The following is a 119,734-nucleotide window of genomic DNA, read 5'->3' on the forward strand; positions in this document are numbered from 1 at the left end:
GATGCAGGAAGAAGAAGCCTAGCCTATAAAGTAGGAGTGACAATGTGGGGCGAACTCACTAATCTAGCCCGCTGACCCGCTTTGGCCTGCTTCGCATAACTCGCGGCTCGCGCGGACCAACAGCAGGGCGGGTGGGTTGACCCGCTGACCCACGTAAATAAAAATAATAATTATATTTATTTATAAAAAAAAATCATACCTCATTCACTCATTATTGCGGTGTGACCTTTATTTTATTTTATTTAAAAAAAATTGAATTTAATGTACTAAAAAAATGAATGTTTTATTTTAATCATTTAAAAGATATAGTATAAGAGTGATAGTGGATTTAGTTTTAAGTAAAATCTTATATTTAAAGTTTGTTAATAGAAAAATAATATAAAGAAGAGATTTCAGTATGATAGTTAAAAAATTAGTTATCTTCATTAAAATATTTTGTAGCAAAATTTTGATAAAATATTCTTATATATTTACATACATATATAGAAAAAAAAATAGATGCAAAACAAAACTTTAATTATAAAGACATCATTTGAAAAGAATAACAAAAATAACCATTATTTTGCAAGTGTTGAAAATGATATTTTTATCTATACCCTAAATGCTTTGTAAAAATACTATCTATGTTCATCACAACAAACTGGTAGAGAGAGCATAAATCATTGCATACATCAAAAGACACTACCATATCTAGTAAATAAAAAATGTGATCTTTTGATCATAAAGACATTGTTTGTCTCTCAAGCCAAGAGTGACTTTTTTGTTTAAAGTGTAGGGACAACGGACTCTAGAAGGTATTGAATGAAGTTTGAACTCAATTAACGAGTCTAATAACAAAATAAAAATAGCATTTAACAGGCAAAAGAAGTATAACACATATTTATGCTGGTTCACCCTATCCCTTAGGTTACGTCCAATCCCTTTAAGCAAAGTACTTAAGAACTTTTCACTAAACGAATTTCAAACCTCTTCAGGACAAATATTATACATCTCTGTAGGTAAAAATATTATTCAATTTTCAGGTACACCGAGTTTCAACACCTCTCCAGTAACACATAAACCTCTCCAGGTAAACTAGTCATAAGCTCTCCCTAAGATTAAGACATCTCAAAGTATGAAAAAACACTCTCAAAATAGAAAATAATGTAAGTTCATAGGGTGAAGGATTTACCAGATTTAGTTCATAACCCAACTCACTAAACACTTTTATGTAGCAAACACAATCTATACAAGGCACAACTTTCTTTTTTCACAGACAAACTTTTATTTCACTTGATATTATTCTTGTATATCACTTTTGTGTTCTTCATCTTTGTCTTCAAGATCTTTATATAGCTTGCAATATGCACTTTACCATATATTTGTTAGACGCTCCATTTGGAAACTTTTACACTGAATCATTTCTTGTGTGTCTTAAACGTGTGTAGTAATTTGAAATATTTCTATCTGTGTACAAATACGAACATTGATGCTTTTAATCCTCTTAACTCGTATATTCGAATTTGCATTGTTGTATTTTCTTCGTGTTATTATATGCTTTATAAGACAACTTCACATTTGATGAAATCTTTGCGTCTTCGACTAATTATCTCATATTTGAACTTTGAAATATTTCTTTATCTATAGATAATTGAATGTTGAAGTTTTACACATTTCCATAATCTTTTCTCCTTTTCATATTAGATGTTTTAAAAGGAATCTTGTGATCTAAAGATCGCAATGTGTCTTGAGCATTTGTTCTATTTTTGAAATCTTTCTATATCTATAAAGCTTCAATCATTAAGGCTTGACAATTTTTCTCACCAACTAAGCAAATCACATACTATAACTCCTTCATTTTTCAATTAAATGCTCTAAAAGAAAACTTTGACTTTAAATTCTTTTACATGTCTAAGTGTTATAAGCATTATTTCATCAAATTAACCTTCTATTCTAGAGTTTTCACTGTTAATATATTTTTCAAAAACTTTCTAAGTCTATATTAAGTTTTAAATGTTAAATACAATCAGACTTTACTCACGATTTATTTCATCAAAACATAATTTCCTAAAACATTTTAAGAATGATTTGAATATAAAACGTTATCTAAAATTTCGGGAATCGGTTTTCTGAAATTTTTGAATTTTGGTTTTCAAAATTTGTTTTCAGATTGTATTTTTTTATTCCAAAATTAATTTTACGGAATAAAATTTTATTTTTTTCAATTGTATGGAATTTCATTTTTGGAACACAAAAATCTATTTCAATTATTTTTCTCTAAAATGTATTTTCTAATTATGAATTTTAAATTATATTAAAATTTCAAAAATTAACGTGATGTAGGTGAAAAATCATCATGTGCAGAAAGCACGGGCCCAGAAATATCTACCAAAACAGTGATGTGATCCATCAAAGTACAGATTTTCAGCAGAGACCAACGTCCTAAAATGGGGTGGTGGATTTAGTAGAATGTAGATAGAAATTGTTTTTTATTTTCACTAACCGTTAATTTATTTTCTCAAACTGGGGCTTTCCTTGCAGTGCATGTCCCTTCGCATTCCATTTCTCGCCATGGATTCGCCTCTTCCCGTTCATGTTGCCGATGCCGACAACGAGGTAAATTGCGATGCTGAATTTGGAACTTCTTCACTACCAGTAAGATTACTTCCAATGCAATGCTCTTTCATCTGTAGTTGGCTTGCTCAGAGTGTGCTTGTAAAGTTGCATTCAACGTTCGTGTGGTTTTGTATTAATAATTTGCTTTTCAGAGTGATTTACTCAGCGAGGATTGGAAGCAGAAATTAAGCATGCTTTTGAATGATCAGAGTAAGCAAGAGTTGATCTCAAGGGAGAAAAAGGATCGCCGTGATTTTCAGCGAATAGAGGCTTTGGCCAGCAACATGGGGTTGTATAGGTATTTTTCCTATTCCTATTCTCATGGTAACGAGCTTTTGTTTAATTGAAATTATTAGCCTATTCAGAAGTTAGAATTTTAAGTCATCGTCATTTTTTTCTTGTTATTTTTCTCTCTTAGAAGTCTTACCCTGAATTCTCAGAGTTATAATTCTTAACTGCATTTATATATGGCAGCCATATGTATGCGAAGGTTGTTGTTGTCAGCAAAGTCCCTCTTCCAAATTACAGATATGATTTGGACGATAAACGTCCCCTTAGGGAGGTATGTTGACTTGTTACGTCATGTGCTGTTGACTTTTCTGAATCATTTTGTGGATGATAAGCATTGATTGGTTTAGATAAAGTTTCGTACTGCTAATTTTATTTCACTGGAAAACTTACGAGCTCTGTCTTTGAGACACTTTAGTAAAGCTTCATGAATTGGCAGGTGAACCTACCTACTACTGTGTTAAGGCAAGTTGATGGATATCTTCAAGAATACCTAACCCAAAAGTCAAGAAGGAAGGAAAGCTTTTCAGATTTGTGGTGTGCTAGACCACGCGACAGCGGTAGTATTGGTACAGATGAAGGGTTTTTTGAGCCACCTCAGTCACTATCATCCAGTAGGGCTGTAGTGGAGAGAATTCTCTGTCAGAGAAGTTCAGAAATGCGTGATCAGCAAAGAGTTTGGCAGGTCATCTTCACTGAATACAAAATTGTGGCCTTATTCTCCTTTCCAGATAGACTTTATATTCATATTTTATTTTATTTCTTTATGTTTTCTTCATAATTCAGATTTTAAGCATTTTTTTGGCAGCTTCTAAGTCTGTTTGTGTACGATGGTTATACAAACCTTGTCCCTAATCTTCTGCATTCCTTGTAAGATGTTTAAAAGTGTCTTTCTGGGTTGTAAGTGGATAAAATAAATAGAGCTCTTCCCATGATAGTTTTAAGATTTCTATGTGCATTTGCTCCATGTTGTGGGGTTGGTATTATTGCCATTTGTTGTAGTGCTAGGATATATGATAAAAGAAGGTCCATGGAGAGGTATGATGTCGTTTTTTGAAGATGGGATAAAATGTCTTAGGAGATGATCAAAATTTTTATGTGGTGTTGAAACAAGGTTATTAAAATTTTTAGGCCTAATTGCATTTTAGTCCCTTAGATATCGTATCATAATTGTACAATTTTGGTCTCCTAGGTTCTACTTGAACAAATTAGGCCCTCCAATTATCACAATTGTGCAATTTTGGTCTCTCCATCAGTTTTTCGTTAAGTATTTTACAGAATTTTCTGAAGTAGCACTAGATGATGACATGGCAGTTGACATGTTGGCTAACATATATGCTGACAGCTGAATTACACTTTTGGTCCCTCCAGTATCATAACTGTTTAGGAACCAAGATTGAAATTAAGGCATGACAACATTGTGTTAGGAAACATGCCAACATCCTTATCACATCATCAAAATCAGTTAATACTTAATAGAATGACAAAGGAAAGACTGAAATCGCACTATTACAGAACAATGCTTGAAAGAGCCAATTTGCATAATTTGAATATGCAGGACCAAAATCATGTAATTGTGATACTTAAAGAGACTAAAAGTGCAGTTAAGTCAAATTTTTAATTTATCAAAACCTGGTTAGAAAGTCAAAATATAATATTCTTAGTAGTTGACAAGAACAATAGGATGGAATGGAGATCCAACATAACAAATTAATTTTATTTTTCAACAGAAGTCTTAATCATAACTATGTAATGGTAGCTATGAATTTTTTTTTATCAAATCGGTTGTGGAGTAGCATATTTGAAGTCTGGTTGCTAGTTTTCATTGAGGTTGAGTCTAAGCTTTTGGGCAATTCTATTTCTTTATTAGAATTTATAAAATTTGTGCTTATCCGATTCTAGTTTACTTTCTCTTTGAGGCAACCTGTAATTGCTAGGAATCTTGCGCCCAAGGTTGAGCTTAATTTTGGTTGTAATGAGTTAAAAAAAATGCCTTGGTGGCGGTCATTAATTTCTGTATTTTATCCAGGAAACAAAAGTACTGTTTGTGTATGCTTCAGTTAACTGTCCTTTACCATTATCTGTACAAGTTGTACAAGAGAAAAAGTTTTAATTTTAATGTCTTATCTTTCCATTTCAGGAATCTCCAGATGGAAGAAAAATTCTGGAATTTCGTAGCAGTCTACCTGCTTATAAAGAGAAGGAAGCCATATTATCAGCCATATCAAGGAATCAGGTTTGTTGAAATAATATATTTTGTTAATGCTTAGTGACTAACTACACCTTATAGATATTGGAAGCCCCTCTTACTTTCATCATGCTAATTTGTTTGTATTTGATTTTTAAATCTGTTTTTGTGTGTACAGATTTTTTTTACCTTATTTTCTTTTATTATGAGTGTTATAAGGTCCAACAAATGCCAAACCTGAAGGTCAAAATGGATGCACAATCACATTTAGTTTTTATTATTTTATGTTTATTATTGCTTGTGGACCTTTTGTGGGATTTTACTGCAATCCTGCCTTATACACTACCTTCACCAGAAAACAGGGCAATGAGAAATGAAGTTTTCTATTCTTTTATTGTCTTCTGTTATTTTAGAGTAGTGGTAGCTTTAACCTAACACATTGGTGCTTTCATCAATTGTACACATGCCTCCACAAAACCCTTCCATAGACACCAATAACTCTCTCAAAGCCATCCATGAGTTGCTTTACGCTATGCAAGCTCACATGGAGACTCAAGATACTCGTCATCAATCATTAATAACAATCAATGGATGCACCACATGACAATATCTGTGGTAGCATGAATGCTGTCATAGATTAGGTCTCTTCTATATCCCTAATATTTCCACTATTAGCACAAATCCCATCTCCTCTTCAAGCCTGACACCTTTCAAATTTGGGTTATCTCAGTCTCTTGTTGAGCCACACCACCCAACCCCTTACTATTGTTAACCCCTCTTATGGTATGCCTTATTCCTTTGGTTTTGGCCAAACCATGACTTCCAGTGTCTTCTCCTAACCCTCTTTGTCTCCTATCCCTAATCCTACCCTGTCATATAACCCAACCCTCCCAGAATTCCCTAATACCCTTTACCAACCAACTTTCCCATCCCAACCTTGCATCACTATGAGCCCCTAAACTGCAACTGGCCACCTTTGATAATACTAAACCCTTAGACTAGTTATTTCTAGTAGATTAGTTCTTTTCCCTCTACTAAGTTTCCCTTGACCAATGTATCCACATGGCTTCCTTTTACATGTGAGTGTTGTGTCAATTTAGTCAATGTAATTCCTTCACTAGGGTAATATAAATTCATATTTGGTTTGTCTTACAAAAACCACCTAGCATCACTCTTCAAACTTCACTAGTACGACTCAATGGCTGATTTCTAGGCATCGTTTGAAATTTTTGCAAAAGAGTCTTGGGTATACCCACGATGCCATCCTAAATTGTTTCCTTCTAGGCTCATTTTGGATATCATATGTGAACTCGTCATACAATGCCCAATCTCCATTTCTCATGCCATTGGCCTAGCCAAGCTTATCGAAGCCAAATTAAAAGATGCCAAACCATGCAATGTTCACCTCTCACCTCTCATTACCACCACCACCACCACCACTCAATTACTTGCACCCCCTCCCTTCTAATTTGCAACCTCCATTTCCGTACACCACCCTCTTCCACCCCTACCTAATAGATGTCTCATTGTTACTCAATTTTAAGAGTGTCATTGTAATTTATTTTAATAAATAAATAAAATATAATAATGTAATAAATTATTAATAATTATTTTTAAGAATATTTTATTCAATTATCATATTTTATTAGTAGTTGTTAACCATGTAACTAATTTCCTTTACAATTTACTATGCTTATTTTTTATAGTAAGAAATTACAATTTAAAAATATATTTAATTATATTTTAATCTATTAAAATTTATAGAACTATGATAAATTAGTAATAATTTAATATTTGTGATTGTTTAATATTAGTAATTGTTATAATAGGTATTAAATATAGGTAGAAAGTAGTTCTATTGGAAAGATGCTATATGTTTTACCTATGAGTTGTTCACTTATTAGCATTAAGTACCTAGATATAGCCTTTTTCTTGTACCTTTTGGTGTTCTTGATGTAATTTTCCTCTATGAATAACAAAGAATAGTTGAGAGATAATCAATCACCTAAGCTCTTTTTATCATATTTTCAGTCTTAAGTTGGTATCAATGCGGGTCGATCCCAATCTGCTAGTTTTGTGGTTGTTCGCCGTTGTCTCTCCCTAGTCTTTGTTTTTGTACAACGAACACTTAATTTGGTTAATCTCATTGAGATACAATGAATACATTGCATTTTGTTGTCGATTGCTGCTGTCGGCTACTTTTTTCTCCAACGACCATCAAATGCGTCTTGCCATGCAACGTCCAACCCATTTGGTCACGTCCCCTAATTCTCCGCCATCCGTAGCGTGTCAGCTCCATCGCTGCAGCTCGGCGCGTGAAGGTCACGTGCCACCTTCCTGTCAACAAAACAACTAAGCGTCTACAAGGTTCGCTGTTTGTCCTTTTTTTGACCCTTGTTTCTTCGATTTGAAGTTCGCTAGCCAAGCACAACCTTTCACTAGTTTGTCAAAAGGTTGCATCTCTCGAATGTCCATGGATAATTGACTTAGGTGCTTTCAATCACATTTTTGTTAATGCTTCCTTATTTTCTTCCATTTCTCGTCCTAAAATTTCTCATGTTATTATTGAGAATATTAAGCCTAACTCAACCTCACAAAACCAACTTCTAAGGTGAGGTTTGCACCCACTTATAGACTATAGTTTGACTATATCTCTAGTCGATGTGAGATCTCCAACACACCCATTCACATCAAGGACTAGAGATCTTGAGTATGGGACTTGATATTTGTGAGTGATTTGATAGTGGGTGGTACCATAGACCCAACAAACTTCAATAGGGTAAACTCTAATGCCATCTTAGAAACTAGATTTTATGCCTAACTTAACCTCACAAAACCAACTTGTAAGGTGAGGTTTACACCCATTTATATATTATAATTTAGTTATATCACTAGTCATATATGGAATCTCTAAGAAAATGTTAGTGGGGATAACATGGTAAAGGAATTGATGATTTTGAAGAAAAGGAAGATGGTTACAAGATTGATGGAAAAAGGAAAGTAAAAGGGATAGAGGGTCTTTTAATTTTTAAATATTACAATTGCGGTTAAAAACTGTCACTATGTTAATTATGCATGCCAAAGTAGTCTACAAAACAACAGTTTTTAACCTCTATTATGTTAAAATTATTAACAACACTCGTACTAATGAAAGTATCATTATGCTAGCGGTAAACGGAGATAGCGAAAAAGGAGGAGAATAGGAGGCAATGCAAAATGTGATGATGGTGTGTGCGGCGACGTGGCAGAAATCCTAAGCTCCATGTTTGATTAGCTATGTGACGACTCCATGACTTAGAGTGTGGCGGCCTTATGACTTAAAGTGGTGTGTGTGAAACCCTAATAATTTAAAAAAGATGCAATAAAACCCTGAAATGAATTGGGCAATGCCGTACCCAGTGCAATTGAAATGTTATAATATCCTATACACAGCAGCCAGTACCCATGGCTTAGAGTGGTGTGTGTGGAACCCCGATAATTTGAAAAAAGATGGAACAAAACCCTAAAATGAATTGGGCCATACCATACCCGTGCAATTGAAATATTATAATATCCTATACACAGCAGCCAATACCCATGACTTAGAGTGGTGTGTGTGGAACCCTAATAATTTAAAAAGCTGCAGCAAAACCCTCAAATAAATTGTATTACAGTTATATTTTTGTATTTTTTAAAATTATCTATATGTATATATTAAATTTCTTTTGATCGCAATGCATCCATTATAACATGTTATGGTTTCCGTTATAACTTTATAAAGGATTTGCGGGATCCCTGATATTTTCCGTTTTCCAATATTGATAATACTGCTTTAACATTGTCAAAGACTAATTGAACTTTTTAAAAGATAAGGACCAAACTAAATCTAATTGAAATGATAAAAGACTAAAAGTTAGATAGTCTTACGAATTTTAATTGTAGTATAATATATATACTAAACAAATATTTATTTATCGTCTTATTCATTTATATGTAAGTAAACATTTATCCTTTGCAAATGTCTGTGTTATTTCTAATGTTTACATTACTTCTAACGTTTTTCTTTGTTGAAATCTGTTTTCTTATGGTCAGTGTGTTAAACAATCTTTATAAAGTTGTTGAGTGAATGTTAGATGTATACCTCAAGATGCTTCAACGAGTCACATATTCCATCTAACTTGATAATTATATCATTGAAAAGTAGAACGTGCTTTGTAGTATTAATTTGAATCTTTTTAATACTTGGCTTCTCAAATACAATTTTAATTATTATTTACATACTTTTCAGGTACTTATCATTTCGGGTGAAACAGGTTGTGGAAAGACAACACAAGTTCCACAGTTTATCCTAGAATCTGAGATAGAATTACTTCGTGGAGCTGTGTGTAATATTATTTGCACACAACCAAGACGCATTGCAGCAATTTCTGTTTCTGAAAGAGTTGCCTCTGAAAGAGGAGAGAAATTGGGTGAAACCGTGAGTTTTACAAAGACAATTACTTTTAATAACTGTTTCAATGTAATCATTTTCTTTATTTAGTATGTTGGAATTTAGAGTTTCCATCTATCCTTTCTTTGACTTCTTTTGTGAAAGGTTGGATATAAAGTTAGACTTGAAGGCATGCGAGGGAGAGATACCCATGTTCTCTTTTGCACCACAGGCATCTTATTAAGAAGATTACTAGATGATAAAAACTTAAAAGGCATAACTCATATTATTGTTGACGAAATTCATGAGCGTGGGATTAATGAAGGTATATTTCTGAACTTGATTGTATATTTTTGGGTTTTTGGAAGATTTTTTATGATAAATGCTATTGCAATTTATTTTTTTCTTTGTGACAGATTTTCTGCTTGTTGTCCTTAAAGATCTTCTAGCTTGCAAACCAGAACTGAAACTGATTTTAATGAGTGCTACCCTTGATGCCGAGCTCTTCTCTTCATATTTTAATAGTGCTTCAACTATGAAGATTCCGGTATGTTAAATAAAATGAATGACAGCTTGTTTATGTTGTCAAACTTGACCCACTAATCCCTAACCCTATAAAGGGCAAATCAAATCTATCCCTGAAAAACTCAGGACAAATGAAGGCTGATACTAGAAAATTGTCCCAAGTATAACATGAGATCTAGTGTCCAACTCAAGAAGTTTTTCAACATAATGATTACTCTCTTTAAAAATATGTGAAAAATGAATACACAGTATTACTATTTACAAAACAATTCAACCATCTACTACGAAGATCCCAAAGAATAATAGAAGTATTAGTCCAAGCTTGAATAACAAGTTGAGAATCACACTCAATTCAAAGATTAGTCCAACCTTTGGAGATAGCAACTTCCATAGCTAGAATCACACCTAGCACTTCAGCATATAAACATTATGAACACCAATATTTGAAGAGAAACAACCCAAAATGGAAGCATGATTACCTCTAAAAGCACCCGTACAACCAGAAACACAAGAGAACCTTTAGTCGTCTCATTATTGCATTTAAGCTAATGACAAAGAAGAGGTAGCCAAAAAATATTAATAGAGGACACAAGCTTCTATTTGTCCTGTTCCTTCCTTTTCTACCACTCCTACTATATAAATAAGGATGACGAAGAGCCTGTTGAAGAGAGAGGAGAGGAGCTTAATGCTATGTTTGTTTAGGGTGATTTGTGGGCTGAGAAACACACTGTATTGTAGCAGTTTGTTTAGGGTGATTAGAACTGATTTGTGAGGAAAGAAAGTGAGGGTTGAGAAGATTTGCGTGGAAAAATAGTGTATGGGAGTGAGATGACCATTTTGTCCCTTCATGAATATGTGAATTTATGTGCATGTTGTGTCTTTTGTCTTATTCATCACAAATGAAAAATTGCACCAGGGTTGCACGGTGCACTTTTTAATCAAATTTGGCATTACAATATTTGGTTCACAAAAAGACAAAGAGTAGTGCCCAAGTAAGAACTTATGCATTATTTTATGTTAGCACAGTCATAAGAAAATTAAAAAACATTTTAAATAAAATTTAAAGTGATGATACATCAAATCTCTACCTCTTGTCCATCCAGTCTTACACCATAGCCTCTTTTCAATGATTTTGTACGTCCCGTGACTTCACTCTTGGCTGCATGCATCAAACATCCTTACACAATAAACTCCACACCATAACTCACATAAACACAGAAATTGCCACGACCACTAGAGGTTTGGAATCCGCAAGCGTTGGGGTCACTCTTAAACTGAACCAAACTGAGAATTTTCACTTTCCAGCTAGCATTTGGAGGCACATTTTAAACCAAGTAAGAAGTCTACTGTTGTGTTGCATGGATTTATGAATTTTTGTTTTTGTTTTATTTTTTTTATTTGATGGGGGACATTGAAGTTGTATGACGGTCATACTATGACCTCCTTTGATGTTGGTTAATATAATTGTATGGTACGTTGAAACTAATAAAAACAAAATAGGTTTCTGCATGGTTGCATGCTTCCACCATTAATTCTTCAAAAACCATGGAGTTTCTCTCCTCCAACACCTCTTGAGTTGATCTAGATCCTTTCAACTTGCGAAGGTTATCAATCACCACTACAAAAATCAATCAGAAGAATTACTGAACTAGTTGTCTTTGTATGCTTCCGTTGCGTTATGACTCTTTGGTTAAGGATACCATGATCATTTGTAGAAGTAAGCCAATGCTATCCCCACTAAAAATAAATCTTAACGGAAAAAACTTGACTTCCAGTAATGTGTTTTTTTATGGCAATTAGTTGAACAAGATGTCTTGGAGATATTCAGATCCTTTAAGACAGATTGTCCTTTATGAAAGGCCCAAAATATTTTTACTGATGACATTCAACATCCTTTTTTATTGCAACTAAAAGTGTAGCCTAACTCTGGTCTTGTAAACAAACAAAATCTTTGGTAAAAATAACACAATCAAGCGAACGAGTTAGACTACTAATGGATAATAAGTTGAAGGGAGACCCAAGAACATAAAAATCATTATCAATAGACAAGGAAGGAAGGAGATGAATAGTACCAACACCCTGGGATGAGACCTTAGAGCCATTGGTCATGGTAACAAATGGTAAATAACCAAAGGTAGGCAAAAAGAGAAAATATTTATTACTAGTAATTTGATTTGTGGCAGCTAGAGAACCCAATGACCAATAGAATTAGAGTGAGTGAGGCCAACAAAAGTTATGAAAATCCTCATACCATTTAAGAAATTCATTAAAAGTAGTATGCTAGCTTGGGGTATCAAATGAAGTAGAGTCCACAGTAGAAGGTTGCACAAGAGCAATTTAGGCAACTACAACAGATCTAGGAGGACGACCATGTAAGGCATAACACTTGTCACTTTTGTGGCTAATTTTGACACAATGATCACACTTATGACGCCCTTTGCATAGATGAACATTGACATAATTAGTATAAATAGATGGATCAAGCATAGTGGGAGTGGAAGAAGCCATATATGACAAGACTAGATCTAGTCGTTGGCCAATTGGCGACAACATCGACGAAGGCGGCGACAATGATGGCGACTCCAACTTCGACTGCGAGGAGGCGGTGGGGCGGCGACTGGAAAACTCCGGTGAAAAATGGTTTCACTAGAAAAAAAATTGTGCCCTAACCCTATGCTCTAGATATCATTATAAGATGACAATAATATCTAAAAATATCTAACAATGCACTTTGGTGTTGGGACACGATCTCCTTCTCCACGCTCTTATATTGGGATGGGAAATTTAAGAGGGTAATTAATTTTTTAGAGTATTTCAAATGCTTTGTGACAATATTTTGTTTGGATTAGGAATTTTAAAAGAAATTGAAATTCTAGAATTTCATTAGAGTAATTGGATTTCTTAAAATTAGATAATTTTAAATTCTACCTAAAAGTATGAATTTGAAAATCTTCAAATTCATGTTTTTCCCATACGGTGCTATTAGCTTGACTAAGACTGAGGCACTACTGGGATTACTACTTTTCGGTTGATTTAAGTTGTTAGATTTTTTTTTGTAGACTACTATTATTTATTATGCGATATTAGTTGACTTTTATCGACCAATGTTAGGGAGACTATTGTTGTTGTCGTGATTATTTTTTTGTCGATGTTTGCAGTGATTTTTTTTATCATCAAAGATGTTTTTTTGTCAATAATTTACCATGATTTCTTTTCTAATGTTAATTTGAAAACTTTCAGTCAACATTAATTAGGATTATTTTTTACCGATGTCAATTGGGAAAATTTTCAACTGATATTGATAAAAAAGTCGGTAAAAAAACTCCAACCGTCAACATTCTAAAATAATCTTGATCAATGTCATCCTATATAATTGTAGTCGAACTTAAAAGAATTTTGGTTAACATCAATTGGATTATTTGACCGAAAAGTAACATCATTCAAGATCGACAACAAAAGATTATCAATATTGATATTAAGAAGTGGACTTTAAACTTAACTCAAAATGTCATTGTCTCTAGTCGATGTGGGATCTCCAACACCTTTCCCTCATGCCGAGACCCTCAAATTCGTGCGTGGAACTATATATTCATGGGTGGTCCGATAGTGACCAATAGCGGGTGACATGATAAGTCCAACAAACTCTCGTTATGATAAATTCTAAATAACTCTGATATCATATTAAGAAGTGGACTTTAAGGTGAGGTTTTCACTCATTTATATACTATGAAGGGTCTTCATCTCTAGTTGATGTGAGATCTCCAACACAGTCTCTTCTTACGTAACTTTTTTTTTTATCAGCAAATAATGAAATTAAATTAAGAGGGATACAAAAGGGGTATCCCAACTCTTCTTATGTAACTACAAGTATCTTTTGCAAAGCCTCTCCTGCTTTGTGACAACTTAGCATTGTTTCCCTGTCTGACAATCCCATTCTTCATTTAAAAAGTAGACATGATCAACATTTCCTTTTTCAGAGATAAATTTTTGAACACAAGTCTATTGGTTCAACACATTCCAACTCTTGATCAGAATGCAAGTATTTTCATCTAATCCCTCTCTTATAATTCTGGCACCATGTGACAAAGTCAGTGTTTGATAAGTTTCCATTATTAGAGACAGTGCATTTACACTAAATTGTAATTTCACTTCCATCTAATCTGTAACATAGTTCAGAGAGAATTTTGAGAGAAAATTTACATGCTTTGATGAATAAATCAGTTGGTTGCATAGATCAGTTACATTAAAGTATTTATGCAGGGAAACTAGTAACGAGCTCTATCTAACTAGTGAGAGCTGTCAAAGACAGCTTACACATTGCAGTAGAGTATAACATACTGTTACAAGTTAGTTTGTTTTGGCAGTTAGATGGTGACTCAGCATTGAGTCACTCAGTGTACACTGTACACCTATATAAAGCTTATTGCTCTGTACTCTATTTTGTGAAATCATTTACAGATTTAGCCTAGTCTTATTTCTCTATTTTCTCTGAATTCTATTAAACTGAGCAATATTATTTGATGTGACCGGAGGTACTACTTTATTTTTATTTGATGCAACCGACATTACTATTTTGGACTAAAAACTAAAAGTTTCCCATTCTTATTGGTCGGGGATGGTTTAGGGTTTTACATATCCTGTCAGAACTCATTTTTTGGAGGATATTCTGGAAATGTCGGGCTACAGATTGACTCCTGAAAATCAATTTGATGACTATGGTCAAGAAAGGATTTGGAAAATGGACAAACAGGTGCCAAGAAAGAGGAAAAGCCAATTATCTTCTTCTGTGGAGGTACTTAAAAATTCTAAAGATACAGTTCTCAAACCTTGCCATGTATTTATTAAGTTCTTTCTGAAAAATATGATCAGGATGTATTAAGAGCTGCTGATTTCAATTATTACAGTCTGCAAACAAGGGAGTCTTTATCTTGTTGGAATCCTGACTGTATCGGTTTTAACCACATAGAGTATATTCTGTGCAATATATGTGAGGATGAAAGACCAGGTTCCATTTTGGTTTTCATGATTGGATGGGATGATATAAATGCTCTGAAGGAGAAGCTCCTAACACATCCTGTCTTGAGTGATCCAAACCGAGTTTTGTTGCTGATGTGCCATGGCTCAATGGACAGTTTGGAGCAGGTAATGGCTTGTCTTTGTACACTGCTAGTGTTTACTCACTAATTGTACTTATTTTCTGCATTATTATTTATTTGGCACTTTTTTAATCAAAGGAAAAGAATGCTGTAGCATCAGCATACAAGATTTATTAGGCATTCTGCTGCCGTAATACATATAATTTTGTCATTGAAGAAAATAAGCGTAATGATTTTGTCCCCAAGCATCATATTTATTTAATAACAGAAATTATTGTGTGCATAGTGCTGATAATAAAGGAAAAAACTTGTACTTATGTAGTTTACCCTCATGCTTACAAGTAATTTCTTGATAAACTATAACTTGAACAATGAGAGAGAGAAAAGAAATATTCTATTAATCACAATCATGATGATTAGATTCTCAACTCCTCTATTTGTAATAATCACACTCTTAAAAAACGAAATAAAAATCTGTTGAAATGATTGTGTAGATTTTAGGGATATTTTTCCTTATTACTATGGAGATATTAGGATATTTCTATCCCATAATCCTTATTTACAACATTATATATATTGAATACCCAGAGGTTAATGTTTGAAGAACCTAAAGATGGAGTACGGAAAATAGTGCTAGCAACAAATATTGCTGAAACGAGTATCACAATCAATGATATTGTTTTTGTCATCGACTGTGGGAAGGCAAAAGAATCTTCATATGATGCACTGAATAACACACGTTGTTTGCTTCCCACTTGGATCTCTAAGGTTTCAGTTCAACAAGTAAGCTTATATTATAATTTTATGTCATTGTTAGTAATCATTATATTTAACATGTTCTATATTACTTGAAACTTGAAAGCATTTTTTATTCCTGATGTCTGATATATAATACTGGGTTCATTTATTTCAATTAACTTTTAATAGAAACTTTTGGAAACTTTTTCTTATAAGTTTAGTTGTCTGAGTTTTATATTTGTAGGAATTGTTGCATTAGCTTAGTCATAAAGCTATATGGGCTGGTCGAAGTTCTTTTTTTGGAATGGGGGAGGAACCAGAAAACATGACATTTGTGTTACATGATTATATGGTTAATGTTTGACTACCTGTACATCAGGTTTTTCTATTACAATTTTGGTTTTGAATAACTTTTGTTTACAGGATTGCGGGTATAATATTTAGTTAGAGACTTGTATGGAAAGATTTGTTAGTGATCTCATATCAACTAAAGATATAACTAAACTAAAGTTTTTTGAGGTGAAGTTAGACAAAAAATCCACTTTAGAATAAGATTCAAATACAGAGAAAGGCTAACGACATAACTAATAATGACCTAGAATTCACTTAAAAACTTTGGCTAAAATATCCCTTTAGTCCTTAAAATATGGGTAAAATTTTATTTTAGTTTCCCGAAGATGAAAGTGATTTTCAGTCTTTCAAATTTAAAATAATTTTAGTCCCTCAAATTTGAAAGTCATTTTCTAGTCCTCCAAATTAAATGATTCTTGGAGTCCCTAAAATTCAAATTGTTTTTTTAAGTCTTCTAACTTTTTGGTTTTCAAAATTGACGTTATTGTTGGAGTAACTAGAACAATTTGAGAAATATGATTCGAAATGGTTTTTGAAATATCTCTCACTTTAATTCTCCCCTTCTATTTCTCGTTCTTCCCCTCTCCTAATTATTGTTGCTTGGATGTTTGGTATTACTATTACAATGTAGTTTTTCTTTTATCTTCTTTCTTTATTACTCTGTCACATTGTCATTTATGAAGTTTTCACTAAAGTTTTATTTTGAGATTAAAGTAAGGTTACCTGTGACTAGAATTGTGTATACAGTTGTTTCATTTTGCTTTACTAGATGTTGGGGGGGTTTTAAATTATACGCAAACTTATCTTAAAACATGATCTGATAATTTAGATATTGGAGGTTTAAAATTGTGACCAATTGTTTCTCTAAAATTGTTAGCCACGCATGTAGACTTTTTAATGACAACTTTGTGAGTTATTTTTAAATTAGACAACTAAAAAATCATGTTTAAACTTAGCAGAACTAAAATATCACTTTTAAATTTGAGGGACATAAAAACCACTTCTAAAATGATAGATGACTCAAATTTTAGGGATTAAATTTAGCCAAAATTTAATAAAGTGAATTTTAACATTATTATTTTTGTTATGTGTCATTCTTGACGTGCATGTTAATAGCCACGCCAGTAACGAGTATTACGTTGTTACTTCCAAAGGACAAAAAACACATTCTGAAATTTAGGGACATAAAAAACGAATTTTCAATTCTAAAAAATAATGACCCAAATTTGAGTGATTAAAAACATTTAAGCCTTGATTTTTGTTCTTTTGGAACCAATAATCTGAATGATAATTTTTAGGCTGAGCTATATTTTTTCTCCGACAATTATGTGATATTTAGCTTATGCTTTGGGATTGAATAATTTGCTAGTGCTATCTCGATATGATCTATAACTGTTAAGTCTTACAGATTAGGTGGAAATTGTCATCATCATATTTGGTTTGCAATGTGCCGGTTTTTATGTTTTAATGAGAAAACTGCAATCAAACAAATGGTCATGGTTCAAAACTGCAATTACCTACTAATTAACCATTTGACCTTTCAAAGATTTTATTCTGTCCTACCACCACTTAACGTTTTGTTTTTCTAGAGAAAAGGAAGAGCTGGTCGTGTTCAACCTGGAGAATGTTATCATCTCTATCCTAGATGTGTATATGATTCTTTCAAAGAGCATCAGTTACCTGAAATTTTGAGGATGCCCTTGCAATCTCTCTGTCTGCAAATCAAAAGTTTGAAACTAGGAAGTATATCTGAGTTCTTGTCTAGGGCTTTACAGGCTCCCGAGATACTTGCGGTAATGATATACTCAATGCTCTAATTTTGTGTTATAATTTTATCTCTAATTCTTGCACAGTATTTTTGTTATATTTGAAATATATTCACTTATTTATTTGTTTTTAGCACAGTATTTTTGTTATATTTGAAATATATTCACTTATTTATTTGTTTTTTATTACTGGTATTTAATTTGTGTCTCACTGTAGTTTCCCCTTCTTTTTCATAGGTACAAAATGCAATTCAATATTTAAAAACAATTGGAGCTCTGGATAAGAATGAGAATCTGACTATTCTAGGTTGGTTGGCCATTATCAGGCATGAAAAATCTGCTAACTAATTATTTTCCTTTAAATTATAGTTTCAGTTGGTTTATCAATTGTCAGGGCGCCAGTTGACAGTGCTTCCAATGGAACCCAAACTTGGCAAGATGTTGATATTTGGTGTTATCTTCAATTGCCTGGATCCTATATTAACTATTGTTGCTGGCCTTAGTGTTAGAGATCCTTTTCTAACACCTTTGGATAAAAAAGATGTAAGTTTTTTTCTATTTTAATGACCTAGAATTTTTAGATTTGGGTGTTGAAATGATGTAAGTTGTCTGGTGATATTTACTGTCAGATAAAAAAGACAAGGTCTTGCAAATGTTGTTTTTTTTATGTATTTTGGATGAGAATTACACTAATTAGATGTGAAGAATGTCTTTCTTCATGGAGCTTTAGAAGAAGTGTGAATGACATGACATGATTATGGCAATGATGAAATGGAGAAATTGGCTTTAAAGGAAAAAGTGGTGGCCAACTTTAAAATGAAAGACCTGGTAAAACTTAAGTATTTCTTAAAAATAGATGTTGCTTATATTCCAAAAGGGGGGATTTTCTTATCCCAAAGAAAATGTGTACTTGATCTTCTGAAAAACAGGTAAGCTGGGTTGTAGAACCTCAAGTTCCTATTGAGTAGAATCATAGAATTCGAAGTGAAGAGAGATCTCCTGTAGAAAAAAATCCAATATCAAAGATTGATAAGAGAACTTATTTAAATATCACACACCAGACCAAACATTGCTCATGCAAATAGTGTGGTAAGTTAGTTTATGCATGATCCAAGAGAAAGACACATGCAAGTAATTGACAAAAATCTCCAATACTTGAATTGAATTCAAGCCTAGGAAAGGGGGATATTCTTCAGGAAAAAGATATTTTGACCCTGAAGATATATAGTGATGCAAACTATGCAGGTCTTGTTACTGACAGTAAATAAAAATCTGGGTACTATATGTTTCTAGGAGAAAGTCTAGTGACTTGGAGAAGCAAAAAACAGGATAGAATATCCCGCATTAGTGCAAAGGCTGAATTTTGAGCCCTTGCTCAAATGTGTATGAAGGACTCTGGATGAAGATCATACTTGATGACCCTTTGTTATTTGATTTATCAGACTTGATGAAGATCATACTTGATAAACATACTCTGAATTTTGAGCCCTTGTTATTTGATTTATCAAATTTATTTCTTGCAGCTTGCACAGGCAGCAAAGTCTCAGTTTTCCCATGATTACAGTGATCATCTTGCCATTGTGAGGGCCTATGATAGCTGGAAGGATGCCGAGATAGACAATGCTGAGCATGATTACTGCTGGAAAAATTTTCTTTCTCCACAATCCATGAAAGTTATTGATGCCCTTCGTGTGGAATTCTTATCCCTGCTCAAAGATATTGGATTAGTTGATAGAAACATGACCAGTTGCAATGCATGGAGCTATGATATGTATCTCATTCGAGCAGCTATTTGCTATGGCCTATATCCTGGAATCTGCTCGGTTGTGGTATGTTCTTCAACACTTCATAAATGTTATATGTTTATTGTAGATTTTCTGGTGTCTATACTGTATTTAGTCCATACTTTTGTCATGCGTATGGTGCAATTTCATTTGCAGCATAAGGATAATTCATTTTCTCTGAAAACAATGGAGGATGGCAAAGTGCTCCTACATTCGGTTAGTCCATTCAAATCATTATAATTTACTTCTGGCATTAAAACTGAATAAATACTTAAGTTTTATGTGCTATCTTTTGAGTTTTGTTTGTTGTTTTGATCCTGATTCAATGTTTGTTTTATTTTACTAGAATTCAGTGAATGCCCGGGAAACTATAATTCCATATCCATGGCTAGTTTTTAATGAGAAGATAAAAGTGAACTCTGTATTTCTCCGTGACTCAACAGCTGTGCCTGATTCTGTGGTACTTCTTTTTGGTGGGAGCATCTCAAAAGGTGATACTGTAAGTTCCTTCTGATTCTTTTAATGGTTCTCATGTTTAGTCTAATCGTCTATAAAATGTTAAGATTTCAAATTATCCTCTAGTTTTTAAACCTATGCTGATTTACGGAAATTCCTTTCTTTCTTGCAGGATGGTCACTTGAAAATGTCGGGAGGATATTTGGAGTTTTTTGTGAAACCTGCTGTTGCTGACATGTACCAGAGTATAAGGAAAGATCTTGACAAACTCATTCATAGTAAAGTAGGTGCAAATTGGTTTCATTCCTCTGCCAACTTTACCTTAATATTCGAGTCATGCAACTGTAAGAGGAAAAAGAAAACATTGAAGGTAGAAGAGAAAGTCATTTTTAAAATAATACCGTAATACCGAACCCTATAACAAGCAGGAACCTGTCCTGCTTCAGTAAAGTCTAAAAAATTGATTTTTCTTCACATCCACAAACCATTAGTACTACCGCCAACACCACCATAGCGGTCATGAAAAACAAAAACGTTAAATCTACATGTTATAATAAAATTGTGATCAAGTTCTATACCATGTGAAACTAGAAGAGAAGGGAAAAACTTCTGGCATTGCAAGTGTGACTTCTCTGTCACTGTTCTCTCATTTTATCGAGAGCTTCACTACAAAGTTCTTGACTAGCTAGCTGCACTGATGTATTCCCCCGGTCTTGAATGTAAAAAAGAAAAACCCAAGATAAATCTTAGAGGGAGAGTAATTCGACACTTGAATGCTTTGAATAGGAAGTCTCAAACCCTATCGGAGGTAACCTATATTGCAATAGTATCATTAATTATACTGATTTTATTTTAGAAATAGACATTTTACCTAAGCTACATTTTCTTGAAATTTGATATAAAAAATGAAAGAGGTATTAAAAATAAAACCCTAATTAAATATCTACTTCTTCAAAAGGCAGCCGCTGTGGCAACATCTTCTTTTGGTGGTTTTTGTTGGACCAACCTGCAATGATTGTAATTTCTATTTAAAATTATTTTTTGCAGTTACAATTCCCGCAGATGAGCATACACTCATTCCATGAGCTCTTATTTGCTATACGGTTGCTGATTTGCACTGACAAATGTGAAGGAAGATTTGTATTTAGTTGCCAGCTCCTTAAACCATCAATGATGGCAGTGCAACAAGCATTGGTTTCAAGAACAGACAGTGGACCCGGGGGTGATAATACTAAAGGTCAGCTTCAAACATTGCTGACACGAGCTGGATATGGTGCACCCTTCTACACCACTAAGCAATTGAAGAATAATGAGTTTCGGGCTACAGTTGAGTTTAATGGAGTGCAGATAATGGGCCAACCATATAGCAACAAGAAGAATGCAGAAAAAGATGCTGCGGCTGAGGCACTGCAGTGGCTTATGGGTAGAATACAAACAGGGAATGAGGATACCAATCACATGACAATGTTGCTGAAGAAAAGTAAGAAAGATCATAATTGAGCAATGAAACATGAAGATGAGCTTTATAGAATGAAAATATGGATCAAACACAAATCTTGTTAACAAACAAACACCACCGCATCTTCAGCGAGCACCATTCTCGGGTCCTCGTGGTCAGCTTTGTTCTCAACTGCTTATCCCCATAGTTCCTTCCTCAACCCACCAATTGTCTTGAATAGACAATTGCAATTTTGTTATGCCACTCAGCAACATGGGCCTAATGCACCTTTATGTATGCACTTGTTAGGACCCTTTACCTACATCACCGAGAAAATTTAGAGGTGTATAATAATATAATATGTTAAATTTGTGAGAATTTATCTGCACAAAAATTATCAAGTATCATATTTTACCAATAAGTTGTCTTTTGTTTTGTTGTTTAGAAAATCTGTAATTTCCTTTATATATTTAATGCACACTGTCTATATAGAAAGCATTACATTCTCCCATAAACGTTTCTTGTTTTATTAGAATCTCTTCTAATTGGCTTAATTTTACTTTGAGAAATGATAGTTTGACAACTATGAGAGTTGTGAGATGTGATTGATTTAGATATAAATATATATAATAAAGAATAAATTTGTAATTAAATGATATAAAAAAATTAAAATAATAATATTGAGAGTTGTAATGTGGTTGTATAAAAAAGTATGATTGTCAATATATTACTCTTTTACTTTTGGCAATTCAAGGTTAAAATTGCACAAGTTCAGTATTCAAAGTATCAAATTTGTATGATTTTAGTCCTTTCATCAATCTTCCATTTAACACATTTTGTTGATGTCACTTTGAATGATAATGTGGTAGCTGATGTGTTGCCTAACAAATATGCTGATATGACTTAATTGAACTTTTGGTCCCTTATTATTGATGGTTGAGAGGCCTAAAAGTGTAATTTGTAATGGCCCAAAACTTCTTAAAAGTCGGATAACAAATATATATATATATATATATATATATATATATACACACAAAAATACTAGGACGAATAATAAGATTCTCTTAATCTTGTTTCTTCTCCCGCAAAGTCACGTGTTGTACAAATTACAATCACACCATTACACAATACATTAGGATGTGTTAATGTAATGAACAACAATTCTCTTATACTATAAAACTAATTCAACTTCAGAAAAATAGCTTAGTAAAATAAGGTTTGAATCCAATTATATCATAATTTGAATATCTCTTTAGTCAAGGTAAGAGATCTCCAATACATTTCCTTACATGAACATCATGAATGGAATAGAGCGAGGTCCGATAATTGGTGGCATGATATGTCTAATTAATGTCATTATGATAGACATTGATAAGCTTTGATATCATCGCTCAAAGTGACCTTTAAACATAATTCAATATTATAAAATTGATTTATTGATGAAGTTTACATCCATTTATATATATGATATCTCGAACAAATCTCAAATAACTATTTTCATATACACATATTATTAATACAATATTATCATTCCATTTCATAACGTCATATACATTTTCATGGCCGAGGATTTAGATGACAAATCACTATTGAATCACTTTCAACCAATATGAAGAACTCAAACTACATATCAAGTTTATTATAGTTTAGCAAAAGAATAAAACAACACAAAATATTCTGGAAACTAAAAGCTCCCCTAAGCTTGCGAACTCTGATCTTCTTGCTCTACTCCCCCTTAGCTTGATATTCCTCCTTTTGGGAGATCTTCAACACTTCTTCAAACACTCCCCTCTAACTAGGTCTCTCCTCCTTGAAATCTCTTTCTTACTAATTCTCTCCTTCCTTTTTTAAGTAGCATCAATAAGGGGTAGACACTACTAGCACCATTGAACCTGTAGAGGTTAATGGTAGCAGCGACTTAGGTCTGAGGCCTGGTAGAAATGTGATAGCTATTCACTTGGTGATTTCCCGAAAGGCTTGATCACAAGCTTCTAGTGTTGGTTGAAGCATTACACTAGTTTTCTCTAAGATGGCCTTCAGAAGTAAGCTTCTAGTGTTGGTTGAAGCATTACACTCGTTTTCTCTAAGATGGCCTTCAGAAGTAAGTTCTCACTAAGGAGAATAGACATTTGCCTTGTTATTACAGGAAAGAAAATGAATGAACATGAGGGAAGGACCACGGTGAAAGTGTGTAGAGTCTGAATAGCATAAAATTACAAGTTCTTCATTATGCATAATTGAGCTTGTGATGGAGGAAACAACAGATTCACAAAGGGGATGCTTGCCAACATGTGGCTATGAGCAAAAGACTTCTCTTTAGGAGACATTTTGAAGGTATGAGCAGACGATGCATAGAAGCATTAAATCTGCCAGAGATCACTAATTGACCAATGTTTGGCTTTGTATCAAATAGATTGAGCATTTCCAAGCATGTTGAGTTGATAGGGAAGTTTTGTGCAAGACAGGGAGGGATTTCTTCATTTTCATAACCTCTTGCCTTCTCCTTCCCTTTATACATCGAGAAAGGCATGCAGGTGTGTTGGCAATCAAACTTGTGAAAGAACTTCGTCTTCTTAGTAATGCTTGGATGCATAGATCCATATGCAAACACTCTGCCTGAGGAACAATGTTGATAAAGCTTGATGTTATTATAGCTTCTGTGGCATTCTTGCATTTACACCCTAAGCATCATTTGAAGGTCGAATAAATCAACATGATCCTTCCATTCTTCATATTCACCACTTTGTTCTAGATGGCAAGATCAAACTCACAAAGGATTTGCATGGAGGTTGGTCTAGATTGACGAATTCAAGGGAGGAATAAGTCAACAATCACACCAAAAGCAACACAAGAGTATTTCTACACCACAACACAACCTTTTACCATATTGAAATCACTACTTTAACATAGCTTAAAAAGATCTCAAATGAACGTTCTAAAATTGATTTATGAAAGTATATTAGATGTGTGAAAGAGTGAATCAGAGGTTTTATTTATAGAGTTCAAAAAAACACTATATTTGGATGGATGAAGGGAGGGGCGAACAAGCAAGAAGAAGTAGATTGAAACTTGAATGCAATCATTATAAGGAAATCATTAAATAGAAATTAATTTTAGAAATAAAAAATAATTAGTTACTATAATGACTAAATTAGAGACTAAAAAAATTTATTAGTTTCTAATATTGATAAATAAATAGTTTCTAAATTGGTATCTAATTAGTTACAAAGGTTTTAACTACCAATTATTTAGTTTCTAATATTGATTATTTTTTGTATCTAAAATTGATTTTTATTTAATGATTTTCTAGTAATGTTTCATAGTATATAAGTGGTGCAAAACTCACCTAATAAGTTAGTTTCATAAGATCATATCAAGTTTTAAAAAGTCCACTTCTTAATAAATAAATATTATATATGTTGATTTTTTTAGGCCTAGCAGGAGTCACTAAGATGTGATGTTTAAGTTGACCACGAGAATGGAATGTATGCCTAAGCCCATAGATGACCCATTATACACAGTTACATAGGGATTTATTCGTATGTAATTCTACACATTGTTACATACAGATTTATCCGTATGTAAGTTTGTCCACTATTACATACGGATTTATCCGTATGTAAGTCTGCCCACTATTACATACGAATTTATCTGTATGTAATTTGCCCACTATTACGTACGAATTTATTCGTATGTAAGTCTACACACAATTACATACGGATAAATTCGTAAGTAATTTATTTTATATCTTTTCTGTTTTTAGTTATTATTATTTTTGTTTTTGTTTTTATAAATTGTTGTTATATTTATTTATTTTTACATTTTTTTTCTTCTCATTTTCAAGCATTAAGTGTAGTATTTACATTAGTTTTTTTTAGGATTTTGTATTTAGGACAAACACTTCAATATTATTTGTGTGTCTATTACTAATTAATATTGACTTTGATTTTTTTATAATTATGTCCTGTATTTTTTACTTGAAATTAACATGATTACATCATCAATAATAATAAAAATAAATATTAATTTTATGTTTATAGATTAAACTTTAATGTTGTTCTAGGGTTTATTTTTTTATTTTCTTCATTCTTATAAAAAAAATTAAACTAAACATTTTTAATTTATTAATTTTTATTTTTGTTTGTAAAAACTCATTTCTTTCTTCAATAATTATATTTCTAACTATTTTAAATATTAAAAATATTTTTTCACAACCAATACATTTGTTTTTTTTAGTGCATCTAAAATTAAAATTATCAATTCTTTTTAATTTATTCATTTTTTTTTACTTTTGAAACGGTGTTAGATAGAAAAATAAAAATAAAAGGGTGCTAGATAGGAAAATAAAAATAAAAAGGTACTAGATAGGAAATAAAAATAAAAGTGTATTAGTTGAGAAAATAAAAGTGAAAGTAATGTTATTTGAGAAAATTTTATCGAACATTTCATTTGTTATTTACTTTTGTGTTAATTTCTCTAGGAAAATGATAATTTAATAATTATTGAAGTTGTATATAATTTTTTGATGTGATAGGTTTAAAAATAAATATATTATATAAAAAATAAAATTTGTAATTAAATGATGTAAAAAAATATTAAAATAATAATATTAAGAGTTATAAAGTTGTATAAAAATTTAGATTCTCAATACATCATTATCCATTTCTCTATTTACTTTTGTACTCATGATCGGAGAATGACATATGATACTTTAACATCTATCATGCTACCATCTTATAATCATTTTTATTAATATTTTATTCAATAATTTAATTTAATATTTTATTAATATATGGAGGTATTAAATAAAAACAACAGAAAATGTGAGTTGTTAAAATACAGTTTTACTAGATCAATATATACCTTCATTTCTCATATAACCAAACTACAATTACACTTTTATACAACCAAATTACAATTATTTTGTTTATTTTATTCTCAAATACTTTAATTTGTATTTGAATTAAATATTTTATTATTACAAGGTGATTGTAAAATAATAAAGGTAGTAGTTGTTGAAGTAATATTTTGTTTAGTTTCCATCTCTGCTCACAATAATACTAAACCAACCAACCACAGCGCTTTCATCACTGCCTGCACCAAACGGCAATGGCTTCACCATTCCTCTTCCTTCTATTGCTTCACCTCTCTCTCCTCTCTCTCCTCTCTCACTCCACCAACCCTGACTTCCACCCTCTAATGTCCTTCAAAGCCTCTTCCGACCCTTCCGACACACTCTCCCAGTGGAACTCCACAACCTCAAACCCCTGCACCTGGTACGGTGTCTCTTGTCTTCGCAACCGTGTCTCTCGCCTTGTCCTCGAAGACCTTAACCTCACCGGCTCCATCCACCCCTTAACCTCCCTCACCCAACTTCGCATCCTCAGCCTAAAACGCAACCGTTTCAACGGCCCCGTCACCTCTCTCGCCAACCTCACCACCCTCCGCCTTCTCTTTCTCTCCCACAACAACTTCTCCGGCCACTTCCCCGCCGCCCTCACCTCCCTCTACCGCCTCGATCTCTCTCACAACAGCCTCTCCGGCGAAATTCCCGCCACGCTCAGCCGCTGGACCCACCTCCTCACCCTCCAGCTCGACTCCAACCGCCTCCAGGGCCGCATTCCCAGCAACATCAACCTCTCTCACCTCCATGACTTTAACGTCTCAAACAACCTCCTATCGGGTCAAATACCCGAATCGCTCTCGGCTTTCCCTGGATCCGCGTTCTCTAACAACCCCTCCCTCTGCGGAGCTCCCTTGCGAGAATGCAAAGCCAAAAGCAAAAACAAAAGCAAAAGCAAAGGAGAAGCAGTGATCCCGGCCCTGGCTTCCCCGTTGAAGCCAAGAAGCGACAGTGATTCCGGCAGGCCCCGGCGGCGGGAGAGGATAATGGGGGTGTTGGTCTTGATCGGTATTGTGGTGGGGGACGTGGTGGTCCTGGGTCTGGTGTCGCTGCTTCTGTACTGCTATTTCTGGAGGAACTACTCAGCTGCTGCAGAGTTGAGGAAGGAGGGAAAAGAGAGGAGGAGGAGTTGGAAGATGGTGGATGATGGAATGGTGTTTTTGGAAGGGGTGAGGAGGTTTGAGTTGGAGGAGCTGCTGCGTGCGTCGGCGGAGATGTTGGGGAAGGGTGCGTTTGGGAGTGCCTACAAAGCGGTGCTTGATGACGGAACCGTGGTGGCGGTGAAGAGGCTGAAGGAGGTTAGCGTCGGAGGGAAGAGAGAGTTCCAGCAACGAATGGAAGTGCTCGGAAGGTTGAGACACTGTAACGTCGTTAGTTTGAGAGCTTACTGTTTCACCAAAGATGACAAGTTTCTCGTCTCTGATTACATGTGCAACGCTAGCTTCTCTTTCCTTCTCCACGGTAACTAATGTCTTTTCTTTTTCACTCTTACTATTATTATTATTAAACGTTCATTCATTCCAATTCTTAAATCTACTTCAAATCTAGGGTTTTTTATCATGGGTTATTTTTTTTTTCTTTTTACCTAAATAGAATCTGTTTAAAAAATATATATAAATTTAAGCGAGTCTTTTCTATTCCACCATTTCATAATGCACAAATCGTTCTAATTTAACACAACTTTATCATATCTTACTAAAGTCGTACCAACTTAGCGTGACACGACTTCTATCAACTGCTAACCCTTTTCTCTACTATCTTATTTTTTTACTCTTTAACCTAATTTCCAGTGTTTAATCCAAAGAAAGACTACACGTGAAGAAATAGTATAAGAGTAAAATGTGACCACCAAAGTGCAAATTATTCATCCATGATGGTGTAATGAGTAAGACAGCATGCATGTAGGGTACCCTAATCAAACTAGTTATATTTTTTGTTTTTAGGGTAGGGTCCCACATTGATCATGTTGGACCATGTTGGTCATGCATCTTTGTTTGCATCAAAAGATCACCATGTCCTTCTTTCTTCCTTCCATTCCATCCACAGTTCTGTGTTAGATTCTTTTCTTATAAAAGTAGGAAAAAGAACAGAGAATAGTTCATCTATTTTCTTCTTTGCTTTTTGTTCTTTTCCAAAACAACCTTTTGCTTTCATCTTTGCCCACTCAACGCAGAGAATGACACTGAAAAAAGCAAAGGAGGCCAATTATAACCATTTGAACCCTTTTACAAAAGTGACATAACCTTGCTTTATAGCATCTTAATATTAAATGGGAAAAGTCACATATAATATAAAATTAAGATACTTAATGGCATTTTCTTCTATTACATTTAGATTATGTATAATATTTTTATTGTTTAAATTTTTAAGTTTTAACTTTTAATTCATCTTCTTTCATCTAAAACTTATAAATACCTATTCATTTGAGAAAATAAAATTACAGTTAAAATTTCATAAAATTTGAAGACTGGACAGTAGATAATATGATAGATAGCCAAGACAATGGTCAGATTTAAATAAATATACTGTTAAAAATAACCCCTCCCAAACTTCTTATTCTATTTTATTAATTGAAATGTACTAAATCTATTAATTTTTTTTACTAAATATTAAAATACTACAGACACACAAATAACTAAATAAAAAGAAAAATTCAAGTAAAAATTTATTTATTTTTCAAGAATTAAACTAATGTTTGAAAATATGATTCCATACTCTTTTTTAAGCAAATTACATTACTATTTTGTTTTACATTTTCTCGATTTTTTTCTGATGTTTTATTCTTCTAACTTGACACTAATCCTCGTTAAAATTTGAGAGACTACACTCTCATTTTTCACCTTTATACTATTTTTTATTTGTTTAAATATACTTGTCTATTTATCTGTTTAAAATAAATTGCTGTGAATTTTAAAAAAAAATATATATAAAACTTTAAGAAAAGACAGGAAGAATTAGTGTAAGTTTGTATTTTTTAGTGATGTACAAGAGTGAATTTTGATTTTAATTTCTATAAGAAAATATTTAATTTTGTTCTTTATTATAATGATTATTTTTATTATTAATATTATATAACACTAATTAATTCGTTATACACTAACTAAATAAAATATTAAATCAGAACTCAAATGAATACAGGTGAACTTAAACAATCTTGAAGCTTGTAATGCTTGTGAAATAGGAGTTAGGTAGGGAGAATTTTATTACTTGTATAAAATTTAGTATACTCCTAAAGTATCCTTTTCAATTTATTTATTTTTTTGTTAAAAGAAAAATTATGAAGTTGAAATGTAATGTTAATAATGCATTGTTCCAGAAAAAAAATCAGAAAATAAGATTTTACAGATTTAAATAAAAATTGGCATCGTTTATAATAATTAAAAAAATTATGAAATTATTTAGTTTTTTAATGAGAGAAAAAGTTATAGAAGGAAAATCATAAATATTACGTGGGGGTGGTAATAAGGAAATGAGTGTGGTACGACAGGTAATCGAGGCCCAGGAAGGACCCCACTGGAGTGGACAATGAGGTTGAAGATTGCAGCTGGAGCGGCACGTGGCGTGGCATTCATTCACAAACATAAACTCACCCACGGTAACATCAAAGCCACCAATGTTCTTATTGACGTGGCGGGCAATCCGCGAGTCGCGGATTTCGGTCTCTCCATCTTCGCCACCGCCTCCACTTTCAGATCCAACGGCTACCTCGCGCCAGAGGTATCGGACGGTCGCAAGCAGACCCAGATGTCTGACGTGTACTCCTTTGGCGTGCTATTGATAGAGATGCTGACGGGGAAGTGCCCTTCCGCCGTGGGCGGCGGACACGAGGCGGCGGTGGACCTTCCCAGGTGGGTCCGGTCGGTGGTGAGGGAGGAGTGGACGGCGGAGGTGTTCGATCTAGAATTGATGAGCTATAAGGACAATGAGGAGGAGATGGTGGCGCTGCTGCAGATAGCTATAGCGTGCACTGCGACCGAACCTCATCAACGGCCCACGATGAGCCACGTGGTGAAGATGATCGAGGAGTTGCGTGGGGTCCAGATGTCGCCGTGTGATGAAGGGTTGGACTCGCTCTCTGAGTCACTCTCCGTGCCTGAAGCAAGGGCTACTCAATGAGCTATGGTGTCTGTAAATTAAAACATCATTGATTATTTTTATGAATTTTTTCTAAAACTATTATTATTATTATTATTATTATTATATTTGGGTATTATTTTGTTTTTAAAAATGTCTGAAACTTTTATTTTTATTCCGTCTGATTCAATGTAAGCTAAGTTTTATGTCAGGGAATCAATACTAAATTAATGATGTGGATGCTATGAATAGTTTTAAATAATTTCTCAAAAGTTCTCTTTATTAATTTTATTATTTTTCAGAGTTAATATTATGGTTTAAATTAAATTTTTCTCTTATACTCTTTATATATGTGAAATTTAAATTCTTATAAAAAAAATTATTAAATAAAAACTAATTTTAGATATTAAAATAATTAATTAATATTTAACTATATAAATTAAAATAAATTATTAAATCTAAAGTAGGTTCTTGAAATCGATTGTTGATCCAATTTTTTTATAACTTTTTTTTTTCTTTCTTAAAAAGTGATGGTTCATATGTAGCTAGTCTTGTTAAACCCTCCACTATGTGAAAACCAGTCCTCAGGATTCCATTTCTGGATCAATGGAACTTAAACAATTTCTTTATAACTTCTTTTCATATATATTTGATAGTAAAGTCTTTATATTTAAGACTTTATATTTAAGAGAATAGTCACAAAGTTTAAAATACAAAAAAATTGATAGGAAAAACTTTAGATATTCATAATTTTGATTGAAATTCAAATCTAAGACATAATAAAGATAAAATTTAACAAGGAGTAAAATCTATTGTCAATACTGGGAGATTACTATCTCCAAAACTCCTCCATTTATCATAAATTGTTTATTTTTACTATTTTTGCAGTATTTTTCTAGATTTTTAGACATTTACTTTACATATTTACACTTCTCAAGAAATTCATAAATTGTTTGTGGTGTTTTCTTATATCAAATAGATATTTATCAAGCATTTACATCTTAGATATTTTATACTTTATTATTAAAAAAAATATCATATTTTGTGATTCTATCATTTTGCATATGATTGTCATTTGTTTGATGTATGCAAAAGAAGGTAATCGTAATTGGTATTTTTGTTGTATTTTAGATTTTGTTTTAAGCCAAAATGAATTAAATTTTAAAAAATGATACCTAGTTATAACTTATATTTTTATTCCTTCAACTCGTTTATTTTTTAAACGACACATCTCAATTTAAAAGAAACACAAGCAATAACAAAAATGTAAATAACAAAAAAAAAACGTTTTATATATTATACACTTAATGTTAAACAAAAACATTGAATATACCCACAGTAAAATTCAATCATGCATTACATCAAAGACATAAAATTTATTTAAGTCTTAAAAAATATATCAATGGTAAAAAATGGTTAAAAGTTGAAAAATAAAAGTACCTTAATTTCTGTTTGGTTCCGGAAATTATGGCGACCAACGTTGTTGTCCTCGAGAATGAGTCTGTAAGACAAAAACACTTGCAAGATAAGATAAAAGAAACGTATTTGCATATTATTTTTGAAGTAAATTTGCTTTTGCACCTTTTTGCATATTATTTTTGAAGTAAATTTGCTTTTGCACCTTTTTTTTTTTTAGGTGTCTCAATATTAAATACTAAAATAAACATCATAAAGGAATTCATCCTAACAACACCCCAACAAAAAATACATATTTTGTTAAAGTGTCTATTATACATATCACATAGTGTCTTTCTATTACATTTAGCCAGACTCAGAGTTTATTAAACCAGTTTACTCTCCTTTTAGGTTAATCATTGATACAAAATACAAATATATATTTGAGTCAATATTATCTATACTTTCCTTCCATATATGTGTCTCATGTTTTCCTCCCTGCAAACCATATATTTAATTGGTTCCTTCACTGTATATCACTCCTGCTCCAGTTAAACGAATAACCATTATACATAAACATTACTTAAAAAAATTGCAGCCTACCTGAAATAATATCTCATAACCTCACAGAGTCCTTTTGTGATCTATTTCACATTCCCTTTCTCCTCTATTTATTGAGTAATCTCAAGTATTCCTTAGGGTCCATACATCATTTAGAGTAGAGTATGTAATAGCAATTGAGTATAAACGTAACGTGTAACATGTTTAAGGTTTAGGTTCTAAAGAACTTAAATTAAAGAACTTAAAAAAACTTCTTAATTTGAATAGAGTTGATTTATATATACATGACCCGTGTGGCAAACCTCATGAGCCTGGTCAAGGAAGAGGGCAAGAATTTCCTTGCAAAGAGAAAACAAGCATTTGTGTGGTTTCCAAACTTTCCATAATACTCACATTTCTGGTTCCTCAAATTCTCCAAGAACTCCACAGTAATCTCTGGTCTCACGTATTCCGTCGGGTGGCGACCACCCTTTGACCAATCAACCCAAGTCAAACTCCTGTTCGAGTTCTTCTCCCAGAATCTGATGCTAACAAACGTTGGCAAGTAATGTTCATCAGCATAGCATGATCCTTTGCACAGCACCTGAAAAACTGGGAAGTAGGTTCTGTCTGAGACCACTTCCACTGCAAGCTCTCTGTCCATTTCAAACCACTGAGAGCCTTTTCTCCATTGTTGGAGGGTGATGACAGGGGACATGTGGATGCTGTAACGTCCACGCCCAGCTGCACTGTCTGCATCGTAAGCCATCACGTGGCTCTGGGTGGAGTTCATCAGGTATGAGTAGATTGTTGAGAAGTTGAAGAGAGGAATGCATGACTCTGACATCAGAACAAAGCGTTCGTTTGAGAAATCCAGAAGCGCATTCGCCAGAAGCCTACGCTCTGCTTCGATCATGCTGAACTTCCCCCATTCCACTTCCTGCATTGGATGATATGTTAGATCAAGCTGCTAACACTTTTCATCCTTCATTTCAAATCACTTTCTTTTTCAAAAGGGTAATGTGTGATTTTAATCTTTCAAATTTCATACTTTTTCACCATGATCAAAAAGTATGATTCTAGTTTATGTAGGTGGAACTCTGATTTTACTAATGTATTCATTTATTTTCTTAAATAATATCAATGTAAGGTTTCATTCTCATATGTATGTAATAAAGTTATGGTATTCGAATAAGTGAAAACCTAATCTTACTAGTAATTTATTAAACTTCTACTAATTAGTTTAGCATTTAGTTTTATCAAACACTACACTAGTATATGTACAATGCCTACAAGAAATACTTATCTTATATCTCTAAAATTTATAAGAAACAAATACTATTGAATACATAAATTATATTATAATTTTAAATTTAATAAATAAAGATAAAAAATATTTCTTAAATTTATGATTAGCAATTTATATTGTGATATCCATAATTTTAAGTTTTCTTTTTCTTTTACAATCCTTCTCTATCAAAGAGTCAACATTCCTCATTTTTTTTTCTCTTAGTTTATCTCCAACTCATTCTCATCTTATACATAATGGTGACAAATAGATCACTTTGGTCCGTTTTACCTCGACTCACTACTGACCTCGACAAATAGAATATTTGCACCATCATAGAATGGATTGACACGTTGATGGGTTGACATGTCATTTTTCAATTTTTTTTCTTAAAAAAAATCTCTTTCTTTTTTGTATTTTCCTTTTATTTTAAACCTATTTATTTGGTTAACGTTATAGTAATTGATATTAATTTTTAAAAAATAAAAAAGTAAAAAATAACAATAAAATTGAACCAAACTTTAATATTTTTATCATGTTCAATGACTAATAAAAAAAATAAAAAAAAAACTCCAATAAATCAAATAATATATATAAAAAAAATTAATATAAATAAAATTTATAAAATATTGACCACCATCCATTTTAATTCTAAAAACATCACCAATAAATCAATAAAGAAGGGTATACTACCAAGGTGACCACCTCTTATCTAACATGTTAGTGGGTTAGACGAACTTGACGAGTGTGTATATAATAGTTTCAAACGATTAATCCATTATTTAACCTAAATGAAGATGGACCGGAAGCTAACCGATCCATTCTGTTACTCCTGTTTATACATATAATACATATTTTTAAGTGTTGTGTTTGGTTGAAAAAGAAAAACAAATGGTTGTACACTCAAACATCCTTAATTCTAATGAATGGTCCCTTACTAGAGTTGCGCACACACGATGATGGATCCTCTACACCGTTATTACAGTGCAGGATTAAGAAGTAGCAGTGTGCAAAATCAGAAATAGGGTGATACAGGATTTATGAGCGTTTTCACTGGAAATGTAACGGTTATCTACTATCACTTAAATGCTCTATGCTGATGGAAATGGTGGCCTAGAGCTATTTAAATGCTCTACATGTGGTGATACCAAATGACAGTTCAATTATTTTATTTTTATTTCTGTTTTTAGCAACTCTCTCCTTTATTTCTTCATTTATCTTTCTGGAATCTTTTTTTATTGTCATAAAATACATACTCAAATGGTTCATTTTACAACTTTTATTCTCTCATGTTTGTTATATATTATTTCCCCGATTGCAAGCCAAAATTACAGGAACATTCGAGCAACTATAATCATGCTTCAGATGTTGTGGCAGTGGCATTACTGTTAAAGCTTGAGGTGGCCTCAGAATATTATCAAGCATTAGGGTTGTTAAATTTGATGTGTACATCAATTGTAGGGAGTATTATGAATGTTTGAAATTTTAGGAAAACTTTTCTTTCACACTCCAAACAGAAAACTACTTGACAGCTTCTTTTAATAATATAATAATATTTTAAATTAAAAATAAAATAAAAATAACAAAACTAATTATTGGATATCCTACCTACTAGAGATTAGAGTTTTCATAGTATATAAGTGGGTGCAAATCTCACCTCTAATTTTATGAGGTTGAGTTAAACTTAAAACTCATTTCTTAATAATATATTTCATTCAAAGGAAGGTACTTGTAAATGTAAATTAATAATTGAATAAAGAAAAACTAACCTCGCTGGGAATTCTCCTTCCATGAAACACTGAACTCTCTGGATCTGAATCATTGTAAAGAGGACTAGAATGCACATAAATAGAATAGTACCCTTCATGCCCTACGAAGAACTTTTCCCAAAAAAGAGATAAAGGCACAAAACCCCTTACCAAAAACATGAAGGCCACCTTAGGAACTCGATCAAAGGGGTATTCATGAATCTTAGGGGTCATTGAAGCTCTCCAAAATAGTTCTTCATCACTCATATCATGCACAACATTAGAAGGAAAAATAAACTCCTTCATACCATATTGCACAAAGTTAGAAGGTTGAATGAACTCTTCCATATCATGCTCCTCAACATTGGAAAGTTGATTAAACATTTCCACATCATGCTTAATATTGGAAGAGTGGATAAACACTTTTAACCCTTCTTTATCAAGGCTAGAATTACACACTTCTTGTTTTTCAATTGGAAATGGCATTGGTGATGATTCATTTTTGGTTGAAGAGTGTGAGAATTGAGTGGCCTGTAAACTATTACAACTTCTAAGAAAGAAACTAATGATGATTCCAATGGTCACACCGATAGCAAAAAGGAGGAGATTGGGAGGGAAACGAACAAGTTGCAAACGAAAATTCTTTGAAATAGAATTTAATGAGTTTTGGTTATTTGAGTTCTTCATTTTTTAAAACTTCCCTAGAGATTGAAGGTTGTTTTTGTGAAGAAAGGCTAAAAGGTAGAAAATGGCTATTCAAATTACCCTATAAAAATGATTATAGAAAAGACGTTTGGTATACATTGGTGTAAGACAAAGGTCGAATACTTCAAAGTCATGTTGTGAGAATAAAAATATTATAATCGTACTTTACTTTTAATCAAAATATGTAAATAGTCATAAACCAATAGAAACTCTTAAAGACATAAAAGATCACCAAAGGTAAAATTGGTCTAAAATATGAGATGGATAGTTGGAAATGTGAGTTGAAGAAAGAGACAGAAAGTTATGTAACATAATAGTTACTGATATAGAGAGATTAAGGTACTTTATCTACACCTTGTTTGGTTCCAATTTATGCAAGGGGAAACTAGGAGCTATCACATGGAGTGGTGACTTTGGAGACTATATATAAATCATAAGAACCCTCTCTCTCTCTCTCTCTCTTTTTCTTTTCTTTTCTTAACTTGTGCAGATAAAATCCCTTATTTGCTTGTGTCTTGGAGACCTGCAGAAGGGGATAAATTTTTTACTAAAATCAAATAGATAAATACCAACACACTTGTAATTGGAACATAGAAACAATGAAATGCATATTTTACCATCATTATCTTTTGTACCTTAATTTAATTATTATAGCCCTTATTATAAGGAACATGCTACATAATTGACAGGACTTCATTTTTCTTAATCATGACTTTGATTAGTTAGTTCATAGTATATTTTTTGAGAACCCAACACATTGCAGACTTTTCGACGATGTTAACATTGTTATTTCCAAAGCTAAAGAATTGAAAATGATGCTGATGTTCAGTTTTCAAGCTTTCCTCCTCCTATGTAAAGAATATGACCAAATGTGTAATACCATTTGTCTCACTTATTTAAGTGTAAAAGGTTCATAACAGGGCTCTGTGTGAGAACTTCACTATTGAAAATACAACAAACAAAGAGAGATGAAAGAAAAAAAATCACTGTGAGCATAGTTGCAAATATTTGTATTTCGCTTTCTTTGATCCTCATTCCTGCTATTTTACAATTGCATAAGCTTACTCAACATCCCGACACTAATTCAAAGCATCTCAATATTTACAATCAATAATCAAACATTTTGCATTGAGGACTCTCCAAAGAATAGTTATCATCTGCAAACTAAAGTAGAGCAATATCCATAAGTTTGTTTCGATAGACCTTCTACTATGCCGTTTCTTTCTTAACCTCCAAAGATTCTTTTGTCACCCTCATACATAACGTGAAAATACTTTTTTATCCTTCTTGTGTCATCCCCATAGAATGACTTTCAGATTATGTAATTAGGACACGAATTTGAAAAAAGACTTCCGGATTACATAATCCGAAAATTAATCATGCATCTGAAAAAAAGCTTACGGATTACATAATCCGAAAGTTAATCATGCATCTGAAAAAAAGCTTCCGGATTATGTAATCCGAAAGCTAATTACAAATTTAAAAAAAGACTTTTAGATTACATAATCTAAAATATTATAGAGGAGTATTTTTGGAAATACAAAAATTTATGAAGAAACGGTCCTTCTACTACCATCAAGAATAAGCATGGGGATATGGATCCCTACCTCACTCATTTGCCTATGATAATCTCTCTTATTGGGTTTAGGAGTCTCAATATGTTTTTTTCCTCAATATAGCTCTAAATCCGAGTTATATTTCACTACAAGAAAATCATTACATAGTAACTAAGTTTAGAGATAAAAAATAATTAGTTACTATATTAACTAAATTAGATACTATTTTAGAGATTAAATTTTTTTGATATATTAAGTAGTTCTATTATTAATAAAAATTTCTATAATGGTTTTTAAATTATCTAAATTGGTTTTTAAATTAGCTACCAAGGTTTTAACTACTAATATTTTAGATTACAAATTAGTCTCTAAAAATATAGACTAATTTAGAATATAAAATAGTAAGTAGCTAATGGTTAGATACCAATTTAGAAAAAAAAATTATAATTTTTTATTAATAACAAAAATTATTTTAGATACTAATTATTTTTTTAGTTTATAAAATAATCTCTAATTTAATTAAATAATAACTAATTATTTTGATTTCTAAAATTAGTTTCTATTTAATCATTTTCTTATAAAAATCAACTTATAAAACATATTGTAGTAAGTATTTCTCTAACTTTTGCATTTATGCTTCGAAATGGTATTCATGTAAATATGGTCTAAATCCTTGTGCTTCACACTATATTCTTCTTGCAACTTTAGAGTAACTAACTCATAATTCTAAAAAACAATTCAATTCTTTGTGCAGTCTCTTTCCCATTTTCATCCTTTAAGATTGTTCATTATTTATTTATTTTCACTATCTTCTAGGTTCCTAAACTTTTCTTTGTTTCATTTTTTAGAGATTGTTCTCCCTTTGTTGAATTTTTTGAATTTGTCCACTCTTTTGTTGTGTCTATTTGTTATAAGTAATAACTTTTGCTATAATTTCCTCCTCCATCACCAAAACTCGCCCAAATAACTTCCTATGTTGCATGTGTATAGTGCATTATCATCAATCTTTAATAACTTTATGTGGTACGCATATGTATAAAGGTCAAACATCACGATTCTATACAAGTTAAGATTGATGAGAGAAATTGACCTACTCACAATTCAGAGTTACCAGTGTTATTGTTTATGCTTAAGTTGGACACATCACTTGTATGGTTCTAGATTTAATGACTTAAGATATTTAGGTAGGTTAGTATGAAAATTCGGAATAGAATTCAAAAATTATAATCCTTGAAAAAACAATTCTGCAACACAAAAAATTTGTTTAAGAAAAAATCCTCTAAAAACATATTTTGGAAAAAAATATCCAAAATGTATTTTTATATGAACTGCTATTTTGTTTAAGGACATTTTCGTCGTTTTATATGAAATTAGACAATCAGATGCAATTATATGGTGTAGGAAGTAATTCCCTCCAATTTATTCATCAATAATTAAGGTTTAGAGTGTGACAAGACAAAATAAAAGTTTACTTATGATTTGTAACCAAACAAGTAAAAAAATATAACATCCTAATCTTGCATACTTTTATAATTATCACGTCACTGTGTTTTCTTCAGTTCACTTCTTTAAACATTTGTTTAAAAGCTATAACAAAATAATTGAAACTAAAGAACAAAAAATATTGATTGAAACAGAGAAATAAATAGAAATGCAACTATTGGTAATAAGGTATACCTAACTACAAATAGAAATGTAATGTAAATGTGATTACATTTTTTTCTTAGATAAAGTTATGCTCAGTATCTAACAATAGTAGTTATTGCAGATATATATTGATAAAAATAAAATGAAAACATGCTCATAATCTAGCAAAAAAAAAAAGAAGAAATAAACAATCTCATCTTGTTTTAGGGTATAGTTAGTGCAATAAGGTAACAATCCATTAAAATGAATAGAGAAAAGTTTCTTCAAATGAAAATGCTTCAATACTTTTCCTTACGTTAATTTGGATTCTCTTTGATACTTTCTCTCTAATTGCATGTGTAATTATCAAATAATTGTCCTAGAAATAGAAACACAAACCTGTTTTTTTGGGCTGAATTTCCACTAGTAGAGATTAACCACCAACTCCAACAACCTCCAAAATCACCATGGGTATGATCTCTTTGAAGATTTAGTTAAGAAATCTTTGAACAATCTCCATTTGACATGATCTGCATACACTTAAGGGCATTAGTCTTAAACTTTGTATTAAATATGGAACTTATGTAAATACTTCTTTTATTGAAAAAAATTATTAGTAGTCCAACTAAACATTTCTCAGCAACAAAACAGGTCACTTACCCTGTTAAGCTAAATAACCCAGAAAAAGACCTAATATCATAGTAACCCTAACCGTTGACTTGATAAATCCAACAAATATTCGTTAAGATAAATTTTAAATGGGTATGATACCATATTAAAAAGTAGACTATAAATCTAATTCAACCTCATAAAACCAACTTATAAGATAAAGTTTGCACTCACTTATATACAATGAAATACTCTAATTTCTAATCGACGTGAATCTCTAACACAAAGACATTATACTTTATTTTCTATAAAGACATTATACTTTATTTTCTATAAAATTTGACAAGGTATCATCTTATATGTATGAAGAACAAGAACTTTTTATCAAGATGGGGGAAACACTGGATACAAAACTTTTTTGCAAATAAAAGTAACTTGGCAAAGAACCAACACATAGCTTCTTTTCATTCCAGTAAATACAATGAATCACTATGGAAATTTAGTTTTCTACCTAATATAAACCAATTAACTACAGATAATGAAATAAACTTGCATCACAACTCCATGTAAAAGCTTTGAAAAGTAAATAAAAACAATATCCAATCAGAAGCATATAATCAACACACGTTTATTCTATTTTAATCAAATGTAGTTTCTGATTAAAGCCTTAATCACTATTAATTAAGAAACTGAACATGATCATCTTATCAATCGTTATGTAGTAATATCAGATACATGATCAAATGTGGATATTTTCTTGTTTAAACTGCACATGCATTTCATCTCTTAAACATTATTGGCACAATAAATTGAATGTTACATTTTAAATCGAGAGTTATATGTTATATTTTTATTTATCAAAATCACTCCTATCCCTCTACATAACGATTCATGAGTACTAAATCTTGATACTTTTTTAGTTATTTGGAAATCCATTTGGCAAACCAACTAAAATAAATTAATAAAAAATGGAATAAATAGACAGAAAGGAAGAAAAAGGACTTGCCATGGCTAACAGCAAAGCTTGACTCTGAATACAGTGCCGTCGATGGGAGGAAGGAAGAAGAAGATGACTCTATTTTTTGTAATTTTATAAATTAAAAGAATAAATAATATGGTTTTGTTGGCTAAAGATGAGTTAACAAACTTATTTAGGCTTTAGAATATTGACCATTTCAATATTTGAATAGAGAAAAGTTATAAAAATATATATTTGTATAAAAGGGCAGACTATTTATTCATTATTTAAGAAATAAATATTATTTTAACTTTTCGTTTATGATTATAAAAAAAGCCATTAACTTCTCAAATTATTTTCTAGAGCTTCAAAAAACTTTTACAAAAGACGAAGAAAATAATAAAATAACATATTAAGTTTGAGAGAAAATATATTTTATTTTATCAAAAGTTATATAAGTTACACTATTTTATTATATTTACTATTTTTAAACATTTGTACATGAAATTAATATTTTGGTGTTCTCTTAATTTCTTTAATAGATTTCGATGAAAAGATAAAATAGTTATACTATATTTCTGCTATTGAAGTCGCAGTAGCTAACACTGAAAAAAATAAAGAAAAATATAAATGATTTTGGAGTTACCATCAGATTTTATTAAATTAGAAATAATTGGAAAATTTTTTTTTTTCTAAAAAAATAAAAAATAGTCAACGAAAACCAATTTAAGTCGAGGATTTGGTTGTGTAAGAAATAATCAAAACTAGATTGTAGTATCTATAACTATTAAAAATGATTGTCTGTTATATAATTGGAAAATTATTTATGACTTAAAACTGAAAATTGGATTGTCGAGAAAGTTTTACATAGGTTGATATGGACTTAGAATTATTGTTGTCCAGTTAAGTCTTTCATCTCGGTATTCAAATCGATATTTGAATGTTAGGTCATCGACTTCACTTTCATGTACTGCAATATAGAAAATTATTAAAAATAAAATCAATTTTAAAAGTAAAATATAATTAACAACTATGAACTAAATTAAAAATTATTTTAAAAATTAAAAATTATTTTAAAAATTAAAAATTATTAAAATATAAAATAGTTTAAAAAATTTATTTATAATAGAAATTATTTTAGATATTAATAATTCTTATAATCTCTAAAATAATATATAATTTAATTAATATAATAATTAATTATTTTTTAATATCAAATTTTTTTTATATTTAATTATTTTCTTATAATAATTTATTCTAAAAAGAGTATAACATATAACAAAATCCTATATACATAAAACTTACTATACTTATACTACTCTCGAGACCAAGTTCCTTCATTGGAATAAAAGGGGTTGCATTAAGATAAAAAAATTCTTCTCTTATAAATAACCTTAAACTAATTGTTTAAGGGACACCTAAAAAATACTCATGACCTGTGCTGATATCGAGTCGAGTCTGTCTGAACGATGATGAGTTGAGTCGATCCGAATCAATGTCGAGTCAAGAGAGTTTAAGCCGATGTCGAATCGAGTCGGCTCGAACTTATATCGAGTTGATTGGTGTTCATGTCATGTCGAGTCGGGTCGAGTTCAGATCGATCCGATTCGGTCTAAGTCCAAATCTAATCGAATTAAAATGAACATAATCTAATTTACAAAGTAAATTTTATTTAATTACAAAGTGAATTTAATTTAATTTACAAAATAGATTTAATCTACATTTAATCTCTTTAAATGGATTTGAAATATTCTAAACAAATTTCACCTAATTAAAATGATATGGAAATCTAATCCATTTATTTAGATTTATGTAAATTAGATTTTAAAGAATCAGACCAACCCTATTATATATAATAATGTGACATAAATATTGAATGATGTCAATGTATTAATCTTGATTAACTTGAAGTTTCAGTTACGATTAATTTAAAGTTTCAATACCTTTTTGACAATTATTAATCTATTACACTAGATCGATCTTAAAGACATAAAAACACTCTACTGAAGTAAAATTATAGTTTAGACAGTTTATTTTCATTGTTCTTTTTAATTTTAAAACATAATTAAAGATAAAATTAAAACATGTTATGTGTATGGAGATAATTTTTTTTATATAATGTTATAGATTAATAATTTTAATTAATATAATGATTACTCTTTTTTCTGTTAAAAAAAATAGAAAAACCAGAATTCCATTTTGGCCACGTGGATGGAAAACAGAGACCAGAATTTGTTTCTCAAACACCAAAATCTGACCCATGTTTGAAAGTGTTACATGGGTAATCTTTTCTTATTGCAATTTTGATGCAATGTGTGCCACCTTTGGAGACGTGTTTGTGTTCGACAAAGAATGATACTAATAGTTTTACCTTAACATAAACATTAATTGCGGCGGCGGTGGCAACTAATCCATATCACTACAATCTGACAGAACGAGTTTTCTCAGGGCTATCCATCGCGTTTGGAGTAAGCCTTTTTCCTTTATGTCTCTGCGAATATAAGAAACATAACCAAACACGCCCTGTTTCTTTCTTCAATACCCATCAATTGCAGCCACTAAAACCAAGAATCAAGAACCAAGAAGATCCTTTTTTTTCTCACCAAGAAGATCAGAAGATCTTGTCCTTCGTGGGTTCTCCACCGTTTCGCTTTTGCTGAGCCTTGGAACCCTGCTTCAAGTTTTTTAAACATAAAGTGAATTAACTGAGAAACTGAAGAGAGATTGAACGCCCCAAAAGACCCAAAGAGAGAAGAAACGATTCAACGAGAGGGAAAAAGAGTGGAAATAACCCAAAGAATTCTCATTCTCTTTCAACTTTCAACTCTTGAGACCAGACCCTTTGTTGATTTTGCTTGGCTGTTTCCCATTCCCGAAGAACACGTTTCAGCCCCTTCGTTAGACCAATTCGCCGCATAAAACAAAACCCTTCGCTCAAGTTAACCCCCAAATCACACCCTTTATTTTTTTTCCTCCTCTCAGCTCTTGAAACTTGGAAAATTGTATATAAAGACACGAGTTTTTAAGATCTGCCATGAAAATAATTCCCTTCACTTCTTCTACAAACTAAGGAACTACTCGCCTTCGACTTTGATAAATTGCGTTGTGGGATTCTAATATGAGTTGCAATGAGGAAACTTCTAATGGTAGTCTCAACATTAGGGCTTTAATGTGCAACGCTGCTGCTGGTGCCTCTGCTGGTAATTAACTTTTCTTCTTTGGCTTCGACCCTTTTCCTATTATGGGATCTTTTTTATTGGGTCTGTGTCAATTTTGTGAATTTTGATTCTCAGTTGCTATTTTGGTCACTCTATCTAATCTTCTTTTCCAGAATGGCCTGTTTGACAGCGTGACATTCATTATTCATGGATTAACGACACAATTGCATTGTGCAGGGGCAATAGCGGCTACATTTGTGTGCCCGTTGGATGTGATCAAGACTAGACTACAAGTCCATGGGCTTCCTCACGGGCAGAAAGGTATTTTTTTTTGTTGATTGCTTAATGCAGGGTTTTAAATTGTGTCCAGTGTTCTGTATTGCAGTCTCATGAGACGATTTTGATGCAATTAAGATGTTGCAACTGCACTCATGGTGTGGTCTGAAATTTGAAACATTGACTTATTGCATGTCTGGTTCCACATTTTATGCTATCAGATTTGCTCCAATTTATAGCTTTTCCATCATATCTCATAATTTTGTCGCAAATTTAGTATGTCTCTCACAATGCTGCTGGGGTTGACGTTGATTTTTTGTTAAGATTGAGAAGTTTTCCATCATTGATAATTGACATAAGTTTATTAGTTCAATATGTCCTTGAGAAGATTTCGCTAGGGCTTTTTAGAAGTTCTCCTTCTGAGTGTTTAGTGTTTGTGATTGTGTCATCAACATGTAGTCTAAATTGGGTGATCTTAGTTCAATTCAAAGTGACAATGACATATAGTTCTATGAATGAATTATGTCCAGAACTTGTTTGGTGATTAATTTTTTAGTAAAACTTTTGTTGTTCTCCTAGGTAATGTTATTGTGACAAGCTTGCAAAATATAGTAAAGAAAGAAGGCTTCAGGGGAATGTACCGTGGCCTTTCACCAACAATACTAGCGTTACTTCCAAACTGGGCAGTGAGTTTCTTTTCCTGTTGCCTCTAACTAATGGCTGTTGTAGTTAAAGATGCAAGGCTTTGTGAAGCAGAGCCTCATATGTACTTCCGTTTTTGCTTGTTTAAGCATTATTGACCTCCCATCTTCGGATGTCATAAACACAAACTATTGGTAAAAATAAATGAGAATAATTAGTAAGCCCAAATTTTGGAGTTACATGCATCTTGTTTATAGAAAAACTAACTTGAATTCTCAAAAGGTTTCCCACAAGGCAGTATGAGAGAGGGTCATGTATGCAGCTTTATCATTGCATATGCAAAGAGATTGCTTCCAGATTCAAACCTATGACCAACCCATCACCAATGTGCAACTTTACCATTGTGTCAGGGCTTGATCTTATGTATAACTGAGGATAATCTTGACCTTAATTTTTATTTGTCCCATAATCCTCCCTGTGATACATGACTTCATATTTCCACTACTTCTATGACATCTTAAATTGAGGCCGTTATAGGAAACTCTATAACTAGCAACAATCATCTAAAATGGCTGCCTCTTTGCCTTATTGTTGGAGGAATGTTTAATCTTGTCCCCCCTAGTGGTGCATCTACTATGTCCATGAGGATCCTTTTTCAAAGCATTGATTAGTCATACTTTTTATATTAGAAGTTGGATTATCTTTATTTTACTGTTTAATCATATGATGCTTTCTTTTCATAGTTCATATATTTTCAAATAATATAAAGTCTATTGTAGGTTTACTTCACAAGTTATGAGCAAGTAAAGGGCCTGCTTCGTTCACACGGTATATATTATCCCAATGCTCAGTACCTTTTGCACATTTATGTTCTTCTCTTTAAGGCTTCAGGAGTATAATACTAAAATTGTCAAAATATAATTTTCTGAAGTATGAGTTCTTCAAATCTAATATTTAAAAACTAAATTTTTCGAAAAGTAACTTTTGGAAGTATGAGTTCTTCAGATCTAATATTTAAATTTGATGGATCGACTATATTTTTATTGATGTTTTTTATTGGAAATAATCTATCAGATGGTTGCCAGGAACTCACAACAATTGAAAATATGATAGCTGCTGCTTCTGCGGGTGCAGCAACAGCCATTTCTACAAATCCATTATGGGTTGTTAAGACAAGACTTCAAGTAAGTTTTGATGAAGTTTACTCTTAAAACATTAGTTGTTTGTTTAATCTATTCATAAGATACATTGTTTTTGTTAACATTGGACACTAATTCATTTTATCTTGATACCCATTAGACACAAGGAATGAGGACTGATGTTGTTCCTTACAAGAGTGTTCTTTCTGCTCTGACAAGGATTACACGTGAGGAAGGCATTAGAGGCCTATATAGGTCAGTTTTCTTTGTCCTAGTTTCAAGTTTGATGATATGGGCTTATTACATAATGCCAAGCATCTTAAGATAAATCTTACTAGAAATAGGCAGTCCTGCATGAAAGAGATGTAAAAACAAAAATATCAATAACTGGATCATGTTCATATATTTGGTAGCAAGATCTTTATATTAATGTTAACGGTTGGATCATTGAGAAAAAAATTCTATTTGAAGTTCTGAAGTGGAGTAATTTACAAAATCATACATCTTTTTTAGTTGATCCCCACCCATGTTTATATATATAATGCCAAGTTGAGTAAGTCCATAGATATAAGCAAACAGGCTTCATGTCATAACTGCTGCGCAGTATCAAATCATTTTCAAGGGGAAAAAAATGATATAGTGAACTGAAAGCATGACAGCTTTAGTCTGTTTCTGTGTATTTAGTTGACATTGTGTATTTTGTGTTAATGTGAAACAGTGGCATTATTCCTTCATTGGCTGGCATAAGTCATGTTGCAATTCAGTTTCCAGCATATGAAAAGATGAAGTCATACATGGCAGAAAAAGGTAGGGATGGATTTAAGTGACTTTCCAATGAAACTTTCTGTTTATTTTTGTACTGTTGCTCATCAAACGAAACTTTCCAATATTTTAGATAACACAACTGTTGATAAGCTAAGTCCTGGGAGTGTTGCCATTGCATCATCAATTTCAAAAGTGTTTGCCTCTGTAATGACTTACCCACATGAGGTAAATTTCTACAACTTTTTCTCATGAATGAAAATTTATGATTAAAAAGAAAAAGGGTAACTCTGATATTTTCAGGTAATACGATCGAGGTTGCAAGAGCAAGGGCAGGCAAAAAATAATGTGATCAGATATGCAGGGGTTATTGACTGCACTAGGAAGGTGTTTGAAAAGGAAGGGATTCCAGGGTTTTATCGTGGTTGTGCAACGAATCTCTTAAGAACAACTCCATCTGCTGTTATTACATTCACTAGTTATGAGATGATACGCAGGTTTTTGGAGGGAGTTGTACCCCAGGATAAGGGCTATCCACAAGCCTCTTCTAACTCCAATCAACTCAACAAAGACAAACCCAGTGCCACTGATCCATCTCAGTCTAACACGAAACCTTCTTCAATTCCTCTCGGAAACAAAGAGCACCTAACAAGACATTGATTCATTCTCACAGTTATGTTTCTTACATTTAATTTCTAACTTAGTGGATCTCATTCCTTTTTTGTCCGGATTCTCAATTGCTTAATTTTATCAAAATTACCATACAAATAAAGGAGAAGAAGGTCATGTTCTCAATCATAATAGAATGGAGAAATATACGTGCCATTTACTTACATTTAAGGTTTTTGTGTTATTCCATCTCTTTTTACCACGCAATAATAACATTTTGGTGTTGACATTGCTTAATATGATGTAATCATCGAACTATTATGTTTAACATTTATTAAATGTAAGGAATGAAAAACATAGAAAAGTTTTTGAAGGGACTAATTTGAATGCAATTCAATTCAATTTTGGAATATAAAAACCTTAGTTAACACTTTAAGCATTTGATAGTGTGTTTTGCCCTTGAAATTTGGGGGTAATTGTGCTTTTGGTCCAAAATCTAAACAAAATAAAAAAAACCATGTATTATTCCCTCAAAATTGAAAAAAAAAAGGTCTTAATTCCTAAACTTAAATATGAGGGACTAAAATGAGTATTTTAGGGTTAAATATTTAGTGATTTAAGGTTTGGGGTTTAAAATTATTGTTAGTCTCTCAAATTTAGTGTTTAGGAAGTAACACAATATATTTTAAATTTTGAGAAAATAGAAAGGGCTTTTTTTTAAATTTGGAGAACCAAAATTAAAATTACTCCTAATTTTATGAGCAAAACATATAATTGTTCAATTTAAAAGTTTTTTTAACTTTTAATTCAGAATTTAAAAAGTTTTCTATGAAAAAAAAATGACTTTTGAATTATACAATTCAAAATACTTTATTCCTTAACATGACACAACACATAAGGGTGACAACAACTGCAAGGGAGGGATGACAATAAGAGAGCAACAACCGAAGACAAGAGATGTAATTTGGTCTTCTTTTTTTATCTGTAATAATAAATAAATAAGAGTCACTTTAGGGGTGGTTCAACTCTTATATATAATGACAATCTTAATAACACCCAGTAGACATACTTCCAAGTATGGCTATACAAAACACTCCTAATTTAACCTAGAGAAAGTCACCTGACATACTAAGTGAACATCTCATAAGATCATCCTAATACAAACCATCAGATCTATGCATCAATCAAAAAAAGAAAAACACAGACTGTGACTTGGATGAAACTCAAGATCAAGTCTTTAGCTAGACTAACGCGAAAGCCTCCAGTACATCTACTAAATACAGAAATAAATGCAGTTTGGTCTCTTAAGGCCAATTGAAAAATCATCATGAACAATGGGGATTGCATTTCTGCACCCGATGTTTTTAAACCTAAACCCCCTATAAAGGGATGAAATGAAATTTTTTTCCTTGAAAAAATACATCAGATTGCATATTCTAGTATTTATTTCCAAATTCTGAGAATATCTTTTGAAATATACAATCTGAAATGTCTTAATGTATGCAATGTAGAATGTAATAATAGTTATAGATTGCACAATTTGGTATGCTTTTTTTAGAATCAGAAATGTCATCCAAAGTTTACAATCTAAAATGTATTAATGCATTTTAGATTATACATATTGAAAGGTATTTTCAATATATTTGTTAAAAAAAATAATTTTATGAATAACAGAATTGAATGCATATGCATGTACTAAAAGTTAATTGTTTATATGAATAAAGTCATATATATATAAAATTATATTTTTATATGTTTTATGCTATATTTTAAAATATAATATTATATTTTTTAAGTGTTTATGAATCTTATGATTCACTATACTAAATTATTCATGATGAGAAATATAAGCTCTTTGATTCACTTACAATTCACTATTCAACTACGACATATATAAGTAGAATAAACTATGAATTTATTGACTTAAAAGTTTTGAAATGAGGGTAATGTTCTAATTTTTTATGAATCTGTTCATAATTTATTGGTGTTCAATCTTCCTTTGAATAACTTAACAATGATATTAGAGTCTCATTTATCTCAGTGACCATTCGTAAGAGTTTTAGTCTTTATGAGTATGTTCGCAAGTCATTGATGCCGAATCGAGTTTAAGGTGATGTCTCAAGTTTCTGTCATTATTCTTACATTCAACTACCAAACTACCATGATGTTTTATATATATATTCTATCTAATATGTTAGAGCCAAGGTCTGTTTTTGTAAGTATCCAAATCATCAAACTTCAAAAAGAAAGTATCATTGACACACTTGTTGATTCTGCGAAGAGGATTTGAAATCTGCACACAGTATCAAGTATGAGCCAATAGAACTGAAAGACTTAGCCTCTGATATCTTTTGCAGTAACCTTATCATCCCTGTTATCAGTTTGTTTTCCAAAGGGCCTGTTGTGGGATCACAAGAGAGTTAGGAAGAGGTGGGTGAGCATAGCTTTGAGAAGCCCTGGTAGCACCATGAACCACAATCCCCTCCAGATTCCCTGCCTCATCCCTGCCACTGTGAATTCTCTCCAGCACCTCCAACACTTCCCCCATAGAGGGTCTCAATTCCTTCTCCTCCTGCAGACACTGAAAAGCCAACTCTGCAACCGAACCTATCATCACTTTCAGTTTCTCATCTGACTCAAAACCAAGGGAAGGATCAACCATCTCAAAAAATGTCCCCATTTGAATCTTCCTAATGGCAAGATTTGCCAACTTAATGTCTTCTCTGTTCCTGTTCATGTCAACTGGTTTGAGAGATGATATCAGCTCAACAAGCACAACCCCAAAGCTATACACATCACTCTTTGTTGTGAGCTGGTGGCACAGGCGATAATCCGGATCAACATAACCCGGGGTCCCCCTTGGAGCAGTGGAAATGTGAGTGACATCATCAGGGAACAGTTTCGAAAGACCAAAATCCGTAACCTTAGCATCGAACTCATTGTCGAGGAGAATGTTGCTGGTTTTCACATCCCGGTGGATGATGTCGGAAGCGTGGAGATAAGCCAATGCACTCGCGGTTTGCACTGCGATTTTCATTCTCAAATGCCATGGCAAAAGGTGTGAGTTTCCTTGATCAGCATGGAGATGAGAACTGAGTGTGCCGTTTGGGATGTGCTCGTACACGAGGAGTAAGTCGCGGCTGTGACGCGAAGTGCAGCCGTAGAGGGAGACCAGGTTTTTGTGTCGCAGACGAGTGAGGATCTGAATTTCGTTGGTGAATGAGTCCACTGGCCTGTAGTTGCGCTCGAACAGCCGCTTCACTGCAACTTCTCGACCATCTCCAAGTATTCCTGCTTGTTCAAAACCAGAAGTTATTCAACCTCACAAAAATTCATCTTTTCAATTTTACAATGATAATGTGGAGTTCCTTACCAAAGTAAACAGTTCCAAAGCCTCCTTCTCCAAGCTTCCTTGCATGATCAAAGTTGTTGGTTGCCTCTCGGAGGTCGTCGAAGGAGAAGACAGGGATCCCAAAGTAGACACCTCCACTTTCCATGGACGTTCTATTTCTCAAGGAAGAAGAATAACCACTTCTTGATTTCTTTTCCAGGCCTGAATCTTTCTTTCTTCCTTTCAAAACCAAAACAATAACCACCACCAAGGCAAAAACTGCAATCGAGATTGGTATTCCAACGTATAAACCTGCAGAAGAAGAAGAAGAAGAAGAAGAAGGGAGAGGAATCCCTTTTCACCCCCATCTTAGACATTTCTTCAATAAATTTTCAATGAGTAAAAAGAATAAACATACACCTCTTTCTGATTAAACATTTATCTAAATATTTTTATTACTAATGTAAACACATCGAAGCATGTGTCACATTTGTACTAAACTAATTTAATTTTAAAAATATAAAAAAGTAAATATATTTTTAAGTAAAAATGTAAAAAATAAATTATTGTTTTTATGTTGAGGACTTAAATAATTATTATTAGCTGAAATAATACAGTTTTTTTTATTTTATACTAAAATTATTTTAGTTAATACAGGTGAAAATAATTTTATTTAAAAAACACCAAATAGAAAATATTATGAATAATTAAATACTCCACAATTTCATAGACGGTAAAATTATAACAAGTTGGTTTATAAAGATGACTTGTTGGATTTTCAAAGAAGATTTATGAAAAAAAATCAACAACAATGAAAAATCTTTGTCAAACTTAAATAAAAAAATTAACACGATTTTCAATAAAAAAAATCATAATGGAATGGAGTGTATGATTCTTCACAAGATATATTCAACTTAACTTTTCTCATTTCAACTAGTAAGACTTAGACTTAAATCTATATTAGTGACAATCTTCCCTACAAGTGAGAGACTCCTTAACACATTGTATTTTCCTTCGAACAAAAACATTTTAATCTATGAACATTATTCAATAGAAAGATTAAACAATAAAAAAAGTAAGTCAACCCACATAATGAAATTACACTACTTTTAAGATTAAATCTTAAAATAATCTATCTATGAGTCTTCTTCCCTACTAATATTCAACTTTTCTCAATTCCATGATTGATTTAGACACAATTGAAATATTTTAAGAGAATATTATGAGTTGCAATTTTTGCCATAATTATATATATATATATATATATATATATTATAACGGTGTCTATGTTTTCTTTTTCAATGTGGTACATGCAAGATTTATGTTTAGGGTGATATAAAAAAGAGTAACAATATTTTGACATCTTGTTGCACTCTATATTTATAATAAAATATTGATATTTATAATAAAAAATATCCTTATTAAAATATAGGTTAAATATAAAATATTAAAATAATTTTTAAAATTAAAAATATTAAAATATTAATATTTAGTGAAATATAGGTGATGTAAGTAAAAAAAAAATGATTTTCCTATAATATATGGCAAGTAAAGAAAGTTAAATACAGTACCTATTTTCTTAGCCTTGCCCGTTGCAGGTGAACTAACCGGAGAAGGCGAGGAAAGAGGAGGAGGTGGTGCATGATGATCGTGTCGGTAACATTTGAGGCCTTGTCCCTCCACAAACTCAAACTCACATTGGGGACGCTGACAGCGTTTGCAGTCTTCGGGTATGTTTAATTTAATTTCGAGAAAAGAAAACAGAAATGTACACGAAGGGCAAGCGCAAAAAGATCCAAATTGAGGAAGCTGAAAAAGCAAGCATGTGAATGGATTGAAGGGCAAGGGATAGTCGAGACGCAGGGTAGAATTGTAGTACATGTCGTGGTAAGGACAGTGTCTGTAAAGGAACATGTTTGAAGAGCTTACGACATCGTTGTCATAGGAGTTCCGCAGGCATCCGAAGAAGCTAATGTTGTTGCCGATCTTGAAATGCTTTTCTTCTATCTCGAAAGGCTTTTGAAGCTGCTTTGGTGTGTCAAAATCAGGGTAACGGATGATGATTGAAAGGTTATTGAGGTCGGGAGAATGAAATATGGTAACAATTTTATACCAATTTTGGTCTGTGAGTGAGATTTCTTTATCAACAGTGTCGTCGTCACAGCCCCTTATTCGGAACCCACTACATTTTGGATCGGAACTTGTTGTGAAGGGGAAGGTGATTTCCCCCAGATACCCACATGGTTGAACAGGAGAATCAAAGCACTCTTGGTGCTGTTCCCCCTGAGCTGCTGCACTCAAGACAAGAAACATGAAACAAGAGACAAGAAAATGGAAGCCTAACATGGCGTGGCCCTTGAGACAAGACTGTTGGTTGTTTAGTTTTATGGTGTTCTGTGTGGATCCTGGTTTGTGTTCATAATATAGTACCGTTAGCAGCAGAACAATGTGTTGTGTTGTGAGTGTTCACTACGGTTGTTGACTTGACTTACCAAGACTCGAGAAACTTGGGCGAAAGAGGGGTGTTCCACAGGGGAGGACCCAAAACACGGGTGTGCGTGACTCCACTCGCTTGACTTTTGTAGCTGCCCTTTTCGAGCTCCTACTACAAATTTTGCAGATAATTGAGACCACTAATCTTTGTGAACCATGTGTTAAGTTAGTTTGGGCGAATTTAGTAGTCAAAGTTACTGTTGTCAGTGTGGAATAAAATAGACTCACACATAACTCTAAACTGGATTTTATTCAAATCATATTGTATTTCTAAATGAAAATATTAAGTTACATAAATGTTAATAAGTCAAATGTATAAAAAGAGAAAGATAATCACATAATAAAATAAAAAAAAGTAAAGATTGATTTAGTAAAATCTTATTTAAAAGGTTTTTACACTATTTAACTATATTAAACTTTGCATTTATAGACAGCTTTTACTGTATGTTGTGGATAGTCTCATTAGATAGTTTAGTCTTGTAATATCTACTCAAACTTGAATAGTCTAAAAAATAACCGTTTAAGTAATTTTTCAACTCATAAATGAGAAACATTGTTTAAGTGTATTCTTTATTAGTTTACGCGCAATTCACGTTTAGAGACAGCATGACGTGCAAGAATCATTATGTATGTTCTTTCTTTTACAAATTAACAAATGGGAAAAATGGAAATTGAAATTGGAAAGTAAATGAATTGAAAACAAAGCGTATAAACTATCATCTAATGGACCATCTAGCAACACTTGAGAAGGTAAAGACTAGAATGTTAATGACAAATATTAAAAACATGAAATTAAATTGTAACATAAAATAAAGACAAGGAAATGAAACAAAAATAAAGAATTACAATTGTTAGACCGTCTAGTCTGCAATTGCTTGCTAGACTGTCTAACAATTGTTATGCAGAAAGTAAAATGAGTTGTGTAGAAAGTAAAATATTTTTTTTTAAAAAGATCTACGTATATTAAACCGTTTAGTTACCAATCGTTAACTAGACCGTATAATGGTTTTACATAGAGAAAGTGAGAAAGAAAAAGAGCTAAAACGTTAAACATAAATTGCTGAAAGTAAATAATTGAAACTTCAATTGCGAAAACTATAAAGTGCAGGAAAAGTAAATTACAAAGGAATGTAAATGGTAGAAAAGTAAAGTAAAGAAACTTAAAATAGAGCATTGGAGGAAGTAAAATTGAATTTTATGTACAAGAGACTTTTATTTATGAAAGAATAAAATATTTCACAAAGGTTTATTTTCGAAATATGAGTGATAAAAGATTTTCATAAAAAAAAATTAAGATTAAAAGTCCCATCAAGATCAAAATTTCTCTAATTTCTCTCTTAAGAAAAAAGATGTGCTGATAGTAATAATTATAATAGACAACAAATATGTATTTTCCTAATCCTTAATCCAATCAAATTTCTTGAATTAATACAAGTTACTAGTGAAAAAGAGTGTAAAAATAATTTTGCAAAATTATCTTTCGAAAAAAGGGAAAAGATAAAGTTTACTAAAGATCCCAAGCTTAGACCAAAGAACATAACAGTCAGAAAAAATGGATCTACAAAGTCCAACTTATCTCTTAATACATCATTATGTATAAATTTTAAATTCCACTTATAAATGTAAGGGTGAAGAATGACTTGATCATTTTATCACTTAACCTTCTTCTTAACCATCTTTCTCTTTTTTTAATCTTTTCTTGTGTTAAAAAATGTAGTTATCTTTGAAAAAAGAATTTGTTTTTGCAAGTTTTATTTCTTCTTTATATTTATAACATTGTTATTCAAATTACTTCGCTTTCAATATCTTATTATATCGCGTTTTCCGCTTTCTCAATGCAAATATATTTCTTTTCATTTTCATTTTCATTTCAAGGCTTTAATCTTAGCATGTTGTATGAAAAATTACGTTCTTCTGCCACTAACCTAAAATCCAGCGTTGAGAAAACACGATGAACAGAAAAGTATAAAAGCAGTAGCATGGGTTATAACGCTCACTCCTCATAATCCCGTTGCTCTCGAAAACAATGTTCTCCAGCCACGCTTCTACCGTGTTATTGCCCTCCACATTATTCCTCAACGCCACGTCGTTTCGTCTCGAACGCCGATTTCCTTTTCCTTTTCTCCGCCGGCGGTTCAATCCGCCGCCACTCCGATCAGTTTTGCCGGTGAGCTCCAGCGCCTCTGCACCACTCTTCGATCTCAGAGGCGGCAAAGGGTACTTGCAATTTCCTCACATATCCCTTCTTTTTCTCTTTAAACTCTTACCTGTGCGTTCAAGTTCTGAACTCCAATTCGGGGCTTCATTTTGTGCATTTGACGGATCCCGCATGGAATTGCGTTCATTTTCTATCCTTTTACTTTTATGAGCAATTTTCATTCGAGCTTCTCTTTTAAATTGTGATTAGTTTATTCAATCTCAGAGTATATATCTACTAATATCTTCCTGCAATTTATAACCTTACTATTGCTTATGATATAACAGAATGAGTGGATTCTGCGATGTCGAACTGAAAGTGCGTGATTATGAGTTGGATCAGTACGGTGTGGTCAACAATGCAGTTTATGCAAGTTATTGCCAGCACGGTGAGATCTCATGCGCGGCTATTTAAAAATTTTCGGCACTGTGAACTCTTGTCGATACATGAATTAGGGGTCTATCAACAAGTTTCTCCAAAAGTACTTAGAGAAATAACAAAGAAAGTAATTTATCCGGACGCATAAACAGAAATAATAATTTAAAAAAACTACACGAGAGGGTTTTGACAAATTATATTAAATGTAAACTAATTTTAATCTATAGCAAAATTAATTTTATTTTATTTTCCTCTGTCCACACGTACCCTTAATGTTATAGAAAGAAAATCTTGTCTATATATATATATATATATATATATATATATATATATATATATATATATCTTGTAAACGATATAGGGAAGTAGATGTTAGTTCTGAAGTGTTTACAGCTCCAAATGTGTTTGACGGGAGTATAGTGGACAATAGTGATATGATAAGTTGGTGGGTTTAAGTACAGTTATTGTCTGCTTTTCTTGGTGTATTAAAGGTGCATGATATAAGATAAACTGATATACAGTTTATCATTTACTTATATCAGTTATTCTGTTAGGTTCTCCTCTATTTATAGAACCTTAGCTATCCTGACCATGTATCACAGTTTTGTACTCTTCATATGTTCATAATCAATGTGTTTCAGTTCCTCCAGTCTCTTCTTTTCTTTCTAACATGGTATCAAGAACCGCATAGCTTCTACCATGGCTTCCACAATGAACTCTGAAAAATTTTCTGCTGCCTCATTCTTTCTTCCTCACTCATTCAATACCCCAATATCTCTCAAATTAGATGATTACAACTACCTTATCTGGAAACAACAAGTGTTAGCCACAGTTAAAGATCTCAAACTCACAAAGTTCTTGGAAGGTCAAGATATACCTATCAAATTTACCAGGATGCTCTTAGCAATGCCCTCAATCAAGATTATCTAAAACTGTGAACAAGAAGATCAGTTCTTGATATCTTAGCTCCTTGCTTCCATGACCACATCTATTGTCACCAAAATGCAAGGGTTTTACTTCTTCCTTCCAAATATGGACAAAATTGCATGTCTACTATGCTTCTCAAACAAGAGCAAGGGTCAAGAAACTTAAGATCGAGTTGTGCACACCAAAGAAGGACCAAACAATCAACACTTATCTTGGTATAAAGAAGACTGTTGACACGTTGGCTGCTATTGGCTCTCCTATTTCAACTGATGATAATGTAGAAGCAATCTTGGATGGATTAACAGAAGAATACGGCAGTTTTGTCACTGTTGTCCTATCACACATTTATCCTTACACAGTTGAAGAAATAGAAGCCTTGCTCTTGTCCCAAGAAGAATGGTTAGACAAAAACAAAACTGCTGAGCAAAATCATCTTCAAGCTAATCTTGTCTCTAGTCCTTGGCCATCACACAACAATCACAATCATAAAAAAAGTTCAGCGGTTCTTTCAACAGAGGTAATTTTACTCAGAACAGAAACTTTGCTCCAACTAAAAGTCACAAATTTTCAGGATCAAAGAATCCTAACAGAAGTTCTTGAAGTGTTCTCCCTACAAGGCAAAATCAAAAAATGCAATGCCAAATTTGTGGCAAGATAGGACACACGACAGTTACTTGCTGGCACAAGTATGATAATGATAATCAGTCCAGTGTCTCTGCTAATCATTCCTACTTTCTATCTGCAAAAAATGGTAATAATACACCTGCTCTTTGGAACTCCTTCAACCATCAATGATCCTCTATGGTATCTTGATAGTAGTGTCTCCATCACATAATGAATGATATTGACAAATTCTCTAGAAAGAATACGTATACTGGCAATGATTCTGTCAAACTAGGTAACGATGTAGGTATGAAGATTCATCATATTGGTTATGCTACATGTAATATTCCACACATGAATGCATAGTTCTTTTTACATCAACTTTTGCATGTGTCGTATATTACCAAGAATCTCATGAGTGTTTTAAGTTTGTTAAAGATAATGTATTCTTTGAATTTTACTTTAACTTCTTGTTATGTCAAAAACTAGGATACAAAGGAGATAATTCTTAAAGGCATACCCAAAGATGGTCTCTATGTTTTCCACATTTTCCTCAATCTTGTGTGTTTACTGCTAATAACACTACTCTTGCATATGTGACATCTTCTTTTCAACTTTTGCACTCACGTCTTGGCCATGCTTCAACACAAACGGATAAGAAAGTCTTAAGCACTTGTAAAATACCTTACAACATAATTAACATTCATATGTTTTGTGATACTTGTGTTAAAGCGAAATTACAACAGCTATCTTTTCATAAATCAACTATTGTTTACTCTCCTACTTTAGAACTTCTATACATAGATATATGGGAACCTGCACCTATTTCTAGTACGACTGCCACTAAATACTCTGTGGCTATTTTAGATGCATATTCCAAATTTACATGGCTCTATCTTCTTCATTCCAAATCACAGTTTTCTTCAGTTTTTGTTCTTTTAGAAAATTTTGCTGAAACTCAAACTGATCACACATTACGATCAATTCAAATTGATAATGCTAAAGAATTTTTAAGTCTTGCTTCATATCTTAATAGTCATGGCATTTGACATCGGTTTGCCGCGCTCACACACATCAACAAACAAAATTCTAGGGTGAAGCTTTTGCTACTGCTGTTCATTTTATAAATACCTTACCTACTGATGTTTTCATGGATGCTCACCTTATGAAGCTTTGTTTAACAAACAACCTGATTATAACTTTATGAAAGTTTTTGGTTGTGCATGTTATCTGTTACTATGTCCATATAATAAGCATAAATTTGATTTCCTTTCTTCCCTTTGCTTGTTTTTAGGTTACCGTGCTAAAACCAAAGGTTATATTTGTCTTTCTCCATCTGGTAAAACATATATTTCACGTCATGTAAAATTAAATGAACAACTTTTTTCCTTACACTCTTTCTGATAATCCTTTTGTACAACATGCTTTACCCAGACTTTTAGACCTTGCACATGATATTCCTATAATTGTTATACAACCTAAGGCTAACACTCAAAATACAACTCCAAATATTTCTAATAATAGTTCACCCTTATCTAAATCTGTGCATGACAATCCTATTCCATATAACTCTCCTATATCTGCAGCGGACACTGTTTTTTCTACAACATTGGTTCATAATACTCATCGCATGGTTACCCGAGTTAAGGCAGTATCTTCAAACCAAAAGCTTTCACTTTTTCTGCTTCTTTTATTGAACCTAATACTCTTAAAGAAGCCGTAGATCCAGCATGGTTCAGTGCCATGCAATCTAAATATGACGCTCTTGTTAAAAATAATATGTGGACTCCTATTGACCTCCCCCCTGGTGCTAGTCTTGTTGGCTACAAATGGGTGTTTCGAAATAAATTCAATGAAGATGGAACCTTTCAACACCACAAAGCATGGGTGGTTGCAAAAGGATTCCATCATATAGCTGGCTTTCACTACACTGAGACATTCAACCCTATCATTAAACCAACCACCGTTCGCATAGTGCTTTTTCATGCTATCTCTTCCAAATGGCCAATTCACCAAATTGATATCAACGCCTTATGGTGACTTAGATGAAATTGTGTTCATGTAACAACCTCCAGGATTTACTTGTTCAGATCCAAAACAGGTTTGCAAGCTCAACAAAGCCATCTACGACCTAAAAGCTTATAGGTTCTCCTTTATTTATAGAACCTTATCTATTTGACCATGTATTACAGTTTTGTACTCTTCATATGTTCATAATCCATGAGTTTTAGTTTCTCCATCCTCTTCTTTTCTTTCTAACCGTGCATATTTTGAGATCTTGGTCCTTTTTATGCTACAAAATTACATTTTTTTTTAATTTCTTTACAATATGATCTTGAATTTACATCGCAGTCTAGAGTTGATATATTTTAGTGTTTGAAAAAATCATGAGGTAAAACAACAAAATCAGAATAGCACAAGGATGTGGTAAAAAAATGTTCTTTCTTCCCTTTTTCTTATAAAAATGTATTGATTATGATAGCAATATTATAAAGGAATTTTAATGGACAAGTTCTGAACTTGGTTGCAAAGTGGGACAAAAGAGCAAGTCCAAAAGGAATCAGAACATATACAGTTTCCTGGTAAAACTAATAGAAGTTACATGTGTAGTTTCATTGAAGTATATTCCTTAGATTAGCATCTTGTTGAAAGAAAGATTCTCACTGTTAGTATGCAAGATAAAGTAGGTGAACTCTTATAAAGAAAAAAAGTCACAGTTTGTAGGAAATGAACGTTTATATATGCAAATGAACATTTGTTAGTTTATTTGAGAATAAGAAAGAATAATACAGAAAATAGAGCCAGGACACTGAACTATTTCTTGGACAAAAACCAGATAATCCGGCATGTGTGTTTGGTATTACTAACTCAAGAATAGGGATTTTGGGTGTTTCTTGGACTACAAGAATGACAAAGGGAGAAAAAGTACTGAATAGAAATTAGTCATTCCAAGCATGCTGGTCGAACATATATTTTCTTGGAACTTCCCTGTCCAAGCATTTAATTCATCATTTGGGAAGAGATAAGCTATGGAGCCTGACTCGAGGATTTATTTTGATTGCAAGGATATTTGCAGTATGCAACTGAGTCTAATTTGCAGGATATTTGTTTAGAAATACTAAAGTTTCACCATATTTTGTACCTTTTCACATAAAAAAGGGACCTTAAGATTTTGTATGGTTACATCAAAGCCTTTCTGTTCTAATTTAGATGCAATCTAATGGTTCATCACACTGGTAGTTCTATTTGTTTCTCCAAGTTGTATATATAGTTTTTCTTACAATTTGTGTATATGCTTGGAAATGTTTCCTCTCTTTTGTTGATCTTTGTTTTGGTATATTTGAGCCAGTATAATTGCTATAATCAGGGGATTGACAATTGACATGATACTGAATAGAAATGTATTGAGTTGGATGATCAGCAAACATGTTAAATTATTCTTGTTCATGTGTGGCAACTGGCAATTAAAAGGCTACTTTCTATTTTAGATGTGTAAACTGATCACATGCCATACATATTTGTTAGGTCGTCATGAACTCTTGGAAAACACTGGTATTAATTGTGATGCCGTGGCTCGCACTGGTGATGCATTGGCATTGTCAGAACTATCGCTCAAATTCCTTGCACCTCTAAGAGTAAGCCTCCCCAATTTTGGTTGCTATTTCTGCATGTTAAGATATACATTTTTTGGGATGTAGTGTAAATTACCTCGTAATACACTTTTTTAGTAAACTAAAAAGGGGATATGATGTTCGTATAAGCTAGTTCTATTTACTAATATTTGTTCTCCTTTTAAGAACATGCAACCAGAGTGGAGACAAATTTATTGTAAGGGTTAGGATTTCTGGCTCTTCGGCTGCTCGTTTATACTTTGATCACTTCATCTATAAGCTGCCAAACCAAGAGGTCTGTCTCCACCACTTATCATTTAGTTTTTTTTTTCCATCTTTGTGAATATTTGTTGATATTTGGTGAATTGGTGGCAGCCAATTTTGGAAGCCAAGGCCACTGCGGTGTGGCTTGACAAAAACTATCGTCCTATACGAATTCCATCGGACATAAAGTCTAAATTGGTCAAGTTTATTCGAGTTGAGGATTCTTAATTCAGTTACCTGATGATGACTATAGCTTATTGGGCAATAGAGCATTCAATTATTTAAGTGAAGGCCTTTATTTTAGCTTGTGAGTGGGAAGGAGGTAACGAGGCTCTGTAAGGGATCCACCAATAAAGTTTTAAACTATAAGAATATTAAAGTCATGATGCTGAAAAAAGAACAAATGTGTTTTCATTTTTCTTGTTTTTCTAAATCTGTACACCTTGTATGGCCTGAGTGAAAGAGGGGAAGGAATTACAGGCTTGAAGCATTTTTCCATGCCTCTGTATCCTTGGTTTCTTCAGGTGTTTGACAAAATGCCCTGTGGGAAATTATTGCCAAGTTTGTTCAATTATAAGCACAATGTGAACATAGTGAAGAATAGAAATGTTGCAGAAGGAAATTTCCTGATCAAATGAATGCTCAAACAGATCAGAAGGTGGTTTTTTAGCTGCTAATATAGCCTTTATTTTGTTTTATGCGGATTGCATTCTTCAAATTTGTGTAGTTACATGATTGGAACAACATTCGTCTTCATTGAATGTGTTCAACTTCGTTGGTTAATTCACTTCCGTTGAAAATGTTTGTTAATCTTTTCAAAATGTTTGACTATCGCGATCAGGAATTTATATACCCAAGAATTTAGCAACGAGACACATTCTTAGAAAATAAATGAAAAGGAAAGAATCAAAGCATCATTAAAATGATTCTTTGACCAATAATCTTGAAGGGACATGTTTTTTCCAACTATACAGTTCTTCTTAAATGCTTTATATTTTTTAAATTTAATCCATTAAAAAGAATTTGGTCCATTAAAATTACTAGAGAATATTCTTTTAAATTTTTTTAATCAATTAAAACATGTTATAAAAACATATAATAATTTCAGTATTTTTAATTGATAAAAACTATATTTTAATCTACTAAATTTTTTTCTTTTTTTCAGTAGTGTAAAATATTTATCAGGAAACTTTCACTTTTTAATTGATTGAAAAAGTGACTTGAGAAAACTCAATTATATAATTTTGAAATTTATTTTATCAAAAAAAATTGATCCATTAAAGTATTTATCATATAATTAATTAATAATTTTAATCCATTAAAGTTAATACAAAATATTCTTATTTTAATCAATTAGAAAAAGTGATAACTGATAACAAAATATTCCTTGTTGCTTTTATTGCTCTGTTATCTTTCACAACGTCTTTGGTAACTGATAATGCTTATCTCCCTAGGTAATATAGACTTTTGAACAAATCCATGTTTGTCGCGCATTATGTACATGGGAGATAGCTGGATCAAAGTTAAAAATCTTTGTGTCAGGAAGTTGATAAAGGAAACAAATTTAGTTTATGTATCAAGAGATCTTTAATATATGATTTTAAAAGATTTTCTTTGGTAGACGAACATTCCCTATAAACATAGAGTAATCACATGAATATTTATTTTAAGTAAGAGATTTGCTTAACATATGTGTATAACTTGACATTTGATGTGCATTCCATTTGTTTTTATGTGTATATTCTCAGACTTTGATAAAAATTGCATAATGTTGTATTGTCTGTCAAATAAAACACTTTCAAATTACATAATATATTTTTATAGTCTTATAATATATTTTTATAGTGTTTGATCATATTTTATACTTAATTGTTTTCAATGACTATTTAGTTCTTGGAGAGTGAATCAACACACTAGTCTTTGCTTTTCCTAAATTTTACTAGCCTCTAAACATTTAAATCTAAAATGTACAAGCTTCTTACACTCGTAACAAATGACTTTAGCTTTCTTATATTTGGGATCCAATATTAAAATATGTTGTATCCAATATTACCAGTAGAAACATATCCAAGGAATATAGAGATAATATTTTATTATTAAGATTTGATTCACCGTTAAAAATAACGATAAAATGTTTTACAATTAAGATGAGCATGATCCAATCACACTAAATAACCGCTGCATACTTTGTGTTAAAGATACGATTAAGAGTTGCAGCCAATCGAACTCCTCCTTGAGCTAACCGCAAATTCACTATCGGATAACGAGATAAGAAGTATTCATCTGCACAATGCATTTTCATGGTATAGTTACAAACAAAAATTGCTGATAAAAAATAATAGTTAGAAAAAAAAAGTAATATAAAAGAAAATGTTTCATAACTATCAAAAGACAATTTCTACCTTCATCTACATGATTTTTTTTCTTTGTACCTCCATAAAGTTTTTATTTCCAAAACTACCATTTTTGGCAAAAGGTGTAAGTTTTTTTTTTCTATTTATGAATTACATCATCGTAGACTTTTCCAACTTTAGAATTTGAAAATACAAAATTGTATTTTGAATTTTAGATTTTGAAATAAATTTTATATTTCAAATTTTTAGATTTTTTTTACTCCAAATTTTAGATTTCATATTTTCAAACTTTGAAAATATATTCTAAAATTTAAAATACAATTTTGTATTTTAAATTTTAAAATTTGAAAGATATTTGCGATTTAAAATGATATATTTAAACTATAGAAGGTTTTAGTTATAAAGGGTTAAATAGTAGTTTCACTACCCCATGGAGGTGAAGAAAAAAATAAGAAGGTGCGGGAAGAAGGCGTACCATCTAATACTGAACCTTCAGTGGCATCTTTATAGGCCCATTTACAGGAATCTTCCGCACTTTCAGATGCATATCTGAAAAACTCACTCATGTTAACCAACTATATATTACTACAAATTTTCATTTTTTTTTTAATTTTTCCATAAATATTTTTGTAAATTTTTAAAAATCTACATGAAATTATTCATAAAAAGGTTATTTATTCTTGCAATTTTTTATAAAATATTTGTAACAAAAGCTTTAACAAAATACAAAAAAAATAAAAATGGAAGCATACGTACAAAGCTGGGCATGATATGTCATTATTACTGCAGTGCTCCTAATCTTCTACTTCATTAGCCCATACTTTCTATTTGTTAAAAAAAAGTGAGAGTGAAGAAAACATAAAACTTCAACAACAACAACAAAAAATCATAATCATTAGATTGAAGGGACCAAAACAGATGCTGAATTCAATACCGTAATATTCTTTTGAATTGCATCAACCAAGCCGTCAAAATCCTCATCAAATCTTTCGAATTCTGTTTCAATTATGTTATCATCCCAAACCTGCACATGATATACGATTAGTGGAGTGTTAACAAATGAGGTTGGTGTATATATGGTGAAGGAAGCTAAGAATTTTACTGACACGATGAAGTTTTTGGGTTGTGTTGTACCAAAGAACATTTATTGTATTGCCACCCAGATCTGACACAAACCCACAGTGTAGAGGCTGCATATAATGGTGAATAAAATGTCATTATACATTTTATATAATTGATATTATTGAAGAAGTTATAAGAAAATAATATATAACAACACTTGTAAATCAAAATGCTTGTTTTATAAGGGTCGCACTTGTAAATCAGAACACATGCTTGATTACGAGTGCAGCTGTTACAAATAGTCGCATTTGTAAATTAACTTAATTTAAAAAATGTCATCACGTTTTTTTACGAGTGTGTCTGTTAGTAAAATCGCACTTAATAAGACGTCATTGTTTTGTCTTTTTGCATTAGTGACAAGTTCTTATTATTTTGTGTATATTTACATTACTCAGAAAATATATAAAGTATATAATTCATTATTAATCATGAGATTCTATCATTATCAAATTAATTACATAACTACTTTTCCTCAATAAGAAGTTGGTAAAAATCTGAACTCTCAACTTGTGTCACAGCATCAAATAAAAATAAACTTAATTTAATTTAATTTTACAAAATTGATTTAAAAGATAAAATTTACATCAACCTATATACTATCAAATTTTATTATCTCTATTCGATTCGATGTGAGACAATTTTTTTTTAAAAGGTAATAAGATAATCTTATGTCTAACTAAAAAATAAAAATTTGTTAACTAAGGAAGAAATTAAGTTTTTTCTTCTTTCATGGGTGAAAGAAGTTGATTTAAAACAAGTGTGGAATGCATATATAAATAAAAATATACCTGATGGATGTCTCCAATAAAATGTGAAAGGAAGAGAAGAGCTTCAGTGAGGTTATCTGATAGATAAGATAATGAAGGAAAAATTGTTAGCGTAAAAAGAAGAGAATATATAAGATTAGTTTGAAAGAAGAAGGGTTTACAATTAGATTGAGTGTAAGTTCCGTATTGGAGAAGCTGGTTGGTGTAGTTGGAAATGGCTGCCACAACACATCGGTTTTTAACTCCTGTTCTTTGATCTACACAATCTCCTGAATGTTCAAACACTCTTAAACATTATTCCAACATATATAATTATCAAACATAACATATTTCATGTTGTGCTCATTAATTTATAATATATAAATAACTGTAAATAATATTGTTTTATAAAATTGAAGCTTTTACTTTATTAGATACTTAATTTAAAAAAATATTAAGTAATAAAAAATAAAAAAATTAATCATTTTTAATAACACTCTATTGATTTGTCCGTCTAATTTGTCAATTCACACAAATCATAACGGGAACAAACGAACTAATCTTTCAGTGAATTCTTCTTTATTTTTAACACTCTAAAGAAAAATCTTATATTTTCATAATTAAAATTGATAGTAGTAAATATTTTATATAAAACTTTATTACATTATTTTTTTTATATATAATTTTATTTATTAAAATATTATTTATATTTAAATTATTTTGTTAAACATTAAATTTTTTTTTATTAAAAATTGAAGTTAATTTTATTATCTTTTCCTTGTTTTTATTGTCTTCCAAAATGATATTAATAACTACACTCAAATTAATATTTAAAACAAAATAATTAAAAAAAAGTTGAAAAAAAAATTAGAAAGTGACATATTATTCTCTCATCCATATAACCTTAACGAATCCAATCTACCTATTTTTAGTAGATGAGTGACAGATTGAGGGAAACTGAGGTTATTTGCTACCCTTTTTGAACAAAATATTGAAAGCAACTTACTGGTGTGATCGTAACTGCAAACGGAGTCAGCAGTATCAGCAAAGTGCAAGGCAGAAGACCAAGGAATGACCTTCCTCACATCATCTGGCCATGAACACTGACTAGCCAACTCATTTTCTGCAGATCTAGGCAGCAATTTGCTCACAGCTTCTGCAGCTGCACTGCTCAGGCGACCCTGAAAATATCAAATTGGAAAGTTGGAAGACAACGTAAAGAGAGAAGAGAAAGAGAAGAAAGCTACTCTTGGAGATCACACATCGACTAGAGATTATAGCCTTTCATTGTATATAAGTAAGTACAAACCTCAACCTCAACACATAAACTGGTTTTATGGAATTGAGTTAGGCTTAAATTTCACTTCGTAATAGCTATAGATAGATACCTGACCAATCTTGCAAACAATGGCATGACCATCTTTTCCCCACCCTTTTCATTGGGAACCAAAACCATCAATGACACTATCACCACTATCTCAATTCTATAACTCCCCATACTTCCCTGCTCCATCCCTCAAACCATACAACTTATATATAATAATTCTTCCAACCCTTGGAGAGATAACATTTTTTTTTCATGAGTTTATTTTAAAAAAAATATTATGATGAGTTGGAGGAAGAAAAAATATATAAAATATTTTTAATTTCGATTATTGAGCCATATAAGACTATAATATTGATGATTTTGGAAAAATAATGATAATATCTTCTTTTCAATAATCGAAACACAGAATTTGATTAAAAATCGAGTTAATATAAGTATAATTTAAGAGAGTCATAAGCTTTACATTTCATTTTCATATAGTTTAACTAATCTAATAAGTAATTCGTTTATAATTGTTAAATTACAAGAGTAAAGGGGTGTGGATGAAAATTATTTAGCTGGCACTTAGAAATATAAATGATATTTATTAATAATTAACTATGTCAGGTTAAATTACCTTTGAACACTGATAGATTTTATGAAAGTCTGATTATCTTCTTCAAGTGAATCTGATTAAGCACAACACAACTAACATTCACCATGTAGATGAATGAGAGATTAAATTCCAAAATTTTCTTATATTTTGGGATGTATGTAATCATTATCTGACAATAAAAATTAAACTTTAAAACATATAAATAGATATTTTTAGCTCATGTGAGAGACTAGACTTTTGTGGTATTTTGAAAAGGATTTACAACGAATGATATAATAATTTAAATAAACTTTCATTAGCATAAAATCTAATATCATATTAAATAAATCAACTTTAAATTAAAAAAATAAAATTTGATTTATACATCATTGTGTCTGTTTCGAGTACCGAGTAGTATTGTTAGGATTAATCATTACATTATATTTAAGATATTGTTATTTTAAAAGTTAGTGTTTTATCATAGTTTTATTTTTAAAAGACGTTTCAATAAGTTATCAGAAGAAAAGTTTATAAACTACTCTCAATCTCAACTCCTAAACAACCTAAAATTAAACACTTTACCATTTTTAATAGACGTTTCAATATGAGAAAAAAAAGTTTATAAACTACTCTCAATCTCAACTTCTAAACAACCTAAAATTAAACACTTCACTACGAAAATGTCTTTTTCATTCACACGTCTATATCTTTTGATAGTTTCATTTCTTTAATAATATGAACTTTATTGGAGGCAGAAGAATGATTAGTCGATATGGGTAAGAAATGGAAAAAGAAAAAGAAAAATTTGTAGTACCAGCTTGTGAGCTTTGAAGAACGCAAAGTTTTGTACTTGAATCCATAAATGTTAGCAACCCAATTAATATTCATTGAATTTGGTTTCATTGTATCTACTCATCATACAGTGCTTGCCAAGTTTTACCCTTTTTTCCTTTTAAAATGGCAAGAGGTATATGTGTGCCAGAAATATTTATGTGCTTTAGGTCCACATGTACCTATAAGATATTGTCACGAGCAAAGCATGAGAAATATTATAACATATAAGGTATTGTGAGGACCAAAGCATAGAAATTATTATAAATCTTGATTTTCTCTGTCTGCAAATAAAAACTGTTCCCTTTTGCCATGTGAGTGTGATCATACACTGATACGCTTTTCTTTTTCTTAGAATTATTGTAGACACTGGTTAGTCAAAAGGAACTGGATTATATTTTATTGTTTGCTCAAGAGAATACAAAAAAAAAATATTATTTCACAACACATGTTTGGACATAAAGTAAGTGGGTGATTAGTATTGTATTATTTAAATAGTTTATCTCTTATTAAATTTGTCAAATTACATAATTAAAAAAATACTTTGGTTCTGTATTTCTACACAACTAAATAACTCAACATTGTTGATTATTTATTTCTCTTTTCTCAACTTACTTTTATCTATTCACCTTGTATTTCTTTCTTCAAGATGTGTCCAAATTTATCATGGGATTTTTTACTAATTCTTAGGAGATTTTTTTTTTCTTTTCTTTAATTAATCTAAAGACGTTCTCTTTTAAAGAAATAAATTTTTGTTTAACTTTTATTTATTTGGTTAACTTGTCCTTTAGAAGAAATATTTTCCTCTTTTAAGATGTTGGGTGCTAAAGTCATGATTTGGTAGCAAATATATATACTATCTTTCACAAAATTGCATCGAAGAATTATATGATTGAATTGAGGAGGTTTTTCATTTACCACGTAATGGTAGATATTTTTTTTTAACCTTCCACACATACTTTACATAAACTTTTTAAGGATTATAAAAAATGGGCAATAAGATGTCTTTGAGAAGTTTTAAAAGAAGATTGTCTTTGTTACTCTTCAGTTCATCGTTATAAAATATGTAGTAATATTGAAACAACTCAACTAATATTTTAACGATCTAATACAGTTTAGAAACACTAGATATTTTTTTAGTAGAAAGTTTTGATGATTATAAATACAATTAAGTAAACTTAATCAAATGCATTATATTTTAATGAACATTCTAACATTGTTATGTTTAAAAGTGCTTCTATTATAAAAACCTCTTATCATATAGTTATTATATGCTAAAGTTTTTACATATCACATATTAAAGATTATTAAAGGTAACTTCATGTAATTTCAACTCATAAAAGAGAGGAAGTTTTAAAATTTGTTAAAAACAAAACATTAATAAGAATAAAATAAAAATAAATTTATAAAATATCTCACAATCTGTTTCAATTAAGAGAAAAAAAAAGAGAGAAAAGAAACCCATAAAGTCAAATTTGGAAATTTTAAAAATTTACTAAAAATAAAATATTAATAAGAATAAAATAAAAATAATTTTGTAAAATATCTCATAATCGATTTCAACTAAGAAAGAAAAAGAGAAATAAAATCCAGAAAATCAAATTTATAAGTAACCGCTCACATTTTTAAAAATTTGCTAAATTTCATAAATTTTCAAAACTCACATTTGACATAAGTGAAAATGATAGAATATACTAATATATTAAGATAAAATGAAAATAATAAAAATGGAATTTTTAACTTTTTAACTTTTTAAAATTATAAAATAAAAAAATAATGACAAAGTAAAATATTAATAAAAATAAATTTGTAAAATATCTCACAATCTGTTTCAATTAAAAGAAAAAAAATAGAAAAAGAAACCCATAAAATCTAATTTGGAAGTTTTAAAAATTTGATAAAAATAAAATATTAATAAGAATAAAATAAAAACAAATTTATAAAATATCTCACAATCTCTTTCGATCAAGAGATAAAAGAGAGAAATTAAACCCATAAAATCAAATTTGAAAGTTTTAAAAATTTGCTAAAAATAAAAATTAAGAAAAATAAATTTGTAAAATATCTCACAATCTGTTTAAATTAAGAGAGAAAAAGAGAGAAATGAAACTCATAAAATCAAATTTGGAAGTTTTAAAAATTTGCTAAACAATCTGTTTCAATTAAGAGAAAAAAAAAAGAAATCTAGAAAATAACCACTCACGTTTTAAAAAATTATTAAATATAAGATATTTTTAAAATCCTAAACTCTAAAATTTTTAAAACTGCTATGTGATAAGTAAAACAGACCGAATATACTAAAATTTTGAATATAGTTTTAAAGGTGGGTTTTAAATATTATTTGAATGACTTGACAATTGAATAGTTACCATTTTCAGAATTAATTATTTCACAAAATTAAAATTTATAAATTGTTAAATTTGAATTTTTTTCACTGTTTGTTTAAAACATGGAAGAAGATTAAATAACCTTTTGTGAATACACTTTTAATACAGTATCTGCAGTAATTAAAGTCATTAGAATGACTTTTGATATTTAAAAAAAAAAATCTATTTTCTTCACAAATCTCTTCAAATCATAATTTTTTTTAAGGAATAAAAACCACTTTTTTCTTGTTTTTCCACCGGCCGGCCCTAACTGCGCGCGTGAGCTCTTTCAATGGCGGGAGGGAAAGCGAAGAAGGAGAAGGCGGCGCCGCCGCAGCACATGCCGTACCAAGGAGGAATCTCCTTCCACAAATCGAAGGGGCAGCACATCCTCAAGAATCCTTTGCTTGTCGACTCCATCGTGCAGAAATCCGGCTTAAAACCCACTGACGTCGTTCTCGAGATCGGTCCCGGCACAGGAAACCTTACAAAGAAGCTTCTAGAAGCCGCCAAGAAGGTCATCGCCGTCGAAATCGATCCCCGCATGGTTCTCGAGCTCCAGCGACGGTTCCAGGGCACTGCTCACTCCAATCGCCTCACTGTATGATTCACTCTCTGTTTCAGTTTTCATTCCTAAGTTTTCCCCTTTTCAAAAAAATTATTTCGTGCGAATTGTCAATTTTTTCTATAAAAATTTAAAATAACCAGAAACACAAGAAGTTACTGGAGACCATTGCGGTATGTGACCCCAAAAAACCGAACCTTTTTCTCTGGGGTAGCATGTTTGAATGAGGTTTTTAATAGCTTATCAGAACAATTTATTATGTATATTGAAGTGCTTATTTTCAATGAGTTATATGATGCATGGTGAACACAGAATCTGTTTGGATTAACATGTTTTTGTATAATGTTTTATTTATTTTCATGGTTTCAGGTTATCCAAGGTGATGTGCTGAAGACGGAACTTCCTTATTTTGACATATGTGTTGCAAACATTCCGTACCAAATATCTTCTCCTCTGACATTCAAGTTACTGAATCACCAGCCTGTATTTAGGGCTGCAATCATAATGTTCCAGAGAGAGTTTGCCATGAGACTGGTTGCTCAGCCTGATGATAAACTGTATTGTCGTCTTACGGTGAACACTCAACTCCATGCTCGAGTTTCCCACCTCCTCAAAGTTGGAAGAAACAACTTCAGGCCCCCTCCCAAGGTTGATTCCTCTGTAGTGCGAATTGAGCCCAGGAAACCTCGCATTGAAGTTAAGCAAAAGGAATGGGATGGCTTTTTGCGGATTTGTTTCAACAGGAAGAACAAAACACTTGGTTCAATATTTAGGCAGAAGAGTGTAATCTCCTTGCTTGAAAAGAACTACAGAACTGTGCGGGCGCTGGAACTTGGACAGAAAGATTCACTGAAGGAAGCAGATACCAAAATGGACTTCGCTAGTTTTGGTGAGGATCAAGGTATGGAGATGGATGATGATGAAGCAGATGATAACGAAATGGAAGTTGAGGATGGGGAAGCGGATGATGTGCAATCTGAATTCAAGAACAAGGTTTTGGGTGTTCTCAAGGAAGGAGATTTTGAAGAAAAGAGGTCTTCCAAGCTCACATTGCAGGAATTCTTATACCTGCTTTCTCTGTTCAACAAAGCTGGAATACACTTCTCCTGATTTTAGATGATCAATTTTCTTGATAGCTTCTTTTTTTTAGTCTACACTATTTTTTGCCTATTAGTCTTATCATTAGGCTGCATTTTTCAAAAAAGAGTGGTATCAGATTAACTTTTCTTAAACATAGTATAATTTTGTTGTTCTCCTTCTTCAATGTGTAGTACTACATGTAATCCATAGTGTTTTGATTAAATTATGTTCTTCCTTCATTACTTTATGAGGATTTGCAACTTTGAGTGTTGTCATGTTCATTCTCTTATGTCATATATCTTATTTTTTTCCAATGATTGAGTCATATTTTGTAGTATCCCTTTATTAATTAAAATATTATTTCATAATAGTTGTAAAGAGTAATTTATTTTTTAAAATATTGATTACATTCCTTATGCATATAAAGGATATTAGTGAGGCATAATATAATAAAATTTATATTTTTCAGATAAATCTTTTGAAGTGTTTAATTATTAAAATTTTATTTTATTAATATTATTTAATTTAAGTTTTCTATTTTTTAGAATTAATTATTTTTCTTATACATGTATAAAATGCTTAATGAACAATCTTAAAAATCCCTTTTGTTAGTTGAACCTTTTAAATGTTTACAAAATAGGAAAATTTAAAATTCTTTTTATTAATATTAATTATTTAAAAATTGTACTTTTAAATATTAATTACTTATACGCAAATAATCGCTAATCATACAAATTTGTATTCTAAAATTGAGTTTTTTCAAATATCTAATGGATTAAGAATTATAAAATTTATTAATATTGATTTATTTAGAATTTTAAATATTTTCCACTTTTACGTGTAAATAATATCAAGGTTATTTCCTAGTTAAAGGTATAATTACATGAAACTTTATTAATTATATTTTATGTATTAACTAATAAAATTTAAATTTTGAATATTGTTTTAAAGGGTGGGTTTTAAATATTATTTGAATGACTTGACAATTGAATAGTTACCATTTTCAGAATTAATTATTTCACAAAGTTAAAACTTATAAATTGTTACCATCTAAAAATTTGATTTTTTTTTTCGAGAATACACTTTTGATACAGTGTCTGTGGTAATTAAAGCCATTAAAATGACTTTTGATTTTTTATTACACAACATAAAAGTATTTTATTTAGCATAATTTTGTACAAATAAAATTGTTTGAACTCCCAATAAAGAATATAAACAAGGTTTGAAATTGAAGTAACATATTAAAAGTTATATGGATAAAGAATTTGATCATTTTAAGAAAATTTAAATATATTAAATTTCAATTTATTTTTAATTATATATAATTCATTTTTTAATTTTTTGTAGATATAGCAATTAAAAGTTATTACATTTAAATGTTCTTATTATCAAGTTGTTATTTATATTAGTTGATAATTGTTGTCTTGATTTAAGAATTTTTTTTTCAAAGAAATTATTGAAGAAATGAGATATTTCCTTTCAAACAAATAAGATTGGACAATGTTTTTCAATATTGTTTGGTGATTCTTTCAACTTTCTTCATATATAAACTTAAGACTCAAATCTAAATTTTTTATATTATATAAAAATAATTTTAATATTTAATTTAAATTATAAGACTTATATAATTTGGAGAGATTTATGTAATTATATAATAAAAGTTTATGTACTTTATATAAGTTGTGAATATTTTTTTTACTCTGTAATAAATGTCTGTTTAGTTAAACCTTTAAGTCTAATTTCTCAAATCCTTAGTCTATACAAAATAACTTAAAAGTGAAAAGACCTTTAACTAAACAATGATTTATAAATTATTACTTATGGTTTATTTTTGTGTGTGTTTTTCTGCATTTTTATTTTTAAATAAACATATTACTTATTCATAGACTTGTATTGTTAATATAATTTTTTAGTTTATATATTTCTAAAAATAAATAAATATAAAATTTATAGTTTGTAGTTTATTTTAATAAATATATATAACAATAATAAAAATAAGAAATAAGAAATACATGTAGATGTAGATACAATGTTTATTTATTTTGTGATTGATACATGTTTATTTCATTTTGTGAAATAAAAAAATAAGAAATACATGATAGATGAATGTGTTTGGTTTTCTCATGTAATTTTTATGATTATCATATATATATATATATTTTTGTATATATTTGTTAAAATAAATTATAAATTTTTATATTTATTAACTTTTAAAAATATATATAATTTATAAATTCATATCAACAATATAACTATAAATAATGATGTGATAGATGAATGTGTTTTCATTAATAATAAAAATAAAATATATTGATAAAATACTTACATATTAAATCTTATAAATATTGATGATGGTTATATATTAACATTTATTTTATTTTCACTGTAACTATATTTTTATTAATTTGTATATGAAAATATATTCTTATTAATAGGTCTTCTCTAATGCTTTTTTTTTTATGTATTTTTGTCTATTATTTTTTTCTAATTTTCTAAATTAAAAAAAAAAACAGTCCTTTTATATTTTGATTGGGGAGAAAACTGGTTTTAAGATAAATTTTTTTCATCAACTTTGTAATTATTTTAGGAATTTCATTTCAAATCAAAATATAAATGAACGAGGTTTTTTATTTTTTTATTTAGAAAAAAATGAATAGACAAAAAACCTTAGTCCAAGATATAATCGTTTTGAAGGCAAACACTTTTTAGAAAAATATATTTAAGAATTTATCTTCAATAGTAATTTTGAAAATATTTTTATGAATATATTTTATTTTTTAATTATTATTTTAAACTTTAATATTTAGTTTTAATATTTTTTGAAATTATTAATGATTGAAAATAATCTATATAATAGTTTAAATTACTATCATGATAAAAGTAAAAAAAAAAATACAAAATAAATATTTACATTGTGAAAGTGCGAAAATCAAAATACTTGTAAAAAAGCATTTCGTGTTGGCAAAGACACAGATCTGAAGTGCATAGTCTTAAAAAAAAACAAGAGAGACTAAGGCCTCTTTGGATCAAGGTGGAGATTTGTGATGAAGGGAGGAAGTGGATTTGTGAGGATTAGAGAGGATGTGTGAGAATATGTGAGGTTGTTTGGATTGAGGAATGATAGAGTGGATTTGTGAGGATGGTTTATTGTAAGTTTACAAATTTGTCTTTGTTATTAAAAAATATTTTAATAATGAATTATGATTTTGTGTGTGTAGGTTTGAATTAATTAATTTTGTTAATATATAATATTCATAATTACTTATATTTTATAATAAAAAATTTAAAAATATAATAGAAAATATTTTTGTGTTAAATTGAAATAAAATTATTAAATATATTAAAATTTATGAAAATAATATTTATTATTATATTCATTTATTATTTTATATAACTATATATATTTTGTTAATATTATAAAAAAATTATTTTTTTATTTTTATTATTTATAATTGTATGTTGTTATTAATAGTATAATTAAATATTTTTGAAATTATAAATAAATTTATGTAATATTTAATTTTGATATTGTAATAAAATGCATGTTTAAGGCTATTTTGGTAAAATACAATCATCTACCTAACTCCTCACAAAACTCTTCATTTTGTGAAGAATGGAAAAAATCACTCACCCTCTCCCCATCCACTCCTCCACCCTCAAAACCCTTTGAAACAAACACAAAAAAACCTTTCTTTTTCACTCGACGCCCTAATTCATTCTCCTCTCCGTTCTCTGTGTTCTCCATTTTCCGTTCACTCACCATGACGAAGCAACACGCTAATTGGTCTCCATACGATAACAATGGAGGGTAAGGATTCTCTAATGAGTATTTTCAATTTTTCATAAGTTGATTTGTTATTTTCACTTTGCATAGATCATGTGTTGCAATTGCTGGAGGTGTTATCGCAGCAGATACCAGGATGTCCACCGGTTACAACATCCTCACTAGGGATTACTCCAAAATCTCCCAATTGTATGATTTCCCCCTTCAATTAATTTTCGCCCTAAATAATTACTTTTTTGTCCTGAAATTCGATTGGGTTTTATTATCGCTTATTTGATTTTCTTGATCTTAGCATTGCACAAGGGACTTTGTTTGTTTGTGCTGTTTAAGGATGTGAACTAAGATTTCTATTGTTTCGCGACAGGGCGGAGAAGTGTGTGATGGCTTCTTCTGGTTTTCAAGCTGATGTGAAAGCCTTGCAGAACGTTTTGTCTGCCAGGCATTTGGTGAGCCAAAACTCAACGATTGAAACAACTGAATAGTGTTACTAACGCTTGTGAATGTCAATAATATGTTATTATTTGTGGAAGTAAGGTGTTGAAGGTATATGTTGATATTTTTCATGGTGTAATGGATTGATTTAATCATACTTAGGTTTAGATTATATAATCATTGAATTTTATCAGCTTTCCTTCCAATCGGTGTTTTGAAAAATGTGATTATTTTGTTAAACTTGAGTTATCCCAGACTAACACTAATAAAGCTTCTAGTTTTTTTTCCTACGTATATTATCGGATTAGTTGTTTTTTTGTTTTAGATTTAGTTGTAAGCTGTAAACATCAATCATTAATTGCCACCATCTAGAACATGTAATAAATGCCGACAACAGGAAGCAGACTGTGAACACCAAATCCACCCACGGCCAAATATTTAACCACTCTACATGACATGCATTTGCATGTATCCTCAGTGGAACAACAACCGCACAAATCAAAATTTAGTAGATGAAAATACAATATTTTAAGTACTTATCAATTTTAGTCTGTCTGTATGCATATACTGTGCTCGTAGATTTAAATTAGGTTGAAACCTAAAATTACTAAATTTTCTTGATTAGATCGTAAGGTACTTAGCAGCTTGCCATTTGAATTTTAGGGTCAATGGTATCATCTAATACTTTGAAGTTAGAGTTACTTATGAGCCATCTCACAGTTTATTATACGTATCCAATTATGTCCAGTCACTAAAGTGTTTATTGGCTTCCCTCTTTCCCATTTCTATTAAATTCTAAAACATTCCAGAGTTAGACACTGTTATGTTAGCTACATGATCAAAATTTCAATGCATTTTAGTAATAGTAGGCCCCTCAATAACCATGATGGAAAGAACTGTGGATATTTGGACCCTCTTTTTATTATTATAATTACAATATTTTCCAGCATATAGGTGTTTGAAATTATTGATAAGGAAGCACATCTGAAGGGATATTTAGAAGATTAGTACTGAAAATGACTTGTAGATTTGTATAAAGTAATAGTTTTAGGGTTGGATTTGTGTCCAATGAAAGGAAGGATCTTCATGGATTTGCATAAAGAAATCACAAGCATTATAAGTCAGAGGAAAAGGGGAAGGTATAATGTACATATGCTTGCTTGATCTGAGTTAGGGAATACATACATAATGATTTTCTGCCCTAGTAGTGACAACTTAATATTGATGTGTACCATAAAGAATGGGTCTTGACTTTGCCTCAAGTTTTATACCTTTACATTTTGCATTTATATTCCCCCCTCTCCAGACCCCACTAGAGGAGAGTCTGGGCTCTGGGCTACCCTTTTATGTTGTAAAACTAGGGAAACTGCTGTATTAGACCCTAATTTGTTATGTACCTTCAGTTTACCATGACAAAATGCTTGGAAGCCTTTGGTGGACTGATGTGATATCATCTTTTGACTCTGAATGCAGACTTATCAGCATCAACACAACAAACAAATGAGCTGCCCTGCAATGGCTCAGCTTCTCTCAAACACACTTTACTACAAACGCTTCTTTCCCTATTATGCATTCAATGTTTTGGGTGGCCTTGACAAAGGGATGTGTTTTCACATATGATGCCGTTGGTTCCTATGAGAGGGTTGGATATAGTTCTCAGGGTTCTGGATCCACACTTATTATGCCATCTCTTGATAACCAGCTGAAGTCTCCTAGCCCACTCCTGTTACCTGCCGTGGTAACATTCTGAAATTGGTGCTTTGCTTGAAATATTTGATTCTTCAAGTTTTATGGACTGACACCTAATTAAAAATATTATTTCTTTCAGGATGCTGTTACTCCACTGTCTGAAGCAGAAGCAGTTGATCTGGTCAAAAGCGTTTTTGCATCTGCAACTGAGAGAGACATATACACGGTAAGTTTGTCTGACATACATAATTACCATTTGGCTGCAATGAACTTGCAACTTAATGTGAATGTTTTTACAGGGAGACAAGGTTGAAATCCAGTGGTCTTCGTGAATACATGGACCTAAGGAAAGACTAATGCTCTACAGTATGTTTGAAATGCTTCTGGAATTTTACATTGGGTTTTTCCCATGAGTCGAAATTAAGAATAGCATTTCTCGTGAAATTGCTTTGAACAAGTATTACTCTGTTCGCATTATAACTAGACTGTGATTTCACTTATATTTGCATTGGATTTTTTGTCGTAGTCTAATTTATAGCTTTAGTGTGCATGTTTGGTTGCTCTGTCCATCTCTCACGATTGCGTTGTGTTTTGCCTCGTACGTCCCCAAATATTTTCTCAAAATTACGTTATAATTATGGCCCTTGAGGTGGCTAGTTTTCAATTCGTTGGAGTCTTCGATGAACAGTGGGATTGAACAATTTCAAAAGACACCAAACTTTTTCTTCAAATTGAATGAATATCCAGATTCCAAATGCATTAAGAACCGACTTAAAAAAAAATATCGAGCATAGTAGAAAATATCCAAAATCATGAAGAATGTATTTTTGAAACAGAACACAAATAAAGATTTTTTGAACTCAGTGAAGGAGTAGAATGTGGAGCAATTAATGAAGTTCATGAAGGGAACTTCTTCGTTTCATTCCTTCCGCAAGGTTTTGAAGTAGGTAATGATTTTTACAATTCCAATATTCCAATATTTGTTGCTAGGTGATTCTGTGAGATTAGCTAGTAGAAAAGTACAAAGTATTTCCTATAATAGCTTCATACAGCTGAATTCATGTGATCATAGTTGCTTAGATGCTGATGTGATTTCTGCTTTACTTTGTTTATAAGTATCCTGTATTGAGATGTTCATCCTTTCTTCTCCAACTTCCTGTTGCTGTGTCTGTCAGAAACTAAGTTGTTTTCATCAGAAAATGTTTAAGGAAAATATGTTTTTAGTAGTAATAAATTAGATAGCTCTGATTTCTACAAATTTTCTTTATTTTATTTATAAAATGTGTGTATTTTTATTTTAGTAAATGTACAAGATTTTTCTTTGAATTTCATCTTTAAAATAATTTAAATCACTATTTTAGTTCTTAATATTAATTTTAAAATAGGAAAATATTTATTTTAAAGATTTAATTTTTTTTTTGAAGTATCACGTGTTGATATTATATTACAATACTGTGCTTAGAGTGCTTGCTTGACCTTTTGTTCAATTTATAAGCAATTAACTAAGGTCATAATAAAATGAAAGAAAAAAACCATCTTATTCAAAATCCCAACTATATAAACTTTCTTATCTTCCCTTGCAAATATGAGAATGCATTATTCTTATAGAGTGAGAAACACTTACTATTATCAAAAATATAAATTTTTAAATTTGGACACAAAAGTAAAGAAAAAAATTTAGAGGGATTAAAATTATAACTCATTCATTTCATAAGAACTAAATATTTAGGTTAAAAAAAAGAACAACAGTTGAGAGGGGACTTAAATTTGGTTCCTCATATCATCTGGAAAAAATGCATAAGATAATATTTTTCTTCATGTGACTTTTCCTTTTTACACCAAAAATTGAGTTGTAAAAATTGAGCTTTGGTATACCACACAAATGTAGTTTTTCCTTTGAACTATTGTTTTTGAACTATCGTTAGGGATGACAATACGGGCGGTCACGCAGGCCGATCCACAATCTGTTAGCAAAAAACACAGGGTCAGCTCAATAATATCCGCTTAAGTTCGACTTGCATAACCCGTAATCCGCACAGGCTAATCGTTCTATACATTGTGTGCTGCTCTGTCATTGTCAACCAAAATTAAAACAAAATCTGATTGGAATAGACTCCTTATGATGCAGAAGAATTTGGTATTACATAATAAATGATTGATAATAAATTAATTGTGGAGTAGTTATGTCAAGCACATATGTTTGAATACATTCAAAATATAAAGAGAAACAAATGACTAATGTTGTTTTTTTTTTCAAATTATACTGAACTAGTTGAAACATCATTTCTTTCACTTTATTTATTGCGAGGGTAGGATTATATTTTATTTTGTACAATGATCATTTATTTTGTAAATGCCATTTATTTTGTAGGATGACATTTATTTTGTACGTTGACCATATTGGTTGAATCATTCATTTTAATTTACACAATTGAACAACTGAAAACATGAATTGGTAGTACATATGGTTGACAATAAATTAATTGTGGAGTCAAACACCTATGTTTAAATACAATCAAAGTATAGAAAGAGAAACAAACCAATAATATTTTTTCAAATAGAACTGAACTAATACTAATTGAACCATCATTTCTTTCTCCCTATTTATTGTGAGAGTATAATCCTATTTTATTTTGTATGAATGACCATGTTAGTTGAACCATTAATTCTAATTTAACAAAACATTAGCAATGCAAAAGGTAACAAATATATTTGATTGAATTTCTTTATATTCAATTTTTCAATAACAAACATTTTTATTGAATTTCTAAAACAAAAAAAAAACACTATATGCAGGTTGCCTCGCAGACCCACGAGTTGGTCCTTATACGGGGCGAGGCAGAGAAATTAGCCCACGTTTATTACGCGGGACAGACCAAATACGGGACAGACCTATGCAAAACGAGTCAGTCCACATTGTCATCCCTCCTTGGTGTAGTTTAATTTATATGGGTGTTGTTCACTTTACTTCAATGGTTGTTTCTTCCTGCACCCGTAATTTTTACTTTTGCACTCCCATAATATTATGCAAAGACAAAAATAAACCTATTATTTTTTAAAAAACCCCAAAATGCACTTAAGACCCACACTACTCTTTCTTCTTCCTTTGTCCACAGACTGCACACACAGATTTCATTTCTCTCTGAACAGCGGCGGCGTTGCTCCATCTCTTAGTACAGGAAGGTGTTTCTTTTAGTGGTGGACGGTAGTGTCTTGGATTATCGTTTCCACAGTTTATATCTAGTATTCCAGACAACGCAGTTCGGTAATTTTACAGAATCAGGAATCCACATTTATTTTTTCACATTCTAGATTTGGAAATGCATAAATCTTCCAAATTGGAGAATCCGTAAATCTTCCAGATTGGGGAATCCATAAATCTTTCGGATTGGGGAATTTGTAAATCTTTCATATCCATCAATCTGTAACATTAATTAGGTTTCTGGATTCAGCATCCAAAAATCAACAATTTATTAAAAAATTTCTTTCGGAACACCTCCTCATCTGGAAAACAACATAATTCACTTATGGATTGATGAATTCGTAGCACACTCCACCACGGTACCCTTTTTCAAAGAAAAGGTCAAGGCCAGTTTTGACATTTTTAAAATTGTGGAAGTGCAAGAAGAAAAACGTAGGGGTGCAGGAAGAAAAACGTAAGGGTGCAGGAAGAAAAAACCTACTTCAATGATGGTAAAAATGCAAATAACCAGGCTATTAAAACCCAATTATTGTGATGTATAAATGTTAATACACAGAGAGGCAAGGAATTTTCTTTTACATTTGTCATATTTTCCTCATGGATATATAAAGAGGAGAATGTTTACTAATGCATTATGAGTGAATAACATAAATAATTTTAAATCATGCTCAAAGTAAAATATTAAAGTACTAAGTTTTTCTTCACTCACACTTCAAATTTACATTTCTACTCATCCAAATCTGTCACTAATACAAATCATTAATTCTAGTACCATGTATTGATAATCCAACAGAAATAAACACTAAGAAAATATTTACAAGTTAATACACTCCACTCATATCACATAATAGTTTCTATTATGTGGGTTTTATACATAATTTAATATTTAACCTTTTAACATTAATTTTAAAAAAATTATGAATTATTTCAATTTTTGAAGGAGTAACTGAGTAAGGATGAATATTGTGTACATCTTTAAAGTTTACAAAATATTCATAAGCCCGCCTAGTTCAGTTGGTAGAGCACAAGGCTCTTAACCTTGTGGTCGTGGGTTCGAGCCCCACGGTGAGCGTTTTTTTTGTTTTTTTTCTGAGGAGATTATGAACACTATTTAACTTTAGGAAAAAGCCTTGAGCCAATAATATATTAGCTTTTTGCAGATTTCTAATTCGGACACCTCCTTTCCACATAACCTTTCTTTCATATTTAACACAAAAATTCATCAAAAAGCTAAATGTATTATCAACTTTGTGCAAAAAATGGAAAGGATAAAGTCACCACTTTTCTGTATTCTTGTTCATGAAGTTATTCCCATTAAAATATGGTAAGTGACAACACCGACTAAGTAAAACATTCAGTCAACGTGACTAATACACAACATTTTATTCCATCCTCACTTAGGAATATTTTTTTCTTCTTCTAATTATGCCCTCTTTTAAAAATAAATAATACTTATTAAATTTTAAAGCAAATAATACTTATTAAATTTTAAAGCAAATAATACTTCAAACAATATTAGTGTATTTGAGATCAGCACATGTTTATATTTCAACCAGAAGATTATTTTACTTTGATTTTAAAAAATTAAAAAAGTAATTCTAAAGTTTAAAGAGTAATATATATATATATACTCACATAACTTTTTTTCACTTTTGATTGAACGTGTTCTTTTGTCTATTTGTCCATACTTATCTTGTCAAGTCTACAAAGTCGTCTCATAAATTATTTGATTTTTATTTTTTTTCTTAACTTTAGAAACTAATATTTTAAAGAGTAATTATCCAATTTTGAAAAAGGTTGTGGTCCCAACCAATGAGACAATAACAAGTTGTTTATGAATTTAGTCTATGAATGTTTTTCCACCGCATTCGGTAGAATATTTTTAATGCATTATTTAAAACATATTTTCCATAGTTCACATGCCCTTTCTGTTTGATATTGATGTTAATAAATTTGGATGCCTCTCCAGTCATATGCTGGAGTAGTCATTGTCTAGATACTATAAATGTTATTTTCTCACCAAGCAATCCTGCAAAATTCAAAATCAGGATCCGGTTTCCTTATAAATTTGGATCCATGAATGTTAATTTGATTCCAAGGAACTTTAGGATTCTTAGGATACCTTTGGAAACAGAAAATTTTCTAATTTTACAGAATTTAACAGATTGGTCATTTCTCATACAGTAGAAACAACAAACAACCGATTGATTCGATCTTTTAACCGATTGATTTTTTGTGATGGTTGAAAAAGGTTTTGAACAACTACTATTTTTGCTTTGTGGGTTAAAACCCAAACCAGATTTCCCAAAAACACACTTTTGAGATGCTAAAGCATTTTCAAGATTTGATTTGCCTTTTGAAATCGTGTCTACAATTTTCACATGATACAAAACTTTCTTTTGAAGAGATTCACAAATTTTGCAAATACTAGAATCACATTTACAAGAGGAGTTTTGATAAATCATTTCAAGATTTTCAAAATCAGCATTTGAATTACTTAAATCTTTTTCCAGAACTTTGATTTTCTCTTTCAACCAGTTGTTTTCACTTTTCAACCGATTATTTGAAAGGGTTAATCTTTTAGCTTCTTCATGAGTTTCTTGGAAAGCATTAAGAAGTTGAAAATAATTTTCACAATTATTGGAAGAAGATGTACTTACTTGGTTTGATCCAGATTTTTCTTTTGCCATAAGACAGACTTCCATCTTGAATTTTGAAGAAGATGATTCAACATAGGGCTCATCCTTGTCCAGCCAGCATTCCTTGGGTTCTTGTGATATTTCTCAAGAGTATCCCATATTTATTTGGCTCAGATACATTATGAAACCTTGAAAAGTTCATCAGAATCAAGGGCAGAGACAATTATGTTCTTACCTATACAATCAAGGTGGTCTCATTCAGTTTTAGATGATGTAGAATTATTTTTAGACATATGTATGAAAGCATTGTTTGAAATAACATTCCAGATTTCTTTATCTAATGAATCAACAAAGAAGTTCATTCTTATACACCAAAGCTTATAATTTTCACCACAGAACAGAGGTGGTTTGTTTAGAGAGGAACCTTCCCCAAAAGAAAACTTACTACCCATTAAAAACAGTTTTCAAAAAAACAGAAACAAAAACTTGAATATTTTCCAAGAACCTAGCTCTTGATGCCAATTGTAAGAATTGATGGCTTAAACAAGAGGGGGGTGAATTGTTTATCAAAGATTTTCGCAAAGATTGAATAAGAAAGAACCTTTATCAAACAACCACAAATAAGCAATAAAGGAAAGCAATCAAACAATGATTCAAAAACTGTTTACAAAATTTAAACCGTTTGAAAATACGTTTTAATCGATTGTTTATATCAGCAGCAAAAGCAGAATTAAAACAAACAGTTATAAGAAGTTAGAGAGAGATTTACACAGCCAATTTTATACTGGTTCACTCAACCTTGAGCTACATCCAGTTCCGGATTGTAAACTACGTAGTCTGATTTTGTATTAGTAATTTAGTACATAACTATTCTTCAGACTTTCATTATTTTCTAGACTTTATCAAGGGTCTATGTGTAATGTGATTTTAGTTCTAATAGAAATCTTTTCACCTTTAGTTTTGTGCTTATGTCTTCACATTGAAGGCTTTCTACATCATACCCAAGAGGATCAACATTATTTTATTTTCTCTCATACTACTTGTTGTACCACTGTTATAGAATAATATAAAAGGTTTCTTTAAGTTGATTTCTTGGATGGTAACTATATCTATATCTTGTGATGCATATTAAAATTAATTTCTCTTGACACCTTATATATAATATTATCTATTTTGATGTAAAACATTTATTTTCTATCATTCATGTGTAAGTAATTTACTAGTTATAAATAAATTGGTCACTTGTTCCCAGGGTAAATTTAGCCATGTTGTATGTACACTTGTTTTAACTTGTTAGGTGTTGTTGATGAAACTCTCAACCTCATAAATGAAAGGGAGGTTATGGTGTGAATGTGTACTTCTTCTTCCTTCCTCTTCCTCACGTATATGACAAATAATGGAGACCTATTGCATCTCCAAGGGCTCATATTTTGGCAAGGAGTAAGATTACTCTTATATGTTTTGCGCAAACATATCTACAGTGTTTCTAATTATGTAATGATCCACTAATCATGTCTATCATTATCTAATTATGTACAATAATTATGTATAATTTAATAATCATTATTTCCTTAATAAACTGTATAAGCGAAATTGTTTAAAGTGTCTTGGGTAGTAGTAATAAATAAATTACGTACACATAATTGTGTATAATTGCGTATAATTTCATAATTAATACATAGGTCTTTATTTTGAGGCTAAAATGATTGAGTCAATATACTTATTTTGTTCCTATTAACATTATGCATGCACCACCTACTAACACTTCAACCAACATGCCCCACCTATCACACCCCAACAAATGCATGCACCACCTACCGATATTAACGAAAAACTGCATGAAGGTATCATGTTGTTTATAAATATATTCACTAGTTTTAGTTGCATGAAGGTATCTTTTTGCTTATAAATAAATTCACTAGTTTTAGTTTTCTCTTTTCTAGAAAAAATGAATTGTTCAAACTCCGCAGAGATGAATGCCAAGTTCAAAGAGGAGAGGGACAAGTATTACGAAGTGGACTTTAAGCCTAACTCAACCCCATAAAACCGGCTCATAGGACCCACTTATATACAATGAAAGGCTCTAATCTCTAGTCGATGTGGGATCTCCAACACATCCCCCTCACGCTGAGACTACCAACTCGTGCGTGGGACTATATATTATGGGTGGTCCGATAGCGGCCCGATAGCGGGTGGCACGATAGGCCCAACACAAACACTCGCTAGGATAGGCTCGAAATGGCTCTGATACCATGTTACGAAGTGGACTTTAAGCCTAACTCAACCCCATAAAACCAGCTCATGAGGTTGAGGGTTGCACCCACTTATATACAATGAAAGGCTCTAATCTCTAGTCGATGTGGGATCTCCAACACCCCCCCTCACGCCGAGACTGCCAACTCGTGCGTGGGACTATATATTATGGGTGGTCCGATAGCGGCCCGATAGCGGGTGGCCTGATAAGCCCAACAAATACTCGCTAGGATAGACTCAAGATGGCTCTGATACCATATTACGAAGTGGACTTTAAGCCTAACTCAACCTCATAAAACCGGCTCATAGGGTTGAGGTTTGCACCCACTTATATACAATGAAAGGCTCTAATCTCTAGTCGATGTGGGATCTCCAACAACAAGATCATGGAGGAGCTAGCAAATATCGCAGCGGAGAAGGCCATGCACGCAGAGTAGATGGTCAAGCTCTCACATGTCAATACTCCACTTTCACTTCTTTCTTTCATGTGAGATTATTAATATATGATGTTGAACCTTTTGTGGCAGAGAGAAACTAAAGAGAATGAAGCATTACTAAATATTAGAAGACAAGAACTTGCAATAGCTCTTTGAAAAGGCAAAAGATACTGATGAGCGCAAGGAGACGCTCGAAAAAAGGCTTAGAGATATTGCCCGGAGCTAGTTATTCTTTTATGTTTTCTGTTTGGACAAACTCTCGCAGCCTCAGAAATGGAAGGGAAGTTATGGAGTGGATGCATATTTAACTAGAAGGCTTCTTTTTGGACTTTGGATGAAGTATGGGACAACAAATTGCAATAGATGCGCTGCTTTCTCTGTAAACTACGTAGTTTGATTTTGTATTAGTAATTTAGTACATAATTATTCTTCAGACTTTCATTATTTTCTAGACTTTATCAAGGGCCTATGTGCTTATCTTTTCACATTGAAGGCTTTCTACATAATGTCTAAGAGTATCTGCATTATTTTATCTTCTCATACTACTTGTTGTACCACTGTTATAGATTCATATTAAAGGTTTCTTTAAGTTGATTTCTTGGATGGTAACTATATCTTTATCTTGTGATGCATATTAAAATTAATTTCTCTTGACACCTTGTATATAATATTATATTTTTTTTTACTGTAAAACATTTTTTTCTATCATTCATGTATAAGTAATTTTCTAGTTATAAATAAATTGGTCACTTGCTTCCATGGTAAATTTAGCCAGGTTGTATGTGCACTTGTTTTAACTTGTTAGGTGTTGTTGACGAAGCTCTCAGTCTCAGGAATGGAAGAGAGATTATGAAGTGGATGTGTATTTCTTCTTTCTTCCTCTTGCTCACGTATATGGCCAAATAATGGAGACCTATTGCATCTCCAATGGCTCATCAATAGGATTTTGACAATGAGTAAGATTACTCTTTTATGTTTTTCGCAAACAAATCTGCAGTGTTTCTAATTATGTAATAATCCACTAATCATGTCTATTATTATCAAATTAATTGCGTACAATAAGTACGTACAATAATTGTATTATTGTGTATAATTTGATAATCATTATTTCCTTAATAAACTGTCTGAACAAAATTGTTTAAAATGTATTGGGTAGTAGTAATAAATTAATTACTAAGTTATTTTACTAATCTATAAATTATTTTGACAAAAAATCACACTCAATGCATGCACCACCCACCCACCACCCACACTCCATAAATGCACTATTGGATTAGGATTCCTCAATCATATAATGAAACATGAATAATGATTAAATAATACCTGGTAGACCCGTGATCGTATGGCTGAGGGACGAAGACATGATCTTGATCGGGTTCCCCTTTAGGGAATGAGTTTCGGTCGTGTGATGTTGGAATATGAGGGTGTCTCTTTAGTTGTCTGGTAATCTCTATTTATAATACACCTAAGGGGAAACCCTAATTATTTATGGTAAGAGTAATTACATCCATCAAGTAATTACCAATAATATAATAGGATAAATATGGTAATTGATAAATTAATAAGATAAATAATCGTGAGGTGCCACATAATATTCTTACATGCACTCCTACCCACACTCCATAAATGCACTAGTTTTAGTTTTCTCTAATTCTGTAGGGCGGGCATGACCTGCTCTACTTCGCTATCATAATCACCGATCTCTTTTTCTCGCCCTAATCGTCGGTCATTCTTCTTTTTTTTCCTTCTTTTCTTTCTTTTGTCTTTCTTATATTTTATCTCATGGCTACCGCACAACAAGAATCCAAAAAAGAAATCAAGACTGATCAATTAAATCCAGCAAGTGTCTACTACCTACACCCAGGTGAGAACCCAACAATGGTTCTTGTCACGTTGCATCTTGATGGGTCCAACTATCACTCTTCCAGTAGAGCGATGAAGCATGTGTTAGTCTCCAAAAATAAATTTAAATTCGTTATTGGGAAGATACCTGAACCATTGAGAAATGAAAGTCAGTATGAAGCGTGGGAAAGGTGCAACGTTATGGTGATCTCATGGATCACATGTAGTCTCTCAACAGAAATAGTGCACAGTACAACATACATTGATAATGCTACATAACTTTAGGAAGATCTTAAGGAGAGATTTTCTAAAAGCAATCATCTTCGTGTCTCAGAACTTGTACAAGAAATCAACTCCATTAAATAAGGTGAAAGAAATGTTGCAAATTACTACATTGACTCCAATATCTTATTGGAGGAGCTTGATTCTTTACGACCTTTGTCTGTTTGTGTTTGTGAGGCAAAGTCTAGATGCGGCCTGATCAAGATCATGGGAAACCACTGAGATTCTGATGCGTCATATGCTTCTTAAAGTGTCTTGCAAAAACTTATAACACTGTTAAGACACAAATCTTGTTGACTGAACGTTGTCGGGTGTTAATCGCGTCTTCTCTTTGGTCCTTCAATAAGAAAGACACCTCAGTGAGAATATAGGAGTAGATGCAAAGGTGCTATCAACAATGCGAACCAACAAAAATTTAGCAATAAACCCAATGGTGTCAACTATGGATGGCGAAGTTATGGAAGAGGGAGGGAGAAGTAATTTTTTTGGAAAACAATGTTCTTACTGCAACAAGATGAACCATACCATTGATGAATGTTATACAAATATGGCTTTTCACCATGGACGAAACAAAAAAAAGAGTATACTACAAATGCTTTTGAGAAAGAAGAGGAAAACGAAATCAAGAAGAACAAAGTTGTGCACGATGAGACTCTGAGTGAGCAGATTATTAGAACTTTTGGATCAGATAAACTACAACAACTTATAGCTATGATGCAAGTCTCCAATAATAGAAAAAACTTAATCAATAACACTATGTTAGATGGCTCAAGAACTAGTAGCAATGCAGGTAAAGAAGGTAATGACCACTAGATACTTGATACGGGTGCCACTAATCACGTGACTTGTTTTATTTCATCTTTTGTAAATTTCTATAAAATAAACCATGTGAAAGTTAAACTTCCAAATAGTTGCACTATTATTGCCTCTTATGTTGGAATCGTAGTTCTGTCAAAAAATATAACTTTGCATAATGTTTTGTTTATACCTGATTTTACTTTGAATATTATATTTGTACAAGGACTAACTACATTCTTGAAGTGCCAACTTAACTCATAATATTTTCCAGATACAGGAGAAGCATTCCTTGAAGATAATTGGTCAAGCTAGACTCTACTATGCGCTGGGAAGGAAGGTAACATGGTTTGCTCTCTATATGACAATATTGTTTTTTAACCTGTGGAGAATCGTGATATTTGACATTGTAGTATGGGTCACCCTTCAAACAAATTTTTGGAAATTTTGAACAAAAAATATTGCAATATACATTTTGATAGTATGAATGTTTATGCTCATGCCATTTAGCTAAACAACAAAAAGCTTCCTTTTTTGCTTAGCAAGTCCAGTAGTGAACATGTTTTTGATCTCATACATATAGATATCTAGAGTCCTTTTAATTTAATTTCTATACATGGGCACAAGTACCTTTTGACTGTGGTTGATGATTATAATAGATACATTTAATGAAAAATAAAAGTGATGTTAGAGATTTTTTGCAAAAAAAATTCATTCTTGTTAAGAACCAATTCAACGAATGCATAAAGGTAAACTGATAATGGAAAAGAATTCTATTGGCAAGAGTTCTATGATTCACATGGTATAATGCATCAAACATTTTGCAATGAAACTCCCGAACAAAATTTCATGATTGAGGGTAAACACCAACACATCCTTAACGTTGCTCGTTATCTTATTTTTCAAGCTAAAGTTCCCAAAGTTTTTTGGTCGTACGCTATCATGCATTATGTGCATCTGATTAATCATTTGCCTTCCCCTATCATCCATAATAATTGCCCATATGAATTGTTGCATAACCGCATACCTGGTACTTCTTATATGAATGTTTTTGGATGTCTTTGCTTTGCTTCCACTCTTGAACGGAACAAACATAAGCTCGATCCAAGAGCTTAAAAATGTATTTTTCTAGGCTACAAACAAGGAACCAAAGGCTATGTGGTCTTGGACATTCGTACTAGGGAGATTTTTGTATAAAAAAATGTAGTATTTTATGAAACATTCTTCTGCAATTTGGAGGGGAAGGATGATCAGATAATCGCACAAGAAGATAATGAATGCATGGATCATTTTGAGGATGTTCCAGTACAAAAAGAGATTGAAGAACATGACGAAACAGAAAAACCAAGTTGGTCCCCTAGAGTCAAAAGAACACCAACTTTTTTACAAGACTACCATCATCAAATCATGGCGACTCCAACTGATGAAAGTCTTGAAGAGAATAAAGAGGTACGATTGATAACTATCATTTTGTTGTCAAATTAATATGATTCTAGTGTAGACTTCTCTAACACTAGAGAGATGATAGTATAATTGTGGCCAGATGACCCCAAGTCGTCTTTCAATGAATCCAATAGTGATTCAGTTAATCAGGGTTTAGAATTTATCTGCAAACAATAAAAGTTAGCAATAACAATAAAGATAAAAAGGGAGTTTGAGATAGTTGTGCAGAAAATATAAAAGAGGTTAAAATAGCAAATAAAAAGCAGGTGATCTCAAGTTCTTCCACCATTGAATTCTTCACAGGTTCTCTAAAGATTAATCTTTTCTCAATCCTCCAACAGAGCTAAACCAGATTGAACATGCGCCGATCTGATTCAACTGAAACTCACCAGTAAAACATGCGTCTACTGGTTTAATCAATACCCACTTTGTTCCATGCGTATACTCCATGGGAATGCTTACCTCCTCTCCCTTGAATCATGCGCCCAAGAAATTAATTAGAACAATGCGAACTAACTAAGAAACCAAAGTTTAAGATAAGGAAGACTCTCAATCATGCGTTCAAGTACAACCTCTCACAAAAACCAGTTTTCCAAGAGATTAGACAATAAAAACAACTACTATAGAGAATTAAAAATCGAAACTTTTATTGAACAAAACCTCAGAAAACAATGGGAAATTACAAAGGAATCAACAAAAAAGGTTTAGCCTTCCATGCGGAGGTAAAACAAAAGAATTACTAAGAAGAAAATAAACTAAGAAAATCCTATGAAGCTCTCTCTCTTCTCCTTGATGCTTGTGTCCTTTTATAGGCTTTTTGCTCCAAGGATCTTGAGAGAATATTGTAGTTTATATTTTGTTAACCGTTTCCAAGTTTCCATCTTTCCAAAATTCTTGTATTTTGCAGAAGATTTGCTTCCAATTCTGTTTTTGAGATATTGTAGATTTTATTTTCTCTTTCTTCTCCTCAGAATTTGTTTCCTGTTTTGGTTCAAGAAGCAACTTGGACTTTTGCATATTTGGCCCATTCACAAAGGTAGATGCTTCCTCTGGATAATTTACTCTAAAAACACAAAATTAGCAATAATAATAGTTAAGGCCCAAATAAACCCAATTATAAGAATATTAATTAAAACAATGGACTTATTTATTATTATAGTCCAATAATCTATGAATAAGGCTAATGAGTGTGAATAAATATATGCTCATCAACGATATCCCCTTAGCTCAGTCTTATCTTACCAAGGTCTCTCTAGAAAACAACTGAAATATACCTTGTCTATTTCTTCACAAAATGAACCAAAAATACTATGAAGAAGCAAAACTCTTTCCTAAGTGGACGAAGGTTATGAAGGAAGAAATAAGAGCACTTGAGACCAACAAGACATGGGAAGTCACAGACCTACCTCCAAACAAAACTGCTATTGACTGCAAGTGGGTGTATAAGATTAAACGAAGGGCAAATGGAGAGATCGAGAGATACAAAGCGAGGCTTGTGGTAAAGGGGTATAATTACATGGAGACGTATTCACCCATGGCAAGGCTCACTACTGTTAGAGTCATTCTTGTTGTTGTTGTTGTTTTCTATTGTCACCTAGAACAACTTGATGTAAACAATGCATTCCTGAATGGAGATTTATAAGAAGAAGTATACATGGAATTGCAACTCGGAATAAACACTGAGAAGCCTCATCAAGTTTGTCGCTTAACCAAATCTTTGTATGGGTTAAAGCAGGCAAGTAAACAATGGTATGACAAACTCACAACCTTTTTCTACACCATTAACTTTACTCAATCAAAGGTTGATAACTCTCTTTTCATTAGAAAAACAGAAGCATCTTTTATAGCCCTTTTTATATATACATATATGATATTTTGATTGTTGGAAATGACATAAACAATATTAACAAAGTTAAGAGTTCTTTAAACTCAATTTTCAAAATAAAATATCTTTGTCAATTGAAGTTTTTCTCAGGCTTAGAAATTGCTAGGACCAAAAATGGTATCCACTTTTCTCAAAGAAAGTATGCTCTCGAGATTTTGTTTGATGTAGGTATGTTGAGCACCAAACTTGCTAGCACACCCATGACCAATAAAAATGAGAATCTTTTTATTCAGAACACACCGGTGCATGATAAAACTGCATATTGTAGAATCACTGGAAGACTGTTGTACTTAGTTAACACCAGATCGGTATAAGTTTTCATGTGCAGTTCCTTAGCTAATTTTTCGAGGCACCTTCGAAACTACACCATCAAGTAGCTCAAAGAATCCTCAGATACATAAAAAGGTTACTTGCACAAGGTATGTTTTATCTAAAAAATAATGATATTCAAATCAAAGCCTTTTCAACTCGTCGCTCAACCACCAAATACTGCATTTTCCTTTGAGACTCACTGATTTCATGGAAACAAAAAAACAAAATATTGTTTCAAGATTTTCATCTGAAGCGGAGTATAGAACGCTCGTGAATACATGTTGTGAGGTCCAATGACTCACATACTTGCTTGAAGACCTTAATACACTCATCAACATGATTGCAAGTCTCTTATGTAACCGTCAATCAACATGCCATATCGCACTAAACCATAACTTTCACGAGAGAACTAAGCACCTTGATATTGATTGCCATGTAGTGAGAGAAAAGCTCCAACAAGGCCTTTTCCACTTGCTTCCTATCAGCACGAAAAATCAGTCGGTTGATCTCCTTACGAAGACTCTTGACAAGGAAAAATTTCATGGTTTTATCTTCAAGCTTAGTGTTTTATGTATCCATCCACAAGCTTGAAAGAGGTTTAACGTTTGCACCGTTTTAGCTTTTGTTTTTCTCTTATTTTTCTCAAACCCATCAGGTTTGTCCCTGTGTATTTAATTGGCATGTATGATACACAATAATAAACATTACAAAGTTTTATTCTTAGAGCAATTACATCTTCATCTCGTTCAACATTGGAGTCCATCATAATGGAAAAATCCATTATTTCATCTTTCATCCTTAATGTTTGCTAAGTTTCCTTCAATTATATCTACACAATTGTCTTTTATCAAAATATTTCTCATTTTCAATTTCAATAAAGATAAATTAATCATGTTAAACTTCTTTATCTCATTTTATTCTCATTATTTTACATCAAAATGTTTAACAAAACCGATTATGCAATTTTAATGAAAAAAATTATTCACAAAATTTACATAAACACGTAGTTTCATACCACTGCATTTTATATATAGTATTAAGAAAACAAATTATCTGAAAGATCATATTAATTGTAATTACAGAGCACACTCAAAATTTTGTTTATATATTATTCTAATTTTATTTTTGTTTATATATTATTCTTATATGTATGAATAATATAATCAATGTAGGGACTGTGATAATTAATGACAAATTGTTAACTTACAATTAAAATAAGAGATAATAAATGAAAAATAAAATTAATTATAAAAAAGAATACAATTTTCTAAACGGAAGAAATTACAACACTCATAAATTAAAGGAAAAAGATGATAACACCCAAGTTAATGAAAAAAACATTTTGTTAAAAATAAGAAGACACAACTTTTAAGAAAATATTAAAAGAAAATTTAATTTTAGTTCTTAATTTTTCTTTTCTTACTAAAACAATAGAAAAAGGTGCATAAACTAAATTGTGGAAGCATAGAAGAAAGAGATATAAGACTTCCTTAAATAAGGAGCCATTTGGAGGCAAAGGAGAGAGCACTTCCCATATGTAACTTTCCCTAACATCTTAATTCTTTCTCGTGAAGTTAATGGTTAAATCAATGAATAAAGGTTATTGTTAGTATAATTTTTAATGTGATTATTATAAAATCATTAAACTTGAAATAGATAATAGTTTGTAATTGGATAATTATTATAAAATCATTTAAGTTACTTAATGCAATCAGTAAATAGTTTATTTCTTTTATTCCAATATATTAAATTAATATATATCTTTTAACAACCGAAAAAAATTATCTAATATAATCATTTTGAAAAATCAATAATTTAATCTTATATGAAAAATTACAAATAAATAACGGTGCAATTTAATTGCACCGTTTATACATTGACTATTTACTTTATAACGTTCGGGAAAAATCCGAAATCTGGATTTTAAGTCAAGAGAATTTTAGATTAAGACGTAACAGAAGCACGTCTTACCTTGCTCAGTCGTCGAGAATATGGACCCTACTACTTTTTAATGCAAATTCTTCCAAAACCTCAGTACCTTCTTTGTGACTTGGTAATTTTATATAATTTCAATAATATCCTTGTGAATTAAATAAAAAGTGTGATGTGTTTTGCTAAGTAAAAAATAATAATTATAAAATTAAAAAAAAATTATCGTTGAAGAAAGTTGAATATAATTAATTTTCTTGTAAATACTGTCACACACATTTAAATAAAAAAACTATTTTTATAAATACTGCGGTTGAAAAAAGAAATGTAGTGTTTAAAATTTTTAAAAAATTAAAACTGATTTTTCAAAAAATATAGATATAAGGAAAAAATTTGGTTTCTTTTTTTTATATATAAACCAACAACACCAGTAAATGCCGATAAAAAAAAAAAAACAACAACAACACCAGTAAAAAAATGAGTAAAAAACATGTTTTTTATGTGCTGCTGACTAAAGAATATGATTTTGTTGTTCTGGAAGTAAAAGATGAAGAGAACTGAGAATTCATTTGGTCGAGTTCTTCTGTCCACGCTTATTCTGGTGTGTTTTGTTCTGTTCTCATTCTGTGATTGTGCTTTTGCTAAGTAAGATGGCAGCATCTGCAGATAACACCCACGATGTTGTGTCCCTCCTCTCTTCACCCCAAAGGGACTTTCTTCTAAGGAACAACGGCGATCAGGTAACACCTTCCAAACTCTTGTTAAATTCAGGCATATCTTCAAAACAAAGTGTTTGGATTAATTTTTTTTTGTGAAGATTTGATCCATTGCACAATAGGAAAAAAAATAGTATATGTTACATGAATCAACAACAATATTTTCTTTACCAACCTTTCTTTTTAGGATGACAATAAAATATATAATTTTCATATATAATAAGTTGTAAAATCTTATTTTTTTATAAAAAATCAAGATATGAGAAGAGATAAGAAGAAGTGAATAAAAAAATTTATTTATCTTTATACTAAGAGTACCGATATTTTGAAAAGGGCAGAGTGATAATTGATTCTGAAAAGGCTTTCAATTTCAAATTTCTCAAATATGTGTGAAACGTTGACGGTGGAGACGTAGTTGGACGGTGACGGCAGCCAGCGACGTTGATGACGGCGAGGAACGACAACCACGTTGTAGTGCGAATGAGCGGTGGTGTGCGTTGTCTGCGATAGGGTTCGGTGGTGTGCGAAAGGTGCGCAAAAGGTGTGCGAGGAAGGAGGAAGGTAAGTATCTGTATTTGTGTTTTTCTGGCATTTTGATTTTTAGGGTTTGATTTTTTTATTTAGGATTTTTCTGTATCTCAAGAATCAAATGCATCAGAGTTGTTTAGGTTTGTGACCTTAAACCTAACAAATGTTCTATAGATACCAATTTGTTCATATAAGTTAAATTCATTCTTTGGTTGCAGGTTGTAATGAAGGAAGTGTTTTATATGACATAGAAGAGAACCTTTATCATTTTTGGTGCATCACAACTCCTCACTATATGTATTGATAATATTTGTTGTACTTTTAAGTTACAAATCAATTTCATGTCTTCTTTGTTTGAATAGATGGTTATATAAAAATCATTCTTGCACCATTTGGCTGTACCTTGGGTATTGAACAAAATGATAACCATGATGTCTTCAAAATACAATCATTTTAAATTTGTTGCATTCAAATTCGTTGAATTGAATGAGAATTAGGTTGGTCATAAAATTATTGTAATCCCCTCCCCTGCACTGCATGCATGCAGTTGCAGTGAGAAAAAACAACATGAAAGCCATGCAAAAAGTTATTCACGGGTCCTCACTTATAACACATGGGTCCCCACTTTTAGTATAAGGGTTTCTATGACCACCACATAATCGTAAAACCCACCCAATTAACATTCATACACTCCAACTATGTTTCACTTACACACAACATTCAGTTCCACTTCCAGGAATACAGAAACAAAATTGAAAACAATGATCATGCAGAAAGTTATTCACGAGTCCCCACTTATTAACACATGTGTCCCCACTTACAGTATAAGGGTTTCTATGACCACCACATCATCATAAAACCCACCCAATTAAAATTCATACACTCCAACTATGTTTCATTTACACACAAAATTCAGTTCCACTTCCAAGAATACAAAAACAAAATTGAAAACAATGACCATGCAGAAAGTTATTCACGGGTCCCCACTTATTAAGACATGGGTCCCCACTTACAGTATAAGGGTTTCTATGACCACCACATCATCGTAAAACCCACACAATTAACATTCATACACTCCAACTATGTCTCACATACACACAACATTCAATTCCACTTCCAGGAATACAAAAACAAAATTGAAAACCATGACCATGCAGGAAGTTATTCACGGGTCCCCACTTATTAACACATGGGTCCCCACTTACAGTATAAGGGTTTCTATGACCACCACATCATCGTAAAACCCACCCAATTAACATTCATACACTCCAACTATGTCTCACTTACACACAAAATTCAGTTCCACTTCCAGAAATACAAAAACAAAATTGAAAACAATGACCATGCAGAAAGTTATTCATGGGTCCCCACTTATTAACACATGGGTCCCCACTTACAGTATAAGGGTTTCTATGACCACCACATCATCGTAAAACCCACCCAATTAACATTCATACACTCCAACTATGTCTCACTTACACACAACATTCAGTTCCACTTCCAGGAATTCAAAAAAAAAAAAATTGAAAACAATGACCATGCAAAAAGTTGTTCTTGGGTCACCACTTATTAACACATAGGTCTCCACTCACAGTATAAGGTTTCCTACGACCACCACATCATGCTAAGACTGACCTACTATGTGTCAGTTACACACATCATTCACTTACACTTCCAGGAATCCAAAAAAGAATAATTGAACACAATGACCATACTTAAAGTTATTCATGGGTCCCCACTTATTAACACATAGGTCCTTAGTTACACTTATTAACACATAGGTCCCCAAAAGAAAACAGTATCAGTTAATTTATTAACAAAGACCTTCACATTCTTGTGCTCCAATGACAAATTTCTGCCCAAAATATGATATAAAACAATACTTGAACTAAATAAGTTAAATGAAATTGAGAATGCTTCCAATCATGAAATAAAAGTATCTACGTTGTTCATATCAGCTCATAATAACTAACATTTTTTTGTTACAATTGAAAGTGTACAATTACATTCAAAATAAGTCCAATAAAAATCAACGACAATCTACTTCCAAATCTGTCAATACGGCTTGTCGTTCAACGTTAGACTCATGCAGCACCCACGAAAATAGCATCTCTTGACGAAAGCGTAGGAGTTCCTTCTAAATAATATATCATGGAATCAGTTTGCAATCACCAAACTATAAATAAGATATTCCCTTATATGAGAATAAAGCATTCTCATAAAATGACATATAATCTGAACTGGACCATGAATTTTGTCCCCCATTAGTTTGCAACAACAAACTCTATTATTAGTATTAACGAAAACTTAAAAGAAATAAAAATGAATTTAAATGAACACTAACCGCAAAAAACGGATTGAATGAAAAGCGATTCACCACTCCAAAATGAACAATTTGATTCATATTTAAGAAGCCAGTTACAAATAGCATAACCTACAAACACATTCAACATAACTAAGTAAATATTACAAGTAAATAGAACAACTACTACAATATGTAGATTTTTACCATGTTGTCAACTCTTGACCGCGACCTTAATGATTGCAAATTCAGCCTCATCAACGTGTTGTTTTGTATATCCACAATGACACTACATCAACATTTAACATCAACTCAATAATCAAGCAATAACAACAAATGAAGTAATGGCTACAATTATATGTACTTACTACAATTATATGTACTTACCGTTTCATGTCAAACTTGAATGCAAAAAATGTTTTATAAATTTTGGAAATATCCAAACTGCATGAGGTTGGACCAGCACAAGTTGCCCCATGAGAGGTTGGGTTGGCTCCACGCACAAATCCAACTGACCACTCGTTTTCTTTAACAAGCATTTGTTGGACCTCTTTAATTTATTTATCCAAATGATCAATTTTTAATTCGTTATCTACAACTTTCTTCTCAGAAAGTTTGTGCTGGTAAAGTAAGTCGTCCCACTCACTTTTACCACCACTACCTTCTCCAACACCCTCATCAGAATCTGCTAAGGCTTCTTTCAAAATTTGGATTCCTTCCTCTTCAACACTTACTGGTCAATCCCATACAATCTGAAAAAAAAAAAATTACTTTTGAGTTAATTAAAATTTTCTGCAATAACATGCACCAAAAACTTAACAAATCGCATCATGGTAAAACTCACCCAAATAACATTAATACACTCCAACTATGTGTCACTTACACACAAACTTCAGTTTCACTTACCGGAATGCAAAAAAACAAAATTGAAGACAATAACCATAAAGAGAATAAGTAGTTGATGTCTATCCTTTCCCGTGACGTATGATAATCTGCAACTTTATTTCATTTGACTTTGAAGGCTTCATTCATCGATTTGGTAAAGGAAGCAATTTCACTTAACATTAATTTCTACTGATAAAGTTATTCATTGGGATTAGAATTAAATCAATGAATTAGAACCGATTTTCATATTACAACTTTTGGGTCTTTCAAGGGGATTCTCTGGGAGGTACAACACTGATGAATCATGAGCCAACCATACCAGAAATTATTATTTAAAATCCAAATTTTAAGAGAACGGGTTCGTCTTTCTTATGTTAGAGAGACGAATCAATATTTAAATATTTAGATAATGTTAAATTTTAATATTTGGTACTAAAATTCATAGTAGTCTCTCCACGATTTGAGCATATGAAATTCTAAGGGTTAAAGGAATAAATGTTTACTACCTAGATTGCATAAGATACACTTGATTTTGTAGTAGAATTGTTATGTCTCTTTGACACATGTGCATGTGCCTTCTTTAATGGTATTACTAATAAACATAGGTCCCTGCTCTGTCCTCGTATCAATATCTTTAACTGGAAGCAAAGGGAAAATATAAATTGGTCTTGTAGACTGGTTCAATACTTGTCTTGTACTCATTATTAGATATACATGTTCTTTTTCATTGACTACTGTCAACATTATTATTATTTGCTATAATCATCATTCAAGTTTTGTCAAGTAAGAGTTATAGGATGCTAGTGTTGGGAATTGGAAATTAGAAAAAGCATAAAAGGAAGAGAAAATAAGAGAAGCAGCAGTGATGCACAACCACAAGATTATGTACTTAGTTCCTCAAATTTTCTAATGTTGCTTTGTTGTTTCTCCAAGCCTTAACGTGTTTTCAATGTCTGCGACTTATGAATCATGGGTTCTAAGAGACCACTTGTGATCATGACACCATCAACAACACCAACAACTCTTTTGAGTTTGGGCTAAATCCATACGTGTTAGGTATGTCTCAAAAGGGTGCAGATTCTGAAGGACAATGCGTGTCTCAAAAGGAACATAGATGAGGATGTAAGGTTAGTGTACATAATGACCCTTTGAAAACCAATGAGACCTTTGTGCTTGCTGGAAACTCTATTCTTGAAGTGAGTTTGAGTGGTTCAGGATCCAAATCCATATTTGTTAGGTATGGCTCAAAGAGTGCATATTCGGAAGGGTTAAGGGTGTCTCAGAGGGAGTTCAGAGGTGAAGATGCAAGGCTAGTGTATGCAAACGACCCTTTGAAAACCAATGACACCTTTGTGTTTGCTGGAAATTATATCTGCACAAGCAAACATTCTTAGGAACCTTTTTGAACAGTTCCATAGGATTGCTTACGTCTAATTTCTCATAATTGCCATTCTCAATCAGCTTCCTCAACTTGTAGTGTTTGGAAGAGATATTTCCATCTTGCCACCAAGTATTTTCTGGTCTCATACCCACTCCTAGTTGACACCAACACTACAAAAAAATATGTTTATTAGGATGGGTCAAAAACAGACGCAATAGTGTAACTGTCATAGACTTAGTGTTAATAGAAATTTCGAAGTTAATGTGTTTGACGTAAAAATATTGGTGGGTGAGAACGACGCATTGATGTCTTTTCTGCGTAGGTCAAGCCTACAAGGAGGTGATGCAATTTTTAAACTAGCGTGGATTTAGTCTATGTGTTGTCCACACAAAATGATATTTATTTAAAGGAGCGTGCACTTAACCTTTGAGGTGACCACACATTTTTAAAGAAGTGTAGGTTTAGCCTACGTGAGTGTCACACACCACAATTTTTAAAGAAGCGTGGGCTTAGCTCATGTGAGTGTCACACATTTTTAAAGGAGTGTGGACTTAGACTACCACACAATTTTTAAATTAGTGAGTGTTAAGCCTTCATGTTGGCCACAAATAAGTGTGGTCTTAGCCTTCAAAATATATTTTATATTATTTGTTTAAAGAAGTGTAGGCTTAGCCTACAAGTTTGTCACACAAAGAAGCGTGAGCTTAACCTATACTTTCATAATCTCAAAAAATGGGCAGTCCAATTTTCAGTTTCTAGTTTAAAAAAAATTAAACTAAACATTTTTCATTTATTACTTTTTTAATTTTATTTTGTAAAAACTTATTTCTTTATTCATTAATAACTATTTTAAACATTAAAAAAATATTTTTTTAATGCATTCAAAAATATTTTTGTTAATATATTTAATTTTCTATTTTAAATTATTGGGCTTTGTTTGTTTGACCCAACTTTCCTTTTCTGTTTCAGCTTATACACCATGTATTTTACTCTCTAATATACAAGTGAATAAAAGTTTCTTTTATATTTATTTTTCTCTACAATTAGGGTTCATCAAAACCTCTCTTTCTTCATTACAATTACGTGCGATTACGTACGCTACATTAAAGCATCACATCAGACAAGGAATATTTATCTTCATTTACTGTAATATGGTATCAGAGCTCTTCGAATGAAGAGTTCTGCTGCGCTTCTCTCTGATTTTTATTTCCCTCTTTACTGTTCTTGGTTTTTTTTTTTTTCTATTCTCTTTCAAAATCTTGATTGGTTTTAAAAATCTTTTAGGCAATGTTTAATGAAAACCCTAGCCTTCATAGTCTTAATAGTAGTCACACTATTACTTGCAATTTTTGTGGTAAATATGGTCATACTAAGGCTGTTTGTTTTCGCAAAGTGGGTTTTCCTTCTGGTAATGTTAAAACCTCAAAGTTTTCTTTTACTAGAAAAGTCTGCACTTTTTGTAATCGTCTTGGCCACACTGTTGACACCTGTTATAAAAAGCATGAGTTCCCTCCTGGCTACAAATTCACCAATTGGACATCCCAAGCCAATAATATGATTACTACTGACACTTTTTCTGAGCTTTTTCCTAAAGAACAGGATGTAAAGGGGATTCAACTTACATCACAACAGTGCCAATTCCTTACCAACATTTTGCGTCAGCAAAACCTTGAGGATCCTGCCCTTCACACTCAAATTAATCAAGTCGGCACCATCTCTACGAATGAAATCCCCAATACTGAGCATTCTTCAACATGTAAGTTTCTCTCTTCACTATCTTCTATAAAAGAATCTTGGATTATTAATTCTGGTGCCACTGATCATGTTTGTCACAATTTGAACGTTTTTACTACTTATACTAAAATTAACCTGTCTTAATTAGTCTTCCAAATGGCCAAACTGTTTATGCCACATATTCTGGTTTAGTACGTTTTTCTGATCAGTTTTATTTGTCTGATGTGTTATACGTGCCTCATTTTCAATTGAACTTAATATTTGTTTCTAAACTCACACACCAACTTAAATGCACTTTAACTTTCACTTCAACCCACTGCATTATACAAGACAATCTCACTCAAGAGAGGATTGGTACAGTTAAAGCCACCGCTGGCTTGTACCTTGTCACTACCTTGCCTGCTTCTAGTCATTCTAAACCACATTGTTTTGCTCCTTTTATTAATTGTAATATCACAGACAAAACACTATGGCATTATAGACTAGGACACCCTTCACATGAAAGATTACATGTCTTAAGCAAACAATACTCTTTTATTACTGTTGATACTCATCATGTATGTGACACTTGTAGTCGTGCAAAACAGAGAAAACTTCCTTTCAATTTAAGTAATACTATTACCTCTGCTATTTTTTATCTTGTACACTTTGATATTTGGGGACCATGTTCCATAATTTTTATGCAAGGTTTTCATTATTTCTTGACTATTGTTGATGATTACTCGCGTTATACTTGGGTTATTCTGCTGCATAACAAATCTGAAGTGCGTCAACACATCATTAACTTCACTGTTTTCGTTCAAAATCATTTCAAAACTAATATCAAAACGATTCGTACTGACAATGGTGTTAAGTTTGTTATGTCAAATTTTTATGCTTCAAAGGGAATTATATATAAAAAATCTTGTGTTGAAACACCACAACAAAATGGCATTGTAGAACGTAAACATCAACACATACTAAATGTAACCCGGGCTTTACTTTTTCAAGCAAATCTTCCTCCTATTTTTTGGGAATTTGCTGTAAATCATGTTGTTTTCTTAATAAATGCTATTCCTACTCCATTACTTGATAACATCATTCCTCATGAAAAGTTGTTTGGAAAACCATATGACATTTCCTTTCTAAAAGTGTTTGGTTGTCTTGTTATGCTAGTACCATTACTGCACATAGGAAAAAATTAGATGATAGATCTATCAAAGGTATTTTTCTTGGCTTCCCGCAAAATACAAAAGGTTATATTATCTTAAATTTAAAGTTTCATAGCATAGAGATATCAAGACATGTAATCTTTCATGAAAACCACTTTCCATATAAATTGGACAGTGGCTTGCCTAAGGACCCTAACACTTTATCTCTCCTTATTTCTAATGCATATAATTCTGCTTTTGATTTTTTTTTCTGATACTGCACCTTCTGTCGAGCCATGTGCCTCTACTCCTGCACCCAATATTGTTCCTCCACCAGCCTCATTATCCTATGATCTTCCAACAAATAGTGCCTCTGCTCCTGCATCCAACATTGCACCTCCATCAGAATTATCACCGCCTGCATCTCCAGGAAGCATCTCACCCCAATTTCCAAGAAGATCAGCTCGTCCTCACCGACAACCTGCCTATCTTGCAGATTTCCACACTGCAACCAACACTGTAAGTAGTAGATATCCTATTCATAATTACTTGTCTTACAATTCCTTATCTTCCAATTTTAGAAATGTTATTACCTCTATCAATTCTCATCCTGAACCTCGGACATATAATGAAGCCTCCAAACATGCTTCTTGGCAATCTGCCATGCAAGATGAGCTTCAAGCTCTTGCTACTAACAATACTTGGCAACTTACCCCTCTCCCTCCAGGAAAGAAAACTATTGGTTGTAAATGGGTATATATAAAATCAAATACCATTCTGATGGCACTGTTGAGCGCCACAAAGCTAGAGTTGTTGCCAAAGGGTTTACTCAACTTGAAGGACTTGATTTCTTAGACACTTTTGCACCTGTTGCTAAACTCACTACCCTCCGCCTTTTGCTTGCCATTGCCACTACCAAAAATTGGATTTTAAAACAACTTGATGTCAATAATGCATTTCTTCATGGTGATCTCCATGAAGAGATATACATGACCCCCCCACCTGGCCTCTCTCTTCCTTCTCCCCAGCATGTTTGCAAGCTTCAACGGTCTTTGTATGGCCTTCGTCAAGCTAGTCGCCAATGGTACGCCAAACTTTCTACTTTTCTTTTATCAAATAATTACTCTATTTCTGTTGCTGATCACTCTCTTTTTCTTAAATATAATAATGATAAACTCATTGTTATTCTTGTTTATGTTGATGACTTGCTCTTAACTGGTGATGACACGGAGGAAATCAATACAATTACTGCATCCCTTCACCATCACTTCAAGATAAAAAATTTAGGTAATCTCACTTACTTTTTGGGACTGGAAATTGCTCACAACAGTACTGGTCTTCATTTAAGTCAACGCAAGTATACTCTTGATCTCCTTCAAGAAACTGGCATGCTTGACTCTGCACCTGTGGCCACTCCTATGACTCACACCTCCCGTCTCTCTCCCGGCCAAGGCTCACCTCTCGATGCTGATGTCACTTCTCAATACAGAAGACTCCTTGGACGTCTAATTTACTTAACCAACACGCGACCAGACATCGCCTTCTCACGTCTTTTGCGTTACCTCAAGGGCACCCCTGGTGAAGGACTATATTTTTCTCACACTAGTTCACTTCACCTTTGTGGTTTTAGTGACTCTGACTGGGCAACATGTCCTACCACACGCAAATCTGTCACTGGCCTGACAAATATCTAGTCCCCAGCTTGAGGGGGGTGTTAATATATTTAATTTTCTATTTTAAATGTTTACTGTAATATTATTACGAAGTGGACTTTAAGTCTAACTCAACCCCATAAAACCGGCTCATGAGGTTGAGGTTTGCACCCACTTATATACAATGAAAGGCTCTAATCTCTAGTCGATGTGGGATCTCCAACACACCCCCCTCACGCCGAGACTACCAACTCGTGCGTGGGATTATATATTATGGGTGGTCCGATAGTGGCCCGATATCGGGTGGCACGATAGGTCCAACACAAACACTCGCTAGGATAGGCTCAAAATGGCTCTGATACCATATTACGAAGTGGACTTTAAGCCTAACTCAACCCCATAAAACCGACTCATGAGGTTGAGGTTTGCACCCACTTATATACAATGAAAGGCTCTAATCTCTAGTCGATGTGGGATCTCCAACAATTTTCCTTTTTACTTTTGAAATGGAGCTAGATAGGGAAATAAAAACAAAAGGGTGCTAGATAGGAAAATAAAAACAAAAAGATGCTAGATGGGGAAATAAAAATGTAAATAGTGTTATATGAGGAATTGAGTCTCAATGACATTAGTGCAAAAAGAGAGTTTTACGACATGTATAGAAACCAATTTAAGCAGGAGCATTGTCTACAAAAATGTGATGACAATTTTGAAAATAATATCAACATATAGACTACGGTTCTAAATATAATCATTGTTTATTTGAAAATAAAGTTTATAGACTACAATTTGATGGACAATTGTCGCCTATAATGATCACTATAGACTACGATTTTTTAGACAACTGTTGCACATACCTGTCTCTACCATATAAACTACTATTATTAAGTCATAATCGTTTTCTGTATCTTTTTTTATTTTCCACTACAAGCCTTTTCGTCTTCGTGCTTTCTTCTTTGATGCTCTCATTGTTGTCTTCATTGTGACCTCTCCTTGTTGTCATTGCTCTCATTCCTTGTAATGTGTCTTCCTTATTGTTTTTTATGTTGTTTTTTGTACTTTTTGTGCTTTCTTGATGAGTTGTTCTCCATTTTCAGTGTCGAATGACTGAGTTCTCAAGTTCGAAAGTAATGTTCGTGTTGTCTTTGCTACCCTGTTGTGTGTCACTGTTAAAGCTCTTGAGCTCCCCCACAACCTTTGGTCCTTTACCACAACCTCTGTCCACACTCTTAAGTTTCCACAATCCGAAGTCGTTCTCTCTCGAAACGTTCTTGACATTAAACTTTGTGGTTACTTCTTTATCTTCTTGAATTTCTTTTCTTGTCCCCACAGACGATACCAATTGTTGGGTTTTCAACAATAACAAAGAAAAAAAATAAGATCAAGATTAAAGAAAACATTTTAGGGTCACCTATAGTTGTGTGGTCGTTGTCTTTAATTAAAAACTATAGACGAACTGTGCATAGACTTTAAAATCGTCGTCTAAGACCTTTAAAAATTATTGTTTAAAGACATTTTTATAGTAGTGTGAATCTTTCTTGCCACTAACAGTGAAATTTAGTTCAAAGCCTTCAGTTATGATTGTCGTTTTGCCAGTGGGTACATAGTTTATCTCAATCATTCTCATATATCTTGGAAGTCAAAGAAACAATCAACTATCTCGAGAAGTTCTTCAGAAGTTGAGTATAGAGCTCTTTCTTCCACCACTTATGAAGTTCAAGGACTCATTTATCCCATACAAGATCTTCAAGTTTACCACACACAACCATATCTTTTGTATTATGATAATAAGTCCGCCACCCAAATTATTTCAAATCAAGCATTTCATGAATGCACAAAACATATAAAAAAAATTATTGCCACATTGTAGTAGATAAACTTCATCAAGACCTTATCAAGTTTCTACCCACATGTTCCACTCTCCAACAAGTTCACATCTAAACCAAAGTTTTTTTCCTTCTACTTTTCATAATCTTTGTTCTAAGCTAGGAATGCTTAACATGTACACTATCATGGGACTCTAAAAATTCTCAAAATTCAGCAGAAAAAATCAGAAAAATCCTCTTTACATGATTTGCTCAGTTCCTTGTTAGTTAGCTTAGCGCATTGTTCGTTATTTTGTTTTACTCATCGCTCTCCAACTTTCCTTGCTTGTGCTTAAGCGAAGTTTCCTATTATTTATGTTTTACATTTTTTGCTATATATTCTCTTAGGTTTTGTGTAACATGTTTTTAGTTTTCTCTCAATAATATTCATCTTTTGATGTTTTCTAGCTTTTTTTTTTGCTTTTGTTATCGTGTTCTTTTTTCCACATAGATCACATGTTCTTAGATACATGAAAGATCATCTTGATGAGTTGGATCTACACAAGGGTTCTTAAAAACTATGATATGATATCAAATTGCTCATCTTCTTTTCTTTTCTTTATCAGCAACTTACCTCAAATCTTAAACACAGACTAGTTGAAACGGAGCTACAATTTATTCTCTTATAACAGAAATTGTTGACATATTCTATCTTTCAGTAAATTACATTGACATTGAAGACTGTGAGTCAAAAATACGATTAAGAGTTGCAGCCAATCGAACTCCTCCTTGAGCTAAGCGCAAATTCACTATCGGATAACGAGATAAGAAGTATTCATCTGCAGAATGCATTTTCATGGTATAGTTAGAACAAAATAAGGTAAAAGAAATTTTTTCATGATTATCAAAATTCCCATGGCTTACCATCTAGTACTGAACCTTCAGAGGCACCTTCATAAGCCCATGCACACACATCTTCCGCACTTTCAGATGCATATCTAAAACATTAACCATGTTAATTAACAACATATAAGCATTCGTTCAAGTTTTAAAACAATTTGCTATCAAAATTTTAACGAAAAAAGAAAAGCAAATAAGTGATTCCTACAAATTATGTAAATACCAAATATGGTTTGAAAGAAAAAGAAATAAAAATAAAATAAAGTGTTAAAACTCTCGCATTAACCCGCAAAGATTTCAACTACCAATTACTTATATTTTAAGTTAGTCTCTTTTAGTCTTTTAGATACCAATCTAGAAATCATCTTATAAATTTTTATTAATAATATAAACCATTTTAGATATTAATAATTTTTTTAGTCTCTAAAAGAATATATAATTTAATTAATATAGTGACTAATTATTATTTTTTCTAAATTTAGTTGTTATGTGATTATTTTCTTGTAATATTTGGGTGAATCTCAAAAAATAAGATATTTTACTGTATATATAAATTAAAACAAAGATCATATTATCACATCGATTTCGTTAAAATAAATTAAACTTAAATTTAATTTCTAATAAGAATTTATTTTAGATAGAAGCAATATTCTTTAATATATGTTTGATAGATGATAGTAGTAATGGATTCTAAGAAGTAACATACATAGCTGGGCATGATATGGCATCGTTTCTGCAGTTCTCCCATTCTTCTACTTCATCAGCCCATGCTCTCTGTTCATTAGAAAAAAAAAACTAAAAAAAACAAACTTGAACAGACAAATCCTTAGGTTGAAGACAATAGAAGAACAACACAATACCGTAATGTTCTTTTGAATTGCATTAACTAAATCGTCAATATCGTCATAGAATCTTTCAACTTCTGTCTCAATAATGCTAACATCCCAAACCTGTATATGGTATATAAATAGTATATAATAGCAGAAACAGATGATATTGTTGTATGGTTGAAGAAAATTAGAACTTGACCTACATGGTGAAGATTATGCTTTCTTCTGTACCAGTGAACATTGATGTCATTGCCACCTCTGTCTGATGCATACCCACAATGTAGAGGCTGTTCATAAAGGATATTAAATACTAATAGTTTCATTGTTGGAGATACATTTAAAGATATGTCAAAACTTGATTAATTTTTTCTCTCTTTTTCATTATTGTGTTATGAGTTGAAACTTCAGATTCGACACCAAAGAATATGGGTGATCTAATTACTTGAATAAATAGGTATATATATATATATGCATGTACCTGATGGACGTCTCCCATAAAATGTGAAATGAATAGAAGAGACTGAGTGAGATTATCTGATACAAAACAAAATTGTTAGCGTGGTCGAAAATCATGTGGATATATACAACATTAGTTTCACACTTACATTTAGATTTGGTCTCACTGCCATACTCCAGAAGCTGGTTTGTGTAATTGCTGATAGCTGATACAACACATCGCCCTTTAATTCCACTTTTCTGGTCTACACAGTCCCCTGAATGTTCAGGAGCAGGTAAGTACTACATCAAATTTACTTTCTCAAATTCATAATAATTTAATATCCACTGAAAAAAATAAGTGATCACTTTTAGAAGTTTTTCTTATTAACTAAATAATGTGTTATTCGTTTTTACTATTCAAAACTTAAAATCTCACCTAATAAACTCAATAAATTGTCTCTAGATAAGTTTTAAATTACTCTGGTATCATATTAAGAGGTCAGACTGCTGGTAAATATCTTCTTTAACTGTTGGATTTCGTACTTGTTTTGAGGGTGTGATTCATTGTTGGGTTGATGTATTTGAGGACTCTTTATCTTGTTTTTTATATGTGATTTTGGGTATTGTCATGTAAGGTTTGGTGGATTCTTAGCTGGTGCAAGGAAACTTGTTTTTTTTTTTTATAAGGGTTGAGATGAACTTTAAATCTAATTTAACTTCATAAAACTGACCTATAAGATGAAGTTTTCACCCACTTATATACTATACTATGAAATATCATAATCTTTAATTAATTTAGATCTCCAATAGATAGAAGGAGTGAACATGAGTAGAGTGAAGAATAAGGAAGTTACTTGTGTTCTTGTAGTTGCAAGCGTTGTCAGGAGTATTTGCAAAGTGCAAAGCAGATGACCAAGGGAAGACCACCCTCAAACTATCAGCCCACGAACACTTGCTTGCCAAGTCATTGTTGGCAGATTTTGGCAACAGTTTCTTCACAGCTGCTGCAGCTGCAGTGCTCAGCCGAGCCTGCTCAAAATCAAAATCAAAGATAATAAGAAAGGAACGTGAATTGGAGTCACACTTGCAAGTTCAACCACATCAACTACCAGAAAATGTGTAGATATATATTTGAGCACACATATTTGGGTATTTGTCTATGCAGAATAAAACTCATAAGATATGACAACAAACCTAACTTGTGAGGTTAATTAAGAGAAAAAGCTTGACAAGGACATGCACCTGAGCAATCTTACAAACAATGGCATGTCCTTCTTCTCCCCAGGCATGGGTTTTTGGAAGCAAAACCACCAATGAGACTATGGCCACTAGCTGAACTACTCTATAACAACCCATTCTTCTCTACTCTTCAAAACTATGCAAAGTTTCAAACTTAGCCTGCTTCTCTAATACACTTATATATATAGTAATGGAAGTATCTTCATCAACACATCATTCTTGTACTAAATACCTATTCTCTTTTACTAAACTCTCCCATCAAACACTAATGAAATAACAATTTTTATTTTAAAATATAAAATAATTTAAAATGAATCACGTTTACAAGTAAAAGTATTTGTATTTTATTAAGTATGTGAAATGATTGAAGTGTGTAGATATAATATTTTTTTCTTAATATTGACATTGAACACAATTCTGAAAAAGAAATAAAGAGAGGAAAACAATACTTATATATAACTATATACGAATAAATTAAGATAAAATAAAAAATAATTACTTTTCATTTTAAAATAATAGTTTTTTTTAATTTTTATTAGAAACCCAACTTTTACGTTTAACTCATCATATAGGTCAAGTTTACATTATTACATGAAGATATCCAATCTACTTCAACATTCTCTACATTTGGAGCATAAAAATAGAAGAACAATCAATACTAGTATAAATTTAATAGTACCATAGTTTAACAAATCTCCTTGAAATAAATTTAGATTAAAAAATAGACTTTAAATAAGGTTTAATCAATGATAAATTTCTAACATTTTTATAAATAATATTCTTTTAAACCTTTTTTCCGAAACGTGATCTAGGTTAGGTAAACAAGACATTCGAGGAAGTGATTTTAGTATTATTTTTTTCCAATGGAATTCATGGTAGAATATTCCTTTGGCTTGTGGCATGATCCGTAATGTGCGGTAGCGTGTTATAAAAAAAATTGTGATCATTTAAATTATTTTATAATAAGGAGAATTTTTATATGTATAGTGTGCATTATAGAATTTTTTTTTTTGTACTTGTTTTTTAACATATGATTTTTTAAAGAAAAAGTTAATAGATATCAGCTTTTTATGTATTTGTCGAATCTATTTAATTTAAAAATAAATAATTTTATTTTTCATAAAATAATTTATCTACTTTTAAATAAATAAATATATTGAAAAATTATTATTATTTATTTTACCCAAAGTTATTCTATCTAGCATCCATGTAAGAAAATAACTTGCGTGATGCAGTTTCTTTGTGATTGTCTTAGACATTATCGTTGCTAACGTATAAAATATACTATCGTTTACTTTTAAGTGTGCACGTTTTATAAAACTTTAATGATTATTTGAATTATTTTAAGCCTACATATGAAGATAAACTCAATCTAATAGATGTTGCTGAAGTGAACACAATGGATTAGACAATATAATTCAATGAATTTAATGCCAAATAACTTTTGACTAAATCAAACACAACTAAACTTTTTATTTACTTTTGTTAAACTAGTTTTTATACACAGTCAACTTAAAACCTTGCTTTCGTATTAATTTTACTAAACATAATTTTTTTTATACAAGTACCTGTCTCATATTAAGCCTGTAGTTATTTTTTATTTGTACTAAAATATTTTAGTAATATAATTTTTTTTGAGAAATTTGAGAATAGAGATCCCAAAGGAATTTTTACTAATACTAATGATAAATTATTAGTTCTTATATTACTTTGGAAATTTTGAAGGAGAAAAATACTAGGAATGTCTATATTAATTAATCATAGCCAATTTACAACTATATGTATGATACTAATTAGATAATATATTGGTGGATCATTGTTATCTATTTATTTCTTAATTTCTTCATTTTTATACTACATGAGACTTCAATTTAGGATGATAATGGGTAGGAGAGAGTGTGAGATTTACCCTTGTGTTTAAGTTTAAAGTAAAAATTTATATTATCCTCGTATATCATTTCATGCTCAACTTGTATAAATTTATGTTTTCTAATTTATTTTATAATACACGTCATAATATTAAAATATAAAATTAAATATAATAAAAAATTAAATATAATAAAAAATAAGATAACTAATGAAATGTTTAGGAGAATAAAATTATAATATTTCTTATTCTCTCTTCTCACACTACAAAAAAAAAATCAAAATAACAATCAAATTTAGAGACAAAAAATAATTAGTCACTATATTAACTAAATTAGATACTATTTTAGAGACTGAATCATTATTTATATCTAAAATGATTTCTATTATTAATAAAAATTTATAAAATGATTTTTAAATTAGTATCTAAATTAGCTACCAAGATTTTAGTTACTAATATTTTAGATTCTAAATTAGTCTCTACAATTTAGAATATAAAATAGTAAGTAGTTAAAACCTTGGTAGTTAATGATTAGATACCAATTTAAAAATATTTTATTTTTTTATTAATAATATAAACTAATTTAGATACCAATAATTTTTTAGTTTATAAAATGGTCTCTAGTTTAATCAAATAATAATTAATTATTTTATTCTCTAAAATTAATTTATATTTAATTATTTTTTTTAATTTGATGTGTTGAGTTCATTCTTTTATTGATAGTGAAACACAAATCAATTCTTTCTCATCATTTCTCACATGTTCACATTCTATTTCATTTATGAAGAAAAAAAAGAAATAAAACACAATCTCATTATTTATACTCATTTGTAATGTTTCATATTTCTAAAAAAGAGGTAAGTCTCACTTGATCCCCTTGACAGATACATATTAGTTTTGTACCATAATGTTTATGATATATAAGTTTTTATGGTTCCTTGTCAAAAAAAATAAAATTGTACATGAGCATAAATGTTTCGAGTATAAGAATTTGAATCTTATTTTTCAAATTCTTACATTCTAAGTATTCTTATTTTTAAAATGTTTTTGTGTGGAAATTTTTTTTATTAAGAATATAGAATGAAATCTTAAGTGTTATATGTTTTTCTTATTACTAGTAGTCTAACTTATTTATCATATATTTCCTTTTTGGTAATTATTTCTCAAAATTTTATATGATATAAGATGTGTTATGATTTATAATGAAGTCCACTTATGTACAGATATTAGAGTCTAGGTCTATATGATATAAATAAGAAAAAAGAGCAAGACTCACTAGATTATCTCATAGTGAAAATGAACATTAAATAGTTTAGTAAGGTCACAATAGACGACCTAGTCTTCCTCTTAGTAATGAAAAATCCAGGAGTGCTTATATGTTATAAAGAGAACAATCAAAGTGGAAAACTTGACCAGCTAATCAATTCAATTGCAAATAAACATTTTAGACGATCTCGCCAGACAGTTTCCAAAATTATATCAAAGCAGACACTTCCAAAGCATAAGAAAGCTCATCAATACAATGTTTATGGATACATTAGATTACAATTAAAGCTTGCCCGTGATACACAATCATCTCGTCTTCTACTCGTTAGACGATTTATTATATCAGAGAGTGTCTATCCTAATCTTTTACATTTTTATAATACTTTTTGATATTGTGTGAATGTTTTCAAACCCTAATTAATGATATTAATTCATATAAAATATATTTTTCAAATAAGATTATTGATTGAGTGAGCTTGGAAAGTTTTCGTAATTGGAAACTTAAAACAGAGCACATTGAAAAATTTAAATATTATATGCTTTAATATTTTGTGAACTAAAAATACTTCCCTTGATGATTATTAATTATTTTGAATACAACTATGCTCTAATGATTAAGTTTAAGACTGTATTAGAAAGTTTTTAAACAATATTTTAACTAAAAAGTTTTCGAAAAGCAAAGCACACACATTTATCATATTAAAGAGTTGTTTGAAATATGTTTTGTGAAAATATATCCAGGTTAAAACCTTATTATACTTCAAACATTTAAACTTTATGTTAACTTGGAAACAATTTGAAAATGCATTTATAGTGAAAAATATCATAATAGAAGGTTTTGATAATTTGAAGGTACTAAAAGATAATGTTTCAGTGATACCCATGTTTTATTATGATGATTATTATGTTTACTGATACTTGTAATGTTTTCAAAAATTGTTCAAGGAACATAAAGACGCGTATGAAGTTGATATATGAAGTTTCCTTATTGAGTGTCTAATGGGAAAAAGATGAAGTTGGAAAACAAGATTTGCATTTATCAGAGGAGCACCTACTACCCCCACGAGCTTTTGCCATTGTGTCCAGCCTATCCAACATCAACCTTTCAAATTTGGAGAGAGGTACACCATGATTAATAGGTGGTACATAAGGAATCAAGGCATGCATGACATCCATAGTGTTATTAGCTTCTCCAACATTACTTAGACCAACCTCGGTAGTGTCCTTTGAAAATGATGAAGAATTTGTGTCAACTCTACTCATCCATTTGTCATTGACTTTAGCAAATCTCACTTTATGAAGAGTGACATTATTGATATCATTCACAGGATTTAGAAATTCTTCAAGATCAACCTCAAAGTATTGTTAAAACTTTGAACCAAAAACAATATATGAAAACTTATAATCAACCAACCTTTTTATTTTAGCATATGATCTTTCATAACAAATATCCAACTAAATTTGGATATGTAACGGTCGGTCATTACCATGATTCGATCTCCTTGATCAAGCTGACCGAGACCTGCACGGTCATGCAGGGCGGCCGACACACCTAATCCATTAACGCTCAAACCAAGGTCAGTAAAGCTAAACTACCATTAAGAATTAGGTAATACGCTTTTAAGTGTAACCCACTCCACTAATTCGGCCCAATAAGGTAAACTCATTAAAATAATATAAATAGCACACACTCCAAGAACAAAGGTACATCATTATCACTGTACACCCCCGAGTGTTGAATACCCCTTTTGCTGACTTGAGCGTCAGAGTGTCTTCTGTAGGTACCTTTCCCATTTGGCATTCACCTGAGATTGAGAGACCGAGAACCAAAGGAGTAGCATCGAGGCGAGAAAGATCACAACGAACCCTAGCAACCTGCTCGAAAGAAGGAATAAGACGAAGTTATTCAATAGTTTTCTAGGTTTTATCTTCCTAACAAGAACAAAATATGATCTTTCATAACAGGAACAAAATATGATCTTTCATAACAGGAACAAAATATATCTTTCATAACAAATTTCCAATTAACTTTTGAATATGATTTTTCATAACAAATATCCAATGCACTTTAAATTTATGTAAGATGCATTACATCACAACAATAACAAAAATAAGTATTTTTGTTCTCTTAAAGATATTAATAATATCTAAAAGAGTTACCATTTTTACTGTATTTTTGTTCTCTTAAAGATATTAATAATATCTAAAAGAGTTACCATTTTTACTCTTTATTTCTTTTTCCATCTCTTTTAAGTTTTTATCTTGTGAATCTTTCGTGAATATTCTTTTTATTTTATTTTTATTTTTTCTTATCATACTTATTATATTTATTCTTATTTTTTGTTAATTTGTTTTCTTCATTTTCAACAAGTTTTTCTTCAACTCTAATCACACCATAATAACTTTTAATTTATTAAGTCAAAACTGAATCATTTTTATAAACAATTTTCAAGATTATTTTTGTATAAGAAATATTTTACAAAACTTATATACTTTGAGATATTCTTAAACATTGTAAAAAAATCCAAAAACATCATTTTCTTATAATTCATTCAAAAACAATTCAAAGGGTTGTGTACCCAATATTTTGGTAAGTTTTGTGTATGAGTGCTTAAAGTTACACAAACATATATATAGTCTTGAAGATGACATAATAAAAAGTACAAACTCTTTATATATATCTTAATCTCCTTTTTGGATGTGGAGATGTGTCTCTTAGTGTTATAGAAAATATTCTTTGATTCTCTTAGGATATTTTATAATATCTAAAAGACTTACAATTTTCACTCTTTTAATTTCTTTATGTTTGTTCTCTTGTGCATTTTTCCTAAATCTTGTTTTAATTTTTTTTTTATCTTTCCTTGTCATGCTTCATATGTCTATTCTTATTTTGTCTTAATTTCCTTTTTCTCCATTTTCAATTTTTTTCTTCAATTCTAATAACTTTTAATTGGTGAGATCAATTGAGAATTAAATACATCTGAATGATAATATAGAGTTGACATAGATAGATGATGCCCTAGTACACACCCTAATTCCTAAGATCATTTATGTGCCTATTTAAACCTCACGGAATATTTCAAAACTTACGGAATCTTCTAGTTAAAGTCCCAAGATTTCTCATATACTTTTAGTTTGAAAAATATTATTCATTCTTATTTTACTATAAACAGCCACATCCTAAATGATGCTTCTCTAAAATAACTTTATATATAATCAGCATAATTTTTTTACAATAGCAAATAGTTAAAATTATTCAAAACGTAACTTTAAAATAACTATTATAAAAACTAGTAACTTTTGAACAAAGTCCTCCATAATAACTTTCAAAAAAAGTTAAATTAATTTCTGTAAACAAATTAAGATATAAAAGTTCTCAATTATAAGATTCAAACACTTTTCTAAAATGACGTGTTCGTGTCGGACACACGTATCGGTGTTCACTCGTAGGACGGTGAAATGCTCAATTCAAAAAATATTTATTGGATTTCTAAAAATTCTAACACAATTTTAAAAAGGATAAATACAATAATTTTCTAAAAATTTAAATTTATTGTATAAATTTTTATTACGATTATAAAAATAAGGAACAAATTCTTTTGAACCAGTCATAAAATATATTTTCCTGCTTCCAAACAATCTGAAACATACTTGTACACATAAATATTTATTGTCAATTTATATAATTCATAATTATATAATTTATAAATCCGTGTTTTCATATCCTATATTTTAGAAATTATATGTATCTCCGTGTATGTGTTACATAAGTTCTCAAACAAATTTTTTACATTTTAATTTTTTTAAAATTAACTTTTATTAAAAAAAATAATGCATTTTTAAAAAAAAAAATATTTTAGAGATATTTTTCTTCAAAAACATATCTATATTTATAGTGTGTAAAACACATATACGATTACCATTTATTGTAGTTAAACTCTTTCTTAGAATGGTAACCTATATTTAAGAAATAATTTGGGTGACCTTAACCACGTACCAACCGGTACGCTACAAGATACTGAAAATACGAACCTTAACTTGCAGATGAGAATAAACCTTAATAGATACACCACCATCTTTTACTTGTTGCAATGGCTTAACTCATCTACTCATCGCCACGTATAACTGTTTTCCCGCACCGATACGCTGCACCCAAACAAATGTTGAGTATTCTTAAGGACCACCCATCAAACTTTAGATAAGCATTATAAGCTTCGTTACTTCCACTTCATTTGGATTATCACCAATCTTCTCTTACACACTCATCTACACCATACACAGTCATCTAGGATAACACCACCCATTTTCCTTTTCCATTTCTTTCTACTTTTTTATTCCATAAATTCTTAACAAATATTTATTCGCTTCTAATCTCTATTATTTATTTTGATTTTTTATTGATTCTTCAAATATTTTTTTTTTTATCCCTCCACTTATTTCTTTATCATGAACCAATATTTATGTGTTTTTAGATGTTCATTTAAATATAAATATCATGTCAATACAAATCATATTTCTTCTCGAACGGGTGTTGGAGTCTAGAAAATGATTGCTCTTCCACTCCATTTGGTCGGTCACTGTCACTGCTAACTACCTGCTTCACTGTCCTCCCCTTAGTCGTCTGGTCTCATAGGTTGGAAAGATACCTGCAGAAGGCACTCCAACACTCAAATCAGTTAGGGTGTCAGAGTACTGTAGATAATGACGTACCTGGTTCTTGGAATTTGTGCTATTTATATTACCTTAATGGACCTTCGTTGGTGAACCGGATTAGAAGGTTGGTTCATGTTTAGGATTGTATTAAACTAACCTTAGTTATGGATTAACCATACTAACTTAATCAACTCATGAATCGTCATGAGTTAACTACGTGTCGTCGCATAACTTTCTCATGGTAATCAAGTGGTTGAGTTCCTGACCGATTATAAATAGAGACAAAAAAAAATATTGAGCCAAATACAAAATATATGGATTTCTCTCCGAGAAAAAAAAATGTAATTATACTCAAATTTATGAATCATTCACTTTATCTAGGACATCCTTTTCATTTTATCTTCTTTACTCGTGGTTCTATCCAATCAAATTAAACATATAAAAAACTCTGCGTTTATATCTCTTTATCATTTGTTATTCATATCATATAATCCAAAAGTTTGCAACTTTCAATTTTCATTTCTTTCTAATTTATTTCTCGTTATTTTTTTCTCCATGTTACTATAAAAAAAAAATTTAAAAAAAAATTGCAAAAAAAAAATAATCTAAAAAGACAATTTTAAATAGAGGTTCGAGTCAGTTGAAGAGACTACCAATAACCACATACAAATGATAGAAAGACAGCAAAACAAGCACTCAACAACTGCACAACACGACGAACCTCAAAAACCGACCACCTCGAAAACACTTTAAATTAAAAATAAAACAAAATACTGATAGAGCAATGACCTATCGCCACGTGTCAAAACTGCACTGGAACGTCATAAGTGAAACCTAACCACCACAAATTTTAAGCTCAGACATGACCTGTTCCTGCGAGTGGGACCCACCTTTCGCGGTTTCGGCCATTTGCTGACTCAACCGTCCCAATCTTTTCTACCACCAAAAAGCATTCTCCCTTTTCTTACGTGGCATAATTATTCTCCCCAAACCAACTAACAATATTATTTTTATAAAATTCATTATTATTATTATTATTATTATTTAAAAATTATATATATACTTCACTTCTTACCTAGTCAAACCCACTCATG

At 31.5% G+C, this 119,734-nt stretch overlaps 8 protein-coding genes, 1 non-coding gene and 2 pseudogenes across 24 annotated transcripts; 7 read left to right on the forward strand and 4 right to left on the reverse strand.

Annotated features, from left to right (window-relative positions):
* The first annotated feature begins 2,348 nt into the window (after nucleotides 1-2,348).
* Nucleotides 2,349-22,148, forward strand: LOC137806267 (DExH-box ATP-dependent RNA helicase DExH5, mitochondrial). Of its 9 annotated transcripts, none has more exons than XM_090300535.1 (20): nucleotides 2,349-2,431; nucleotides 2,521-2,595; nucleotides 2,748-2,893; nucleotides 3,070-3,157; nucleotides 3,323-3,568; nucleotides 5,024-5,119; nucleotides 9,339-9,527; nucleotides 9,645-9,804; nucleotides 9,896-10,026; nucleotides 14,629-14,796; nucleotides 14,909-15,146; nucleotides 15,689-15,883; nucleotides 17,779-17,982; nucleotides 18,193-18,262; nucleotides 18,350-18,498; nucleotides 19,479-19,784; nucleotides 19,896-19,955; nucleotides 20,086-20,238; nucleotides 20,368-20,478; nucleotides 21,243-22,148. In XM_090300535.1, exons 10-20 carry the CDS (start codon nucleotides 14,714-14,716, stop codon nucleotides 21,693-21,695), a joined length of 2,022 nt encoding a protein of 673 aa, XP_090156661.1. In that variant the 5' UTR covers nucleotides 2,349-2,431; nucleotides 2,521-2,595; nucleotides 2,748-2,893; nucleotides 3,070-3,157; nucleotides 3,323-3,568; nucleotides 5,024-5,119; nucleotides 9,339-9,527; nucleotides 9,645-9,804; nucleotides 9,896-10,026; nucleotides 14,629-14,713; the 3' UTR covers nucleotides 21,696-22,148. The 9 variants fall into 9 exon arrangements, with proteins under 9 accessions (XP_090156661.1, XP_068462381.1, XP_068462379.1 ...); XM_068606280.2 differs by having other exon boundaries at nucleotides 2,376-2,431; nucleotides 14,874-15,146; XM_068606278.2 differs by having other exon boundaries at nucleotides 2,381-2,431; nucleotides 2,521-2,634; nucleotides 14,874-15,146.
* A 4,520-nt stretch (nucleotides 22,149-26,668) lies between these two features.
* On the forward strand, nucleotides 26,669-30,882 carry LOC137806269 (putative leucine-rich repeat receptor-like protein kinase At1g68400). The gene is made up of 2 exons (XM_068606283.2): nucleotides 26,669-27,997; nucleotides 30,024-30,882. Exons 1-2 carry the CDS (start codon nucleotides 26,743-26,745, stop codon nucleotides 30,650-30,652), a joined length of 1,884 nt encoding a protein of 627 aa, XP_068462384.2. The 5' UTR covers nucleotides 26,669-26,742; the 3' UTR covers nucleotides 30,653-30,882.
* A 1,883-nt stretch (nucleotides 30,883-32,765) lies between these two features.
* Nucleotides 32,766-39,993, reverse strand: LOC137806270 (glycosyltransferase BC10). Its single transcript, XM_068606284.2, has 3 exons — nucleotides 39,868-39,993; nucleotides 35,603-36,809; nucleotides 32,766-33,485 (listed from the first exon to the last, which is right to left on the reverse strand). Exons 2-3 carry the CDS (start codon nucleotides 36,266-36,268, stop codon nucleotides 32,841-32,843), a joined length of 1,311 nt encoding a protein of 436 aa, XP_068462385.2. The 5' UTR covers nucleotides 36,269-36,809; nucleotides 39,868-39,993; the 3' UTR covers nucleotides 32,766-32,840.
* Nucleotides 39,994-43,295: 3,302 nt separating this feature from the next.
* Nucleotides 43,296-47,842, forward strand: LOC137806271 (nicotinamide adenine dinucleotide transporter 1, chloroplastic). Of its 4 annotated transcripts, none has more exons than XM_068606285.2 (9): nucleotides 43,296-44,235; nucleotides 44,431-44,514; nucleotides 45,049-45,155; nucleotides 45,891-45,939; nucleotides 46,186-46,295; nucleotides 46,411-46,505; nucleotides 46,969-47,057; nucleotides 47,146-47,240; nucleotides 47,316-47,842. In XM_068606285.2, exons 1-9 carry the CDS (start codon nucleotides 44,154-44,156, stop codon nucleotides 47,670-47,672), a joined length of 1,068 nt encoding a protein of 355 aa, XP_068462386.1. In that variant the 5' UTR covers nucleotides 43,296-44,153; the 3' UTR covers nucleotides 47,673-47,842. The 4 variants fall into 4 exon arrangements, with proteins under 4 accessions (XP_068462386.1, XP_090156628.1, XP_090156627.1 ...); XM_090300502.1 differs by having other exon boundaries at nucleotides 43,341-44,235; nucleotides 46,197-46,295; XM_090300501.1 differs by lacking the exon at nucleotides 45,049-45,155 and having other exon boundaries at nucleotides 43,368-44,235.
* Nucleotides 47,843-49,735: 1,893 nt separating this feature from the next.
* Nucleotides 49,736-53,497, reverse strand: LOC137806272 (LEAF RUST 10 DISEASE-RESISTANCE LOCUS RECEPTOR-LIKE PROTEIN KINASE-like 1.1). 2 transcript variants are annotated; one of them, XM_068606286.2, is made up of 3 exons: nucleotides 52,524-53,497; nucleotides 50,995-51,306; nucleotides 49,736-50,912 (listed from the first exon to the last, which is right to left on the reverse strand). In XM_068606286.2, the coding sequence occupies exons 1-3, from the start codon at nucleotides 53,296-53,298 to the stop codon at nucleotides 49,999-50,001; spliced, it is 2,001 nt and encodes a 666-aa protein (XP_068462387.1). In that variant the 5' UTR covers nucleotides 53,299-53,497; the 3' UTR covers nucleotides 49,736-49,998. The 2 variants fall into 2 exon arrangements, with proteins under 2 accessions (XP_068462387.1, XP_068462388.1); XM_068606287.2 differs by having other exon boundaries at nucleotides 50,995-51,264; nucleotides 52,524-53,495.
* Nucleotides 53,498-55,317: 1,820 nt separating this feature from the next.
* LOC137806275 (acyl-acyl carrier protein thioesterase TE3, chloroplastic) lies at nucleotides 55,318-62,123 on the forward strand. Of its 2 annotated transcripts, none has more exons than XM_068606289.2 (5): nucleotides 55,318-55,662; nucleotides 55,930-56,030; nucleotides 61,076-61,185; nucleotides 61,361-61,456; nucleotides 61,537-62,123. In XM_068606289.2, the coding sequence occupies exons 1-5, from the start codon at nucleotides 55,472-55,474 to the stop codon at nucleotides 61,651-61,653; spliced, it is 615 nt and encodes a 204-aa protein (XP_068462390.1). In that variant the 5' UTR covers nucleotides 55,318-55,471; the 3' UTR covers nucleotides 61,654-62,123. The 2 variants fall into 2 exon arrangements, 1 of the variants encoding a protein (XP_068462390.1); XR_016519646.1 differs by having other exon boundaries at nucleotides 55,328-55,662; nucleotides 61,348-61,456.
* A 1,379-nt stretch (nucleotides 62,124-63,502) lies between these two features.
* Nucleotides 63,503-67,160, reverse strand: LOC150028636 (endonuclease 2-like; annotated as a pseudogene). Its single transcript, XR_016519521.1, has 9 exons — nucleotides 67,036-67,160; nucleotides 66,654-66,828; nucleotides 65,830-65,937; nucleotides 65,690-65,745; nucleotides 64,886-64,969; nucleotides 64,714-64,803; nucleotides 64,536-64,603; nucleotides 64,255-64,328; nucleotides 63,503-63,708 (listed from the first exon to the last, which is right to left on the reverse strand). The product of XR_016519521.1 is annotated as an endonuclease 2-like (transcript).
* Nucleotides 67,161-70,950: 3,790 nt separating this feature from the next.
* LOC137806273 (ribosomal RNA small subunit methyltransferase) lies at nucleotides 70,951-72,650 on the forward strand. The gene is made up of 2 exons (XM_068606288.2): nucleotides 70,951-71,346; nucleotides 71,680-72,650. The coding sequence occupies exons 1-2, from the start codon at nucleotides 71,038-71,040 to the stop codon at nucleotides 72,418-72,420; spliced, it is 1,050 nt and encodes a 349-aa protein (XP_068462389.1). The 5' UTR covers nucleotides 70,951-71,037; the 3' UTR covers nucleotides 72,421-72,650.
* A 3,385-nt stretch (nucleotides 72,651-76,035) lies between these two features.
* LOC137806274 (proteasome subunit beta type-1-like) lies at nucleotides 76,036-78,826 on the forward strand (annotated as a pseudogene). Its single transcript, XR_016519712.1, has 6 exons — nucleotides 76,036-76,198; nucleotides 76,265-76,363; nucleotides 76,539-76,620; nucleotides 78,080-78,344; nucleotides 78,435-78,521; nucleotides 78,595-78,826. The product of XR_016519712.1 is annotated as a proteasome subunit beta type-1-like (transcript).
* A 3,670-nt stretch (nucleotides 78,827-82,496) lies between these two features.
* Nucleotides 82,497-82,569, forward strand: TRNAK-CUU (transfer RNA lysine (anticodon CUU)). The gene has a single exon. It is a non-coding gene; the product is annotated as a tRNA-Lys (tRNA).
* Nucleotides 82,570-108,101: 25,532 nt separating this feature from the next.
* On the reverse strand, nucleotides 108,102-111,098 carry LOC137806277 (endonuclease 2). Its single transcript, XM_068606290.1, has 9 exons — nucleotides 110,858-111,098; nucleotides 110,470-110,644; nucleotides 109,783-109,890; nucleotides 109,656-109,711; nucleotides 109,381-109,464; nucleotides 109,208-109,297; nucleotides 109,054-109,121; nucleotides 108,372-108,445; nucleotides 108,102-108,286 (listed from the first exon to the last, which is right to left on the reverse strand). The coding sequence occupies exons 1-9, from the start codon at nucleotides 110,969-110,971 to the stop codon at nucleotides 108,171-108,173; spliced, it is 885 nt and encodes a 294-aa protein (XP_068462391.1). The 5' UTR covers nucleotides 110,972-111,098; the 3' UTR covers nucleotides 108,102-108,170.
* Nucleotides 111,099-119,734: the final 8,636 nt, after the last annotated feature.

Source organism: Phaseolus vulgaris, chromosome 3 (assembly GCF_051622355.1).
Source record: "Phaseolus vulgaris cultivar YP4 chromosome 3, ASM5162235v1, whole genome shotgun sequence".
NCBI lineage: Eukaryota > Viridiplantae > Streptophyta > Magnoliopsida > Fabales > Fabaceae > Phaseolus > Phaseolus vulgaris.

Excerpts from the sequence above, each read along its gene's own strand:
- LOC137806267 (XM_068606278.2), top strand. The coding sequence starts at position 2,524 with ATGTCCCTTCGCATTCCATTTCTCGCCATGGATTCGCCTCTTCCCGTT. Across the intron at positions 2,894-3,069 it reads AGCAACATGGGGTTGTATAG|CCATATGTATGCGAAGGTTG; the intron begins GTATTTTTCCTA and ends TATATATGGCAG. Across the intron at positions 17,983-18,192 it reads AGGCTCCCGAGATACTTGCG|GTACAAAATGCAATTCAATA; the intron begins GTAATGATATAC and ends TCTTTTTCATAG.
- LOC137806269 (XM_068606283.2), top strand. The coding sequence starts at position 26,743 with ATGGCTTCACCATTCCTCTTCCTTCTATTGCTTCACCTCTCTCTCCTC. Across the intron at positions 27,998-30,023 it reads CTTCTCTTTCCTTCTCCACG|GTAATCGAGGCCCAGGAAGG; the intron begins GTAACTAATGTC and ends GTGGTACGACAG.
- LOC137806270 (XM_068606284.2), bottom strand. The coding sequence starts at position 36,268 with ATGAAGAACTCAAATAACCAAAACTCATTAAATTCTATTTCAAAGAAT. Across the intron at positions 33,486-35,602 it reads GAAGGAGAATTCCCAGCGAG|GAAGTGGAATGGGGGAAGTT; the intron begins GTTAGTTTTTCT and ends CATCCAATGCAG.
- LOC137806271 (XM_068606285.2), top strand. The coding sequence starts at position 44,154 with ATGAGTTGCAATGAGGAAACTTCTAATGGTAGTCTCAACATTAGGGCT. Across the intron at positions 44,515-45,048 it reads GCTTCCTCACGGGCAGAAAG|GTAATGTTATTGTGACAAGC; the intron begins GTATTTTTTTTT and ends TTGTTCTCCTAG. Across the intron at positions 46,296-46,410 it reads TTGTTAAGACAAGACTTCAA|ACACAAGGAATGAGGACTGA; the intron begins GTAAGTTTTGAT and ends GATACCCATTAG.
- LOC137806272 (XM_068606286.2), bottom strand. The coding sequence starts at position 53,298 with ATGTTAGGCTTCCATTTTCTTGTCTCTTGTTTCATGTTTCTTGTCTTG. Across the intron at positions 51,307-52,523 it reads GGGCAAGGCTAAGAAAATAG|GGATTCCTCTCCCTTCTTCT; the intron begins GTACTGTATTTA and ends GGGGGTGAAAAG. Across the intron at positions 50,913-50,994 it reads CTTTGGAACTGTTTACTTTG|GAATACTTGGAGATGGTCGA; the intron begins GTAAGGAACTCC and ends TTGAACAAGCAG.
- LOC137806275 (XM_068606289.2), top strand. The coding sequence starts at position 55,472 with ATGTTCTCCAGCCACGCTTCTACCGTGTTATTGCCCTCCACATTATTC. Across the intron at positions 56,031-61,075 it reads TGCAAGTTATTGCCAGCACG|GTCGTCATGAACTCTTGGAA; the intron begins GTGAGATCTCAT and ends CATATTTGTTAG. Across the intron at positions 61,457-61,536 it reads ATAAGCTGCCAAACCAAGAG|CCAATTTTGGAAGCCAAGGC; the intron begins GTCTGTCTCCAC and ends AATTGGTGGCAG.
- LOC137806273 (XM_068606288.2), top strand. The coding sequence starts at position 71,038 with ATGGCGGGAGGGAAAGCGAAGAAGGAGAAGGCGGCGCCGCCGCAGCAC. Across the intron at positions 71,347-71,679 it reads CTCACTCCAATCGCCTCACT|GTTATCCAAGGTGATGTGCT; the intron begins GTATGATTCACT and ends TCATGGTTTCAG.
- LOC137806277 (XM_068606290.1), bottom strand. The coding sequence starts at position 110,971 with ATGGGTTGTTATAGAGTAGTTCAGCTAGTGGCCATAGTCTCATTGGTG. Across the intron at positions 109,891-110,469 it reads TTGCAACTACAAGAACACAA|GGGACTGTGTAGACCAGAAA; the intron begins GTAACTTCCTTA and ends CTGAACATTCAG. Across the intron at positions 109,122-109,207 it reads CAATTCAAAAGAACATTACG|AGAGCATGGGCTGATGAAGT; the intron begins GTATTGTGTTGT and ends TCTAATGAACAG.